Source organism: Prionailurus bengalensis, chromosome C2 (assembly GCF_016509475.1).
Source record: "Prionailurus bengalensis isolate Pbe53 chromosome C2, Fcat_Pben_1.1_paternal_pri, whole genome shotgun sequence".
NCBI lineage: Eukaryota > Metazoa > Chordata > Mammalia > Carnivora > Felidae > Prionailurus > Prionailurus bengalensis.
In genome coordinates, this window is record NC_057350.1 from 100656710 (window position 1) to 100800888 (window position 144179).

The 144179-nt window shown below is 35.6% G+C and overlaps 1 pseudogene; it reads left to right on the top strand.

Moving 5' to 3' along the window:
- The first annotated feature begins 137142 nt into the window (after positions 1-137142).
- Positions 137143-137236, top strand: LOC122492487 (annotated as a pseudogene).
- Positions 137237-144179: the final 6943 nt, after the last annotated feature.

Consider the following 144179-nt stretch of genomic DNA (forward strand, 5'->3'; position numbering starts at 1 on the left):
GATTATATTCATGTCATGAACAGAATAAAAAAAAATGGCAAGAGGTAGTAGCAATGCCCATTATGTACAGTGGTTCTCGTTTCTTTCCTTTGGTGTCTATTGCTCTATGAAATCGTGTTTATCAGTCCTTATTTTTCTCCCTCATATGAGAAGAACAATATCTGTGATCCTCATCACAAGGTTATTTTGGCTTTCCTCATTTCCCTGATGCTTTTCCCTGCTGCTACAAATTACATATGCTTTACTAAATCCCAATGGGGAAGGAAGATCAAAATAATTGCCTCAGCTAGGAATTATTTTATTGTTGTTGTTTGATCTTTATTGTTGTTGTGTAATATTGAAATTGTATTTATCCACAATATCAGAAGATATTGGATAGTCCAGCAAGGAGAAAAGTTACTTCTGATGTCCATAGTTGTTCCAGTAAGATAATAGACTCATGGAATCAGAATTTTAGAGCTAAGGCAGATTCAAGAATTTACCTAATCAAGATTCCTAATTATAAGAGGAATAATAAGAGGAATTAGAGGTGTAGGGAGGTAACAGCACAGACACAGTTGAGTTTTAGCCCCTTTCTTCCTGACAAACCAACTATTACAGTCAAAAATAAAATATCGTGACCACAATAAGAAAAGACTGACAATTTACCTAAAAAGGTCAAGTAATAATAATAGTAAGGGGAGGATTATAACAGGGAATATGAGAAATGGTGGGAATAAAGAAAGAAGCTAGGGACAAAGTGGTGTTACAGACACCTATTTCTAAAGAGTCATCAGCAAAGGTGGACAGATACCCAAGGTCTTATTAAGAGTCTTAAATCTATCCCTGCCACTAAACAAAAATATTACTCGTACCTTTATTTATCTTCTCTAAATGATCAAAGATCTAGAAATTGTGCTGTGTGGATACAGCTGAAGAGGTTGTGGGTGCTGAGTACACAAAAAAGAAGACTTTTGTCAAAACAGTATTTAATTTTTTTGAAGGACTATTTAATGAAAAGGGTATCAAATAATCTGTGCAACTACAGAGAAAACCAGGAGAAATAAGTAGGCCTAGAAGAGAGACACTTTGTAAATGTAAACATACAAGAGGCAGAAAGCGAGTGATGCAATCCCTGAGAGTGTTCAAAGAGGAGACCAGTGTTAAGCACCAGGTGCCAGGGATGCCTTCTAGACAATAACTAATATAAAGTCCATTCAAATAATACTGAAGACCCTTCCCACAGAGATTTGATGATTGATGGCACAAAGTGAAGGACTTTCATAGCTCATTTGGCAGGTGGATCGTCAAAATGGACAGTTGAACGTGAAACAACTGATTTAACGTTATCAAATGCTCTGTTCCTTCCCTTCTACTTGAGAAATTTCATTCTTTAAGATCTGTTTTAGATTCATGTCCACTAGGACGATTTTTCCAGCCAGCCTACAATTATTTTAATATAAATGTTCTAGAATGTATTGGTTAAGCCTCTGAAATGTCTTTTAGGGCCTTAGCGTTTTGTAGTCTATGAACTCTACCAAATTCATGACAAATTACGTTCAATTTGTCTGACTAATCTATGACATTCTATTTCATGTTTCCATCTCACCCTTATGATACTTATCACATTTTATGTTAATTAGCTATTTACATTATATCTCCTCCACAACACTGGGAGAACCTTGAAAGCAAGAACATCATCTTGTTATTATCATACCCTCAGTGCCAAACACACGTGGTACATTGCAAGCATCCAGTAAATGTTTGTAGATTGAATGAATGCAAACACAAATGAGTAGATAACTAAAAATGTCTTATCTTAGAGTGGTGCTCTTAAGGCCTGAAATCATGTCTTATGTTTCATGGTACTCCATATTTCTTATTAACTTGCATAGCGTGTAACAAATACTAAATATCACTGCTTGCTGTAATTCAATTAAGTCTCTAGCTTATTTACACTCTGCCTCACTACAGCATCATGTTATACTACATTGTATTTTGATTTCTATGCTTTATACGTACATAGAAAATGAAGCAAATTTAAAATTGGTCATTTATAAAATTACAACTTATAGGCTGCTACAGTCTTGAAACTCTCTATTTTCCAGACTATTATATAAATAATTTTAGAAATACAAACTGCCAAGGAAAAATTAAATCATATGACCCCGACTTTAATGGATATTTCATTATCAGTGGAAGATCTTACTAAAAACAACAAAAAAAGAAAAGCCAAGAAAAAAATTACTTTCTTGATAACACTCATTGGTCATGTATTAAACAAACATTTATAAATATCCATTCTACTAAAATCTCTCTAGCAGTTGCTAAGGCTATGGAGACTTTCTCTTTACATTTTCCTTACGCATAAAAAAACAACATTAAGGACTAACATTTACTTAGTATTTACTTTTTGCCAGCCATTGTGCCAAGCTCCAATATAAGTCATCTCACAAAATTTTCACAGCAGTTCAATGAAGACAATTATCTCCTATATTACAGTTGAGGGAACAGAAGCTCAGAGAGGTTAGGTGCTTAATGTCTCACACCTAGTGAAGGGTATAGTTAGGATTCACACTTGGGCACAGTGACTCTGCAGCTGACTTCACAGAACTCTCTAGAAAACTCAGTTACGGCTCACCTTCGTTCACTAGGGAGCCTCTCTGTCCAGAGCACCTATTTCCCCTGAACAACCTGCCATAACTAAGTCTTGTTTAAATATGTTTTATACAATATATTTTATTGGATAATATACCTGAAGTTTTATTTCTCAAAAAACTTTAAAAGACAAATTGTTACAAGCGCTTCCAAAGATCCACTTTTTCCCTTCTTTCCTCCTATACCTGAGCAGTCCTTCACTCCTTCCTACAGTTTCACCTGGACAAGAAATGCTTATACCAGGTTCTGTTAGGGGCCTTTTATTCCCCAGCAGAGGTAGTTCAATAAGCACTGGGTATGGCAAAATATATTGTGTGTTGAAGTCCTGCCCTGCTACTTTATGTTCTAATCTGTGAATGAAACAGGAAATGTATAAAACAAAAAACATCAACTTCATTGAGTACATCTAGTGACAATGGTATGTGGTAATATCAGCACTAGAAAATTATCTGATGCGCAGTCTTGCAGAAGATATCATTCATTCATTAATTTATTCAAGGTTGATGTTTAGTTCTTTTGTTTGTTTGTTTGTTTTTAGTGTAGTCGACAATCCATGGTATGTTAACTTTAGGTATATAATATAGTGGTTCAACAATTTCTCCATATTACTCAGTGCTCAGTCAGTCATCATCTGTCACCATGCATTATTACAAGATTATTGACTATATTCTCTATGCTATACATTTCACCTCCGTGAGTGATAACTGGGAGTTTGTACCTCTTAATCTCTTTCATCTATGTCACCTATCCCTCCACTCACCTCCTCTCTGGCAACCAACTGTATTAAAGAGTCTGTTTTTGTTTGCTCATTTGTTTTACTTTTTACGTTCTACATGTAAGTGAGATCATATGATATTTGTCTTTCTCTGATGATTTTTAGTTATTATGCCATGATAGCCAATACTGGTAATTAAAATAATAAAATACTTTCTGCTATTCATTCATTCAGAATAAAAGCTAATGCTTGCCTCAGCAGGACCTTCCAGAATCAGACTCCAGTTCCACAGTTTACATCCTTTCTAACCAAGCAGAACTCTATGTTATACTGGTTGTAAATTAGTTTTAAAGGTACTCTCACTTTTAACAAATATTTCCTGAGCATACTAAGTGCCTTTTAGAATTAGACATACATGGCCCTGTCAGAGAATGGAAGGTTTCTGTTTAACCTTTTGGAAAAAAGAACCAGTTTGAAAGAAATAAGGAGCATTGCTGGCAACCATTTTAGAATATGATTATACGCCTGGCTTTAGAAAGAGCTCCATGTAATCAGTATGCAACATAGTTTTCTTAACTGTTTATACTGTTTTCTCTACCACCTAGGTGGCTTAAGCTTAATGAGAATTGGAAATTTAAGCACTCAGTTTTTTTTCCTACTATAAGATACACATTGTTTGTGTCTTCTGAATAGTTTGTAAACTCACAGGAAGCCTTGGCACCTGGATTTCCATTAGCATTTGGTTTTTGCTGAATGCTGCATGTGTTGCAAAGTCACTTACTGCTTTACAGCAATATTCCCCTCACCTTAGTCACTAATGACTCATTACTGATCCATTATGGTCCAGCTATTCAACTTCTTTATGGCATAAGCTTGTATTTTATTTTCAAAAAATCTGTGCTTTCAATTTAAACCAGAGGAGCCATTGATGTACAGATGCAAAACATGCCTGAGTAATCTTTCACATGGGAAATATTTTTCTGCAACATAAAACTTGTTTCATTAAAGGAAACATGAAACATCAACACCCAGAAATAAACTGATCAAAATCTTAGTCATTAACAGATTACCATATCAAGTGTAAGTATACAGGAGAGAACAATTTGAGTGGCAGACAATGTGAGTCCAAAAATATTCTGATATTAATAGTGAAAGCTACTTCATACTTAATGTTATATTTACATAACAGACGTTAAATTACATGTTGAGAAATGAACTTTATTGGGAACACTAAAGCCAAGAGTAGAACCTAGATATTGAGTCTGTCATTCATAGAAGAGTCCACAGAGAATCAGAATGCTAATGTACTTACCAGAATTGATTAGTGTATTATAATCCTGTATAGAATCTGTAAAGGCAAAAGATATCCCCAAACCATCTTCCTTGCAGCTCAGAGAAATTCCAAATCTAATTACCTCCACAATATTTTATGCATTAAAATAGTTTTCTCCATCAAATTTCATAATTGCACTACATAATCATGAATTTAACTAAAGTCCAAATATACAACAAATATACAAGTAGATTAATTTTCTGTGTTAGCTCAGAGGGCTCTCTTTTCTATGAAGTTGAGTGGACATGAGAGTTGGAGTAAGCAAAGAGTTTGTTTGTAAATGTAAATTAAATAACAAATAAGTTTATTTATTTTATTTATTTTATTTTTTTAAGTTAATGTATTTATTTTGACAGAAAACAGAGCACACGAGTGGGAGAGGGGCAGAGAGAGAGGGAGAGAGAGAGAATCCTCAAGCAGGCTTTGCCTGCAGTCAGCACAGAGCCCGATGTGGGGCTCAAACTCACAAACTGTGAGATCATGACCTGAACCAAAGTCAAGAGCTGATGCTTAATTGACTGAGTCATCCAGGTGCCCGTAAATGCCAAACAAGTTTAAAGATGATGTCAGTCATCACTGTTTCCTCAATATGCATTGACTTTTTCCTGTCACTTTTCAATGAAAATACATAATCAGAAAAATCTCAGTGATAAGAATGAGAAGAGACTAGTGAGAGCCCAGAAAGATACTTGCTAGTCAAAAGAAGGAAATGGTACATAATAGAACAGATTAGATTGAATTTGTTCAAAAACATACTGAAACTTATCTCTACATAACAGTGAAGGAAACAAAGTTTACTTTTCTGATACATGCTTGTGTGTGTGTGTGTGTGTGTGTGTGTGTGTGTGTGTGTGTGTGTGAAATCTCTTTCTGAAAAGACACTTCTATAGAATTTATAAATATTGGAGATTTAAAGATTACTAGTTTTTTTTTTTTCCTTCTTGACCATTTCATAGCTCTCTTCTGCCTGAAGTAATGAGCTTGTTTTTTTTCATTTCTCCTAAATTGCTAAAAGACATTTAGGATGTGAAATAAAGTATCCAAATGTTGTGACTGACAAGAACATATATAATCCAACATAATGCAGAGAAAAATAGCAAGAAAACATTTACTACAAAAGGCATAAAAATAACATAAAATCAAGTAATTATTTAATTATAATAACTTTCACAAGAAGGTGTTATAAAGTGTTACAAAACAGGCATTGAGTTCTAACATAAAATATAATGCTTATTCCTTTAACATATATTTGTGATGCCAGGGTGAACTAAACAATAGACTTTCATTGACTACTAATTGTAGGCCAGTAACTAATAATTTCTAAAGCAATTTGTGAGAGTTAAATTACCTAACCCACCTTTGAAAAATTTAAAGTATGATTGGTAAACACATATAAAAAGTAATAATAATAATTCAAGATAGTATAACTGATTGTGTAGTATGTAGCATGAATGTAATGATTTTACTGATTTTTCAGAGAAAAGAATTTGAATTAGAATGAAGTACTCAGGAAAGAAAGGTAGGAAGGAAGGAAGGAAGGAAGGAAGGAAGGAAGGAAGGAAGGAAAGAAGGAAGGAAGGAAGAAGAAAGAAAGAAAGAAAGAGAAAGAAGGAAAGAGAAAGAAAAAAAGAAAGAAAGAAAGAAGGAAAGAAAGAAAGAAAGAAAGAAAGAAAGAAAGAAAGAAAGAAAGAAAAAGAAAAACATCACAGGGCAGGTATATAAAGTTGGAATGAATACAAGGTTGACAAGTAGTAACAATGTAAGAAAGAGTTTCAATGCCGTTCACTACAAAATGGTAAATTAATAAAGTACCTAGGGGACAATAAATATAGTACAGGCATAGAACACAAGGAAGGGAAATCTAAAGAAATTGTTATCTTTAAATTGGTGCTGAGTTAAGAGATTTTGGCGTTCCCAGCAACAAGACCAACGAGAAACAGAAAGGGGGGGGGGGGGGAAGCAGGGAGGGGTCTGATGGACTATATTAAGAAAGCAAATGTGCTTACAGAGGCTGGACCATTTGGAAGCCACTAGATGGTTGAATGCACAGCATTTGCAAACCCAAAGCAAGTTGGAACATTATTTTGAAAGCCTCTGTGTGGCATTAAGTAGAAATAAATGTTCCAACCTAATACGTGGCAGAAAGTAACAGAGCATCTCACCCAGCATGTTACCCTTAAGACAAACGCCTAAAAATGCATTATCCCAAATGATCTGTCAATTCATGTGTGGACCTCAAGCTGGGTGAAGAGAAAGTAGACACTACTTCAATTTCAGAGAGCAATGCCAAGAGCAAACCAGGTGTTAATTCCCTAGCAAGAGCAGCCTGTAATCTCAATGTACCTGAATGCTTATAAGAGAAATCAAAGTATAAACTCAAGTAAATGGCAGGGAACATGAAGAGAAAGAATAAGGGCAGACAAGTAAATAACCCTGAGACAGATTTTGTCTGCAGATATGTTTTGTTTAGCCTACTCAGTGTTTCAAGAAAATATTGAATTCCCAACATTCAGAAATTAAAATATTTAATAATAGCACAAAAAAACACTAGAGTTCTAATTTTGAAAAACCCAGTTGCAAAACTGGGTTCATATTCCTGAATGACGAATATAATGAGTTACTCTCTTTTAGGGCACCTCCTCTTAAATTCACTAAAGTACCTATTTGATTTGCTAACACTGTTAACAATCCATGAAGAATGAATGCACTTATATTACCTGCCCAGCTCCTATATACACCAACATTAGGGATCTCCAGTTTATTTATTTTATACATTATATATATATATATATACACATATATATGTATATATATATATTTATATTTATTTATTATATAAATACACACACATATATAAGTATATATTTATTTATAAATATATATAAAAATATAAATATATAAAAACATATATAAATATATATTTATATATGTATATATATGTGTGTGCATATATATATACATATAATTTATTGTCAAGTTAGCTAGCATACGCAGTGTATATACACAGTATGTTCTTTCCTTCAGGAGTAGATTCCCATGATTCATCACTTACATACAATACCAGTGCTCATGCTAACAAGTGCCCTCCTCAATGCCCATCACCCATTTTCCTTGTACCCCTGCCTCCACACTCCTATCAACCCTCACTTTGTTCTCTGTATTTAAGAGTCCCTTATGGTTTGTCTCCCTTGCTGTTTGTAACTATTGTTTTTTTCTGTCCCTTCCCCCTTGGTCTTCTGTTAACTTTCTCAACTTCCACATGTGAGTGAAAAGATATGATATATGTCTTTCTCTGACTGACTTATTTCACTTAGCATAATAACCTCCAGTTCCATCCATGTTGCTGCAAACAGCAAGATTTCATCCTTTTTCATTACTGAGTAGTATTCCAGTTTAAAATACCAGTTTCCAAGCTGAGATAGACAGCTCACAAAAAAATTTCCATTGTATACATGGGCATTGATGGTTTTAAGAGAATCAAATTTCAAATCTTGGACAAACACAAAATTTTTAAAATCTACTTGCTTAAGAACATAGTTGGTGGAGGTAACTAGCCTGTTTTCCATAGCAACCATTCCTTTCACAATGTCCATCCCTATATCTCATTAATTTCTGATCGTACTATGTCACACTGTGCCCGGGGTTTCCAAGCCTCTAGGTCAACAAACTATAGGCAACATTCACAGAATTGATATGACAGCACCTGCTATAGACAAAGTAGGACAAACCATATATAGAAGTTCAAATCTTGGCCAATATTTTTTATAATGTTTATTTATTTATTTTTGAGAGAGAGAGAGAGTGCAATCAGGGGATGGGCAGAGAGAGAGAGGGAGACAAGAGACAGAGAATCTCAAGCAGGCTGCACCCAGCCAGCACAGAGCCCACAGGCACAGGGTTCTAACCCACAAACCTCAACGTCATGACCTGAGCCAAAATCAAGAGTCTGCCGCTCAACCAACTGAGTCACCCTACTGCCCCAAATCTTGGTCAATATCAAAAAAAAATTGAAATATGGCTTATAGAAATTGTTTATTTTGTCTAGTGATGGAATTTTCTGAATTTAAATATTTTGGACAGTGAAATGTAAGGAATATGAACATTTTCATTTATTTATATTGTCTCTGTACTCCAGACTGCCTCTCTCCAGTTATTGTCAAAAAATTATACTGTTTCTTTAAAAAAATTTTTTTTAAACGTTTATTTATTTTTGAGACAGGGAGAAACAGATCATGAACGGGGGAGGGTCAGAGAGAGAGAGGGAGACACAGAATCTGAAACAGGCTCCAGACTCTGAGCTGTCAGCACAGAGCCCGACGCAGGGCTCAAACCCACGAACTGCAAGATCGTGACCTGAGCTGAAGTCGGACGCTCAGCCAACTGAGCCACCCAGGCGCCCCAAAAACATATTGTTTCTGAGGAAAGACTCATGAGATCAAAGTGAAGCATTGATCAGAAATATTGGTAAAAGCATTGCCTGTTTTCATTCAGGGAACAAATTCATAGTAAGGCTCCAAGCATTTATTTGAGCTAGCCATTCATTCATCCATTCATCTTAGAATTAAAATTCAGAAGTCAAATGGTTATTTCAGAAATCTGTTTGTATTGAAGTCTGATGTCATATTTTTCTTGGTAAAAATTAGTCTTATGTATCACATTGTCAAGGAGAATTTCTTTGTCATTTAAGTTATATGATAGATATTATTTTATAGATAGAATGAATCAAATCTGCAGAAAAATGCTTCAATAAATGTTATATGTTAATATAAAAAGCATTTTATCAAAATATTACACTCAATATATTAATGAAATTTCTGGTTTCCCATTTTTATAGAAGAATAATAGATACATTAGCTAAAATTAATTTGATGACTTAATAAAGTATTTTGACTACATCTACATAATTAAGAAAGGGGCTGAGTAATACATTCTTTTACAAACCTAATAGATTCCAAATCTTAAAAAAAAAAGAAGGTAAAAGCAACTGAGTTGTGTATTGATGGATCAATGGATAGATGATGCTATATCACAATATGACTTTTGAAATATAACTCAGAAGGAGATAAAGAATCTGTGACATGCTAATTTTTCTCAAGCTTAAATCTGCAAAACAAAAACAATAATAGGATGACACATAATGTCCAATTTTAGTGTAATATTCATCTAAACATATGTAATCTTATTAAAAAATAAAATAATCTTTATACTTCAAGTCATTGTTCTCTACCTTTGCACTATTTTTATTATAAATGAAAGCACAACATATTATTTTTTAATAAGTATGCATTAGTAATAATAATGAGAATGCCACCCAAAATTTACCACCAAGTCTATAATAAAAATGCAACTTTTGAAATGAATTAAATTTAAATACATGCACATACTTTTAATGCAGAGGAGTATGATAGGTGATCAATAAAACACTTTCAAGCATAGACACATAATGGGTAAACTCTGAATGCAGGGATGGAATGGAAATGGAAGTTTAAGGAGAAAAGGAAACAATAATAAATTCATACTCTTGCTTGCTTATTCATATTTCTTAATGGATGATATTACATATCAGATCAATATGGTATTTCAATTCCAATGGATGCATTTACAAGAGTGACTTCATAGTTTTAATGGCAATATTTACATAATGTAGGAAATTACTCTTTTATAGTACTTAAACTTGGGATGAAAACTTTTTAGTTCCCAATATACAAATATAGAAAGATGTATAATTTTTCAAAAACCCTTCTGAGAAGGTGACTTGTGTAGAGAAAATTGAGATTTAAAAGTTTCTTGGTTACCAAGACTCATTCCTGATAAGGTACTTACAAGTTTTAGCTGCTGGCTTTGTCACATGGGAATCTCAGGTATTAATACATAGTACTTCATAATCTTGTCAAAGGCAAATTAGAAAATAAGGTAGGACTGGATTTTTGTGAGGGATACAGCTACGAAAAACTGAGGAAAACAGATGCTAATAATACAAGTACATAAAAACAACATGAAAATATTGTGAGATCAGATTGTGGGAAAGTTTAAAAATCAATAAGAAACTTTTAGGTTAATTATAAATAAAATATCTATGAACATTCCAAATTAGCAATCTCAAAGGAATGTCAAGAAGGGGGAAAAAAAAAAACCTCATTGGAGTAAATCTATTATATATGGACTAAACAAATTCTAAGTGCTCGGTGAAATAAAGAATAAACAATCTGATATTGAAAAACAGTAACAGATAATATCTTAATACTAAGATGTTAAGATTGCATTAACAATTTACAAGTTACACTTAAGTTTACTATTATTGTTAATAGCTGCATTGTTTCAGTCTAATTTAAGACCTTACAAGCAGACTTGTTGGATAATATATAATATCTTTAAAATTTTACAGAATAAAAAAAATTTTTAATCCTGATATTTAGTCAAAAAACAATATTAGTTCCAATTTACTGAGTGCCTGTTACAGACCAGGCACTATTCAAAATTTTTACGTGCATTAGCTCATTGTAATAACTCATCACACCTTTTCCAGTCAACCCTCTGAGAAAGGTATTACTATTATGTTAGTGATTGAAAAAAACCTGAGGTACAGTCCATGAAGTCTGAATCAAGAAAAAGAAAATACCCAAGTTAGATCATGTATATTTTACTTAATCCATAGTTTTTTAGAATTTAAATGTAATTCAAGACTCCTTGGCACAGAATCTCATTCTATCAATGAAGCAATTGAACATTGTGCCTAAACCAAAAGCAAGACTATAATGGATACAAGGTCTCCTAACTCTTCATCCATTGGCTTAACATAATCATGTATTTCATTACCAATATGAGGAAAATAATTATAATGGCAAAGGGTTGCTTTGAGAATTAAATTATTAAAGGATTGCTTTGTGAAGTAAATTGGTTAATTGCATAAAACATCCAGAACAGTGCCTGGTATATAATTAGCACTCAATCAATTTGAGCTAACATCGTTGTGTAGACTAATGATTAATTTTTTCCCACCTTTAAATGCTTCATTTCATTTGCAATTCTGAGATTTCTTTCATTACATTACCACATCTTTAATCTTTACATACTTTTAAAGATACAATTACGTAAATGTGCAAAGGCTAAAATTCTTCAGTTAATGACTTAAAATACAATTATTTAAAAATCTTTTTTGTACTATTATAAGTTGAAAATGTTCTCATGCACTGACCCTGTATTTCTGGCAATCAATAATAATTTCTGAACAATCTAATAATGTTTTGAACATAGCCATCATGTTGTATGCCTAATAGTGCATGCAGGATTGAAGTCAACCACTTCAATATATATATTGAACTTCAAATAAGAGACAATTCCCCCCCCCACCCCCAACCTGGCATAGGATACTTTTCTAGTGAACAATTGATTTTTACTGCAGTGCTGCTAGAGATGAGAGATTAAGAGACTTTGGGAAAGAGGAACTACATATTTCTAGGAATATATCAGTCTTGGATATATAGTTTGGATGGATTTATAGTTTGCAAAAGCCCTCACCTCCAAACCAATATATCCTCAAAAAACATGCCCCTAGTCAGACCCATTAGGATCCTGGGCCCTAAGAATATATGATTAATACTGAGGATAAATAGGAGTCTGGGGCTATGTTGTGTATAACTGTTAGAAAAACAAAACAGTTGAATGATTAACTTTTGAATAAATTAACGACATGTTTTAGACAATAGCCAGATGAAAATTAAAAGATTTAGAAGAAATTTTAAAGTTATTGGTTTGGTGTACTTAACAAAAATTATCCAAATATGTGTAAACATCGGAATTTCAACTGAAAATTTTAATTCTTATCCAGAGAGTTAGCATCATAAAACACAGATACTCTGGTTCTTTTAATATGGGGGTGTACGGGAAGATAGAGGAATAGAACAGGTGGTTTACAGGGAGAAATTGGTGTCATATCTATGATTTGTGGTCAGAATTATAATTCCATTAACATCTTCAGTATCTTATTGTCAGTTTCTATTTCATCTGTCTTTATTAATTATTTCTGATGGAAACCAGTGGTTTGTCCTCAAGAGTAGTGTAAGAGTTATCTAGAACAGTCCATGTGAAAAATCAAAACTTCCACAAGTAATTGTTTAGGTGGATTTTTTTTTTCTGGACCAAGAGCTCAGTTTGTGCTACATGAATCTAGAGTGTATCTTTCCACCATTTATATAATTGACATTTACCACAGTTGTTAAATATTTAGTTAGAATGTTCACGGTACAGTCTTGTCAACTTGAAAACTATGGCACTCCAGGTGCTGCTTGTGAGAATTTATGTTTTCAATAAAATGTCCTCCAACATGAGCAGCTGTGTTTTATCAAGAAGTTTCAAAGCCATAACACTCAGTTCCTTCTCTCTTTCTTACATGCTACATGCGCTGACATTAAGATGCCAAAATATATGTCTGAGCAAGAAAAAATGCGGAGTTCAAAAGAGGGAGATGTGAGTGGGAAGGGGGAGGGAGAGCAAAAACCAAAATTAACTGTCATCGATTCAGAGCATTTTCTCTTGAGCTTTTCATAAACTTTGTTTAGACAAGAGAACTAATGACACTGGTTATTTTTGTCCCCGTGAGTTATTATTGCATCATTTGGAAATATTTAAAGATTAGGAGGGAGGGATTTTTCTTAATTTAGATTAGAATAGTTCAGACCACTTTTTTGAGCATAATTCAACCAAGCAATTAAATATTCTATTAAAATGTACATAAGACATACATCTTAGTTACATACATACATACATACATTTGTCTAAAGAAGATAGAATGAAGTCATGTGTTTATATTTGTTCCATCCTCAGAACTCTATTTAAATGGCAGAAAATAGGGTTTAGCTTTTTTGTTGTTGTTTGACAGTCAAAGCACCTAAAAGGATACGGGAACAGGAGAGGAAATTTCAAAACAACTTTAGGAGCTGTAGACAGATTTATGAATGGTAACTTAACATACACCAGGAAGCCAAATCCTAAAGCTCAATTCTAAAGCCATGGTATTAAAACAAAGCAACCCAGTTCATACTACAGAGACCTAAAGTCTCAGGGATTGTTAACATCTGGTATCTTTCAGAAAGAGGGTGAGAGTGAAACTAAACTAAACCAGGATATTTTGAAAAGGTGTTTAAGAAGTAGTTAGACCCATTAAGACTCTCCTCTAGTCTGCACTGCCAGATAATTTGTGTTCCTTTATGCTGTCTTATCCTATCAGAAGTCTGGAGTTTTATTCTCTATAGAGGGTCAAATATATCCTATTAATAAAAGTATTGCATTTGTAAGAGAAGAACAAGATGCCATACAAAGCAACACATATAACAAAAAAGAGCTCTGAGAAATCATACTTTTTAGTATAAATGAAGGAAAGAGACACAAAATTCCAGAATCTTCTAGAAGACAGAGCAAAGGACATTGAAAATTAGGAAAGTAAAAATCAAAGTTTTAAAGAACTGTTTTAGATGCACCAAATACGAATAACAGGGGCTCCATGAAGGGAAACTAAAATAAAGGAGAGAAAAACTTGGAACAAGTAATGTTAAAATGTCACAAGAGGTGAGAGACATGAATCAGCTGATTGTAAAGGATTACAGATTGCCCAGCAAAATAAATTTAAAAAATTAATGTCCTTACTTATCATCCTGAAATTTTAGAATACACAGACTAAGAAACCATTCTAAAAACTTTCACAGAAAAGCAATAATTTTAGTTATTAATATAAAGAATGTGTAGACAGAATGACATAAGACGTTTCAACAGCAACATTACAAGCTAAAGAAAATGAAGGCAAGCCTTCCAAATTCTGAGGGAAAATAACTTTCACCTGGAGTTACATATCCAACCAAATTATCTATTAGATGTAAAGATACAATAAGGGCATTTTCAGTATGCAAAATTCTCCAAGAATGACCTGTGTCAATTTTCTCAACCAGAGAAAAACATTTGAATGTAAACTGCATAGCTATTTTTATCATCTTTTATAACATATAAATACTGCCTAATGTTGCTGAAATCCAGAAAAATGTGCATATGTATCTATACCTACGCCAATATCTACATAGATAAAAATAACTAATAACTAACCCAATCAAAATGTACTTATAGGGCTGTATCTTATAGCTAGAACTTATCTAGATTAGTAAATAAATATTTATTTGGAGAAATGAAACAAGACTTAACAAATATTTTGGGGAGAAGTTATAGAAAGTGAATACTTCTAATACTTTTATACCTTTGTACTATTAAAACATTTTAGCACAAGCATTTCCAGAAATTTCAAAAGTGTCAGGATGGGGGGCGCCTAAGTCACTGAGTTGATTGAGCGTCGGACTCCTGATTTTTGGCTCAGGTGATGATCCCAGAGTCATAAGATCAAGCCCCACATCGGGCTCCATGCTCAACAAGGAGCCTGTTTGGAATTCCCTCCCCCCTCTCCCTCTGCCTCTCTCCCTATCCTCTCTCTCTGTATCTCTCTAAAATTAAATAAATAAATAAATAAATAAATAATTTTTATTTAAAAAAAAAGTGTCAAGATGACACGGTTGCTAAAGAATTCTGGACCTCTGTTTGTTAGCTTTGGTTTCAACAACACATGACAAAACAAAACTCAAATGAAATCAAACAAAATAAATAATGAATGGCCAAGTTAGATGTTTATCTCTTGAGGCAATTCAATCCAGGCCTTCTCTTCCAGAACCTAGGTTCATTCTAGCTTGGTATTTGAAGATGATTTTGTCACAGTGGGCCATGATGTCTAAATTCCAATGAACAAAGGAGTAAACAAAACCTATCGTCTTATTAAGGATCATTCCCAGAGATACCATATGAAAAGATCTTCTTAATAGCCCTTACTTTCAAGGGAGCCTGGGAAATATAAGCTTTACTTGGATATTTTGTTTACATAAGTATGTATTTTTTTAACTTGCTAAGGAGAAGAGATGATACTGAAGTAGAAAACTTTGCCAGAGATCCTTATGATTTCTTAATTTATTTTTTATGGATTTACAGACTTTTCACAGCATTCTGCTTAAATATGGAGTAAAATGCATAGAGAATGCTTATATGTATCAGTGTAAAAATTGTTTGCATGGACAAAGGCTGAAATATAAAGATGGAAAGGTAAAACCACTGTAATGGCTGGAGTAGTGAGATTGTGAATTTTTTCCCTTTCTTTTCTTTCAATTAAAGTTCATGTTCTAAAATACATATTTTTGAACATTTGATCAGGAGCAGTTGAGGAAAGAAAGAAGGGACATCAAAATTTCATATTTTGACCTTTGCAATTTATTAAATAAATTTTTCAGGGACAGTGATCATTAGAGCACTTGGACAATTGAGGGTCTTCAAATAAGCCAAAGAAAGAATATTGCACATCGTGTACTCTGTTTTATTTGGTTCTTTTGAATTTTGTCCTGTACTTATTAATAGTTGATGTTTTACTAGGGGGATTAGGAGGCATTACCTAGAGGTACCTGGTTGGCTCAGTTGGTAGAGTATGTGACGCTTGATCTTGGGGTCCTGAGTTTGAGCCCCACGGTAAATGTAGCGCTTCCTTGAAAAATAAGTAAATTTAAAAAAGGAGGTATTATCTAAACCATTTTATCTCCTAAAATTTTGTTGATAAATCACTTTTACTAATATCAGTAAATGGAGGGCTTGCTAGTTATAAAAACTGAATATATTTCTTCTTCTTTTTTACTGGTTTGGAAGGAAAATCGTATGATTTTAAGAGACCCCAGAATCTGCTTTTACCAATTATCTAAGTATGAAATATGTGTCCATTGTTCACCAATATCTGACCCCTGTCACCTTCCAGGACATGGGAGGATATATGCCCTTTCACCCTGAGGTGGGACATGGTCGTATAACTAATTCCAGCAGATGATCCATAGGCAGAAGCTATACATCTCACTTTGTGACTGGAAAATTTAATTTCCAAAGACTCTCCAATCTCATTTCCCCTGTGGTGGTGAATGCAAAAGATTCTTCACCAAGTGCCTCTGAAGAGCAAAACCCCTAAAGCTCTATTGAACATATGGAAGAAGGGAGAAATAAATCTTTGTTATATTTAGCCAATGAGAATATGGGGCTATGTGCACCCATAGCATAACCCAGACTATCCTGATATAAGAATCTTAATATAGAAATCAACAACTATGTTGAACTAAAGTTTGTACATCTGAGGGAATTGTATTTGCTGTCCTGCATATTAAATTTTAAGTTACCTATACCGATTGCTAAATCAGGTGTTTTTTCTTCCTTTTTTTCCAAAGGAAGGATCATGAATGCCAGAATTTTAAATAGATTTATGAATCCCATTATTACACAACCTTGAACTCCACTTTCATTAAAATTCACTGATTATTTTCTTGGTACAAAATTTTATTATAAAACAAGTTTAAGGAAGAAAATGTCAACCATGATCTATATTTTTCATCTTAATATTTCTCTTACATGTTTGAATTTTAGCAACATGTATTTAGAAGTGTCAGTTCTAGTTTTAAACAACTATATATATTTATATGCATTTTTATGAGTGCAAATATGTGTCTGTATACAATTTAGGTCTAATTAACATAATAATATACACCTGACTTTAGGTGTTCGTTTGTTGAGTTCTAACAATTGTACAATTGTGTGATCACTGTCCAAAACAAGAACATTTTTATCAACTCACAATTTTCCTTTTTGCCCTTTCTAGTCATTCTCCCTCCCTCCCTCACTTGCCAGGAAACCACTTTATAATTTCTAATATGATAGATTAATTTTGCCTGTTCTTAAATTTCATGTAAATTGAACTCTTTTGTCCCTGGCTTCTAAATTTAACATCATGTTTTTACAATGATCCATATTATTGCATTTAGTTCATTCATCTTATCTAGTTGTGAAATTGTTGAGGTGTAGCATACGGATGTATGTAACAGTTCTACAAAGTGCTTATACCATTTTCATGCCTGCTGTGGATTGAATTGTGTGTATCCAAAATTCATATGTTGAGTCTTCATCCCCATTACCTCAGAATGGGAACTTTTTAGAAATAGGATTGTTGTAGATGCAATTAGTTAAGTTTAAATGAGGTCATTAAGGTGGCTTCTAATCTAATATGACTAGTATGTTTAGAAAAAGGAGGAATTTGGAAACATATAGAGAGGAAAAATGCTATATGAACATGAAGACAGCCATCCACAAAACAAACAGAGAGGCCTGGAGGAGATTCTTCTCTACAACCCTCAGAAGGAACTGGCCCTGCTAACAGCTTGACTTCATATCTTTAGTCTCCAGAGTTGTGAAACACTAGATCTCTTTTGTTAAAGACATTCACTTTGTAGTACTTTGTTACAACAGCCTAGCCAACTAATCCAACATTCAATAATACTTGAAAGTTTCAATTGGCTCACATGCTTGATAATGTAGGGTATCATTACTTTTGTTTTTTCCCTTTGGTTAGCCTTTCTAGAAGTGTGAATAGTATATCATCGTTGCTTTATTTTGCATATCCTCAAGGACTGAGGATGTTGACATTCTTTTTATATATTTATTGGCCATTCGCTTATTTTTGTACAGTGTCTCTTCAAGTCTTCAGTCATTTTTTTTTAACTGGGTTATCCATCTTTTTATTGTTTATTTGTAGAAATATGTATATATTCTGGATGTAAATTTTTTTTTTACAATCTATATATTCTGAATATATTTCATAGTGTATGGATTATCCTTTAATTTGTCTCTTGGTAGGAAAATCTTACCAATGTTGATGAAATATAGTTTATCATTTTTTTCTTTTAGTTTTAGTACTTTTATATTCTGGCTAATAATTTTTACCTACTAAGTACATCATATTTATCATACATTTTCCTAATATTATGACTGGAAGGTAAGTGACATGGGGCCTCTGCCAAGTCAAATGTTGTCTCAAGAAAAGTTAATATTAAGATGTGCCAGGGTGCCTGGGTGACTCAGTCGGTTAAGTGGCCAACTCTTGATTTCTGCTCAAGTCATGATGTCATGATGATAAGATGGAGCCTGGCATTCGGCTCTGCACTGGGCATGGAGTCTGCCTGAGAGTCTCTCCCTCTTGTTGGTCCACACCCCTCAACCCTGCTCATGCACCGGTTCCCTGGGTATCAAAAAAAAAAAAAAAAAAAAAAAAGAAAAAGAAAAAGAAAAAAAAAGAAGAAAGAAAAAAAAAGAAAAAAAGAAGAAAAGAAAAGAAAAAAAAGAAAAAGATGTGCCAGAAATTTAGAAATATAGGATTTTTTTTTGAGATACTACTGTGTACCCCAATTGATACTTTCTTTTCAGAGTAAATTTAATCCTATAATTTTAAGGACAAAATTAATTTCAAGAATTCATTTAAAAATAACTGAAATAAGGGAGGGATTTTTTTTACTAGAAAGCAGAAAATTTATTATTTTTAAAGCAATTCAATCCCATCTTACTTATGTAAAGGTTTTATAGAGTTTTTCCATGTACAAGTTTGGCAACGAGGATACTAAGATATTTTTTCATCTATGTGCAAATTTACAAGTATTAAGATTTTACTATGACAAATGTGTTTTGACGATAACATAAAAAAAAAAAAACCTCATGTTTCAAAGCCTGAATTTTTCATTAAGTTCATTTAAGTATGTTTTCTCACTAACCAGGGCAAGTAAGCAGTCTTAGAACATTTCAAAAAAATAGTGGTGAAAGGATAGATGATATCTAAAATCTCAGTAATATGAGGTGCCTGGGTGGCTCAGTAGGTTGAGCATCCGAGTTCAGCTCTGGTCATGATCTCGCGGTCTGTGAGTTCGAGCCCTGCTTCGGGCTCTGTGCTGACAGCTCAGAGCCTGGAGCAGGCTTCGGATTCTGTGTCTCCCTTGCTCTCTGCCCCTCCCCTGCTCATGCTCTGTCTCTCTCTCTGTCAAAAATAAATAAAACATTAAAAAGAAATTTAAAAAAATAAAAATAAATAATAAAATAAAATAAATAAAATCTCAGTAATATAACAGATTATCATGTGAATAAATCAAAATAAGTCACAATATACAAACTTGTTGGATAACGATTTCTGCAAATTTATTGGCACTACTAGGTGGCAATTGTTTTGTGTCATGTGAAATCCTCTTTATTATTTTGGTCACTTATGTTCACTTATGTGATTGATAGTTTGAAGACATAAAATTTACTCATAAAAATGAGATCTCGCCGCATCTCTGGGCTTTGCTATCCCTTCTGGTCATTTAAAGTATCAAATTTGATGCCCCTTTATAAATTAATGTAAATAAGGGCAATTTTGTGCTTAGGAAACAAAACTCCATAAACATTTATTACTTTAGCACCACCAGTAGATTAAATCCCTTTAAACTATAGTTAATCAACATAGGTACATGATTTCTATCATAAATAGTATGCTTAGAAACTTTTTCTTCCTGAAGCATCTTTTCCCCACCAACCTACCTCCCACCCCCATCTGGGCCTTGCCACCCCCCCACACCCCTTAGATGATTTTGTTTTGAAGCTCTAAGCCCAGCTTCTTCTATATATCTCCAGCTGTTTGTGGCAGCACATGTGTATTAGTTTGCCCAGAAAGGAATGTCTGAAGCATGGGTTTATACTTTATTAGGGAGTGCAAATGTATAAAGCCAGAATTAGGGCAGGAAGGGGATGCGGCAGGAAAGGAGGGAGATCTGGTGTAAGTGCAGAGTTGGCTAGCACTTATTTACTTATTTTTTTAAATTTTATTTTTATTTTTATTCAATATATGAAATTTATTGTCAAATTGGTTTCCATACAACACCCAGTGCTCATCCCAAAAGGTGCCCTCCTCAATACCTATCACCCATACTCCCCTCCCTCCCACCCCCCATCAACCCTCAGTTTGTTCTCAGTTTTTAACAGTCTCTTATGCTTTGGCTCTCTCCCTCTCTAACCTCTTTTTTTTTTTCCTTCCCCTCCCCCATGGGTTTCTGTTAAGTTTCTCAGGATCCACATAAGAGTGAAAACATATGGTATCTGTCTTTCTCTGTATGGCTTATTTCACTTAGCATCACACTCTCCAGTTCCATCCACGTTGCTACCAAGGGCCATATTTCGTTCTTTCTCATTGCCATGTAGTACTCCATTGTGTATATAAACCACAGTTTCTTTATCCATTCATCATTTGATGGACATTTAGGCTCTTTCCATAATTTGGCTATTGTTGAGAGTGCTTGGCTAGCACTTATTATATGCACAACCGCTTGCCTGATCTCAAGATCTTAGATTATCATCTAAGAAAATATAAAGACCACTATTTATAATGCCAGTTGGGAGGGAAGAGAGAATTATTTACCTTCCAGTCTGGTATTGTATTGTTAGAAGTTAATTTGGAGGGCTTTAACTTCCCCTCACTTCTAAGCCACAGACATTGAACAGGTCCCCTGAAATCTCATACTTAAGCATTGACAGGCAAGCCCATGTGATATGGGCATAGAGTGAAGCATGTTTCACTGGTGACACTTGTTGAAGACCACCCAGAATCAGTTAATGAGCAACGGCAGCAAGGCTGGAAACAGTGGCCCAAAATGCCAGAAACAGGTGAAGCAGAAAAGATAGAAAGTAGCATAGAAAAAGCATCTGGTACAGTATCTTAGCAAATTAATATTGTAGAAGGAAATCAAACTATTATAGCTATTTCCAACACATGAAAATCTGTGAAATTTACTTCTCCTGGACTGTATTTCTAGGGATAACCCCTGAAATTCTCTTTTGACTATTTCTCTTCCAAACTGAGGTTGTGCATTTCTTCTCAAAGAATTAAGTTCATCAAAAACTATGAGGATACATGAGGCGCCTGGGGTGGCTCAGTCGGTTAAGCATCCAATTTCGACTCATGTCATCATCTCACTGTCTGTGGGTTCAAGCCCCATGTCGGGCTCTTTGCTGAAGCTCAGAGCCTGGAGCTGCTTCAGATTCTGTGTCTCCTTCTCTCTCTGTTCCTCCCCCACTCATACTCTCACTCTCTCTCAAAAATAAATGAAAATTACAAAAATTAAAAAAAAAACTATGAGGATACAAGCACATGAATATTCAATACAGCCCTTAGTCAAAATTATCTTCACCCAGACCCAGTAAAGTCTAATTTGTTTTACATGATCTCATATACATCAATCTGCTTATAATAATTTACAGAAAGCTTGTGAAGCATTTGATAATCCTTGGTGACACAGGCCATGAGAAAGTTAAGCATATTCTGTGATGGTGGTGGGATGATTAAAAGACAAGTAAGTCTATGGAGGCAGGTCCATCTTTTTTTTAATGTTTATTTATTTTTGAGAAGCAGAGAGACAGTAAGTGCGAGCAGGGGAAGGGGCAGATAGAGAGGGAGACGCAGAATCTGAAGCAGCCTCCAAGCTCTGAGCTATCAGCACAGAGCCTGATGCAGGGCTCAAACTCACAAACAGAGATGATGACCTGAGCCAAAGTTGGACGCTTAACCAACTGAGCCACTCAGGCACCCCAAGGCAGGTCCACCTTAAGGAAGAGCTGGATTTGGGAGATAGTATGAAGTCTATGTCATTTTCACTTTTAACTTGTAGGGGAAAATCTGGATGTAAATATCCAGAAAGGAAATAGAAATGAAAGATTGATTTTACAGGAAGATATTTGGGTTGTAGATGCAGACTCAGTACATCCATACAGGGAAGAGTTGAGGTGAAGCAGATGAGTGCTATCTCTACTGGACCAGAGGAATAAAGGGAAAGAGGACTTGAGAAGTGTCTTTATTTGGGGATAGAAAGGAGAGAAAAATCAATACAAAAATATTTAAGAAGAAACAAAAATAAAAAGGTGGTTAACTCTAATAGAAAACCTCATGAAGCTGAATGAAGAAGGGGTTTCAGGGAAGAAATAGTAATCACTTAAGAATAGTGTATGTATTTATATATATAAATATGTATATAATATATATGTATATAATATATATGTATTATATATATGTTATATATATATATATATATACACACACACACATACACACACACACACACATACACACATATATATATATATATAATGCAGAATCAGAACAACATTCCCACTTTGAGGTTGTCAATTGTGCATGTCTTAATGGAAAATATTACTAAGTCAGAAGAACCTGGTTAAACCTCCTCCCTGCCTGACTAGAGTATGGATACATAGGTTTTAAAATGCTCGCACCTCCAGGTTTGAATCTCAAAAAGGTGACCTAATGATATTGGTATATGGAAACATTTTCATACAGTATTGGCAGTCAGTGCTGTCATAGTTGAGCAATGCAGACAGTGACAAGTACTCAGTGACATTACTGCCAGGAGTAACATTCCAACCAGACTGTCCCTGAGGCATGATACTGGCACTCTTTCTTAATACCTGCCTGCTCTTGGTATGTGCCCAATTTCTGAGCCTGGTTTTCCAGCCTTTCATTAATATTAGGAACTACCACATATCCTTCCAGCTGATTTCTTTTCTCCCTGAGGTTTTAAAAAATATGGTGGAAAGTCTTGCAGTCATTCTGTTGAGACAAGATAGACCCTCACCTAAGATTTGATTCTTATGTCAAAACTGATGACATCACAAACACACTCATCAAAAGATATGAAAAGTTTCATTTGTTCACATTAAGAGGCTGGCTGAGGAGAGTCATGCTGGTTCTCAAGCTGGTCAGAAAATGGCTTTAGACAGCTGGGAATGGAGACTGACCTGGCTTTCATGATGGTTAGGGATGGTTAGCTTGATATAAGTTCTCACATGTTCTGACCTCAGTTGCATGGTTTGACCCTCTTACAGGTACCAAAGGAGGTAGCAGCTAAGCTTTCTATGAGCTTACCTGGGGGTGGGGCAGGAGAAGAAAGAGAATGAGGGAGCTTTAAAACTATTAACAGTCAAATATCAAAAATGGAGTTAGACTCATTACTAAAGGAACTATTATAAATTAACTCAGACCAAATCAACCAAACCAAAATTACAATGGACGCTTTTTAAAGGGATTAAAACCGTTGCCTCATTAAGAAAGATTGAACACGTTTATTTAAAATGTGGTGAGCGGAACACTTCAGGGCATTTGAATTAGACATGAATGAAATTCTGATCCTTCCCCGCATTAGCTAAGTAATCTTGTGCTAGTTGTTTTGTCTCTGTAAATTTCTGTTTCATCATCTGTAAAAAAAGGTGTCTACCAATCTTGACAGCATCATGTGAATAGACCTTATTTTCAACCAGGTCTCAAAATAGCAGTATTGCCCATTAATTAAAAACATCTCAGAGGCACCTGGTTGGTAACTCTTGATTTTGGCTCAGGTCATGATCTCATGATTTTGAAATCAAGCCCTCCCTTTCCCTCTGCCCCTTCCCCTTCTTCTCAAAAAATGTCAAAAAGCAAAGAAACAAACAAACAAAAAATCATCTCAGGAGTCACAGTGCGTTGGTTAAAATCCCCACTCTATCACTTACCAACTCAGTGATCTTGGGCACATGATAAACCTCTCTAAGAAATCAGTTTCCTCATCTAAATTGGGGATAACAATAGCACTGTTAATATTGTTAATATTGTTTGGGGAGGAATAAATTGTGACCATATATTTGGCTCAGAACATGAATTCATTAAGTATGAGCTGTTATTATTCTACCCACTAAATAGATCCAACTCTACCATGGATTAACAAGGATCACAGAGTTTATTGAAGATACTGTGGGTATGTGACCAGGTTTCATGTTACATACCACACCAAAAAAAGCTTATATTGCCTCTTTCATGGCTTGCTTCTTCTCTCTTAAGATCTTCTCTCCAAGTCATTTGTCTCCTCCTTTTCTCTCTACAGAACTCAACTTATTCCATGAATAGATTATTAAAAATTAGCTCTTAACCATCTACTACAAAATGCTAATCATAAAAGCCCAGAGGTCATCAATGCATTATCTATCGTCCTCTAACATAATCATGGGAGAGGGTCTTATTTGCTACCACACCATTGACTTACTATATTATTAACTCAACAAAGCATGTGTCTGTATAAAAGGAGATATGTTTCCTAAGAAGAATATATCTAAATAATGCTACATAGGAATTATTATACTTGCCTCATGGGGTTGAGGAGAGGATTTTACTAGGTAATCTCTGTAAAGAACCTACTACAATATCTTGCTCATAATAATTGAAGAATTTATATTAGTAATTCATATTAGTTACTCACATTTGTGCTATAAGAATCTATTCCATATTTCTCAGGATAATATTTCAGCTTATAATGGATCTGACATTTTAAATCCTATTTGTTAAAATTATTATTTGTGAAGCTAGTTTTTTCATTAAAATTCAAATCCCAAACCAACTCTTATGCAATTGAAGGCAAAAAAAGAAGACAGATTCTTTTTTTAAATTTTTTTTCAACACTTATTCATTGTTTGAGACAGTGCAAGTGGGGGAGGGGCAGAATCAGAAGGAGACACAGAATCCAAAGCAGGCCCCAGGCTCTGAGCTCTCAGCACAGAGCCTGAGGTGGGGCTCAAACTCACAAACTGTGAGATCATGACCTTAGCTGAAGTCAGACACTTAACTGACTGAGCCACCCAGGCACCCCAAAGGTAGTTTCTTTAAAATCATAACAGGGTAGCTCTGGACTGATAAAATATACTCTTTTTCTAGACTTCTAAAATTTGTATTAGTGTTTCAAGTTTTCTTTCTCTCTTTAGAGCTATGAAATATAAATGAATTTGGAAAAGAGTGAGAAGATTCTTTGCTTTTATAATAGAATATTCTAAGATTATAAAATGTTTAATTTATTTCTCTGTCCTATGTATATTATTTTTACGCCTTACAGAGCCTCTAACTCAAAATCATAAAAAAGCATATTTAACTTGTTAGCCTTTAAATGTTTTGAGGGCATCATTGATTATTTATTGTTCTAAAAAGCTGAACAATGTTTATGGATATTTGGGATATATATGTGTATATATATATATATATATACACACACATATATACATATATACATATATATGTATATATACATACATATACATATATGTATATGTATGTGTATATATATACATAAAACTTCTTCCCCCAATAAAACACAAATATGTTAGGTTTGCACATTCCCTCAATGAAGGCTTCTAGATCTCTACTTTTAGTAATGTTGAAACTGGGGAAACCTAAATAAAATCCATAGCCCTTTCTTTCTCAAAATACTAAGCCAGACCTAGGCTAAATGGCAGAGAAAAGAGCAGCAAGGATTCTTACATAACTAACATAAAAAAATGCACTATCTCATCTGCCTCAGGAAGGAAAAAGAAAAGGTCTAGGTTATTTTTAAAAGGAAATACTATTGATATTGACACAAAAAGCCTTTGGATCAGGCTTGGAGGGCATATGCATAAAAGTTAAAGCTTTGACAAGAGATGGGTAAAAGATAAGTTTTGATGAGTTATCGTCACCCGACACCTATGTCTTGAATGCACATCCAAACACTCTATTGCTGCTTTTTTGTACACTCAGTAAGATCTCTCCATTTTTATCAGAGGAAGAGTACTATGTGAAGGATGTTGCTGACGAGGAAGAATGTTTTCTAAGCCTGATTAAATCTAAGTTGAAATATAGAATTGTATAAACACAGGTACAAAGAAGGAGAAACTATTTAGTGAGCAAGTAATCAACAAGTGCAACAAGTGCATATAAAAATATTAACACCGGGAACAGGAATTTGCAAGTCATTACCAAGTGCTAAAGCAATGTGTCTTAGACTCAGAAGTTACTCAGTCAATATTTGTTGAATTTAACTAAATGGATATCTTCCTAAATTGTTTTGATCCTGATTTGGAAAGTGAGATTTATTTATCCACAAATAGGACAGCGAAACAACTCTTAATGTGGTTACTACGGGACCAGAAGAGCTGATGGCTTTTCACTGAGTCTGACTAGAAAACACTTAATGAATCCCAGGTCAAATGTAACACTAGTCAGTAGAGGAATTCTCCTAATTTGGAGATGACTCCAAGGCTGAAGACTTCGAGATACAGGAAAAGTCACCATATTTACAGCAGAACTAGACACTATGCACACTAGCCAAGGAGTGCCTCCTTTATGCAGTAGAAGCCCATTGTGCTTATCGAAATGGACATTTCAAGCTCCGGTTCACACATCCTGCACCATGTAGCAGCAATGAAATTTTGAAAATTGACTGCTCTACCCAGTAGCGTGATTTGATTATTCTATCCATTCTTCTTGCCTCTGTGTAGCTTATATGTATACTGAGTTAAGCCGCTTTCAGCCAATGAAATGTATAGAGACTTTTGCCAGGGAAGCCATGGTGATTTGTGAAAGCCAGTTTCCCTCCCTTCCTAAATATGGATGTGGGAGCATGTTTCCTGAGTTACTGCAGTAGCCATCTTGCAGCCATAAAAGAAGTTATCCAATGATAAAGCCACTACAATGTGGAGAGTAACATTAAGAGAATCCCAAAGCAATGAAATCAGGGTTGTAATTATGGGACCCAATAAAATTCCTGTGACTTAGGACAATTTGAGATGAGTTTCTGTATTCAAAAAAAAAAAAAGCATCTTGATACAGAATGACATAAGGAAGCCTTTTCTCTGCCTGCCTCTATGAGAACTCTGTGCAGGAACACCCAGAAAATTGCAGTATTTGAAAGAACTGAGTTGAGCCCAGTCTTTCAATTGCCCCTGAATTAGTCACTTCATCTGCTGAACACAGACATAAAAAAGAAAGCAGCTGTGAGAGACAGAGAAAAAGAGATTTTAAAAGTCACCAGAGATGGACAGTAAATCATCTAAAATAAAGCAATTAGACTGATAATCTTTTCTCAACAGCAACAATAGAAGCCAGAATACAATGGATTCATTATTCTATGATTACAAACAAATAAAGTTATCACACAGTTTTATGTGATGATAGAAAATAACCATTCATATGAAACTCAATGCATCATCATGAGGAGTCACTGAAATAAATTACTGAGATCCCACTTAAGGAATAAAGGGCTTATTATACCAGCCCCTGAAAATGTGTCTGGGAGACACCTCTGACCACTTCGCTCCCTTTGGGCATTTTCTCAGCTGGTAAAAGTTGCTTTACTGAGGTCACAGCTTCTTCCTCATGCAGACCATCGCTAATGACTAATCAATGCCAAAATTCACAGGTTTGGTACCTGGCCCAACTAGAAATAGCTCTAAGGGGACATCCCATCATCTGAATTTCCTGTAAGCTTCCATTTCAAGCTTTACTTCTCACATTCCCCAATCCCATATTCTCCCCTTCCCTTCTACAGGTGTTAATCCCAAAATTTGCAATGACACCATTGCATGCTTCTCTGTGTATTGAAGTCTGTTTCTTGGTCAACTCAATATAAAACAATAGTGAAGTTCTATTTAAGAAAATAGGATACAATAAAAATCCATCTCAGAAGAACAAACTGACTATACCACAATAAAGAAAATTCTAAGGAACACATTTAGGAAGAAAAAAAAAACTTCTCTCAGATAAAAGAGTGAAAAATTTAAGAATGAAAGGTGACTATAAATACTGCAAAAAGAGTGAAACTGACCTGATATTTACAGTATAAACCAATGTTAACAATGTCTAATCCTTGGGTTGAAAACAAACCAGAACTATAATACTGAATACCAATAGAGTAAACATTGCATGGCAATTATTATAATTATGTTTATTCATAGTATATTATCTTAAATTTATATTTTTACTGTTCTAACAGGAGTTAAAGATGCTGATTAACTTCAGACTCTATTAAGTTAGCATTACTATTAAAATCATTCTTAAAAATATAGGCATGAAGAACATAATTCTCTAAAAGAATAAAATGAAAAATGTAATGAACAAAAAATAATACTTTGAAAATCGTAACAAAAAAGGGGGGCAAGACTGAAGGAAGAAAGCAACAAAGGAAAAAAACATAGAAATAACATATGGTAGAAACAAGTCCAAATATATCTGAAGTGTCACAATAAATTTAATAAACTATCCAGTCAAAGGCTGTCAGACTGAATTAAAAAACAAAACAAAACATACATCTGTTGTGTCAAGAAACAAAGGACATTGACAGAATTGAAGTCAAATGAACAGTGAACTATATCACAAATATTACCCAGTGATTTTTAAGACTTCAAGGTTGAGAATAAATCTGGGGATAGAACTGCCTAAGAGTGAATGTCAGAAAGATATAGCCACCCAAATTTATCACATCAGGAAGGATGCTTACCTAATGAAACCTAGGATACCAGAAGTGTTTTCTAAACTATTATAAATAATAGCATGGAAAATGGAGCTAAGCTTTATAAATACAGAATAAAGTGAAAACAAAGGCTAACAAATGAGCAATATGCTTCCTGTTAGCTGATGAAGTTAAAATCAAAGGGGGATCAAGCAGAATTTCTGAATTTAAGTGAAAAACAAGCTGCTTTCAGTGTAATAATTCCCAGCATGCACCTGGGGTCAGCATGGTGGATTAAAGGAGGAGTTCAATTCTGAACTCTATTTCAGATATCATCACGTATTTTACAATCTCATGTATTTGTTCAATGTAAAATGTTTGAGCATTTTCGCTGTATGCAAACCCATATAAGGAATAAAAGAGAGCACCTACCCTTCAGGATGCATTTACTCAAGTTGAAAAGATTTCATACCCCGCAATGGGAATAAACAGTTCTTTTGACTCAGAGCCAGGAAGGATAAATTGTGAAGGCTTTGTGCGTCATCCTGAAGTCAGCCCCTAAATAGGCCTAACTGATTTTAAAATTCATGAAAGGAAGAAAGTATGGAGCAACTGGATATAAGGAGGGAAATGAGGCTTTTTGATGAAAATGAAAGGAACTTGACTCTCCTTAAGTATTGAATTCTATGGGATGATGGGGTTCAAGGCAGACCAACCTGAAATATGCCACTTTGGCAAATTGATTATTTTTAATTAAAGTTACTTAAGAAACAGCTAGTACAAGAAGGACACTCTGGTCTTTTGTTCCCCTAAAAGCAGGAAATAAATGTCCCATGTGAAAGACACACTTCCAGTACTAGGAGGTAAAGAGACATCCTTATCACCAGACAGGGAATTTAGGGTTGAGGATGCTATATAAACAAACCTTGTTACTTCTGCACCAGTTCACTATCCCAAGCCAAAACTTCTTTGTTTTGCCAATTATTCACAAATTTATTGTTTCTTTATCTAAAAGATATAAAAGCTGCCTGCTTTGGTCACTTCTTTGAGTCTTATTTCTATAAGCTGCTATACATATATAATTAAATTTGTTTTTCTCCTATTAATCTGTCCTGGGTCAATTTAACTATTAGATCAATCAAAGACCCTAGAAGGGAAGAAAGGAAAAGTTTTACCCTCCAACAAGGATGAAGGTTTCAAGTTTTTTGTGTATTACAGGATCATGGAATAGAACACTTTTTATTTTTAATTTCTATTTTTAACATTTATTTATTATTGAGAGACAGAGAGAGAGCATGAGCATGGGAGGGGAAGAGAGAGGGGAAGACACAGAATCTGAAGCAGGCTCCAGGCTCTGAGCTGTCAGCACAGAGCCTGACGTGGGGCTTGGGCCCACGAGCCGCAAGATCATGACCTGGCCTGAATTCAGACACTCAACCAACTGAGCCACCCATGTGCCCCAGAATAGACCACTTCTAAGGAAGATCTTTAAGGAGATGGATGGGATATTCCTGCAATGAATGGTCAGCAAGGGCCATTGCCTTAAAAAAAAAGCCTCTTGTAACTGAACTCTGCAAGGAGCAGCAGAGAAGCCTGATACTACACTGGCTAGTGCTGAAATGTCAGGAATTAAAACCCACTTCAGTGACCAGCTTATTCTACTTAACATAATGTTCTCCAGGTTCATCCATGTTTCACATATGGTAGGATTCCATTTTTTATGCTGAATAATATTCCTCTGTATGTATATGCTACATTTTCCTTATCTATTTATTCACTGATGGACATTTAAGTTGTTATCTTATCTTGGCTATTTTCAATAATGCTGTAATGAATGTAGGAGAACAGAAATTTCTTCAAGATCCTCATTTCAATTCTTTTGAAAATATACCCAGAAGTGGGATTGCTATATCATATGGTAGTTCTACTTTTAATTTTTTGAGGAAACTTCATGCTGTTTTCCATAGAGGTTGCACCATTTTACATTCCTACTAGCAGTACACAAAAGTTCCAATTTCTCCACATATTCACCAACACTCGCTACTTTTTTTTTCTTTTTTAATAACAGCCATCCTAATAGGTATGAGGTTATATCTTATTGTGGCTTTGATTTTCACTTCCCTGCATAAGAGTGATTTTAAACACCTTTCCAATACTTGTTGGCCATTCATATTTCTTCTTTGGAGAAACGTCTACTGAAGTCTTCATCATTTTTTAAGTGTGTTTTTTTGTAACAAATGAATACTGCATGATTCCACTTAACTGGAGTATCTAAAATAGTCAAACTCATAGACATAGAGAATAGAATAGTGGTTGCCAGAGGCAATGGGGAGGAGGACACAGGTTTAGATTCAGTGGTACAACAGGAGTAAGTTCTAGAAATCAGCTATACAACATTTTGCCTATAGTTAAAACACTGTATAGTGCACTTAAAAATTTGTTAAGGGGGCGCCTGGATGGCGCAGTCGGTTAAGCGTCCGACTTCAGCCAGGTCACGATCTCGCGGTCTGTGAGTTCGAGCCCCGCGTCGGGCTCTGGGCTGATGGCTCAGAGCCTGGAGCCTGTTTCCGATTCTGTGTCTCCCTCTCTCTCTGCCCCTCCCCCGTTCATGCTCTGTCTCTCTCTGTCCCAAAAATAAATAAACGTTGAAAAAAAAATCTTTAAAAAAAATTTGTTAAGAGTATAAATCATGTTCAGTGTTCTTACTGCAATTAAAAAAAATAAGAAAATCATGGGTGCCTGGGCGGCTCAGTTGGTTAAGCGGACGACTTTAGCTCAGGTCATGATCTCACAGTTCATGAATTCGAGCCCCTAGTTGGGCTCTGTGCTGACAGCTTGGATCATGGAGCCTGCTTCGGATTCTGTATCTTCCTCTCTCTTTCTGCCCCTCCCCTACTTTCACTCTATGTCCTTCTCAAAAACAAATAAACACTAAAAAAAATTAAAAGTCAAAAAAATCAAAAATCATTTTAGATGGAGCATTAGCACCAAAATTTTGATAGCTGTATGTATGACTGCACAGAAAAATGCAGCTGCAGTGACAACATCTGGTAAACCATAGTGTCTCCAAAGAGTCCCTCTTGTGTAGACCAAAAGGGGGTCAACATAGCTGACTTTGAATTTATCTTCTATTTTTGAAAACAGGTGCTCAAGTTCGATTTAATTTGGTTTCATTACGACCATCTAAACTGAGTTTCGGTAACAGAATTTCCTTAATGCCTGAGGTATCCATTGTATGTAATAAGTTAACTCCTCTTTTATGCATCTAGAATTGTACTAATTATGTACCTTCCTTGGAAGAACTGAAAAAATAGTGGTGTTCATTTTTTCAGTACCCTGTTTGAGAAAAGCTATTTTAGAGTCATAAATAATTATGTGTTATAATACACATAACACAAAGTTCATATATATAACATGTATTTGAATACGTGGTAATAGTAAATATCAGAGACTACATCAGGAACACCAGTTCTTCAGTTTGACTAAATCATAACACTTATTTAGAGCTAGACACTTATTTAGGTACAAGACATTTAAAACTTTTAAAACAAGTGAAAAAATTTGGCCACCACCCATTAGATAATTAAGCATATTATAAAACATTTTATAAGAATGTCAGGAGGCTCCAGGGCACCTGGGTGGCTCAGTACATTAAGCATCAGACTTCTGCTCAGGTCACAATCTCACTGTTCATTGGTTCCAGCCCCCCGTGGGGCTCTGTACTGACAGCTCAATGTCTGGAGCCTGCTTGGGATTCTGTCTCCCTCTCTCTCTGCGACACTCGTGTGCTCTCTCTCTCTCAAAATAAATAAACCTTAAAAAATTAAAAAAAAAAGAATGTCAGGAGGAGGCTCCTTCAAAGTGTACTGCATCAATTCACTGTGGGTTCTATGGACTCTCACAAACTCTGCTTTTTGGCCACAAAGAAATCAATTACAAGAATCCTCTAACTGTGGAAAAACGTCATGCTTCCCTTAGTATGATATCGTTCAGGCTAATACGACTGGACACAACTGAGGAAAACTTACTCAAAAGTTCTTAGAATCCAAAATTACTTATATAGGCTCCTTGAAGTACCTACTGCGCTAATTCCCTGTGTGTGACTAATTCTCTACTCCATCACTTCAAACAGATGACAGATTTGTCAAGGAATCTAACTGTGAATTTCGGCTGATTTCACCTGTATTGATTCTTTGCCTACAGTTTATCTGTGGGGAAATGGCATGGACCTTATTCAGTACTCTGAGCTAGGTGATGGCCCTAAGGTCTTCCCGATTTTACCCAGAATAGAGAAGTAATGGGATCAGAGCTCAACTTTAGGAGAACTACTTTGATGTAACCTGGAGGAAAAATGATTACAGGTGGGGGCAGTTAGAAGGCATTTGTGCTTCAATCAGTAAGATGGGGTCTGAAATTACAAAAATTTAAGAGATGTGAATGCTTTCCTCTGAGGAATTTATAATCAAGTTGAGGACAAGTATATATAAACCAATTCGTGAAAAAATGTCTTAAAATGTAATAGCTCACATATTTGATAATCATTCAACGGAAAATTTTAATTCCTGTGAGCCAAAGAAATAATTTACAATGTGCTCTCATGGTCTAAAACATTCTCTAAAATGTTCTCTTTTTCCTCTGGAAATCAAGAAGCAAAACCACTTCTCCATCTCAGTAGCATGGCTAAATTAATAAATTTACAGAATGTGAATTATTTTCCTTTGTGGGAACAACATATGATTTTTTTTGTGACCCTCTTTTTGTTTGTTTCTTTGTTTCTGGTTTTTAAATTTTCTTCCCAGAAATTGTTTTTCAATGTTGATGAAGAGTCAATGCTATTGCTAGTTCCGGTCCAATTTGATTTGAATAAAAATATTCATATGAATTAGAAAATAGACTGGCTTCTTTATTTCTTTTGTTCTTTGAATCTGTCTTTATGAGGTTAGGCATGGTGCTGGAAATTTGCAAGTTTTCCATATGCTGCAAGAACCCTGAAGGTCAGAGCAGCCAATATATTTTGGTTGGCATTAAAATGTCACAGTATCCCAGCACAGTGGGACTTTCCATTCGTATATTAACTCGTTATCTGCAGGCAGTACTGATGGTGAATTTGTTCACAAACTATCTAATAGTGTAATTAAAAAATATTTAAGAAGTTTGAAAGGAGATTAAGCAGTGAATAGAAAACTTTGTAATTTGATCTTTTTTAAATGAATAAATTAAAATTCCTCCATTTTGAATAAAATAGCATTGAAGTTAGATGGGAAATTTGGGGTAGAAATAACATTTTATGGTAAACAACTTCATACACAGCTAACTAAATATATGTATACATCCCCAGAGGGAAACAAGTGACTGAATCTAAGGCATTTAATTCAAAGCAAAGATGACTTCAGACAAAGATGATTTAACATTTAACAAAAATGATTCAATGTTTCATTTATGCTGGTGAAGTTTTAAGAATCCATTATATAAAATCTGGGATCCTGGGGTGATATGTAAATTATAAGCACCAAGTTAATATCTGTTTGGTTAAAAGCCACGAGCCAGATTGAAAAGGAGGAGATTTTCAGCTTGAATCTCCCTGTTGTCAGGATAAGCATTGTGAACTTTCCTCAGAGGCCCTCAACACAAGTACAGATAGTGTCCTGGTAGGGTCTTTGACAAATTGTGCAAACATGGTCATCCTTTACAGAAACCGTCACATGACTGTCCCAATGGGTCTCGTGACCCCTTTGGGGAGTCATAACATTGTGTTTTTGGTTATATTCACCTTCATAACTCACAGACTACCCTAACTCTAAGAAACAGGAAAACTTGAGCTTCTCAGTTAATTTTCATAAGAATACCTCATAAATAGGATCCAATGATTTTGTATTTCAGATCCTCTTATATCAATATCTTTGTTGAAATTAAATCCTAAGTAATAGTTGTATTAATATTACAATTTAAGGGGCGCCTGGGTGGCGCAGTCAGTTAAGCGTCCGACTTCAGCCCTGTCACGATCTTGCGGTCGGTGAGTTCGAGCCCCGCGTCAGGCTCTGGGCTGATGGCTCATAGCCTGGAGCCTGTTTCCGATTCTGTGTCTCCCTCTCTCTCTGCCCCTCCCCCGTTCATGCTCTGTCTCTCTGTCCCAAAAATAAATAAACGTTGAAAAAAAAATTACAATTTAAATATATATTTTCTACTTCCTCTTAAACTACAAATGAATGAACTTAGTAGAAAGGAAAGCATTCTAAATATATGTGTTAAGAACAGACATATAGTTCACAATTTTCATTATTTTTTTTCACTATTTGACCATGTGGACTTTTTAATCTAAATTACATGAGTTCCTTATATATAGGTGATGTGATATTGATCTAGAGACATTTGTACATAAATATTGCTGAATCGAAATCAATAGAAATGGTTTGTTTGTTTATTTATTCATTCGCCTTTAAAAATATGCATTTCTTTGTCTTTAATTCCCAAGTTTAGTAGAATGGATTGAAGATCCTCAATGATAGAAAAGAGATAGTCTTCTAAGGGTAAACAATGTGATTTTAGAATAAAATTAATAAAAATTGACACAATTTTATAATTATCTAATTGTTGCAAGAAATAATTTAATAAGGGCAACACAAAAATAAAAATAATTTTTATTTTGTGCATACAATAGTCATTTAATTGACTTGCAACTAGAAAAACTCTAGTAAATCAAAATTATTTTATTACCTGTAAGTATATTTTGCAAAAACTTTATCTTTTTTTAATGTATTTTTTTTAACATTTATTTAGTTTTGAGACAGGGAGAGACAGCATGAACAGGGGAGGGTCAGAGAGAGAGGGAGACACAGAATCTGAAACAGGCTCCAGGCTCTGAGCTGTCAGCGCAGAGCCTGACGCGGGGCTCGAACTCACGGACCAGGAGATCATGACCTGAGCTGAAGTCGGATGCTTAACCAACTGAGCCACCCAGGCGCCCCTCAAAAACTTTATCTTGGAAAATCGACAAAGTTACACGGCTTTACATTTTTGTTGGAGGGACTTTTATTGAGTTAATTTAAATGATCACTTACAACCTTGATTTATTTAATGTCTAATTATTATTGCAAGATTGAGATCAGGTAATGATGTACTAAAACTATTCCCCAAAAGAGACAAGTCGTGCGTTCCTTGAAGCTTCTCACCCCACCCCTATCTCAATATGGATGTAAAAAATGCACGTTTGCATCCTTTAGGTCACTGTAAAATGGCCTCTGTGGATCATTATTATATTATATATTATTATAGTAAAGATGCCATTATTACCAGTATAACACATTACATAAAAATTTTTTGACACTACAGAAATCAATTCTTTAAAAACATGCTAACAGGAAAGGTTAGATTTATCTTAACTGATTCGTGTTAATCATATATGCACTAAGAATCTTTTAACTGATTGTGTTCACTTACTCAGCTTGTCTCTACTCACCTTGACAAAGAATACAGGACTTTATGGTAAAGATTTTCTACATTAACATTTGGCCTCATCATATAATGATGTCGAGTTAGCTTTTCTTAATCCCATGGAATTGTATGTAGTCATTTTGTAAACTCTTCCAAATCACAAGATTAAAAAAAATATTTAACAGCTTTGTTGAGATATAACTGATACACAGTTAACTGCTCACATCTAAAGTGCACACTTTGACAGGTTTTAACTTATGTATACAGCCGCAAAACTGTGACAATTGAGATAGTGAACATGTCCATCACTCCCAAAAATCTCTTTATGAGTATTTGTAATCCTCCCTCCCTTTCTGATTTGATCCCTCCACGACCCTAGTCAATTACTCATCTGCTTTCTGTCATCATGCATTTTCTTAGAATTTTATAAATGGGATCTCACAGTATATTTTTTGATATTGCATATTTCATGCAACATGATTATTTTGAGACTCATAGTAAATTTTGAGATTCATATGCAAAAGTTGCTTCCTTTTATTCCTACAGAGTAATCCAGTATATAGATATATCAGAATTTCTTATTCATTTACTTGTTAGTAGTCATTCAGGTTTTTTTCCAGTTTGAGACAATTACAAATAAAACTGCTGTGAATATCAACACACAAATGTCTATATAGACCCATTTTTTTTTGTTGTTGTTCTATTGGGAGTGGAATGGCTGGGACTTATGGTAGCTCTAGGTTGGCCTATTTAAGAAAGTGTCAAACTATTTTCCATCTTGTATTTCCACCAGCATGTATGAGAGTTTCAGTTACTTACATCATTGTTACTTTTTAATTTTAACCATCTATAAAGTGAGTAGTGGTACATGATTAAACTTTAAGTTTTTATTTTTTTTTAATAACTAATGATGTTCAGCATCTTTACAAGTGCTTAGAGGCCACCCACAGATCTGTGGTTAAATGTCTGTTCAAATCTTTTGCATATTTCTTAATTAGGTTGTTTGTTATCTTAGTATAGAATTTTAAGACCTTTGTAAACTCTATGTATATTCTGAATCCTAGTCCTTTAGCAGTTAAATGCTTGCAAATAGTTTTTCCCAATCTGTGGGTAATCTTTTCATTGTCTTAACAATGTCTTTTAAAGAGCTGACATTTTTTACTTTTGTTAAAGTCTGACTTATTAACTTTTTACCTTTATAGATTATGTTTTGGTGTCACATCTCAGAAATCTTTGCCTAACCCAAGGTCATACAGATTTTCTCTTATGTTTACTTCTAGAAGTTTTATAGTTTTGTTTTTAACATTTAAGAGTTTGATCCATTTTGATACATAGCCATATGGTGTGCTATGGATTTGTTTATTTTTTGCATAAGGATATCCATTTGTCCCAGCACCATAATTTGGAAAGACTGTTATTTCTCCACAGATTTTTCTACTTAACCATTTTTTGAAATCGGTTGTCTATATATGCATGATTCTATTTCTGCACTGTACTCTGATCCATTCATCTATTTGTCTATCTTGATGCTAATACCACACTATTTTCATTATGGTAGGATCTTTGTGTTTCCAGATGAACTTTCAAATCAGTTCCTCAGTTTCTACAAGAAAAACTTGCTGGGACTTTGATACTACACTGAATAGATGGATTAATTTGGAAATAATTGGCATCTTAACAATAGTCATCCAGTTTTTTATTCCATTAATTTAAGATTTCTCGAATTTATCTATACTGTGTAGTGTAGTTTTCATAGTACAGCTTTTACATGTGTTTTGTCAGATTTATCCTTAAGTTGTTCATTTCTTGGATGCTATTTAAAAATAGCATTGGTTATTAAATATAAATTTCTGGTTGTTCATTGATAGTATATAGATACACAATTTTTATATATTAATCGTATATCCTGTAATATTGCTAATCTCACTTACTAGTTCTAGAACTTTTGTAGATTTTATTTTGTAGACTTCCTACAAAGATTTTTGCTTTTAACTCACTTGATCAAATGAGCTATTAGGTGTCTCACACACACACATAATAAATATAACCAGGAGTCTCCGGCCTCTTTTGCACCTTTTTTTTTTAAAACAAATATATATGTATAACCATCATATTTTCAATTGATTTTAAACCTAATTTTCAATCTCATTTCTAGTTGTATCCTTGTTCCTTTGAAGTAGTGAAAATCTCACTTTTCTGGTTGGTAACATTATTCAGTATGTATGTTCTTATTTAATTCATTTTATGCCAGTTCCGGGTAATAATTTCTCGTCTTTGTTTTTTGTTTTGTTTTGTTTTGTTTTTGTTTTTAGAGAGCCCGATTCTGCCTTCAAGGGAAATTTGAAAAATCTAACTGAACATCAAACCAAACAAAATACTTTCCAAATTTCCACGATGTTTAATTGACCCTATTCATAGATTAGTTATTTCATAAATAATCTGCCTTTACTCATATGTATTAACATCAACCGGAAAGGGAAGGCAAACTGGCATCAACCTCTTTTGACTTGTGGTGTGCTGGGGTTTATCAGACTGATTCTGGTAACTAGGCAGGCATTCTCTTCCTCACAACTGTTTAGCTTTTGTTCTGAAAACTGGTGATTGATCAACATTTCCAGATAAGAAATATTGATTTTTTTTTTTTTAGCCCCTCTGTTGAGTTAGTGGCAGGACTGAACAAAAATAAGTCTTAACGAATAAGAAGTGTGAGGAAATCATAGATGAAAGACCCAGAGAAATATGAAAGTAAATAAGAGGTCATCTATAGGGAGAGAGGAAAAATAAGTGTACATAGAGCATCATGGTTTCTGTTGGAAAGATGTATTGGAACACAATTCACACAAGAGTGGAAGGCCAGGAATTAATTTAAGAGTGGGAAAAAAGGATAGAAGTCACAGAATGGTTGAAGGTTAAACTGTAAGAGATTGTAGGGCTATAATGAAAGCATTACAATAAACAATGTAGCTGCTTTAAAGATAAGTGCTTTTCTGAACTAAATTCATGCTCATATGTAAGAGCGTAAGCTAGATTGACAGAATTTATTTAAACAATTTAAGATTATTATTTTTAAGCCTCTTAAAAATATAAATAGCCTTTTGTTTCTGTTTTTTTTTTTCCCTCTGCATTTTGATTGATGAAAATCACATTGCAAGACTTCTGCATCCAGCCAGGATGGAATAATAAGTACTGAGTTTGAGCTTCTGCCTCAAAAAAAAAAAAAAAGCCACAAATACAAAATATATGAAACAATGGTTTGGGGACACTGGACGTTGGGTATCAAAGGACTACTGAGAAATGGGAAACAAAAAGATAAGAACAACAAATGCCCCAATTCTTGTGGTCTGCAGTTTCCAAACTGTGCACAGCTAAGGACAATCCAGGCAGAGCATGGTGGTGTCTCCGAGTTAAGATGATGTCGCTGGAAACCCAGGAAGGCTAAGGCAGCTAGTTCATGGGAAAGAGTACCAGAAAATCGAGAACTGCCAGAGAGAAAAGTTCCAGAGATCTGCGGGGGCCACTTTGTGATATTTAGCTTAGCACCGATTAGTGAATCAGTTGAGGACACCATTCAAGGTCAAGGAAGAGAATCCCTGAAAGGCTTAATGGGAACAACCTTACTGCTTACACAGGTCTCACCACAGTACCTATTCCTACCATCTGGAATGGAAAATTTAATAATTCATGGGCATCAGGTGGAGAACTCAAGTCTTGCCACAGAAGTAGGGAAAATTTGCTTTAGCCTAAATGCTGCTCTAATCCTGTCTAACAAAATTGTAAAGCAAGATGCAAAAGGATCAAATCCTTTTCAATTAAACTTGTTCAAAAATAAAGCTAAAGCACATTTATAGCTATACAAAAATATATAACTCTTAACAAAATAATATTCAAAATATCTGATGTCCAATCAAAAATTACCAAGAATGAAAAGAAGCAGGAAAATAAATTCCATAATTAGGAGAAAAATAGATCAATGCACACCAACTCAGAAATTACATAGGTGAGGGGCGCCTGGGTGGCGCAGTCGGTTAAGCGTCCGACTTCAGCCAGGTCACGATCTCGCGGTCCGTGAGTTCGAGCCCCGCGTCGGGCTCTGGGCTGATGGCTCAGAGCCTGGAGTCTGTTTCCGATTCTGTGTCTCCCTCTCTCTCTGCCCCTCCCCCGTTCATGCTCTGTCTCTCTCTGTCCCAAAAATAAATAAACGTTGAAAAAATTAAAAAAAAAAGAAATTACATAGGTGATAAAATTAATATGTAAAGAGTTAATCATTATTGTAACTGTCTTCCATATGTTGAAGAAGCTAGTGAACAGCATATGCTTAGTGGACACGTAGATAAAGGGTTCTGCACTATAAGTGGTTTCCAGCATCCACTGAGGGTCTTGGAATGTATCCCCACAGATAAAGCAGGCCAACACTAGAATTAGGCAAAAACACAACTAATTATAGCAATGATTAATTCTCCAAGTATTTTAATTAAAGGCAGAGATTGTCAGATTGGATTAAAAAGTAAGGTGCAATTATACTCTGCGTGTAAGAAATTCAATTTAAATATAAAGACATAAATAGATGGAAAGTAGAAAAACTTTAAAAAGGTAAGCCATATCATAAGAAAGTTGGAGTGACTCTGTTGATATTAACAAAATATATTTCAGGGCAAAAGCTATGAACAGGCATAAAGAAGATCATTTGGTAAAAATGAAAGTGTCCTATTTGTCAATATTACATAGCAGTCTTAAACATTTATGCATAAAACAAGAGAGTTTCAAAACACCTGAAGTAAAACTAAAAAAAAAAAAGGCAAGAAAATAGATGGATTTCTAGTTATCATCAGGTATTACAAAACCTCTCTCAAAAATGGGTAAGAAAAATAGACTGAGTATCAGTAGGGAATCGGGTTGAATAATATTTCAACCAATTTCATCTAATTGAACTTCATAGAACATTCCATGTAAAAACAACAGAATACATATTCTGTTCAAGTACACAGAGCATTTACCAAAATATAGTATATTCTGGGTCATTTTGGTTCAATTAATTTAAAAAGAATCAATTCACATGAATGAAGTTCTCTAACCACAATAGAAGGTAAACAATAACAGTAATATATATATATATATATATATATATATATATATATATAAAGAATCCATAAACATTTGAGAAATAAGTAATATACCCTGAAATAACACTTGTGTCAAAAATTAATAAAAAAGGAAACTCGCAAGTATTTTAACTGAGAAAAAATCACAAAGCAAAATATCAATATTTGTAGGATTAAGTTAAAGCAATAGGTAGAGGGAAATTTATAACACTGACTATATTAGAAGCCATTTAGATAGTGTCAGAATTGAGTTAAATTGTAGGACGCACAGCCAATGTCGCTGAATTGCTTGATATGTGTAAAAACCCCACACTTCTGGTCACAGAAGTGTTCTGTGCAAGTAGTATAGGAGAGGCACCAGAGTGTTGTTCCTTAGCAAGCACCTGTTAATTTTTTTTTTAACGTTTATTTATTTTTGAGACAGAGAGAGACAGAGCATGAACAGGGGAGGAGCAGAGAGAGAGGGAGACACAGAATCCGAAGCAGGCTCCAGGCTCCGAGCTGTCAGCACAGAGCCCGACACGGGGCTCGAACTCACGGACCGTGAGATCATGACCTGAGCTGAAGTCGGACACTTAACCAACCAAGCCACCCAGGCGCCCCAACAAGCACCTGTTAATTTTGATGAAAGTACTAAATGGAAAAGAATGAAAGCACTTCACTGGAAAAACAGTAACAGTACAGGAATTCTGCACTCAACCTGCCTGGGCTTAAGTTTTGGCATGGCCAAACACTAGCTGGGTAATTTGGGGAAAATTAACATCTCTGTGAGTAAAGTTTGTCTGTAAAATGTGGATAGTGTTATAAGGATTTGATACCTATAAAGCATTAAGAACAAGCTTAGTATTCATAGAACACATTGCCTGTTTGTTAAATAAGTCTATTAGAAATTGCCACATTTTATTCCTGGGATTGTCATCAACATATTATTTGTGTATGTTGTTCAAATCCTGTTTGCATTGTTGTTTTGTTAAAATATACTCGAGGAATATGTTTCTTAAAATACTATAAAGGGGAAATGGATTACAACATTTAACTCCTAAAAATGGACATCAAATGGGCACTTCATGTTATTTTAGGACAATCTACAATGAGATAGATAATGACCTCAAGAATGAAAAAAATTGATTTGGTGCCTTACAAAGTTTATGGCTCTACAGACTACCCAGAGCCTGAGGGGAAGAAGGGAAAGTATTCAAAAAGGCTTTAGAAATGAATAGGAAAAAAAGAGGTGGATGTGCTTAACAAAGATATATACATGAAAACTAGGGTTTGCTTTCTATCTTTTTAAGAGTTTGTTTTGTATTATTTCTTTCTCTAATAAAGAAATATAAACATGTGTTTAACATTTTGGCTCATTGCAAATAGATTTTTGAATAATACAATTACAAAATCTGTAATAATAAAGACACATAAAACAGTGTATATATTTATTAACCACCTAGTATATAATTCAAGAGAAGTAAAACAGTGATTCTATTTAAATTGAAGTATTATTAATATAAATAGAAAATAAACAGAATAAATACAAATCACTTATTTTAATAAAAAATGATTTCTTACCTCTTAATTATTCAGAAATAACAGAGCAAATACTTTCCAAAGTCTAATACATTACAACTATTGAGAATTCCCTGAACTTTGCTTCATGGGAGGAACAGAATCATATGAAACTTCTCATATTAGAAAATGCAGAATTTCTCTGCCCTTACTCATTCTTCCTTCTTCCTTAATTGGACTGGGTCCTAGAGAGTTTTTAGTAGGCTTCATATTTGGTAATGAATTGAGGCATACTGACATAATTAGATAAATATTGCCATCGATCACAATCATTAGTATTAAATCTACATATACCTCAAACACATAGATGTATGAGAGGAGTCATCAGAACTGCACCTGAACCCTGTATATCCTAAACATTTAATATATATCTTAAGTACTAATATATATTTAATAAGTTATTACTTATGTAAAATATTTCCATGTGAAAATATTATTTTCTTCCTTTTAATAAATTATTAGATAAACATATTTATAAATATTATATAGATGTTAAGAACTTTACTATTTTACTTCCAAGTTACTTCCTTTGTAGCATTTTTATCTCTCATTTGTATAATGAGAAAATTTGTATAATTTTCAAAATTATAAAAATAAAGAAAATACTACTACACATCACAGGTTGCAAAATAAGCAAATAAATATAAATGTACTCAAATTAGACTGTATGTTTTTTCTAGAAAATGCTAAACTTTGAGTGATTGTAGCCTGGTTAACTGACATTTTAAAAGTAACCATCATTAACATGATGCACTTTTCCCTTATCCTGTTGTCCAAGAACTTACTAATATAACAGACCCCCAAAGCCCAATAAAAATTCCCAGTAAGTGCACATGAGCTTTTTCTTCTAAAACTACTTATTTCTGAATTTACTCCTTCTGAAAATAGCAATCGCATAAGCAGGAAATCTTTTAGACTTTATTCTTCTAACTTTTAAACTTTCTTTAACAATTAATTGACTAGTCCTTTTGATTTTATTATTTTTGTTCTATTATCGCTGCTAAAATAAGATTCCACTCTAACAATCTAACATAAGATTCCAGGTACATATTCGTGAAACTCTGTTTCAATAGTGCACATCTTTCAATGATAATTATATATTCATGTGTCTAAATTCAGGGCTTTCCACAGTGTAGCACTGATCTATCTTTGCCATTTTAATTAACTCAGTTACCCCAAGAAGAGCCATGTGTTCAGCCAAATATACATAGAAGATTAGACATATAGATGGATAACAGATATAGATATATGTATCTATAGATGATAGAGATAGAGATAGAGACAGAGATAGATCTATGTATAGCTCCATATATATCTCCATCAAACCTGATCTACAAACTTCCTTCTTTCTTCTGTTAACATTTCTCAAAGAAAATATATAGCTTAATGTATGGATATTAACCAATTATCCATCTTTTCATCACATTTTTGGTATAGTTTCATGTATCTGTATTATAGCTGGTTGTTCCATACCATGTATTGTACTGGAGGTGAAAAGGTAATTCAAGAGAAATAGGAGCTCTTTAGTAGAGATAGCCAGAAGAAGCAGGTCTACCTCCATCATCCAGCCCCATCTTGTTTCATCTCTTCTCATACTCCAAATTAATGATCATAAATTCTGGTGGAGGGGCTCCTGGGTGGCTCAGTCAGTTAAGCACCTGACCCTTGGTTTCTGCTCAGGTCACGATCTTACGGTGTGTGGGATCAAGCCCCACATCCAGCTCTGTGCTGACAGCACAGAACCTGCTCACTCAAACTCACACTCTTGCATGTGCACTGTCTCTCCAAGTAAATAAATGCACTTAAAAAACAAAAACAAAAAAAAAAAACAAATTCTGGTAAAGATGCTGGATGAGTCTCAACCTCTTTAAATCCTAGAACAGACTGAAGTCTTAGAGCTAATTAAGCAGGATATACTTTCTCACAAATTATTCTTTTTAAGTCTTTTTCACTTAATAATATAACAAAAGTTTTCCCTTATTTTTAAAGTTCTTTTTTAAAATTATTTTTGGGGGTGCTTGGCTGGCTCAGTCAGTTAAGCAACTGACTCTTGGTTTAGGCTCACTCAGGTCATGATCTCACAGTTTCATGAGTTCAAGCCTCCATTAGGCTCTTTGCTGACAGCATGGAGCCTGCTTAGGATTCTCCGTCTCCTTCTCTCTCTCCCCTACTCACACTGCCTCTCTCTTTCAAAATAAATAAATTAATTAAAAACAAAGTTTAATATTTTTGTGGTAATTCATCTTCTGCATGTTTGTAATTCTCTTATATAAATATTTGGATAACTTCCAGTGGGGAGCTATTATAAATAAAGCTACTATAAACATTTATACAAGTCTTTGTGTTTCTTCTTCCCATTATAAACACCCAAGTTTTGAATGAATGGGACATTTCCTAGATTTATGATTTCATTTTAAATGAAACCGCCAACCTGTTTTCTAAATGGATTGTACCATTTTGCATCTCTGTTAACTGGATAAAAGTAGCAGTCCACATCTTTGACAATATTTATGTTTATTCTTATTTTGTAATTTATCTAAGTACTTTTTTTATCTTTTGAAAATTGAGATTGTTGTGAGAATTAAATGAGATAATGTTTTTAACACACATAGTGTGTCCGACTTCAATTAATGTCAGCTATTATATTTATTACTCTGGGGTTTTTTTTCAGTGTAATTGTTTATTTTCTTCATATGTGCAGCACATATGCACAGTGACTTTTATATAAGTAATCAATAAACATTTGCTGATTATTGAGGTATGAATTATAGAGGGTAAGAAAAGGCACATCAGAAGTGGTGATGATCACACCAGCGTATCTGTCCCTATGTGGCATCACCAAGCACGTAGGGAGAAGGATGGGACAAACACTCTTTAAATGGTGCATCTGGGGGTCAGCTCTGGTGACTAAATTCTCATCTACATGCATGATTAAGCACTCTACTCTCCTTTTTTAAAAATTTCAGGTCGTTTGAGGTATAATTGACATATGAAATTAGGGGATATTTAAAATGTGCATCATAGTGTGTGTGTGTATGTGTGTATATATATATATATATATATATATATATATATCACATTGAAAAAGTATCCTCACCCACCCCACCCCACCCCTCACACCCCACCCCTGACAAAATCTAGTTAAGTTCACATCCATCACCTCACATACCTAACCTTTTCTTTGTTTTGTTTTTGGTGAGAACATTTAGGTTCCGCCTCTTAGCAAGTACAATACAGCGCTATCACCACCTTTTACATTTTATCCTTAGACCTTATTCTTCTTACAGCTGAAAGTTTGTACCTTTTTATTAACCTCTGCCTCCATCTTTGTTTTGTAAATATGAGTTTAACATTTTTTCTAGTGATCCATCTTACCTAAATAATTTTTATGCATGGAAATGCAGAATGCTTCTAACTCCTCAATATAATGACTACTCTGAGTAACATCTTTGGGTATGGTTTCACTGTATTTTTTTATTCATTTCATTAGGAAAGTTTCCTAGAAGTAAAATTAATGAGTAAGGGAATGTAAACTATTTTAATACAAAAGTTATTGTTACAATAATAAACAAATGGAGACCAGTCTTAAATTTTTTCTGAGTAGCAAAACCAGTGTAGTCATACAAACAAAGCTTAATTTAGCTTATTTTGCAAGAGTAATTTGACTGGGGTCATTTCTTGTTTATGTCTCCGGAAATCATAAACAAAACTTGATCTATTTCCCAACCACTGACCAATTCCCTATTATTTAAGAAAATTCTCATATTATAACCAATCGCTGTGAATATTACACAGTCACTGCTTTCTCACTGTATAAGCTGCTTTATAACAATATACCCTTGAGCTTCATTCTATGTTTTGGTTTGAGTGCTCCTGGTTTACAAACTGTCTTTTTTGTGTGTGCACAATAAACTTTTACTAATTACTACTTCAGTGATTCACTGGTTTTACTTCTGCTATGTTTGAATTTTTGACACTATCTTGCAAACTGGAATGTTCCTCCAATAACCTACTGACGTGAGAAATAACTATTTCCCCTCTGCAAAATTTACACTGGTCAAATCATTCTAACATAACCACGTGTAAATTTTATGTCCGCTCCTTCAAAATTACAGAAATATCTCTCTCTAACAAATTCCTTGAAAGTCCTTACAGCCTGCTAGACATTATTAAAGAGAGGCTAAAGGAGAGGCGAACAAAAGTGGCGAAGCTGTGTTTCTTTGCATTAACAGGTTCACCAGTGACTCTTGAATAAGATTCCAGCACATTAAAAAAAAATCTCACTTTTCCTGAAACTTTTACAAGTTGTAAGGCATTGTCATATTATATTTACTATTTAAGCACATTATAATTGCACTAGTGTTGGGGAAGGTCAGCAAGAGGACACAACCCCTCGTTGACCCATGAGCTGAACCCCACAATCAGAGGCTCCTCACCCCTTCGGGGTATATATTCTTCCTGCCTTCACTGCTCCCAGAAGCTGCCCCAAGGACATAGCCTTGAGACAGTGATGTGCTATTGAGACCACCTAAATGTTATACCAGACTGAACTCAGGTAAGGCCTCTATTTTAACTTTTAAAAGTTGGCAGGCAGGTGTGTAAATCTAGTTGTCTTGCAACCACTGAAACAAGCCTCGTATGAAAGTTCTGTTGCTTATTAAACCTGCCATCTACCAACGTGGAGTGGATTGCCTCTTCTTCAGACTTTTCTTGCCCTCCTTCCCCCAGAAAGTTGCCAAGGAGGTTGTGAACCAACAATCCTTGGTGAGCCAGTCAGGAAACCAAAAACCTGGGGCTTGGGAAAGAGGCATCCAAAGGGGAAATCCTGAGTTGGCAGGTGACCACTATGTTGTCAGGTGATTGTGGATGGCTTTGGGAGTACAGCAGTGTCCTGGAAACTCTGGCTGCTTTAACGGGTTTGCCTGAGAAACTGCACATAGCACACTGTGCAAAGAAAAATCCTAGGAAAGTGATGAGAGGGGAGAGGAGGATGTTGTGGTGATTGACAATGAAACAGACAAAAAGCTTGGTGTCATCTGATTGTTAATAAAAAGGAGAGCAAAAGTCCATCAGTAACAACTCCAGCCAGTGGCAGTCCCTGGTCAGGAAATATTCATGATGAGAGAATATACAACCTCTGATAAAACTGCTAAGTTCCAGCTAAAGGCCAGGGAACGTATCTGGGCTTGGTTACTGCAGCGATGGGACATGGGAGGACACTGGCATTTCTCTGATGGGCAGGAGGCAGAGGAAATGAGTACCATCACCACACACTCTGTTCCCCTTCCCCACATCAGTAAAATGGGCCATCACATTGATGATATAATGTTAACATGTGAAAACTTGCCCCTGCTGCAGGACATTCTGCAGGACACTGCAGGTTTTGCCAGAGCATCTTCTGGGAAAAGCATGGGCCCACAGAAAACCCAAGGTTGAGACACCACCATAAGGTTGTGGGAGTCATTTGATTAGGTAAGATCACGTTGTCCCAGAAGCTGTGATTTATAAAGTGCAAGGTTAAGCCGCACCCTAGGAATGTGAAAGAGGTGCAAGCTTTTGTAGGGATTTTGGGGTTTTGGGGACTTTTACTCCCCACCTGGCATAATGCCTGCATCCCTTAAACTGCCTGGTAAAGAAAGGAATGTATGGGGCTAGGGATCAGAGCAGCAAGCCACCTTTGGGAAGACAAAGAACTAGTGAAACAAATTAAAGCTCTGGCATCTCCTAAGCAGAGCTACCATTTGAGTTAGATATGTCCACTACTCTAGAAGGTGTTGGTTGGGCTCTGTGACAAAGACAAAAGAAGGGGAGAATGCCCCTTGGATTTTTGTCACCCACTTGGGAAGGGGCAGAAACCCAATATCGCCCAATAGAGCAACAGTTCCTAAAAATGTACACAGAGCTCTTCCAAGTAAAGCCTTTCAGTAAAGAGATAAACCACAGCAGCCAATGGGCTAAACTCAGAGCCATTCACCTAGTGATCACTCAAGATCCCAGGCTGTTAACCCTTTGCAGTGATAGTTGGGCTATTCTAAAGAAAATGGGAAGCCTGGACAATGGGAAGTCCAAGGGTAGATATCATGACTGGGGCCCTGTGGAGTCAAGATATGTAGGAAAACATTTAGGTTCACCTGCAGGACTGGGAAAAAGAACACGGCATTAATGGAGGTTCCAAGTCCCCTATAACCCACAACAGCAGTGTTGGCAGAAAAGAAAAATAGCATATTAAAGCAGCAGATTAGGTTACTAATAGCTAAAACTATGTTGGTTGGGTTAACTACAGTATTGTCTCAGGCTTTAATACATTTAAATGATCAACAAGTAGAGCCTATTGCCCCATATGCCAGACCAGAGATGCCTGCCAAGACACCCAATACTATAAAGGGATAGAACTTGTGGGAAACAGCCATTGCCTTGACTTTCATGGCAGATCAATGTCCCATACTGCTGAGAACACCAAGCCCTATCACATCTGGGAAAGAAATTATCTGCTGAAATTTGCAATGAGATGTCCTGCTAGGGTGGGTGCTGAGTTACTTCATACCCCTGAGTGAGGGAGAACACTCAATCTCTGTGGGGATCCCATTGTCTTGCTGCAAGCTGGACTTGTTGAAATGCACTATTCCTGGAAAGGAACACATGCCATTAAAAAAGGGGAGAAAGTGAGGGTCCTGGTGTGGCATATCCCACCCCCAGTCTGTCTCCACATGTTTGGCAGTGCTTCTTTCCCCAGCCAACATGTATGGTATCTACAACCAGGTCAAGTTCCTAAAACTGCCAACCTTCCTTTTTACAAGGCCAGGTGGACATGTTCTGTTTTCCACTGGTACAATCATTTGGCTGCTGTCATTGTTTCCTCCATTGGCCTGGAGGATATTATAGCACACACAGAAGCACTTACTAAATTCACCCATCAAGCCTTGAATAGTAGCAACAAAGTATTTCCTTTATGAACACTGAGATGAATCCAATGGGAAAAGCTGTCCTCCAAAATACGATGGCCTTGAACATTATTACTGCCTTACAAGGAGTCATCTGTGTCATTATCCAAACAGAATGTTGTATGTTCATACCTGATGAGTCTGCTTAATGTATCATCTTTGTTAAATTACATGAGGACACAAATGAATGCCCTGAGTGATCCAAACTCCTGCCTAGGGGACTTAAATCAGTGGTTTGGATTATGGGGCTCTTGGTGGAAAAAACTGTCAGATTTTGGGAATCATCATTTTAATCTGTGCTTTCTCTTGCATGTACCTGTTTTATTGCTATGACATCTTCAGTGCAACCAGATAGCTGCCAAAAGAGCCACCTCCATGCTAGTGAAACACCTTGCTGCCTTCCCAGTGCATTTTGTGGAAGAAAGGGGCATGTAAGAGCTAGTCACAGAGTGGCATGTTGGCAGAGGTCATTATGAGGACCTGGCCCCCAGTTGACCCATGAGCTGGACCCTGGCAATCAGTGGCTCTTCATCCCCTCCCCTATCCTTGAGGTGTGCATTGTACTTGCCTTCCCTGCTCCCAAAAGCTGCCCCAAGGACATAGCCTTGAGATAGTGATATGGTGCTGAGGCTATCTATATGGTATACATGACTGAACCCAGTTAAGTCCTCTATATAAAGGACTCATCTTTATCTATATAAAGGACAAATCTATAAGATTTGGCATGTGGTTGCAGATAGCTACTTGTTTTGTAGCTGCCTAAGACAAGCCACATATGTAGGTTCCTTTGGTTATTAAGCTTGCCATCTACCAACCTAGAGTGGTCTGCCTCTTTTTTTGGTCTCCCTCCTCCACATGGAGGGCTGATTTCAGATATCACTTCAGGAACTCCAAAGTAGCTTGCTAAAGGACAACGAGTATGGTCAGCAGTAATCTGTATAGCTCTGAATTTTAAAAAAGCAAACAAAAGAAATAATTCTTTGCATAGCTGGGAATTGTAACAATACAGTTGGATACAAATTATACTGTTCAACATATAATAACTGAAATAGCACAAATGCAATAAAAATTGATGCTTTAATATCAAGTATAAGTTTATGTGAAGTAAGTCTGGCAGTCAAGATACAATGAATCAGGGGCATTTTCAAGTGAAAATCTGAAATGTAAGAAGCAAAGAAATGCCTCTTCTTATAAAAGAAACTGGTAGCAAACAGGACCCAGAGGAACATCATCATTCAAGGCATGCCGGCAGAATAACAGCAACAGTGAAGACCAAATATAGTTCTCAGTGTTAGACAGAAAACCCAGGAAGTGGAGTGGACATAGTTGGTTATCTATACAGAACATATTTCTCCTTCCTAGCAGAACTGTGCCTTCTATGATAGTCATCTTTCCTCCCCATGAAGCTGTTGTGTTGTCAGAGGAATCTACCCCAGACACAAGCTTGGGAGCTGGGCCTTGATTCTAAGCAGTCATTTATTCCCTTCCTTGATTTTGCATTAGAATCATGTGGAAGTTAGTTAGTTAGTTAGTTAGTTAGTTAGTTAGTTAGTTAGTTAGTTAGTTAGTTTTTTCAAATAGCAATGCCCAGGGTCTGTCTCAGATATTATGTTTTACTTGGTAAATAGAAACATAGAACTTCCTATAATTTTAATTCCTCTTCCCTTGGGAGTTCTTAAAAAACAAACAAACAAACAAACAAACAAACAAACAAAAAAAACAATGTGAGACTAAGTACCAATTAAATCCAGTCAAAACTTCTAAATGTGAGAATGAGATGCAGGCATTTAAAAAAAAAAAAAAAAAACTTTCTAGATAAATGTAATCTATAAAGTTGAGAACATATTTTCTAAAGTGTAGTATTACCCCCTTTTATAGGGATTGGCTTAGAAAGGGACATATAATCCAAACTAGCCAAAACATTACAAAGGGTAATTATTGGTAGGTGGAGGAAAACTTCGGTCTCACAAGAAATACCCTTTGGAGCCAGGCTGTCCAATATGGTAGCCATTGGCCACTTTTGCCTATTGAAATGTGACTAATACAACTAAGATATGGAATTTTTAATTTTACTTAACACTGACATTCAATTTCATCACTGGAAAATTTTTAAATATATTTGAAAAAAACTTTGAAATCTGAATGAATTTTCTCAACTGTACATTTTACACAGTATACACCAAAAGCTTCTGAGGAAACCTTAGTGTCCAAGTTGAGATGTTCACTATAAATCAGATTTCCAAGATTTAGCATGAAAAAGGCAATGCAAAATATCTCAGTAATTTATTTAGGTAGATTATATGTTGGAATAAGAATATTTTGAATATATTGGGTTAAATAAAATATTGTATTAAAAAGAATTTTACCTGAATCTATTTACTTTTTAAACTTGGCTTCTAGAAAAATTTAAATTATAAATGTGGCTTCCATTATATTTTCTGGACAGTAATGGCTAGTTTTGAGTGAAGTTAAGGCACATGGCTGCCACAGCCCCTTTGCTATCAGCATGAAGATAAAATCACAGAATATGGAAAAGTCAGGCTGAGGACACAGCAATGGAACAAGAACCCTGGTGCAAACCTGCTAACTTTGCCTGGCTGCCAGAAATTTTCAGTTATTTTTCTATTCCTCCTGTATTAGTTATCTTTTGATATTTAACAAACTATGCCAAACCCATTAATGGCTTAAAACAATAGGCAATTATTATTTCATGGTATCCATGGGGCAGGAATATAGATGTGCCTTAGCTACATGCCTCTGCTTGAAGGTGTCTCACAAGGCTGTAATCAAGAAGTCAGCCAGGGCTTCAATCTCATCTGATGGCTTGACTGGGGAAGGATCTTCTTTTAAGATCACTCATATGCTGTTGTCAGGTTTCAGTTTCTCATAGGTTTTTGAACAAGAGCCTCAGTTCTTCATTGGCTGCTGACCAAAGGCCTCCCTCAGTTCCTTGCCATATGGGCTCCTCCATAGGGAAGCTCATAGCATTATGGCTAGTTTCCTCAAGCAAGAGAGAAAACTCAGGATGGAAGCCACTATCTTTTTATTATTAATTTGAAGTGATAATTCATTACTTTTGCCATGTCTGGTTCATTCAGAGTAAGGCAGTAGGTCCAGCCCATACTAAAGGAGACTGATTATATAAGGACATGAATATTAGGGGAGAATCATCAGGGACCATCTTAGAGAGGGCCAACCACCCTTCTTCATGCACTTCTTGCCCAACCTCAGAAGCAACCATTACCCTGAAGTTTGTAATTATTTATAGACAAGTGTCCAATTAATAATTCATAAATTATATATACTATTGCTTTTCCCCCTCAACACCATATATACGTTATAGCCATGTTGATGTTGACACTGGACAATCTAGTTCATATAATTTACTTGCTATCTAATATTTCATTATATGAATAAGCCATAGTTAATTTATACAGTCACCTACTAAAAAATATTTAGGGTTTTTTTCACATTTAACTCTATTACAAACAGTGCTGCAATAGACATTTTTCTAATGGTCTCTATATGAGAGAGTCTCTCTAGACCTGGGATTACTGGAAAATGAAGAATATGCAACTTCAAATTTGTTAGATGTTGCAAAATTCCCTTCCAAAAATTGTATTAGTGTTTTTTCTAGCAAAGTATATGAATTCTTATTTTACTAGCATTTGAATTTATTTCATTTAACTACATTTCCCCATTTTTATAGCTATAAAATCACATTTTTCTATGGTAATAATTTGCCTCTCCTTGATTACTCATGAGGTTGTACATATTCAACCTACTTTTATATGTATATTTTGCATACCGATTCCATTATCTGAGGCTTATTTGTATACTTTGTCCCTTTTCTAGCTGTGCCTGGGTGGCTCAGTCCGTTAAGTAGCCGACTTTGGCCCATGGTTCATGAATTCGAGCCCCACATCGGGCTCTGTGCTGACAGCTCAGAGCCTAGAGCTTGCTTCAGATCTGTGTCTCCCTCTCTCTCTGCCCCTCCCCTGCTTACACTCTGCATCTCTCTCTCACTCTTTCTCTCTCAAAAATAAATAAACATTAAAAAAATTTATATACTTTGTCCCTTTTGTAATTGGTTCTTTGTGGGTCTTTTTCTTTCTTAGTTACTGGAGCTTTCCATGTACTCTTGACACAAATAATTTATGCAATATATGGTTGACAAATACATGATCTGTCTTGTTTTTAAAATGTTTCCATATCAATTAATACTAAATACCTAAACGTTAATATGTTCAATTGATTGTAACATTCCTTTTATGGTTTCTGTTTTGTATTTTGCTTAGGGAAATACACCTATGCTAAATTCACAAAAATATTCTGTTTTCCTTTCCTTTTTTTGACTCAATTATCCACTTCGAAAAAAAGTGTTTTTTTGTTTTGTTTTGTTTTTTCACTGTCTGCATCCAGTCTTTCTAGGCATTTAGTGGTAGGAGAATTTTCAGATTTGTTTTTTTTTTTTTTTTACCTGTACCAGAAACAGTCCATGTCACTCTTTAAACTACTCTGCAATATTTTTTTTTCATTACTCATAATAAAAAGCATCTTTAATGAAAGAGGCTAAAATGCATAGAATTTAATAAAGAATAAACTATTCAACAATTTGAAGTGCTACAGAAACGTCAAGAAATATAAAGTGAAAATGTGTTAACTTAATTTGTCATTGGTGACAACAAAGCCTGGGTATAGTTTGGATAGAAGCCAGATGTCAATGAGTTGAAAACTGTACCAGTAATTAGTGCTATTCTTTGAATCTTTCCACCTTTCAGCCCCAGAGAATCATAGTGAGGTTGCACTTTCCCAGCCCCCTTGTGGTCACCTCTGACTAGATTTGGTCAATGAGTTGTGAGGGGAAGTCACATGTATCCCTTCAGGATTGAAAGTGTCACTGTAACATCCAGAGCTCCCACCCTCCAGCACAGCAACCAGCAAGTTTCATGGTGTACTCTTTCATCTGGGTGGGTCCAGCAGTAAGGAAACCTGATTAAAGGAAAAGTGATTCTTTTTCATTATAAGCCATTGGGATTTGGGAATTTTATCACCATCGCATATCTTGGCCTATCCTGATAATATATAAATTGATACAAGAGAGATGTGAACTCATTCCCATAGCATAGGGATGGGCTTGCTTGTGCTGTAGTGACAAATAATGGGATCATTCAGCTGCTTTAAATGCCAAAGGTTTCATTTTTCTTTCATGCTACATGTCTGTCATGAGTTAACTGCAGGCTCTGCTCCACATTTTCCTAACTCTAGGCCCTAGGCCAGCACAGCAGCCAGTATCTGGAATACTGCCAGTTGTCAGGGTAGAGGAAAAAAGAAGGTGGCAAATCACACATGGGCTCTGTAAGCCTAAATATGACACACGTCACTTCCACACATATTTTACTTTAGTTTGGGTTCCCCAGAAGTAGGCCCTGAGCTAATGGCTCCTATGACAGTAATCTAAGTAGTAAGTGTTCACAATTAAAACCAGGAGGAGAGTGGGAAAGTGGGGCTAAAAGGAAAGGAAGCCAAGAAATGTTGCAATATTAATGTGTGTTGAGATTTTGGCTCCATCACCAACGTACCTCTGGAGACTAAGCAAGTCAAACCTGAAATTTATCCTGACCAGAGTCACAAAACCTGCATTATTATACACTGCTACTTGTCAGTTGCTATTTCAGGGTTTCCATTGTGGTGAGATAAAATTCCAGGCTTTTTGGGCTCCAGCAGCCCAAAGGGAGTCACAGATCTGGATTTTGGCAGTGAAAACACATGAGTCTTTGTGCACTAAAAAGGCAAGGGATCCTAGGGGATAGGACGGCACTGACAACTCCAATGCATTTCAATGGCAAGGGGCAGCACACCTAAGCTTAAGGAGACAGGGTCCCACTGTAGTAGCAGAAGGAACAAGAACTGGCCATACTCAGGGAACGGCAACAATCACAACCGCAATGAAATGAGAGACAAAATAGACTTCGAAATGAAGCTTCCTTAGAGAAATAATTGGGATGAATAGCTGTTTCCAAGGGTCAGTGGAATGGAGAAGGGAAGAAGAGGACAGAGGAAAGTAAAGGAGAATGATGGGGAAAAAAAGCACAGGTTAAAGGTTAAAGGAGGTTTCTGTGGGTTTTTTTTTAACAATAAAGGTCTGTGAGGGGCGCCTGGGTGGCCCTGTCAGTTAAGCATCTGGCTCCGGCCCAGGCCGTGATCTCGCAGTCCTTGAGTTGGAGCCCCACGTCAGGCTCTATGCTGACAGCTTGGGCCTGGAGCCTGCTTCAGATTCTGTGTCTCCCCCTCTCTTTGCCCCTCCCTGACTCGTGCTCTATCTCTTTCAAAAATAAACATTAAAAAAATTAAACAAACAGTAAAAATCCTTGAAAATGTGAAAATGCTGATATGCTGTATATACGTATGTATATATGTGGAAGGTGCATTTGAAGATGTAGGTCTTCAGAGATAATGGATGGGCCAAAGTTTTCTAGGAAACACAAGAGGATAAAATCAACTGACAAGTAAACACTTTATTTTCAGCCAGTTGGAAAGAAATGATTTACTTAAATGAGAAAAAATTATCAGTAAGACTGATTGGGAATGCAAATAAACGTGCAGGCACAGGGCTGGAGAAATAAGGAAGAGCTCAAGTTTTGGCCTCCCTGTTTTGTTGGAAATCAAATCACCAAGTCATCTCCTTGAAAGAGTAAAAGGGGAAGAGGAGGGAACCTGGGAGTAATGGTGAGTTTGGAACAAATACTAAGGGGAGTGTCACAGAGGTATCCCTAGGTTTATAATGAAGTGCATATGGCAACAATGAGGGCCAAGCGAGGATCCAGATCATGAGTTTGAAGTGAATCAACCCACATGGTTCCCCCTTACATTGAGCATATCCAGGACTGTTGTGCGGAAGGTACAGCAAGCATGATGCTGCATGAGGGAAAATGGATTCATGCTTTTGGCCTGAGAGTGATTAAAGTGAGTTGTTATACGGCATCATTTTGTAAGGAAACAAGAGAAGCTTTCAGAGATGGCTGAAAGATAAGGAGAGTATAGGGTGTTGAATGCTTCATTGGCCAGAGTAGAACTAATGGCCTAAGAGACTCATAAGGAAAGAGCTTGTACATACAGACAGTTTCAAACTTTTGAATTCAGGGATTCTGTCATTCAGAGTGATAACAAGATTTAGGAGATGGCATTAAGTTATGGTAAAAAATAAATATATGGGATTAAGATAGGGTGTTGGACACTTTATTCACATGTGGAACTCATCTTAGTTATTGAGATAACTAGGAAATCGGGAATAATTTTTAAATTTTGGAGCATGAAATTCTATATTGCAAAATGCACAGAGTTAATTGTTAAGCTACCATTGATGGAATCCTGGATCTCTAGAATTTAGTGTCTAAAGCTATATATTGTCATTAATACTATCTGTCCTGCATCCTATCTAGTATGAAAAGTGTTAGGCAAAGTAAGCTGCCAAACTAGATTGTCTACTCAAGATCTCACACAATAACATGCATAGTACAGGGCATCAGAGCTGTCCAATGTGTGCTAAACTGAACTGAGCCAATATTTGGAAGTGCCGGATATCTTTGCTCTTGTTTAAATGCAGTGTGATTGGGGAAAAAGAGGTACCTGGCCTCAGATCACATGGTATTGATGAATGTTCTCCTTAGATAAACAAGAATAATTTGATGTAAGTTACTATCTGTCTTCGTCTAGGAAATACAATTGAATAGTCAGCAGGAAAACCAAATTGCAACTCCATTTAAGTAATAAGACACAGCAGGGTGTGGTATTGTTACATTAAACACCCTGAAGTGAGTTAATGTGATTATAATGTGGTTTCTTTAAACAAACCAATTATAGCATGCACAGGTAATAAATCATTTACCGTATTAGTATATGAAGCTTAATCTTCTCACATTTCTGTTTACACATATATGAAAATTTAAAATGTATCACCATAAAATAGAAACACTCCTATTTTACTGTTTTATAGTTCACCCAACTAGAAATGTTTTACTCTTCATTGAATGTTTAATTCTTTCATTCATGTGTTTACCTTTTCATTCACTTACATAAAATACTTACCAATTAAAGCTATATAGGGGATTCAAATATGATATATGCTCTATATGTGTTTTGTGATTGTTTTGTTTGAACAAGTCACATTATAAACACATTAACTCGCTGAGGAATGGGGAAGGAGGGCATTCTAATATAACAATAGCCTATCCTGATGTGTCTTTATATTTAAAAGGAGATGTCTTTAAGGAGTTTATAATCTGATAGGGGAAAGAAACGTATTCAGACCAATAACTCAAATGTCAGGGAAAAACTGTTTTAAGCTCCACAGAGAGAGAGCTGAATGTACACGTGGAGATTTAAAGGCACAAGAAGTAACACTTCTTTGGGGAAAGGAGAGAAAATTCCCGGAGAAGAGAATTTTTAAAAATATTTTTTTATGTTTATTTATTTCTGAGACAGAGAGAGACACAGCATGAGTGGGACAGGGGCAGAGAGAGAGGGAGACACAGAATCAGAAGCAGGCTCCAGGCTCTGAGCTGTCAGCACAGAGCCTGACACGGGGCTTGAACTCACAAACTGTAAGATCATGACCTAAGTCAAAGTCGGTCGCTCAACCAACTGAGCTACCCAGGCACCCCGAGAAGAGAACATTTTGAATTAACCATGAAGGATAAGTAAAATTTCTTCATAGGAAGAGTTGTGCAGAGAGGAAGAGTATACAGATCATGCTGGATAAGTTCATTAAGCAATGGGCAACCCCGTTTAAATTACTTTTATACTAAAATAAAACAGAAGCATCTTTACATGACCTTCCTATGAATACATGTATACATATGTTTCAAGCAACTCTTCAAGTAGAACATCACTTCTTCACTGAGCATTGACTATATTCCACATGCAATGGAGCGAGATCAGAGAGACCTGACTTAGTAGATCAGTGGAGAAAAGGAGAGAAGCAATGAGGTTTACAATCTATTTAAAGTTAAAAGTGACCAGCTTTGCTGATGGACTAGAAGAGCATAAGAGGAAAAGTCAAACATTACTATAAGATTTTGACTTTACCAAGTGAATGACTGGTGCTGCTATTTACTAAGAGGAAGAACACGGGCAGCAATCAAGAATTCGTTGGCCTGTAAGTCTAAGACACACGTGACCTATCTCTTATAAAAATGCTATCAGGAGTGGCTTTTTTGTTTTGTTTTTTTTGCATAGAGAGTTTTCCATATTTAGGGTGCTATGGACTTGAATGGGTCTGTCTTTTTACCTCTCATGAACTAGGAACTGAAATCTGCTTCTCTTCCTGACCATTCAAACAATCTGTCTCCAGTCTCAGTGCCATTCCTGCATTTGCAATGTAGGTCAGCATGCATGCTTGCTCAGTATGTATTGCAGCTCATAAAATGATATTGGCTAAACTTCTTAGAAATCCCTTTCCTCAGATCTGAGCAGTGAGGTCAGCCATGTGCTTCCTTTCTTTACACCCCTACAGGGAATGGGTTTTTTTTCTTGTTTGTTTGTTTGTTTGTTTGTTTGTTGTTTATTTGTTTTAACTAGGCTCCAGGCCCAACATGGGGCCTGAACTCACCACCCTGAGTTCAAGAGTAACAACACTCCATCTACTGAGTCAGCCAGGCACCCCCACAATTTGTTTTTGATAAAACGTGACTTCCTTTCTCTTAGAAATTATGAAACCAGTTTGGTCGCCCTCACACCTGAAAAGAAACTAGTACTCTCATTTGGAGAAACCAGCTTTGGTGAATTTAGTAAGTTTGTTTTCCACCTGATGCTTTCTATATTGCAAACTTTATATCATTTAAGAACCTAGAGGGGAGGAAAATATTGGTTACAATATGTACTGAGTCCTTTCCTTTTAGAAAAAGTATCTTTAAACAGATTTCTGCTCAAAATTTTACATCATCAATTAGAGGTTAGAGAGCATGGATTTATAAAGGAAACTATCCACACAGTTGATCAGTGTTTTCCTTTCTTTGCCTCGAAGTGAAAGGTAACCTGGTATTGGTTTATTAGCAGGTTTAATTGATTTGGCATTGGACACTGTCCAGGTGGTGCTTCAGGGATGAGGCCATTGGTCAGTATTATAGAGATGAATGTAAAGAATCAGAGATCACCTTTTACTTATTAAATACAAATGCCATGTTATTGCACATGGTACTGTGTTATAAATATAAAATGATACCTAAACTAACTGAAAAATATGATCTAATTTTGTTCTGTTAATCTTCATAGGTTTTAAAAAATATCACATCCTATGTATATTTTGCCCTAAAGTCTGTTAAAGACTTACTTTCTGGCTGGAATTAATGATTACTTAAAGGTAAGTTTTGTAAATGTGTAATGATTTTTCTTTAGCATGATACTAAGGGCTATATTGTATTTGGGGGACTGTATTTAAAGTAAAATAAATTTTAGAATTTATGAATATGCATGTACAATGTTTTTGCCTCCAATGTCTACCATATCAAATGGGATTAAATTTATATCTATATTCAGGGATACAATAATGATTATTTAAACATCTTCCACTTCCCTGAAATAATTGCATTTTGCTTAGACTAGATTTGTTCAGCGAAGTTTAAAAACTCCATGTTACTGGAGTAACCCCATATATTTGAAAGTAATGGTTAATTTGTATATCTAACACACACACACACACACACACACACACACACACAAACCCTCCAAATTACTATGTCAAAGCATAATTGCCTTATAAAAATAAAGTGAGTATCCTTTAAAAACTCTCTAAGTCTGGCCTTTTGTGATGTTAAGTGAGACAGGTACTTCCCTTTGATATGTAAAAGTTGATTTGGAGCTAAGTTTGGGTGTAGTGATTAGAGAGACCTGAATCACTCTGCCAACAAAGTGAAAAGAATTTATATTCTTTATAGTTCCTAGCAACAAGATCTATTGAATCGGAAATGACTTTACCCTTGATGGAGGGCAGCCAGAAGGGCGTTAAGAGGAGGAGTATCTAATCTAGTAAATTTTTAATAAATTTTTCACTAAAAACAGAGAAGTAAAAAACTATAGAAATGAAAGTATACAGCTAAATTAATTTTCAATGGGAAAAAGTGTAACCAATACCCATACTGGTTACAACAATTACCATTATTGTTGATTGTCTTCCTGGCCCTTCTAATCACTGTTCCCCATCAAAAATAACCATTAAGCTAAGTTCTAACATAATAATGGATTTATTTTGATCTTGAAGTTTTTGTAAATGATAACAGTCAGTATAAAACTCCTGTCTCATTTCCTTTGTCCATGTGGTTATGAGTAGTTTAGTTTACTCAATAGTTCCATAGCAAGCTTTCTCAATCTTGCACTGCTCACAGTGTGGGCCAGATAACACTTTGTTAGGGGGGACTGTCCTGTGTAGGGCAGGATATCTAACAGCATCCCTGACATCTAAGGATGAGAGGTCAGTAGGACTCCCCTAGGTGTGACTACTGAAAATGTCTCTAGACATTGTCAAACACACTGAAAATAAATTGGCTCCAGATAAGAACCATTGCCTTACATTATTCAACTGAATATACCAACAATAGTTAATCCATTTTACCACTGACTGATGTTAGAGTTGCTTTTATTTTATTTGTTGTGTTAAACATTTTGATATATGACTTATGTAGCTAAATGCACATCTGTTGGGTATACACATCAGGGTGGAATTACCAGGTCAATGACACGTTTTAGTAGATACGTTAGTTTTCCACAGTGGTTGCGCCAATTTATTCTCTCAAAAGTTTGTGAGTGTTACAGTTGCTACACAACATTTGGAATTCTTGGCCTAATTAACAGTTCTGGTAGCTCTGACATGTTTCTTGTGTTTTTTCTTTTGCACTTTCCTGTCAGTAATTAAATGAAGTGCTTTTTTCATATGTTGAATGGACATTTGGGTTTCTTCTTTCTGAAGAATACATTTAAGACTTCTGCAGATTTTTTTTTATTGGTTTGGCCATTTTTTCCTTACAAATATATGAGAGTTATATATATGCTGGATATAAATCCATTGTTGGACATATGCATGGCAAATATCTTCTGTTAATGTGTGGCTTGTCTTTTCACTTTCTAAATAGTGGTTTTTGATGACCAGAAAGGTATCATCTTTTAATTTTTTTTAACGTTTATTTGTTTTTGAGAGACAAAGACAGAGTGTGAGTGGGGGAAGGGCAGAGAGGGAGGAAGACACAGAATCTGAAGCAGGCTTCAGGATCTGAGCTGACAGCACAGAACCTGATGAGGGGCTCAAACTCATGAACTGTGAGATCATGACCTGACCCAACGTTGGACGCTTAACTGACTGGGCCACCCAGGTGCCCCCAGAAAATTGTAATCTTAGTGCAACTCAACTTATGATATTTTTACATTATGATTAGTATTTTTCATGTCCCACTAGATGTATTTTGTCTACTCTAGATATTGTCATATGTTTTCTTCTAGGATATTTATTGTCTCAACTTTTTTATTTAGAAGCAAAATCATTTGTAATTAATATGTTATACAGAATGAGGTAGAATAAAATTTATTTTGTTCTGTACTGATGTCCAAATAATACAGGACCATTTTTTAAAAGGTCATTCTACTCCCACTGCAATTCAGATGTATGCGATTCACTATGTTATGACATTATATCTATGTCATAAATCAGGTGACCTCATGTGTGTGGGTCTGAGTCTTGATTCGTGTTCCATTGGTCCTTTTGTCTATTTTGATGTCAATATCACACTGTCATAATTGCTGTAGGTTTATAGAAAGGCATACCTTCAGCTTTGTTCTTCTTCATTAAGATCATCTTGACTGTTTATATTTCCACAAGAATTTTAGATTTACCCTTGAAATTTCTGTTAAAAAAACAGCTAAAAATTTGATAGATAATATATTGCCCATCTCCTAGCTAAAATAATGGAGTCTAGTGACACTTCTAAGGAAGTAGCCACTCATCTGTCCACAATTTCTACCTACATAAAAAGGGGGAAATTTCATGCAACAGCAAAACTGGAACATTCTTTTTAAAAAGGGGGGCTTTATTAAGGTATAATAATTATGTGGCAAAAAACTGCAAATATCTAATTTATGCAATTTGATAAGTTTGCTCATATGCATACACATGTGAAACTATAACAACAATCAAGGTGATAAATATCCATCACCTCCAAAGTTTTCTTGTACTCCCACTTTTTTGTGGTAAGAACATGTAACATGAGATATACTTTCTTAACATTTTCTATGTGCACAATATATTGTTAACTACAGATACTATGTTGTACAGTAGCTCTCTTGAATTTATTCACCTTGCATAATTGAGACTTTATGCCCATTGAGTAGCAACTCTCATTTTCCCTTGCCCCAGACCCTGGCAACCACCATTCTACTCTCTGATTCTGAGTTTGACTATTTTAGATACCTCATATAGGTGGTATCATAAGGTATGTATTCTTCTGTGACTGGCTTAGTTCACTTAGTGTTAAGTCCTCAAGGGTCATCCATATTGTTACATATGACAGGATTCCCTTCTTTTTTAAGTTGAATAATATTTCACTTTATGTACATACCACATTTTCTTTCTCCATCCATCTACTAGACATTTTAGTTGTTTGCTTATCTTGGCTTTTGTGAAAAATGCTGTGAGGAACATGGAAGTTCAGATATCTCTTCAAAATCTTAATTTCAAGTCTTTCAGATATATACCCAGAAGTGGGATTGCTGATCATATGGTAGTTCCATAGATTTACATTGTCTCATAGATTTACATTTCCACAGTTTTACATTGCCACCATCAGTGTATAAGGGTTCTGATTTCTTTACATCCTTACCAACTTTGTTTATCTTTAAAAAAAAAATAATCATCATTCTAAACAGATATGAAGTGGTATTTTATAGTGGTTTCAATTTTCATTTCCTTGATGATTAGTGATGTGACTATGTTTTCATATACCTGTTGATCATTTGTATGTCTTGACAAATGGAATAGAATAAAGAACCAAATAAAGATACCAAGAATAAACAATGGGGAGTGGAGAGTCTCTTCAATAAATGGTGCTGGAAAAAAAAGAATAGTCACAGGCCAAAAAACAAATAAAAAATTGGCCCTTTGTCTTATACCTTGAGAAAAACCAATTCAAAATGGATTAAAAACTTGAATATAAGACCTACAACTGTAAAACTCTTAAAAGAGAACACAGAAGAAAAGCTTCTTGACATCATTGGGTTTGGCAATAATTTGTTGGATATGACACCAAAGCACAGGCCACAACGGCAAAACAAGCTAGTAAGACTTCATCAAACTAAAAAGCTTTCTGCATGACAAAGAAAACAAAGAACATGGTCTCCTTAGCATGTTCGATTTAGAGTTCTAATCTTTTTGCATGCCAGCTCAGCATTCTATAGACACTTTTTCTAGGGTCTTGATCCAGGTAGAAAATCTATAGCCTGTCCTAATTGAATAAGCATATGGCATCATTTCTGCCATAATTTGTTGGTCATTATATTAGTTTCTTAGGGCTACCATATCAAAGTACCACTAACTAGGTAGCTTCAAACAATGGAAATTTGTTGTCTTATGGTTCTGCAGGCCAGAAGTCCAAAATCAAGATGTGAGCAGTGATATCCTTCCTCTGAATCCTAAATCCTTCCTTGTCTCTTCCTAGCTTGTTTTGGTTTTCTCATATTCTGTGATGTTCCTTGATTTACAGATGCATCTCTTCAATGCTCTATCTTTACATGGTATTTTCCTCGTGCGTCTCTGCTTTCATATGGGAACCTTTTTATAAGGACACTAGTCACATTGGATTAGGGGCCCACACTACTCTAGTAGGACCTCGTCTTAACCAATTACATTCACAATGATTCTGTTTTAATTATTTTTTAATGTTTATTCATTTTTTGAGAAAGAAAAAAACATGAGCAGGGGAGAGCAGAGAGAGAGGGAGACCCAGAACCTGAAGCAGGCTCCAGGCTCAGAGCTGGCAACACAGAGGCCAACACGGGCCTCAAACCCATGCACTGCAAAATCATGACCTGAGCCGAAGTCACATGCTCAACCGACTGAGCCACCCAGGCGTCCCTACAATGATTCTCTTTTAAATCTGGTTACCTTCTGAAGTACTGGGAGTTAAGACTTTAAGATATCTTTGAGGGGGTGGGGGCGGTAGGGAGAAGGGAACACAATTTAACCCGGAACAGTTGTGACAGTCACAAAGATCTGCTCTGGTTCATGGGAAAGGGACACACACCCAGACTCCAACTCTTAATGGAGAAATGGCAAATACGTTGAAAGAAGAAAATTTATGATATTGACTTAGTCATTTAGGAACACACAGTTATCTATCTCCAGACATTTGACCTCTGGCTTCCTCAATTTTGAATAACTGCAACTGTATATTTAAATAGTATCATTATAGGAAGTCATTTACATGCTTATATTCAAATGTTTAGTAGGTGATTATCTTTTTCATTTACTCTTTAACATAAAGTGACACAATATAAACTTTTGGAAGTTTTATACTTACTATCAAAAGTTTCTACAGATATTGCTCCTTTAGTTTTCTGGTATTTAAGTATCTTGTTTTGTTTTATTTTAATTCAGGCACTTATAGGATTTCTGTCTCAGTAATTAAGCTGCATTATTTTCCTCAGAAGCTTAGAGGCTATATTTGAATTTAAAATGTTTTTAAGAATCCAGCTTTTGTAAGTTTATTTTTGTTAGTTGTGTCGGCATTTTGGTCTTTAGATGACTTTTTTTTTTTTTTCTATTGGGGACATTGTTTTTAAATTTTCTTTTTTCACATAGATTTGATTTGATTTTGATTTTTACTTCAATTATCAAATAATGTTTATTATTTGTTTTTCATTAATGTTCATGTACATTTATGAGCATTGAGGACTTGCCTCCTTTAGGAACTATTAGTACTTGAATCTGGACTTCTATATTTTGTCATCCAATTATATTCCTTCCTATGATTTTTATTTCCCAAGTAAATCCCAAGATTTTTTAAATCCCAAGATTTCCTTCCTTTGCTTTGTTTGGTTTTCTTAGTGTCACTTTCACTACTTATCACTGCCAATGGTTTTTAAAACTTTTTCATATTTTTAATACTTTCAGAAATCTCCTTTGCCTCTTAGCTTCATCATTTTGTGACTATAAGAATCTTTGCCATAGCATAAGTAAATTGAACCTTGGGAGGATCAATAAATTTCTTATATTTTATTTGTGATAATATGTAATAAAGTACCCTCAGGGGTGTGCTGCAGATATAAGACCAGAAATCCTATTAATGTCAGCCATTTGCTGATTTTTCTTTACAATGGGAATAAAAATAATAATAATGTTACAAGTGTTCTTAACCAAGGTAGGTTAAATCCATGATGTATGAAATCATAATTTAAACAATATATCTTAATTATTTGCATTGAGAACGAATCAGTAACTAATTCCAATTTTAATTTGATTTCTTGTCCTATTTAGAGATGTCTTTAAACTAGCTCTAATTAGTCTCTGCCATGGTCAGGGGTTTAATATAATTACATTATGAGTGACATTTATCAATTTTACCACACATGTCAGAAAATAGGAAATGTTAGAGGAGAAATGATTAGAACACCCTTCTTGCAAGGCATATAGCCCAGGAATTTCCTGTGGATATCCACCAGTGTCCAAAAGCAGTCCTCTGTCCTTTGTCTTCAATAGGCAAACAATGCCAACTCTGGTCTAAAGATGTCTTGGTACCTTTGAGTTGTTTGAGCTTTAATGCATAGGGACTTAAAAGAGTCACTTTGAGTTTAATTCATAGGACCTCAGGATATGTTTGAGTTATTTGAGAATTTAATGCATAGAGACTTAAAAGAAATGTAAAACTCTGACCATTTTCTTTACCCATTGAAATCTGTACCTCAATGTGATTAAAAAAAAAAAAAAAAGAAGTTAAAAAGCTGTTCAGCCTAGAAAGGGAAAGCATCCCTAATTTGGGTAGATGATAAAATATCTTGGAAAATATCTTTCAAATCTTGGATTTGAAATCATTAAGGAAAATATTTAGCAACCTCAAGCTAAAGGAGATTGCCTAAATCTTGCCATGATTATTACCAGATATAAAGTGATTTATTTAATCATATTTTTAAATGTATAAATTACAGAAACACAGAATGATCATTTTGGAAGTGACCTCAAAAACAATTATATCCCAGTTACTTTGTATCTGGAAAAAAACAAAAAATGAAAAACAAAACAAAACAAAAAAAACTGATGCCAAATCAAGCTTTTAAAAGACTTGGCTAAATTGATAGACCCAAAATTATAGCAGCCCTGTTCCTATGTCCTGGGGCTACTGACAGCAAGTTAAGCTTTTTTAAGTATACCTATTTTATCACATACACTTATAGGAATGGGATATTTCAGAGTTTCTTTAAATATAATTTTTTTTCTAACTAAAGGAGTGTGAAGATTTGGATGTCTTATAATAAATCTTCTGTGTGAATCATTATTGTGTCATAACAAGTCATGTCACAAACAATGTCTTAGGTTGTTCAATATAAACATACTGAGAGATTATTTTTCTAAAATGTTATTGTAAGAAACACACCAATCTCTGGAAAATCAAAAGAAACAAATATATCATGTGTATTGATGTTGAAAATACTTTAAAAATTAAAAAAAAAAATAAAGAACAACATCAATTGTCCTAAAATTTAACTGATAAAGCAAGGTCTGTCACTAAAAGTTTTTTTCCAGTTTAAGGAACAGAGAAAGGTATGGAAAATAATAAAAATTAATCTATCATCCAGGATTGATAACTAATTACATATGTCATTGTGCATCACATTTACTTATGAGAAAGAAAGAAAGAAAGAAAGAAAGAAAGAAAGAAAGAAAGAAAGAAAGAAAGAAGTCATATTGTTTAAGTCACCTTTTTGTCTTCCCAAACCATCTAAATTCAGGTGTTTTATCTTTAAAAGGGAAAATAAAGAAAAAGTCAATGACTTCAGTGAAGCTTAATAAAATGCTTTTTAAAATTTGTAATAAGGCCATTGAATGGCTTTATATATACATTTTTTAGAAGTGCAAAAAGGGATGGAGAACAACAGAGAGGACTAAAATCTGAATTTCCAGACTTTGTTTTCACCCAGTTTAAAATAACCCCATGTGATCCTATCATTAACCAGCACAGCAAATCGTTCCCATCAGACTAGACTGCTGCTCAATTATGTCAAAAGTACACTGAGTACTCATTTTAAAATAGGTGACTGTTATTAGAGGTACAGGGACAGCATGCAGAAATGGATACAAGAGAAAACAAAACAAAAGATTTAAGCATTTTGTCGTGATATACAGAAAAAAGAAAACTCAGGCCTCAGCTGCAGCAGATGATTGTCTTTACGCTGACAAAAATCATGGCTAAATGTTATGGATATAGAAATCAAGCTAAGCTCTAAGGATCCTTTCTGTTCGAGATTCATAATACCTAAACAATAGTTAAAGTCAAAGTTTATGTTCAGTGTAAAGACTGCCATGAGACTGTGGGTCAGTGGGTGTTTAGCCTAGTTGGTGGGAGACAGGAGAACTATGATGGAGTGGTTTACAAAGTATTTGCTCTAGAAGTTTTGGCTTAAGATATTTTAAAGGTATATAAAATACTGAAGGATTCTTTAAATTCACAGATTGGTAGATCAATTTCACAGCATGTAGGTATGTAACTGTATGCATGTATGTACATACAATTGTATGTAACTGGCAAGTAAGTACACTTTTAATCCTTTGTTATCTTTCCTCAACAAAGTAATTGTAGAGTAGCCGGAGACTCTGTAACAGTCTCTCTCTCTCTCTCTTTTTTTTTTTTTTTTATAAAATTTTTTAACATTTATTTATTATTGAGAGACACAGAGTGTGAGCAGGGGAAGGGGCAGAGAGAGAAGGGGAGACACAGAATCCAAAGCAGGCTCCAGGCTCTGAGCTTTCAGCACAGAGTCTGACACGAGGCTCAAACTCACAAACTGCAAGATCAAGATCACGACCTGAGCTGAAGTCGGTCGCCTAACTAACTGACCTATCCAGGCACCCCTGATAACAGTCTCTTTGAGACTGGAGATGAAAATGATTTTATCTCACCAGTGAAGGGAGAATTTTGGGGGATTGAGTGCTCGGGCAAGACATACATGAAATATATAGATTAATATTATATTGATGATATCTTCGCAGATTTAGGAAATTGTACACTTTCAGTTAAGTAACATCATAGAGATAAAAGATGAAGCATAACGATGGACTGGATATGAATGGACGTTTTCACTCATCATTGGTTTAAGATCTCTAAGTTAAGTTTAAGATCTGTAACTACGAAGTTTCCTTCGTAGTCATTCTTGTTAAAATTTTAACTCCAAAATCGCCTTCAGGAAAATCCCAAAAAATGTAGTAAATTTTTTTAGAATATGAACAATATGATATCTTGTTTTCTACTTGTATATTTGTTTTATTCCTTTTTTTGTAATCCCTGTGAAATAATGAATAACTATTTAACTGTTTTCAACAACATTCAGAAGGCATGGATTTTCATGATAAACAATTCCAAAGACGCTTGGAATAAACAATTCCAAGACCACCATCATATACACCTATTGTAAGTTTGCCTTCTTGGATATGTATTCTATAGATGCCAGTTAAACTGACAAGTTGGGTTTGTGATTCATAAATGAAACTGTATATGAATTAATGATACACTCCCCAGATTGTTTCATTTATCAGACTAGAGAATTAGTATTCATGGAGTAGCCACTCTTTTGTTCCATGCTTATTATTTTATACATATTACCTAATTTAATTTCCCTTACAATTTCAGAAAGTATATGATAATATTCCCATTTATTTTAGATTCAGCACTTGAGCTTCAAGAAAGTTAATGATCTAGGGGCGCTTGGGTGGTTCAGTCGGTTGAGCATCTGACTTTGGGTCAGGTCATGATCTCACTGTTCCTGAGTTCAAGCCCCACGTCAGGCTCTGTGCTGACAGTTCAGAGCCTGGAGCCTGTTTCAGATTCTGTGTCTCCCTCTCTCTCTCTCTGCCCCTCCCCTGTTCGAGCTCTGTCTCTCTCTCAAAAATAAACATTAAAATTAAAAAAAAAATTAATCATCTACTCCAAACAAGGAGAAAGTAATAAAACCTTAATTTTCATGTAGAAAGTCCTATAATTGCAATCTTTCTTCTTTTTCTGTAGGAAGAAACAAATCTCTTAGAGTATGTAGTCTTCAGAATAAATCTGTAGCACGTCTTTCCTAGTATAAACAATTGATAGAATTCGATCCATATGTAAAACAAACTTGGAAGAAATCACTTATTTCTGCTGAGAAACAAGCTTCTGTCCTAATTTGCTACTTCAGAAATGTTTTCATGGGCTCTTGGTTAATTTTTTTTTTTTCCCACAGGGCTTGGATTTTAGTTTATTCCTCTCTGGAAATTCCCAATGTCTGTCATAGGCTTTTTTTTACCAAATAGTTCAATTTGGGAAGGCAAATAATGAGGTGAACTAAAAGAAAAAGGAGAGAAGATTAGTCACCTTAGAACTTTATATTCTACAATGACTGATAAGATTCAATAATTTTCTGAAGCAAGGAGTATGGTTTCACAAAAGCCTGAATGCTAAGGGAAAAAAAAAAAAACACAAAAAAGATACAGAGTTCAGTTTTTCAGTTTCCTCAGTTCTTTTTTTTTTTTTTTTTTTTTGATCTGGCACTAGCTAGGGACCTTTCCTAACTCCTTCTGCATTTGTTGAAGATTCCTGTCCTTTGGAGTAAATATTCTGGTCACTGAAAAGAACACTGTAATTACAGTGATCAATATATTTTGTGGAAATATTTTTGATTATGTTTTGTAAGCACATGTTGGCCATGCTCCACATACAGACGTGACCATGTCGGGAGGCTGGGAGACCATCAAATGCTTCAGGGATACCGGGCATAAATTAATTGTTTAAAAACCAGTGGTATTCCATAACATGTTAATCGACAGCTATAACATCAAATATGATGTTCAAAAAATCTGGTATGATATTAATTTTTATTCCTTCATCATTTAATGAATTAATTCAGAAGTAATCCCAGCATGGTCTCTGTAATCAAGTGAAGAGAGATGGAGATTTATCAGTTATATGCAATAGAATATTGCAGAATTATTTCCTGTAATTACCTAATATGATGGCAGCACAAGGTTCCATTTTACCCTAGGAGATATGGATATTGGAATACTTTGTAAAGTAGAAAACTCCACATATTTTGTATCTTGTCTACAAAATGTATATAACCTCTTTTCCTAACTATTTGTCTGTAATGCTCTCCCCCATTCCATTCAGAAATACATGACATGCACCTTGAATGCATGTACCTTCAACACTGCATATGCTTTTTTTATAGAAAACAGGATCAAAATTCTTTAACATATGGTTTAATCTCTTATGTAAAGCTGAATTATTAAATATCATTGAAAGAAGGAATAATCACAGATAAAATATTTTAACACATGAAACAAAATATTTTGTTCATATTGGCTTATTAATAATCTATTTAAGTTACCATAGCTTATCAATATTTATTTCTGAGATGATTCATCTTTAAGATCTCATAAAGGAGTAGATTTGCTTAAAATTATGGGTCTACTTATAGTTTTTTAACTTGAGGATTGTTCTTGTTAGTGACTGTGACTTTGTTATTAGGATGTATTGCTACGTTATGCCTTTAGTTGCACTGGTATGAAAATTTTCCAAAATTACACAGTGATGGCCATGGATCACAATAGTTTCTTCTTCTAGCAAAAGCCATTAATAAATTCTGAATGAAAATCTAGCTGACTAATGCCTATCTTAAATAGATTATTGTACTTAAAGGCAGAGATTATATTATCATTTTATCTTCTGTAATACTTCACCATCTATAGGTACTCAAGAAAATTTGTGAAAATAAAGTACATTTTTTCATATTTCATATTTGCTAACAATTAGCTTTTCCTATGCCTCACATCAGTATATTAAATAAATGTAGGAAAATTCAGAATGTGTAATAATTGGTGAACACTAATTTTAGTGATCAATCTTAACCATTATACTATCTGTACATATGTAATTCTGTTCAGCTATGCAACCATCTACTCTTGTTCACATTTTTAAAAAAATTTTTTTTTCAACGTTTATTTATTTTTGGGACAGAGAGAGACAGAGCATGAACAGGGGAGGGGCAGAGAGAGAGGGAGACACAGAATCAGAAACAGGCTCCAGGCTCTGAGCCATCAGCCCAGAGCCTGACGCAGGGCTCGAACTCATGGACTGTGAGATCGTGACCTGGCTGAAGTCGGACGCTTAACCGACTGCGCCACCCAGGCGCCCCTCTTGTTCACATTTTTTTACACAAGTTCAGTGTCCTCGGAAAATTTCCTGCTCAATTCATTCATTTTGTTCTATTTTTGCTTGCACTATTTATTTTACTAGCCCATTATCCTTTGGCCCCTTTGCCCTTATTTTGCATTTATGAGTTTCTTTCTTCCAAAATAAGTTTTAATAATTCCAGTACCATGAATAGTCTGTTGTATCTAATGGTTCGAAACCCTTGCTGCTTTATTTACCAACTTTTCCATTGCCTTTTAGGCATTTCCTCAGTGGTTCACAATTTGAATGGTACTTTTGTTTCCATCACTTTATTTTTATCCTCTAAGCACCTTACCCTGAGCAGAAGTTCTCCCGTATATTGCTGTTTTGTTTTTTCACCCTTAATCCTGAATTGAATTTGATATTAAATGAAAAGATTAAAAGTTAATACTTAACAGAAAAACATGTAAATACAAGTATGCAGAAGAAAATATTTTTCTTTAAATATTGGTTGAGTTGAAAATAGTTTCAACCAATTATTAAGTATTATGTCAAATCCTCTGTTACACCCTGTCGAGGAAATGTAACTAAAGACAACATTTCTTCCCAATCCCAGAAAAATGCTCCGCAGAGGTAGGAGAGAAAAAAAACAGCCTTGTTTTCTTTCTTTCTCTTTTCTTCTCTTCTCTTTTCTTTTCTTTTCTTTTTTTGGATAAGCCTAATGCTCACAGACAATAGACTAAGACATTGTGATGTCAGAAAGAAATCTCACCCTTTGTATAACCAAGCAGAGACACCTCACTGTGTACATGGCTTCAAAATAAACAATCACTGGTCCTCAAGTAAGAGGAATTAACAGCACCACTTGTCATGCACACTGCACCCTAAATTCAACTGTAAATGGGATGATGATCTGTGTTACCTAATTGGTTTTATACAAAGGGAAAATAAACTCATATCTTTATGGCAGGAGGTAATTTTGGAGCAAGGAGCTCACTGGAGTTAGGCTCCTACCCTCCCATAGAAATTAAGAGATACTCGATGATCACATTTCAAAGAGATGGCTCCCAGGACCTTGAGACAAACATTTCTGGTTTGTAAAGCTGACAAGAGGCTTATTTAGATTTCAAAAAGATTATATATACATCTCCAAGGGACAGAGAAAGAATTTGCAATTATAAATTTTTTTAATGAAATGCTCTGAAAGAAAAGGGTGGGAAAAAGAGTCTCTCTTTTTGTACCAGGGAATTTTTTTTCTGATTTATATTTACCCTTACAACACCCTTGGGCTACATATGGTTCTTGCCAGAGAATAAATGTTAAGAACTCATGCAGATGACTTTAAAAAGATTTGCCACACACACCTGCATGTGTGTGTGCATGTAAACACACACACACACACACACACACACACACACCTTTCTAAGATCTATTTGGTGCTAGTTTGTGATTTCTTTTATAACTTTATTTTTACCTTTTAAGATATGTTCATTCTAAAGAAAGACATATACATATATATATATATACATATATATATATATATATATACATACATACTTTACTTAGTGACATTTTATTTATATAAATGCATTTTACAAATGTATTGTTGTTTTTTGAAAATTCTGTTCAACACATAACTGGAGAATTTCTTTGTGCAAAGGATTGTCCTAGATTGTATGCGAATGAGACATTCCATACTATTGTTACTTAAGGTATCACACATTATTCTGAAGTTTGAAATAGATTTTTTTTAAGTTATACATATACAAAAAGTCTATGTTTACATGAGGAACGTAAACAAATGATCTCTTAAAGAGTTTTGAATAACCGTAACATCACCTTATAAATACATTTATTGTACAAGAGTTCACTTGTCCTCTCTGAGAATAGTTTAAGGTTTGTTTTTTCAGTTTTCCCTTTTCCTTTGGTGAAAGTATACTTTTCAGTGACAATTAACAGTCAATGCCAATGCTACTTCTAGATAAATTTAGAACATATGATGTAAAATCATCACTACAAAGAACATTCTGATTCTGACAATGCATGTATTGTGAGCCCTTAATTTCCTCTCAAATCCTGCAGGATATAGACAATCCTGGCATTGGCATATTTACTAAGACACTCTTTCCTGTAGCTCAGAGGTATTTCTCTTTTTTCTTTTTAATTTTTTTTTTACATTTATTTATTTTTGAGAGACAGAGAGAGACAGAGCACAAGTGGGGGAGGGGCAGAGAGAGAGGGAGACACAGAATCCAAAGCAGGCTCCAGGCTCTGAGCTGTCAGCACAGAGCCAGACGTGCTGTGAACTCACAAACCGTGAGATCATGACCTGAGCCGAAGTCAGACACTCAACCGACTGAGCCACCCAGGTGCCCCTCGGAGGTATTTTTCTTGATAAATGGATTGGTTTATATAATTTAGACTCTCTATTCAATAATATTATATTCAAATGTTCCAATTATCAGTTAAACTTTGCTTTATAATCTCCCTCTTTCTTTTTCATATCTCTCCCTTTTCCTTCTCTCCCTGTCTCATGCTTCCATCCTACCATTTAAACATTTAAAGACAGTCCTTAATGCACCTATGGAAAATATGTGTTTTCCATGAGCTATTTTATAGTAATTTTAAGAGCTTTGAAATCTGGGGCACCTGGGTGGCTCAGTCAATTAAGTGTCCGACTTCCGCTCATGTCATGATCTCAGTTCATGAATTTGAACCCTGTGTCGGGCTCTGTGCTGACAGCTCAGAACCTGGAGCCTTCTTTGGATTCTGTGTCTCCCTCTTTCTCTGCCCCTCCCCCTCTCATATTTTCTCTCTCTCTCTCTCTCTCTCTCTCAAAAATAAATAAACATAAAAAACAAAGAGTTTTCAAAATCCTATCTGCTCTGTAAGCTATTGCCACAGTTGGGTTTTCATCATTACTTAATTCTGAGATTTAACTGCATTCAATATTCTTTGTGTGATCACCAATTTTTTTATTACTTAATTGCATTTGCTTATTTAATTATGGTTAAAATTATTTTTCTAATTATGGGGACAATTATTACCTAAAATTATACCCAAAGTCATCTCTCTTACAAAACAAGTCCAGTTGGGTGGTATTGCTATTCTTATGATAACAGTGGAATCAACTGTAATCATTTCTCTGGTTGGGAGTGAGAAAGTAGCATTCAAAACTTTAAAAATTATGTTAGAAACTCCAATATTTATAGGTAGTAAATCCTAGAATTCTTAAGTAATTTATAAGAGGATTCAGTTAATTATGAAAACATTATGCCAAAACATAATTTAAAAATAGCAAGTCTCAAATCAGGTTAGACTTCTCCAATTGCTGGTAATTTTTTGAATCCTTGACTAGAGTAAGTTGTTTTACTCTTCTAAAAGAAAATAGTAGCATAGTCCAAAACAAAACAGAATATCACTTTATCTAAATTCAACCTTTCCAAAGCAATATTTCCAAAAAGATTGTAGATTTTTTTTTTTAGAGGCATCAATAAATTGCCAGAGGGCATTAGCCACTATTAACATGGGTACTTATGGAGTGTTTTGTTTTGTTTTTCCCCTACATTCAGAGGCAGCAAGTTAGGCAGAGTAGACACTGATGGAAAATTCCCATATTATTGAAGACCCTTAACTGGATACCTCATAGTAAAATGTCATACATATTATAAGCCATCAAGGGGCGTCTGCATGGCTCATTTGGTTGAGCGTCTGACTTCGGCTCAGGTCATGATCTTGTGGTTTGTAAGTTCGAGCCCCACGTCGGGCTTTGTGCTGACAGCTCAAAGCCTGGAGCCTGGTTCGGATTCTGTGCCTCCCCCTCTCTCTCTGCCCCTCCCCCCCCTCTTGTGCTCTGTCTCTTTCTCAAAAAAAAAAAAAAAAAAAAAAAAAACATTAAAAATTTTTTTTATAAGCCATCAAAATATATCCTCTGGGATTTATAATCACAGCACTTTTTTAAAAACATGTTTCCACTGTCACCTGATGTTGAAGTTTCTACTCCAGTTCACTCCAAAATTATAAGACTAAGCACAAAATTCCACTGTGGTTAAGAACTGTAATTGATCCTATAAGATAAAAAGAAAAAATCAATATACAAAACTGGATTATTTTCCTATGTGCTGTTACCAATATCAGGGAAGGTTCCAAAATTTCTATGGATGCAGCATTAGAGGCAATGCTTTTCAAATTTTAACTTGCATCAGAATTATCTAGAAGGCTTATTAAAACACAGGATCCTGGGCCTCATTCCCAGAGGTTCTAAGTCAGTAGGTTAGGGAGAGGCAAGGCAATAATTTGCATTTCTGACAAGCCTCCAGGTGATGTTATTCTGCTGGTCTAAAAGTCACTCTTTGAAAATCACTGCATGGGAAAACTGGGTAACTTGTCATGACTCCTTTGCATAGTAACATCACTGTTATTAATTAGATGGTAAAGTTTTAAAAAAGACTGTTTTAGGGGTGCCTCGGTGGCTCAGTTGGTTAAGTAGCCAACTCTTGGTTTTAGCTCAGGTCATGATCTCACAGTGGGTGAGTTGGAGTCCCACATAGGGCTCTGCACCAACAGCATGGAGTCAGCTTGGGATTCTCTCTCCCTCTCCGTCTCTGCTCCTCCCTGCTCTTTCTCTTTCTGTGTCTCTCAAAATAAAAATAAATAAATAAATAAATAAATAAGCTTAAAAATGTATTTAAAAATATTATATTATACGTATTGTACATTGAAAAAAATGTTAAATGCCCATGTTAAGAATTTTTTTTTTTTTAATTTGAAGTGACTTTGGGGGAACTATAGAAGTAATGTGGGAAATGAAGCCCACTTTGGGGTTAACTATAGATTTACACTGTATTTCTTAGGGTGCTATATGGTACTAAGATTTGTAGAAAAATATTCATGTTTGATGGAGTTGATGGGATAGTATTAAAGGAAGAGAAAACTATAAAGGGCTTAGTAAACAAAACAGTTTTGGATATTAGAGAACTCATAAATTCTGAAAAACAAATGTCAACACATTTCTTAACTTTATCTCTAGTCTAACTTCTTTTTTCTCTCTTTTTTTTTTCCAGGACTGAAAAGAATGGACTCTGCATTTAAGGGACCTATATAATTTATAAATAAAATTCAGTGAGAGATTTAATAAAAAAAACAAAACTTCTGCTTTACATTAAATTTTAAGTTTAATTTTAATTAAATTTTACATTTAATCTGCAGTAGACAGGTTGCACAAACCATAATAAATAAAACAATTTAAAGAAATAGCCTAGCTTAATGAAACTTATTATCTTATTATTATTAAGATAATTTTTCTGTAGTCATCCAAAGATATCTTAGCTTTAAAAGTAGAGTCATAAATTAATTGTCAGTAAGGTTAACAACCCTAGAAAAGATCTTTTTGTGGTCTCATTTTTCCTTCATTCTTCATGGCTTCTGTTTTTTTGTTTGTTTGTTTGTTTGTTTTTGCTATCCTCCTGATTTTTTCTTTTTGTGAATAATCATTTGATAATAATTATGTATGTCTCCCTCCATTTATAAATTCTCTACTCTTGCTTTATTTATTATGTATGATGCATATAATGTTAAACACAAAAAGAGATTCTTTATGAATTAATAACTTGCAGCACTATTAACAGATTGTTATCTTAAACAAGAAAGGACAAGCACTCTGTACATAACTTACTGATATCTATTGTTCCAAAGAAAAACAGTGATAAGTAAATTTTGTTGTTGTTATTTACAAAGAAGATATGATACTGAATATGCAATCATTTCAGAAATGGCCTGATTAGCAAACTCAACGTTTTCATTAAAATTCATTCATTGTTTATAAATATTTGCTGTAGTTTCCTCTAGATCAGAAGTTAGAAAAATCAAAATACATGGAAATAATGTTTTTATCAGAATTTTATTTACAATCTTGAAAATAAAATAATCTTACCAGAATAAAGGAAATTTAGAGTTGAAAGAAAACTTAGATACCATCTGGTTGAACATGTGCTTGATATAAGAATTATTTCTTTATCATTAATGCATTCATTAATTTAAAAATATTAATTGAATTCCTACTGTTTGGGGCGGGGTGGGGGGGAACTGTTCTATATACTAGGTCCATACAAACTAATACATCGTTTCTGTTTCAACAAATTTTCAAACACCTAGGGCAAAGTCCAGCAGATAAACTGTTATGGTATAAAGTGCAAAAGTTATGAGGCACTGAGAAAAAGGTATGCACTTAACACTGTTCACTGTCCTCTTGTCTTTTATTTGAAAACTCCACTTTGTTCAGGTTATATTGGAGATCTCTTAATCTTGAGGATTTCCCTAAGGGATGGCTGATTGGTTTAGCCTAGTTGTGGTGATATTGTTCCCTTTGACCAGCCATATAATCCAGTTAGTACCAATGAGATCTAGGCAGAAATAAACTGGGTGGGGTTTCTAGGAAAACTTTTGGTTTCCAGATAAAATGAGAAATAATCAATTGGCATTGCCATCCTTTTGCCTACTGCCCATTATTCCTATTTCTCCCCTAAAATGTAGATTGAAAAGAACCATCTTGTGACAAGGGGACAAGCAGAAGAAAAATCTAAGAGGTTTGGAGATAATGTTGTCCATGACTATTCACTCATTGTATCAATCTTACAAACTGGCTATCTCTGGATTCCTTGATATCACATAACAAAATGTCTTTCTGCTTAAACTAACATTAATCAAGGTTTCTGTTACATGCAAACTCACTTATCATTCATAAAGAGAAATAATGTCCAACATATTTCCTGTAATCTCTGAATAAATGCTATTTGTTAAAAGTCTTATTACTATGACAAGGGGCTGGCTATGTCTGTTCTAAAGATCAAATAGTTTAAAGCATGCTTATCTCATTAAAATAAAGTAAATTTTGATTGCTTGAATTTCCACATAAAATAGCACTGTAAATCCACAGTTTGCAGAGCCAACAATAGCTTCAAATTTTTTAAAGATACACACACCATAGACTGTCAATAGATCTGGGCCCATGGGGTTTTAAGTTTAGATACAAGTAGCAGTAATCTTGATTCTATCAAACCCTGTGTGGTGCTGGAGAAACTAAGCACCTATGCCCCAGTAGAACACTGAGAAAGCAGGAAATAATACTGTTAAACATTCTCTCCGTACACAAGTGAGGAGTTTTTCTAGATCAGATACAAAAAGTAAAATATCTGAGTATATAAAGTGTGCTTATTTTCAATATTGTTAAAAATTGTCAGTTGCTTTCCAAAGTTGTTGTTATGATTTATACTGTGATCAACAGTGTTTAAGATTTTCCACTTCTTTATTCATAAATAGTTCATATTGTTAGATCTTTAACATTTTTTTTTTGCCTATGTTATGGGTGTAAAATTATATCTTGCTGTTGTAATCTCATCTCTCTGATCACTACTGGGTTAGGCAGTTCTTCATATGTTTATCAGACATTTGTATTTTATTATCTTTGAAATATCTATACATGTTCTTACTCATTTCCTTCTTTTTTATTATTTTTAATGTTATTGACACTAATATTTTCTCTATTAGATCTGTGGAAAATAGGTTATTTCAAGATTTCCTTTTATTTACCTTTGCATATGTAATACTTTGTTATAAAAATGTTTAATATCTTAAATAATCAAATATATTAATTTTTTTCCTTATGATTTCAGTTCTGTATCTGGCCTAGATACCATTCTTTATCCTAAGTTTTCTAAGATATATACAGATTATTTCAACATTAATAATTATTGGTTCATTGTTTTAGATGTTTATCCCAATTGGAATTTATTTGATGCTTAATATGAGAAAGGAATCTGTTCTTTTCTCTAGAAGGGAGTTACTTTAATGCAGTTTATTAAATAGTACATCCATTCCTCACTGATTTTTTTTTTTACCAAGTAGCCATATATTTCTTTGAAAAACAACTGGCAATGTTTACCAAAGTGGAAAATTGCCTACTCATGATTTATTATGAGAACATCTCACTGTCTTCAGTATCTTTTCTTTTTTCAGAATTTTATTGGGCAATTATGAATATTACACTTTTGTATGGATTTTAGAATCAATTTACCAAGATTCATCCTCCAAAATAGCTATTGTAATTTGGACTGTAATTATATTATCATATTTAATTTAGGAAAATTAATGCTTTCAGTATTGAGCCTTAATATTCACAAACATGAGTATCTTTTCATTTATTCGAACCCTCTTTTATGATTTTCAATGATATTTTATATTTTTCTCACTAGAGCTCTTTCACTTGACAGTTTTAACCATGATTTATTACAGTACTTACCCAATTAATTTTTCTATTTGATATAAACTAAAAGTACACATAAAATATGCAGATATTTTAATCAACTACTTAGTGTTTTTTTCATGAAGTATATAGTACCCTTATGTAGAATTACTGTGAAAAGAGTTTGGATTGAAATCAAATAAGAAAAAAACCAACAGTAGTTTCAGCTGGAGATGGGAAAAAAAAAAAGACAAACAAGGAGAACATAGATGATTATAGCTTCATCTGTAAATCATTATTTCTTTGAAACAAGAGAGCAAATAATCTGAAGTAAACATAAAACTTTTTCTTAACTTTTGAATAGTGGGCATATGTGCATTATTTGTATCCTTGTAATTATACCGTCTTTATATATTATTTTTGTTTAATTTTCTATATAATGAGGAATATATCAAGGCAGCACTTTCAAAGATAAACATAATAAAATCAAATAACAAACAACCATTAGAAATAGAATATACAACTGTGTACTAGCCATTGTTGATTTATCCAAAAGGGGTACTCCCCTGTCATCAGAGGAGGGACTTCTCAGGGACAACAATCCAGCTCTTCAATATTCTACTCAGGATCCTAAGCAAGTGCTGTATGCTGCTAGGTGTTAGCACATTTCACTCAACCTGAGACTACAAAGCCAGTTATTAATACCATGCTTTACATCCCTGTAAATCCTACGTAACTGATAGTCTTATTTTTATTTTATTTTATTTATTTTATTTTATTTTATTTTTATTTTTTAAAATGTTTGTTTATTTTTAAGAGAGAGAGAGTGAGAGTGGGGAGGGGCAGAGGGAGAGAGAGAGAGAGAGAGAGAGACAGAATTCGAAGAAGGCTCCAGGCTCTGAGCTGTCAGCACAGAGCCCAACACGGGGCTTGAATTCACAGACTGAAAGATCATGACCTGAGCTGAAGTCGGACACTTAGCCGACTGAGCCACCCAGGTGCCCCCTTATTATTATTTTTTTTAATGTTTATTTATTTTTGAGAGTGACAGAGAGAAACAGACTGTGAGCAGGGGAGGGGCAGAGAGAGAGGAAGACACAAAATCCGAAGCAGGCTCCAGGCTCTGAGCTAACGGCACAGAGCCCAACGCAGGGCTTGAACACATGAACCATGGGGTCATGACCTGAGCAAAGTTGGACGTTTAACCAAATGAGCCATCCAGGAGCTTCCATAACTGATATTCTTATACCTACACTGGTCTGTGCTTCCTCCCAACACCTCCACGGTGATCTCTAAAACCCCTGTTCATTATACAGAGATCTTCCTTCAACCTGATACTCCACAGAATTCACCTTTCCTGTCATTCCTGAGACTAAGACCTGACTTTTTTTTTCTTCCCTCCTTGAAGCTTTCTTAAGAGAAGGAGGATATTCATGTTCTCATACTTGATGTATCTATAGACAAGGAGACAATTTTTATATTTTCTTAGTGTTTCACTGTCAGTTCCAGGAAATTTTTCCTTAAAAAATAGCATGAAGCTTAAGCTCAAAGACTCTGAGATCAGATTGCCTGATGGTGAAGTCTGGCTCCACCATTTCCATAGCTATTTGATTTTGGGAAACTAGTAATTCTTTCTGTATCTTAATGTATTCATTTAAAAATCAGAGATTAAAAAATACTTAACTTCTAGACTTGTGAGAATTAAATTAGTTGATACATAAGGCACATAAAAAGTGTTTTTTGCAACATAAGCTGATTACAATGTTTTTACATACATCCATCACTATAATGTTTACTTGAAGAACCCACACTATATCTTTTAATTACCACTGTTGGTTTCACACATGATCTCTGTAATAGCACAAAATCCCAAATATTTCAATATTTTTAAGTAAAATTCTGATATTTCCCTTTAGTTTTCTCTTGGAAAATTCTAGTTATTTATGTCATACATTCTCTTGTGATATGATTTCACACAACATAGAAGCTTGTCTACTCCATATTTAATAGATCATTGATAGTGATTTGCTCCTAAATTTTAAAAAGACATGTAAACATAAAAATGCTGGTGGGGGGGCACGTGGGTGGCTCAGTTGGTTAAGTGTCCAAATTCGGCTTAGGTCATGATCTCATGACTCTTCATGAGTTCGAGTCTGTCGTCGGACTCTGTGCTGACCGCTCAGAGCCTGGAGCTTGCTTCAGAGTCTGTCTCCCTCTCTCTCCGCCCCTCCCCTGCTCATGCTCTGTCTTTCTCGCCTTCAAAAATAAATAAACATTAAAAAAAATTTTTAAAAATGCTGGTTGAGTATAAGCAGGTGAATTGGAAAAAATTTCATAAGATAATAGTTTAAACTATATAGCTATACTTTTCAAATGTATCAAATCAAAAGGATCAAGGCAAATACATGAAACATGATATGAGGAAAAGTAAATTCTCTTTTCTTATTATCCATAAATAAAAAGGGTATCCATTATAATGCAGATTTAGATGCACTGCACTACAAGTGAACAACCCATGACTCAAGTGAATTAATTTACATTTTAGTCAACAGGATAGAATTTCCTCCTATGGGAGCTATAACATCCTGAACAATTTTGGTGATTCGCCCAGAGCCCACTAAATCAGAATAAAGACCAAAACCAATGAAAATATCCTTATGGCTCTGGAGATTATATCTACAAATGTATGGTTTACCACAAATTGCAAAAACTTTAATAAACATTGAAAAAAAAACCCTTCATGTTTATTAAGGTAAGTAGCTTGGTCTAAATCTTTCTTGATTGTTCCCCTTTGAATGAGAGTATGAAGATAAAGTACACATTCAAATCATCATAGAGTTAAGATACTTGCACACTTTCCCCAGTTCCTCAAGCAAGAATTCCAGGCTTAAGACAGTCCTGAATTGGCACTAATTCTATGATCGCTCCCAAAACATAAAAAATTAAGCTAGACCAATGTGATGTGTTACATTTGTTTTGTGAACGTCCACATTTGTTGTCCGATGCTCTGAGCTTCTTTGTCACTGACTACTTTAATAAAACCACTCTAACATTACAATTGCAGCATTAATCTTCAAGTATTCATAATTTTAAAATTATGAGAATTAACAGTTCTCAAAGTATAGACTATAGACATCTAGGTGACCCTAATACTGTTCTAGGGGAATCCAAGGATAAGAAATTTCCCTAATAATTTTTACTCGCCTCTATAAACCTTTCAGTAAACTTGGATATAATATTTTAAAGAGTTTATGATGTTCATATTCTTATTTTGTCTAATTAGGACATCCACAATTTCCTAATGTGACTTATTATGATGGTATTTTAAGTCTCATCTAAGAGAATATGGGAAGCACTAGGGTAAAGAGCTTCTAAGATGGTCCCCAATAATCTCTGCTTCTTAGTGTCCATGCCCTGTGTAATTCCTTCTTTTTGTGTGTAGGCTTGACTTACCAGTTCACTTGTATAGAATGGAATGTCACTTCTAAGATTAGCTTATAAAAAGACTGGTTTCTGTCTTAGACATATTCTCTCACATTTTCTCCTGGATTGTTTACCTAGAGAAAGTTAGCCACCATGACAACCCTGTAGCTAAGCCTATGGAATGAGGGATCAAGTCCTACCAATAACCACATGAGTGAGCTTGGAGGCAGAGTTCCCTCCCTGTGATGGATCTTTCAGATAAAATCACAGACAGAGCTGACAGCTTGAGAACATCCTTATGATAGACTTTGTGCCGGGCTCTCAAACTAGCCACATCCAGATACCTGACCCACAGAAACTGTAATGTAATAAACATTGGTTGGCTTATGCTACAAAGTTTTAGGGTAATTTGCTAAAGATTATCAATATAGTTATCAATCTTGGTTTTCTTATTGTAGAATCTGAATTTGATGTTGCTTTCATTATAAGTTTGTATAAATCTACCAAAATTTAAAACATTTTTTCAATGTTTATTTATTTTTGAGAGACAGAGACAGACAGAACACGAGCAGGGGAGTGGCAGAGAGAAAGGGAGGAGACACAGAATCTGAAGTAGGCTCCAGGCGCCGAACTGTCAGCACAGGGCCCAACGCAGGGCTCCTACTCACAAGCTGTGAGATCATGACCTGAGCTGAACTCAGAGGCTTAACTGACTGAGCCACCCAGGCGCCCCTAAATGTATCAAAATTTAAAACCACCCAAAGATTATAGAGAATGGGGCAGAAAATTTCAAATGTTCTTAGCCAAAAAGCTACCGCATTAAAAGTGTTCAAGTCAAGTCTTAAAACCTACATATATAAGAGTATTTGTTAACAGAGTAATTAAAGGTAACAGTCCTTGAAGCACATACAAATGCTACAGGGTCTATTTTATTACATTTTTACACAATTTCAGATTTTTCAGGGGCTTCTGGTCCTAATGAATATGTCAAGGGAACACTAGACTGAATTAAATTAAATATTATTTATAAAGATTTTTAGAGAGACAGTAATGTATTCCTTGCCATTATTTTGCTAATGACAAAACTGAGTCCTCAGGAAATAAATATTGACTCTACTGCTCTTTGGTTTGGTTCATTGTTTATAACAACATTAACCACACTGATATAATGTGTATCTGTTACTATTCACTCAGTAACTTTCTGAGGTAGTTACTATGGCCACCTTTTTAAAAGAGACATTGAGATCCAAAGAGATTTAATAGCTTTCTTAGGGAATGTATCAGCTAATTAAGTAGTGAGCTGAAGTACAAACAAATAGATTTCAAATCTCATTTAAACAATAAGATTACAGTTCATTATTTCCGATCTGTTTTTTTTTTCCCCTTTCTTAAATTGGGTTGTTTTCTTATTGTTGAACTTTAAGAATTCTTTTTATATTTTGGATACAAGTCTCTTATCAGATATCTGTTTTGTAAATATTTTTCCCAGCATGTGACTTGTCTATATCTTCTTAACAGTGTCTGTCACAGAGTGGAAATGTCTTATTTTAATAAAGCTCAACTTGGTTTTCTTTTATGGCTTATGCCTTTGTTACTGTTTGTACCTAAACTCATTGCCAAACTCTTAGTCACCTAGATTTTTCCTATGCTATCTTCTAGAAATTTTACAATTTAATATTTTCTATTTTTGCTATAGTTTTTATTTTTAGAATTTCTTTTTGATTCTCTTATCGAGTTTTCATCTCTCTGCTTATGTTATCCATCTGTTCTTACAGACTGTCCACTTTTTCCATTAGAGAGCTTAGCATGTTAATCATAGTTATTTTAAATTCCAGAGGTAATAATTTCAAAATCTTTGCCATATATGGAATTCTAATACCGTTCTGTATCTTAAAACTTTTTTTTTTCTTTTTTTGCCTTTTAGTATGCTTTATAATTTTTTTTGTTTAAATCTTGGCATGACGTTTCAGGTAGCCTTTTACTGAGGTAAATAGGCTTTTGATGGGAGGTTGTATTTATCTGGCTAGACAGTAGGCTGTGTTTATTGTTTGTTGTAGCTGTGTTGGAGACTACAATTTCCTTTGATGTATTTGTGTTTGTCTCCCCTATTGTCTTTGGGTTTCTCCAGTGACTTCTTAAATAAGGTCCTAAATGCAATTCTTTCAATTTTAACCATTTATTATTGTAGAGATGCCCCATTGATGTGAATTTAGGTGTTGGGGAAGCAACCAATCTAAGTCCATTACTTAAATTTTAGTGTGCCTATATTCCTGAGCTGTGGCCTTTATAATAAATGATTCAAACTATCTTAATATGACACAACTGTATATTTTCTTTGCTTTGCTCTGTTAAAAGAATGGACCATAAAATTTCTTCACACTTGCACAGAAATTTTTATTAAGCTTTCCCTTCTCCTAAAGGAAAGCAGAACTGGTTTTAGGTTTATAATGTTTCCAAATCTGGATTTAATAGGCCATAAGTGTCTCTTGCCAGATAAGAAGAAGAAAATATATTTTTATAAAAGATAAGATATATGGTTCTTCCCAGGCAAGCAATAAAAAAGGAATACTTTCCCCTACGAGAAAAGTAGGTCAGAGAATAGAGAAGAGAGCCACCAGGCCAAGGAGTTCATTGTGGTGAAGTTCTATAGTACTCAGCCTGGAAGGAGCTGAGTGAAGGGAGTAAGTAAAAAACCATTTTCAAGAGCCTTATGGGAGAACCCAGGAGCCCTACTGGAGTGGAAACATTGCCCAAACATTTCTCACTCTTTACTTTAGAGATAACTTTTCATGTGTTAGTTCAGAAGATTATTATAATTTCTGAGTAGTCATTATCAAGACCTGTTGAATAACAACCCCACTAATTATAGCATATTTTCCAAATAACTTTACTAATACAGTCACTCAGATCGAATACACTTTAAATGTACAAATTAAATCAGGACATCTGGAACTTTCAAGATTATTGCCTAGGGATCATGTATAATAGCTATTTATTCAGCACATTATTACTTTTTCAAAGAACAATTAAGCTCATGATCTTATTTACTCTTCATAATAAAAACTGACAGTGAAGTACAATTGAAAAATTCTGGCCTAGGACTCAGAAATCTAAGACACAACTTGGCTTTGTTTCCAAAGTCACTTATTTTCACTGTAAAAAGTCAGTTATATCATTAAATTCCACTTTTTTGGTAACAAAACACCATTTTGTGAAAAAAGGTTTAGAAGACGGCGGAACAGCATGGAAGTTTTTTTTGTGTCTCGCGCCCATGAAACACAGCCAGACCAACATTAAACCATCCTACACACCTTAACACAACACATCCTTAACACAACAATCTGCACAACCTGAACCACAGAATTCAGCAGGTACACGGCACAGAGAGGTGAACTTGGGGAGAAGGCACAGGAAGGGAGGTGCTTTGTGGGCGGAGAAAGGACAGAGACTGGGGAGGGAGGGAGAATATGGGAAAAGCACCCCTCCCCAAAAGCAGCTGGAGAGAAAGTGGAAAATTGGAAACAGCCGCAGGGACTAAACTAAAAAGGGACAAAGGAGAAAGAAGGAAGGAGAGGGTTTAAATTCCATTAAGACTGTAAACAAGGGGAGCGCAAAGGCTGCAACTCTGCAGCTCCATACCTGGCGGTGCTCTGGTGGGAAGGGCGAATCCCCAGGAACAAAGTGGAGTCCGGGAGGTTCTCGGGCCACACGGGGAAAAGCGGCTCCGCTGCTGGAAGGACATTTGGTAGAGACTGTTGAAGCCACCTCGGTCCCAGCAGACCCCAGAAAACGGCCACATTTGCTGGTGCTGGAACAAGGTCTTTAAGGGTGAAGCCTGGTGCCAGATGTGTGTTGTGACTTTCCATAATCCCTGAAAAGCTGCTGCTACACTGTCTCGCGAACTTTTTCTTGGGCGGGCTGGCACCTGGCCGCAGTCTCAGGGCACCGGCAGCAGCAGGGTCCAGCAAGCATTCCTGGGTGCAGCCAGCATTCAGCCATTGCTCGCTGAGACCCTCCCGCAAAGGGGCGGAAGAGGTCAAAGCTGCAGTCTTTCAGAAGTAAGGGGCCGGGGAAAACAGCCGCATCTGAGACAAAACTCGGGAGAGAGGTACTGCCTGGGGCCTGGTCACGGAGAGTGAAAAAGCGGGGAGTGGATGAAAGCTGAACAGAGGACCAGTACGCCATTGCTGATACAGAACAGACTGGGTAGCTGGACGGTGCCATTTTCACCCTTCCTGCTCATGCTCATATCCACCTACGCGCGCAACAATAATCCACCCCAGTAGGCTAGCAGCGCCATCTAGTGGAGGTCGGAGTTGTTACACTGAACCCCGCTCAACTGGGCCAACTTCGCTCTTCAAGAACACAAGTCTCACCGCCTGCTCAGTATATGGACTATAAAGTGCTACATAGACTGACTTCTAGGGGAAAACGTAATTTCAGTCCTACTTCAATCTGTTAGCAGGTTCATCTATTCAATTTTCTTTCTTTTATTTTTCTCTTTTACACTTCTTTTCTCTAATACGGAAAGATAAAAAAATTCATTTTTAGTTTCAATTTTATTAAAAATATTTTTCTTTAATTTTTATTACTATATATTATACTTTTGTGTAAATTTTTACAAATTGTATTTTACTTCCATCATTTTATTTTTGACTACTTCAGTGTATTCACTTTTTCAAATTTTCAAATGATTCCTTTTTCTTTGCTTTTTTTTTCTTTTTTCTCTTTTTCATTTCTTTTCTTTTCCTTGAATGCAGGAAGAGAAAAGCTTCATTTTTACTTTCAATTTATATTAAAAATAATTTTCTTTTTTTACTATATTTTTTGCATTTATGTACATTTTTTCAAATTCTATTTTGCTTCCATCATTTTTATTATAGTCTACTACAGTGTATTCAGTTTTTCAAATTTTCAAATGATTTACTTTTTTTCTTTTTTTAAATATTTTTTCTCTTTTTCATTTCTTTTTCTTGAATACAGAAAAAATTTCATTTTTATTTTTAATTTTTATTAAAAATATTTGTCTTGATTTTTTTTCTACTATGTTCATTACCTTTGTGTATATTTTTTCAAATTGTATTTTACGCCCACCATCTCATTTTGGTCTACTTCAGTGTATTCATTTTTTTCAACTTCTCAAACGATTTCCTTTTTTTTCTTTTGTTTTCTCTCCCCCCCTCTTTTTTTTCTCTAGTCTGTCAAACCACTTTCAACACCCAGACAAAACACACCTAGGGTCTAGCATCATCTATTTGATTTTTGTGTGTGTGTGTCTTTTTAATTTTTAATTTTAATATTTTTTAATTTTAATTTTTATTTCAATTTTTCTGCCTCATTAATTCGTTTTCTCCCTTCGAAATGACAAAGAAGGAATTCACCCCAAAAGAAAGAACGAGGAAATGACAGCCAGGTATTTAACCAACACAGATACAAGCAAGATGTCTGAACCAGAATTTAGAATCAAGATAATAAGAATACTAGCTAGAGTAGAAAATAGACTAGAATCCCTTTCTGCAGAGATAAAAGAAGTAAAAACTAGTCAGAATGAAATTAAAAATGCTATAACTGAGCTACAATCACGGATGGATGCAGCAATGGCAAGGATGGACGAGGCAGAACAGAGAATCAGCGATATAGAGGACAAACTTATAGAGAATAATGAAGCAGAAAAAAAGAGGCAGATGAAGGCAAAAGAGCATGATTTAAGAATTAGGGAAATCACAACTCGGGAAATCACAACTCATTAAAAAGGAACAACATCAGAATCATAGGGGTCCCAGAAGAGGAAGAGAAAGAAATAGGGTAGAAGGGTTTTGTGAGCAAATCATAGCAGAAAACTTTCCTAACCTGAGGAAAGACACAGACATCAAAATCCAGGAAGCACAGAGGACCCCTACACAGAGGACAGAGGACCTCATTAGATTCAACAAAAACCAACCATCAAGAAGGCATATCATAATCAAATTCACAAAAGACTCAGGCAAGGAGAGAACCATGAAAGCAGCAAGGGAAAAAAAATCCCTAACCTACAAGGGAAGACAGATCAGGTTTGCAGCAGACCTATCCACAGAAAGTTGGCAGGCCAGAAAAGAGTGGCAGGATATATCCAATGTGCCGAATCAAAAAAATATGCAGCCAAGAATTCTTTATCCAACAAGGCTGTCATTCAAAATAGAAGGAGAGATAAAAAGTTTCCCAGACAAAAATTAAAGGAGTTTGTGACCACTAAACCAGCCCTGCAAGAATTTTAAGGGTGACTCTCTTAGGGGAGAAAAGATGGGGGGGGGGAAATATATATATATATATATATATATATATATATATATACCAAAGGCAACAAAGATTAGAAAGGACCAAAGAACACCACCAGAAACCCCAACTCTACAAGCATCATAATGGCAATAAATTCATATCTTCAGTACTCACTCTAAATGTCAATGGACTCAATGCTCCAATAAAAAGACATAGGGTAACAGAATGGATAAGAAAACAAGATCCATCTATATGTTGTTTACAAGAGACCCACTTGAGACCTAGAGATACCTTCAGATTGAAAATAATGGTCAACAAAAGAAAGCCAGAGTAGCCATACTTATATTAGACAATCTGGACTTTAAAATAAAGACTGTATCAAGAGATGCAGAAGGGCATTATATCATAATCAAGGGGTCTATCCACCAAGAAGAACTAACAATTGTAAATATTTATGTGCCAAATATGATGGCACCCAAATATGTAAATCAATCACAAACATAAAGTAACTCATTGATACTAATACTGTAATAGTAGGATACTTAAACACCACACTCACAGCAATGGACAGATCATCTAATCAAAAAATCAACAAGGAAACAATGGCTTTGAATGATACCCTGGACCAGATGGACTTAACAGATATATTCAGAACATTTCATCCTAAAGCAGCAGAATATACATTCTTCTCCAGTGCACACGGAATGTTCTCCAGAATAGACCACATACTGGGACACAAATCAGCCCTAAGTAAGTACAAAAAGACCGAGATAATACTGTGCATATGTTCAGACCACAACGCTATGAAACTTGAAATCAACCACAAGAAAAAATTTAGAAAGGTAACAAATACTTGGGAGACTGAAGAACATCCTACCAAAGTTAAAGAGGAAATTAAAAAGTATATGGAAGTCAATGAAAATGATACCACCACAACCCAAAACCTCTGGGACGCAGCAAAGGCAGTCATAAGAGGAAAGTATATAGCAATCCAGGCCTTCCTAAAGAAGGAAGAAAGACCTGAGATACACAACCTAACCTTACGCCTTAAGATGCTGGAAAAAGAACAAATAAACAAATAAAACCCAAAACAAGCAGGAGACAGGAAATAATAAAGATTAGAGCAGAAATTAATGCTATCGAAACTAAGAAACAAAACAAAACAAACAGTAGAACAGATCAATGAAACCAGAAGCTGGTTCTTTGAAAGAATTAACAAAATAGATAAACCACTAGCCAGTTTGATCAAGAAGAAAAAGGAAAGGACCCAAATAAATAAAATCAAGAATTAAAGGAGAGATCACAACCAAAACAACAGAAATAAAAACAATAATAAGAAAATATTATGGGGGCGCCTGGGTGGCTCAGTCGGTTAAGCGGCCGACTTCAGCTCAGGTCACGATCTCGCGGTCTGTGAGTTCGAGCCCCACGTCGGGCTCTGGGCTGATGGCTCAGAGCCTGGAGCCTGCTTCCGATTCTGTGTCTCCCTCTCTCTCTGCCCTTCCCCTGTTCATGCTCTGTCTCTCTCTGTCTCAAAAATAAATAAAACGTTACAAAAAAATTAAAAAAAAATAAAATATTATGAACAATTATATGCCAATAAAATTGGCAATCTGGAAGAAATGGACAAACTCCTAGAAACATATACACTACCAAAACTCAAACAGGAAGAAACAGAAAATTTGAACAAACCCATAACCAGTATGGAAATCAAATTAGTAATCAAAAATCTGCCAAAAAAACAATAGTCCAGGGCCAGATGGCTTTCCAGGGGGAATTCTACCAAACATTTAAGGAAGAGTTAACACCTATTCTCTTGAAGCTGTTCCAAAAAATAGAAATGGAAGGAAAACTTCCAAATTCTTACTATGAAGCTAGCATTACCTTGATTTCAAAACCAGACAGAGACCCCCACTAAAAAGGAAAACTTTATACCAATTGCCCTGATGAACATGGATGCAAAAATCTTCTACAAGATATTAGCCAACTAGATCCAACAATATATTAAAAAAATACTCACCATGACCAAGTGGGATTTATACCTGGGATGCAGGACTGGTTCAATATCCACAAAACAATTAACACGATTCATCACATCAATAAAAGAAAAGACAAGAACCATGTGATCTTCTCAAAATATGCAGAGAAAGCATTTGACAAAATAGAGCATCCTTTCTTGAAAAAACCCTCAAGAAAGTAGGGATAGAAGGAGGATATCTCAAGATCGTAAAAGCCATATAGACCGACCCAACACTAATATCATCCTCAATGGGGAAAAACTGAGGGCTTTCCCCCTAAGGTCAGGAACAAGACAGGGATGTCCACTCTCACCACTGTTATTCAACATGGTATTGGAAGTCTTAGCCTCTGCAATCAGACAACACAAAGAAATAAAAGGCATCCAAATCGGCCAGGAGGAAATCAAACTTTCACTCTTTGCAGATGACATGATACTTTATATGGAAAACCCAAATATTCCACCAAAAAACTGTGAGAATTGATTCATGAATTCAGCAAAGTTGCAGGATATAAAATAAATGCACAGAAATTGGTTGTATTCCTATACACCAACAATGAAGCAACAGAAAGAGAAATCAAGGAATCGAGCCCATTTATAGTTGCACACAAAAAAACATAAAATACCTAGGAATAAATCTAACCAAAGAGGTGAAAAATCTATACACTGAAAATTATAGAAAGCTTATGAAAGAAATTGAAGAAGCCACAAAAAATGGAAAACGATTCCATGTTCCTGGATAGGAAGAACAAATATTGTGAAAATGTCAATACTACCCAAAGCAATCTACATATTCAATGCAATCCCTATCAAAGTAACACCAGCATCCTTCACAGAGCTAGAACAAATAATCCTAAAATTTGTATGGAACCAGAAAAGACCCCAAACAGACAATTTGATCTTGAAAAAGAAAACCAAAGCAGGAGGCATCACAATCCCGGACTTCAAGCTGTAGTACAAAGCTGTCATCATCAAGACAGAGTGGTACTGGCACAAGAACAGACACTCAGATCAATGGAAAAGAATAGAGAACCCAGAAATGGACCCACAAATGTATTGCCAACCAATCTTTGACAAAGCAGGAAAGAATATCTAATGGAATAAAGACAGTCTCTTCAGCAAGTGGTGCTGGGAAAACTGGACAGCGACATGCTGGACCACTTTCTTACAGCAGACACAAAAATAAACTCAACATGGATGAAAGACCGCAATGTAAGACAGGAAGCCATCACAGTTCTCGAGAAGAAAGCAGGCAAAAACCTCTTTGATCTTGGCTGCAGCAACTTCTTACTCAACACATCTCTGGAGGCAAGGGAAACAAAAGCAAAAATGAACTACTGTGATTTCATCAAAATAACTTCTGCACAGCGAAGGAAACAATCAGCAAAACTAAAAGGTAACTGACAGAATGGGAGAAGATATTTGCAAATGACATATCAGGTAAAGAGTTAGTATCTAAAATCTATGAAGAACTTATCAAACTCAACACCCAAAAAACAAATAGTCCAGTGAAAAAATGGGCAAAAGACATGAATAGGCACTTCTCCAAAGAAGACATCCAGATGGCCAACTGACACATGAAAAAATGCTCAACATCACTCATCATCAGGGAAATACAAAAAACCATAATGAGATACCACCTTACACCTGTCAGAATGGCTAACATTAACAACTCGGGCAACAACAGATGTTGGCGAGGATGCGGAGAAAGAGGATCTTTTTTGCATTGTTGATGGGAATGCAAGCTGGTGAAGCCACTCTGGAAAACAGTATGGAGGTTCCTCAAAACACTAAAAGTAGAACTACCCTATGGCCCAGCAATTGCACTACTAGGCATTTATCCACGGGATACAGGTGTGGTGTTTTGAAGGGACACATGCACCCCATGTTAATAGCAGCACTATTAACAATAGTCAAAGTATGGAAAGAGCCTAAATGTCCATTTATGGATGAATGGATAAAGAAGATGTGGTATATATATACAATGGAGTATTACTCGTCAATCAAAAATAATGAAATCTTGACATTTGCAACTATGTGGATGGAACTGGAGGGTATTTTGCTAAGTGAAATTAGTCAGAGAAAGACAAAAATCATATGAGTTCATTCATATGAGGACTTTAAGAGACAAAACAGATGAACATAATGGAAGGGAAACAAAAATAATATAAAAACAGGGAGGGGGACAAAACAGAAGAGACTGACAAATATGGAAAACAAACTGAGGGTTACTGGAGGGGTTGTGGGAAGGGGGATGGGCTAAATGGGTAAGGGGCACTAAGGAATCTACTCCTGAAATCATTGTTGCACTATATGTTAATTTGGATATAAATTTAAAAAAATAAAAAATAAATAAATAAATAAATAAATAAATAAATGTAAAAAAAAACCAAAAAAACACCATTTTGTTTTCAATCTATTAAAAGTTTAAGTTGTTCAGATGAGACAAGTCCCTCCATTGGCATAAGAGATGAAGCCATTGCCTCAATGGGAGTGATTTATTCATGAACGGACATAGAAACCAACTATGACTGGCAATAGTAATTTCTGGGACTTTCGTTAGAATAGAGATGTTCTGTCCCCTTGAATTACTAATCTGGTAGAATGTAAGCCTGTAGGTCTAGAAGCCCCTGTGTAGATAGGCTTCTAGCAAACAAGGCCAATGCAAGCGAAAATATAGTAAATACTGGGGAAGCCAGAGACCTCTTGATTCAACATGAGTTCATGTATTCAGCCATGTACCCAATAATTTTTTTTTCTTTAGAGTCACTTTGAGTTGGAATTCTGTCATGTGCAAGAAGACAAGTATGAATCATATATTATCTCTAACTATAAAATTATATAAGTAACTACATGATGATTTCCAAAGTGAAATCACTACAATGCAAACCCTAAGAGGAAGTAATTAAATACAGAATCTAAAGTCTCTAAGTACAGGGATCTTTCTTCCAATGACAATTCATCAGCATCAAGAACAACACTTGACACATAGCAAATGTTCAATACATATTTGTTGAATGAATGAATGGATTTTCATCTTAAAATGAGAAAGCTAGGGGCACCTGCATGGCTTTAGTCAGTTAAGCATCCAACTCTTGATTTTGGCTCAGGTCATGACCTCATGATTTGTAAGGTCAAGCCCTGGAATCTGGATTTGCACTAAGAGTGCAGAGCCTACTTGGGATTCTCTCTCTCCCTCTCTCTGCTCCTCCCCCACCCACACGCACATGCTCTCTCTCTCTCTCAAAATAAATAAACATTAAAAAAAAAAGAAAAATATGGGAAAGCTATTTTCTAATTTGGTCCCTTGTGTCAGTCCTACTAGAAGAAAATAAAATACAATATCATTTATTTGCAATTGAGTATGGTGCAATTTGGAAATCTTGGGGATCTTTTTTATCTTCATGAAATTAAAAAATACAGATGCTCTCTAGTCTTCTTACTTGTGTGGATGACCATGAATACAGTTATCATATCCATTAAGATGTAAAACATCTATTTTATCATAATTAAATCTCTATTTGAACATATATTTTTCATAGGTTTATATTATGCGTGAATTTATATTATGCCTGGTTATCAAATATTTATTGAGCACTTTCTATATGCTGGAAATTGTGCTATTGCAATATATTATGGTATAAATAGCAAAATAACTCTTCAATTTCCCAATGGATATGAATTATATAATGCTTACCTAGTAGAGTTTGTGAGGCTAAAAAGATAAAAATGTAATTATATATGTGAAAATGCATTGTAAACCAGAAAAATTAATAAGTACATCTAAGGTATTTATTAAAGGCAACCCAAATTAGGACTCAAAATTGGTTTATATTTCATGTACATGAGCAGTTGCGCTGTTCCAGGCAGAACCATATCTGTAGAATATAGTATGGGGCGCCTGGGTGGCGCAGTTGGTTAATCGTCCGACTTCAGCCAGGTCACGATCTCGCAGTCCGTGAGTTCGAGCCCTGCGTCGGGCTCTGGGCAGATGGCTCAGAGCCTGGAGCCTGTTTCCGAATCTGTGTCTCCCTCTCTCTATGCCCCTCGCCCATTCATGCTCTGTCTCTCTCTGTCCCAAAAATAAATAAACGTTGAAAAAAAAAAGTTTAAAAAGAATATAGTATGAATGTAGACTATGGTACAATGTAGAATTCTGCAGAATAATCCCCCTAGAACACAACTCTAGAAAGCATCATCCAGAGTAATCATACAAAGTTGTTGTCCTAGGTCACATCATAATAGCCCATTTATACACCTGTCCCCTCATTTTGTTATCAGTGAAACTTCAGTCCCTGTTAAAGTACCCTAAAACATCCTATATTCCCAAAGGCTGCTTTATATACTCATAGATAAAGCCTATAACCAGTCACATGGATTCTGCCCTCTTTTTCATCTCCATATTCAGCTTCTCCCAGGGATGTCTGCTGTCAAGACCACTCTGTTTGAAAACTGTAGGAAGACGCTTTGACTTACACTCTGTTCCCCATGGCTGAACCGTCTCCATCAGACATTGGCATCCCTTTTACCAATGTCTACTGCTGCTGCTGGCACTTCTGCTGGGCATTATTGTTGCTTCTTCCTCTGCCAGAAACTTATCCCTGCTGAAATGGATACCTCAGAGAGCCAATGTGGTTCTTTGTGGAAGAAGAAAAAAAAAGAGTCATTAGCTCAAGCATTTTACTGAAATATAGAAACATGGAAACAGCCATGACTTTTGTGGATAGCAAGATGCTTAAGAACTTTATAAGAATATTTGAGGATAGCTAGGCAAAATCCATTTTTTAAAGATAATTTCCACTGTCCAAATTATCTGGGGGGGGGGGGCAGGCAGAGATAGAGAGAGAGAGAAAGAGAGAGAGTGAGTGTGAGTGGGGGAGGGGCAGAGGAGAGAGACAGAATCTTTTTCTTTTTTCTTTTCTTTAAAGTTTATTTATTTTGAGAGAGAGAGAGAGAGAGAGAGAGAGAGAGAGAGAGAGAGGGCACATGTGAGTGGGGGAAGAAAAGAGGGAAAGAAATAGAGAGAGAATCTTAAGCAGCCTCTATGCCCAGTGCAGAACCAGAAGAGGGGCTCAATCTCAGGACCATGAGATCACGACATGAGCTGAAATCAAGAGTAGGCCGCTGAACCGACTGAACCACCCAGGGTGCCCTATACTGTCCAAATTCTTGAAAAGTATGAATAAATTGAAGTTGTGTTAATCATAAAACGTGTAGGGACCACAGGACTGAATCCAGTTTAACAGCTATCCATCAAATCACTGGGTTTAGCAATAGGTAGAGGAGCAAAAGTTGAAAGCAAAGTCTTGCTACAGTCAGGCAAAATTTTTTATTCCTTCAGTATCTCTAACATTCTGAACCCAGTGCATTCTCCACAGGCACTATGGTCAATGCAGAAGTGAAAAATGCTTCATTCACTCTTACTATTCGGTTTTACCACAGAGTTATTGTAGTGCCTCATAGTCTGCATCTCTCAAACCTCCAAAGGAATTACACATAAATCCATGGGCATCTGGGTCAGGGACTAATTTTTTGACAAGTACAGTAGTGTACTTAGAATCATCTCTCCTATTATGCTTGGATCTCCCCAGAATTTATATGTTGAAGTTCTAACCCCAAGTACTTCGGATGTGACTGTTTAAGAGGCTTAAGCCTTTAAAGAGGCTCAAGGTGAAACGAGGTCACTAGGGTGGGCTCTATTCTAAAATGATGGATGTCCTTATAGGAAGAGGAAATCTGGACACAGTTGCACACAGTCAGAACAACATGTGAAGACAAAGAGAGAAGATGGCCATTTACAAGTCAAGGAGAGAGCCCTTAGAAGAAAGTAACCTTGCCAGCATACTGATCTCACATTTTCAGCCACCAAAACTTTGAAAAAATAAATTACTGTCGGGTAAGCCACCGAGTCTGTTACTTGGTTATGGCAGTGTCAGCAAACTAATACATCTCCCATCTTAGAGAGTTTTGTTAATAGAGGAGCCCTATTTTGGGTGTCCTCATCACTCCTTAAAATAAATTCTCCCTCAGAAGTCTCTCCAGTCCTCTGTCCCCCTGACATATCCAGCAGGTCTGAATTCCAGTGCTGGAGGCAGCTTAAACTGGAGGTGAGCCACACAATCTTTCTTCTCAACCCAAACACTCTTATTTTACTTTTAATGAATGTCACAGCATTATTGTTGGTACCATCACTAGAACAGATGCACCTTTTAAAAGGTAGGAATAACTTTGCTATAAATCAGCCTCATTAGAGTTCACAAATATGAACTAATATAGAGCAAAAGGCAAATTCTACTTAAAAGAGAGTAATGCACTTATTCACCTGCTCCCATTTTGGAATAACAGCTTTAGGAGAACTTCCCCATTGCTCTTCCGTTTGCAAGTTCTGGTCAATACTTGAAGTAATGGTCTTGTCATTAGGCTTGCTTAAATATAAAAGCTTTGTGGTTGTCAGAGAGAACTCTCATTGAAAAAAGAATTGACTATATGGCACACTTGAATGTGCTTGCCCTTCTAAATGAATTTGTAAGCTCATCCTGATTGATGACACATTGGGCAACATCTTGCAGGGTCGGAGAAGAAAATTAAATACATATAGATTGGACACTGATAAAGGATGAGTGCTTTTTTCTTTGCTCAGTGTGAGTTAAAATCTTGTTATATGTTAGAATAATTCATTTTTTTCTCTTCATAAATTAATAAGTAGACTATAAACAGTGGACTTAAACAGATATGAATTTAAATACTGACTTTTCTGCTTAATACTGTAAGGTCCCTCCCCCTAATACAGATTAGAATATCCAAATCTGTAAACTAGGGATAATAATGCCCGTTTCAGTAGTTGTGAGGATTAATGGAAATTCAGAAATGTTCAGTAAATGTTAGTTGCTTTCAATAATAGTAGTCAGCAGCGGCAAAAATTTTAGCATTACAATAAAATTAAGTTGAATATAAAAAGTGCATATATGGCATATTTTCTTTGAGAGGGAACAATAGCTTCCTGGGGATGTCATTACAAAGTACCACGGACTAGATGGCTTAAGACAACAGAAATTTATTCTCTCACAGCTCTGGATGCTAGAAGTGTGAATTCAACTCTTGGTAAGGTTGGTGCCTTCTAAAAGTACTGATGGAGAAACTGTCTCATGCTTCTCTTCCAGCTTCTGGTGGTTACTGGCAATCGTTGGTGTTCCTTGGTTTCTAGATGTACTGCTCCAAATTCTGCCTCTGTCTTCACAACATCTTCTTGCAAGTACTCCACTCACTGGATTTAGGGCCTACTCTAATCCTATATGGCCTCATTTTGTTAACCAATTATATCTGCAAAAATCGTATTTCCAAATGTGGCCACATTCTTAGGTTTCATGTAGACATGAATTTTGGAGGTGGAAATTACTCGACCATATACAGTGTGCCCTCTGTCTCCCCCCCACCCACAGCCCACAAATTCATATCTATTCCACACGTAAGATATTGATCCCACCCTAGCATCCCTGAAATCATTAGCCCATTCTTATATAAACACTACATCAGCTCAAAAAGTTCCAAATCCCATTTAAATAATCTGTATAAGTATGGTTGAAACTCTGGGTATGATCTATTCTAGGGCAAAATTCCTTTCTAGTTGTGGGCATGTAAAACTGAAGAAAAGTTGTCTGCTTCCAAAATCCAATGGTGGGACAAGCATATAACAGACATTCTCATTCTGAAAGGTAGAAGATGGAAGGAATAAAGTCCTTATGGGTCCAAAACAAGGTCACAACTTAACAGGGCAAGTTCCATTAGGTTTTAAGTCCTGAGAATAATGATCTGTGGCTGGATGCTTTGCTCTCTGTGGCAGTGAAGGTCTCCCACTAGTCATGGCCTCTGCTCAGAGTCATTCTTCCTTAATTTCATCCTATTTTTGTCCCTCTGAGTTCATTGTTAGTGTTTCTATTGGTAAAAATATAATCTCAAAAATGTTGTCAGTCTTCCATGTACACCAGGAGGATCCACACCATTAGGATAATTTTACACAGGTTCTTTCTGGATAATCCTGTCTCTATTCCTGGCTTCTCCTGAGATATTCCATTGGCTCCATGAGTCACATACCTAATTTCTTCACCAGAGAGTTGTTCAGCTACAGTCTTAGAGTTCTCTGCAGTGAATACTTTACATTTTTTACAATATTAAAAGGCTGAGGATTTTCCAAATCAGGTTCTGGTTCCTTTTTGCTTCATAGGTTCTCAATTTACCTCTATCCTCTTGCATTGTACAGTATACAGTGAGAAGACATGAAGCCACACTTTCCATATTTTGCTTAGAAATCTCAGCTAAGTATCCAAGGTCATTGTTCACCAGTTCTACTTTCCACCCAACACTAGGATACAATTCAACGAAGCTTTCTGCCACTTGATAATAAGAATCAAGAATCACCTTCCCTTCATTGTCCACTGACATGCTTCTCATTTGCTTCTGAAAACTCACTAAAGCACCTGCAACATTCATATTTCTACCAGCATTCTGTTCATGTATTCTCTAAGATAATAGAAACTTTCTTTACCGTTCTGTCCACTTTCATCTGTGCCTTCACCAGAATCACTTTTAACATCCATACTTGTACCATTGCCCTCAAGACAATGTGGGCTTTTTCTACGAAGCTCCATTACCCATTATCCAAATCTAAAGCCACTTCCACAGTTTTAGGTATTTTGTTACAGCAGCACCTAGCTCCATAGTACCAAAATCTGTATTAGTTTCTCAGGGCTGCTGTAACAAAGTACCACAATCAGGTCACTTAAAACAGAAATTTATTCTCTCACAATTCTGGACACTAGAAGTCTGAATTTGAGGTGTTGACAGGGTTGGTTTTTTCTGAAGACTGTGAGACAGAAACTATCTCATACCTCTGTCCTTGAATGTCGTGGTTGCTTGTATTCCCTGTCTTATATACATCTCCCTCCAATCTGTGCCTCCATGTTCACATGGACTTCCTGCCAGTAGGTCTTCACAAGGCCTTCTCATTTCCAAAAAAGGTCAAGCTCTGAGGTTCCAGGTGATGAATTCTCAGGGACACAATTCAGCCCATTTCAAGGGATTTGTGCTTCAAATCAGGACATAGATCCACAGGTAATGTAGTGTCTACAATGAATGGAGACCACTTCATAAATCATTGATTAGATCAGAATTTATCAGTAAGATGTACAGTAAAACCTTGGATTGAGAGTAATTTGTTATGTGAGTGTTCCACAAGATGAGCAAACATTTCTAATTAAGTTTAACTTGATAAATGGGTGATATCTTACGATATGAGTAATACGTGATGCCAAATGTCACATGATCACAACTGAGCCAATGGTTCTTGAAATTTGCTTTGATATATGAGTGCTTTGGATTATAAGCATGTTTCCAGAATGAATTACGCTCACAAACCAAAGTTTTACTGTATTATTCTCCTTCTACTTCCTGCATAAAAGCATTTTAGTAGAAAAAAATTTAATCTTGTTATTAATAGAAATTCAGGCATTTTAGAAATTTAATAGAAAATTTTAATCTTGTTATTTCAAAAGGTTTTCAGGTTTCCACAGAAAACTGGCATTTGAAATAAGTCGCAAACACATATTGAGCAGATACAAAATAACAAAAAATCAAAAGCACTTGTTTGTCTTTCATTTCAAGAGGGGTAAAGGCAATAAATGCTAAAGTAATTTAGAAAAACAAAACTATAGGCTGAAACTGTTACTCCATCCAATTCTTTGCGTTATACTTCAAACTTAATGTAGTGTTTAACTGATAGGGAATTAATTAATTTCAAGTTGGTTATTGTTTGATTTTCCAAACTAATAATCCTAAGGTACTGTTTGTTTTAAGCCCTAACATTATTCAGACTTGAGGTGCAAAGGGACCACGAAGGCAGTGGAGGAACGTGCTGTTCCTTTGGTGCTGGGCAGCTTTGAAGACATTCTTCCAGCTGCTTATTCTGGGCCTTCAGCAAACGGCACTTCCTGGGGAGAAGGGCTCCAGCGGCTCTGGGCAGCCACGCTCCTAGGGCATAATGACTTTGAACAAGGACTCAGAAGAATAGTCTGACTGAAGCAAGGAGCATTGGGGTTGGTGGAATAGCGAAGATAAAAGTAAAATAAAGTTGAGTAAATAGGAAGGAGTGGGGAACTGATGAAATATTTAAATGCCATCTGTTTTTTTTCCTATCGCTCCCACTAGTAGCCATTCCTTCCTCAGTGAAGGGGAGCTATTCAGAAATACTTGTGTGGAACTCAGTCCTGAGCAAATAATATGCTTAATTTATCTTGTGTTTCTTTTGCCTGTAGGAGCCATGTTTTATTAATTGTATTAAAATACCTTAATATCTGGGGACTTGGCCCCAAACATGAGCTCCTGGGTAATTCTGACATACATTTTTTATTGCTAAAAGCTACTATAAAGTAATTGTAATTTGTTATTCTATGTGTCTTACCATGATCCTCTATGCCCTGACCACACACTAATGCTCAAGTAGCGTAAGCATTAATACCATACTTCAACTTGCTTTTGCAAAACTTCCAGTTTCCTGCCAAGTCTTCCCCAATTGCTGGAGTTACCCAGAGGTAAGGTTATAGAGGGATTCCAAACATGCTTGTAAACAGTCTTGATAGCATCAAGGTGAATTCACCTTCCTACGATTTTCCTGCTGAGATCTCTTTTGTGTTATCCACTGATAAGTTTTTTGCTCCCTACCTAAAGCTACCAGTGCGTCCAGCCATATTAGTCCATTAGTCTCCATCTGGGTACTGACACCCTCCTGTGAATGCCCTAGGTGGGAGGAGCCTCCCTTCTCTACACACTCAGTGTGCCTGTGCCCACTGTCCACCATGCAGAAGAAGAAAAAGGATCTCTTATCCCCCTTTAAGTGTATCATATTCCATTAAGGTTCTGAGGTGATACTACTCAAAGTTCCAGTGCCTTACAATTTGTAGTGACACAAGCTCCCTTTCTCAATTTCATTGGGATGAAGGCAGGGTTAATAATAAATGCATATTTCCAGACAAAGAGTTCAAAAGAGTTTGCAGTGGAAGGTACTGCTGCCTCTAAACCATTTAATTTATTTTAGTAGCAACAGCTTTTACAGAGATCTTTTGAATACCATATTTATATGCTTTCTTGTTAAAGTCATAGCATAAAAATCATACTCCTGTGCAATATTTTTTTTAATTTAACATAACTTGGGCATTAGTACAAGTCTTTATTAGTGCATATTTACAATAGCTGCTTTCAAATATGTCACTTTTTATTATACCATATAATGGATATTTTAAAGGTTTAATCCTTTGTTATTTCCAGAAATAACCTATATATATATATATTTTTTGCACTTATGGGAATACATCTGGAAGATAGATTCCTGGAAGTAGAATTCCTTAGTCAAAGCCAATGTACATTTAAAATTGTAATAGGGGTGCCTGGGTGGCTTGGTTGGTTAAGCGTCTGACGTTGGCTCAGGTCATGATCTCACCATTCATGAGTTCGAGCCCTGTGTCAGGCTCTGTGCTGATAGCTCGGAGCCTGGAGCCTGCTTTGAATTCTGTGTCTCCCTCTCTCTCTGCCCTTCCCCTGCTCACACTCTGTCTGTCTCTCTCAAAAATCAAATAAAAACATTTAAAAAAATTAAAAAAAATAAATGGCTTTGGATCTTCTACTATCTACAATGGAATAGCAGAAAAACTTCCTGATAAAACAAAGCTGAATTTAATAAGCTTACTATAGAAAAGGAAAACACTACCTTGAGAATCCTTAGTGGTATCTCAAAAGGAGGAGGTCAGGAAATGATATTCAGAAGGTGTTTTGGGTCTACGCTCAAATGACTTAAGGCATGTTTTTCAAGGAGGTGAAGTGGTCGGAACTCAGCCAAGTTTAAAGTGGTATACAGCAAAGCAAGAGAATGGTGAAGCAGGTCTTGGTGAGCAAACTATTGCCTGACTAAATAAGGTGTTCATCTAGGCGAGTAAACTGCTTGCCCAGATGAACTGATTTGCAAGAATTTCCAACAGCAAACCGTGAAGTTATTTATCGGTTTTTAGTCTTATCTTCTTGAGTGAGACTTTCATGGAACAAGTAAATTCATGTTGACACACGTGCTCTTGGTTCTCAATCCTAACAGTTAATTATAATGAGGCAGGTGGTCTCAGTTCTTGTGTTTTTTTTATATAATATTTACAGAGATCTTTTCCATCTCAAAATTGTTGTTAAAATATAAAAAAAAAAGAAAACCAAATTTTCTTCTAATAATTTTATAGTGTTTTTCCTTCTCTTCCTCTCTTCCTTCTCCCCGTCTTCCATATTCCTGATTTAATTATTTGCTTCAACTGAAAATTTGCTTCAACAAAATTGATGATAAGAAATGAGGTTGCTGTACAAATTTATTTTTTAATGTGCCTGACCAATTGCCCCAGCACCATTATTAATCTACATTTTCTCCACTGATAAAAAAAATGCCATTTTTATGATGTACTAAATCCCCATACATATTTGTATTTATATCTGGACTCTTTCTTGTTAGTATTCTATTTATGAATCACTACTATATTGAGATTTATAATGCTTCATAATATACTTGATTATTGTTAGGTATTAAAGTTCACCTGGTTACTCTTACTTTCCAAAAATGTCTTAGCTAGTTTTTAACATTTGTTTATCCACATGAATTTTAGAATCAGTTTTTCTAGCACTAATAAAACATTTCCTGTTGGTATACTACAGTAATCATCCTTGCATATCGATTTAGGATTTGTTGAAATTCTTCTCCTTCTTTTTTAAAAGATATATATTTTTTTAAATGTTTATTTATTTATTTTGAGACAGAAAGAGAAGAGAGAATCCCAAGCAGGCTCTGTGCTGTCAGCACAGAACCCAACTTGGGGCTGGATCCCATGAACTGTGAGATCATGACATGAGCCAAAATCAAGAGTCAAATGTTTAACTGACTGAGCCACCCAGGTGCCCTGAGATTCTTCTAATATTAAGTCTCTCTATCCAACAAGAAGGCATTCCTTTCTAATAATTCAAGTTTCATTTTGGATCCTTTAGTAACATTATGAATATCTCTTCACAAAAAGCCGCTACATTTCTTGTTTAGATTATTCACAGGTATGATTGTGTGACTACTGTAAATAAAACATTTCTTCATTATCCTTTCTAATAAACTTTTTATGGATGCAATATATATAATTATAGGGGCGCCTGGGTGGCTCAGTAGGTTGAGTGTCCAACTTCAGCTCAGGGCATGATCTCACAGTTTGTGAGCTCAAGCCCCGCGCCGGGCTCTGTGCTGACAGCTAGGAGTCTGGAGCCTGCTTTGGCTTCTGTGTCTCCCTCTCTCTCTGCCCCTCCCCATGCTCTCTCTCTCTCTCTCAAAAATAATATATATAATAACATTAATATATATAATTATAATAGATGTATTATTTTGGCATATTGATTTACCCACAACCACCTCACTGAAATCTCTTACCGCTTGTGATAATTTTTTATGTGGTTCTTTTGACTTTTGTAGATATTCTGCTGCATCATTATAAATGATTTCAACTTTGTCTCCTCCTTTCCAATTTTTATACTTCATTTCTTTATCATGTAAATTCCAGTAACTATTACATTAACAAAAATATTAAATACAAGTGATGGTAGACAATTTCCTTATTCTCAACTTTAATACAAATTCTCTTTTATCTCATAAAAGACACACATATGTATGCACTTACAAATCTTTACATATAACATATATATCACTCATATACACATGCAAAATATACACATATAAGGAAGAATTCCCTTTATCTATATAACATATTAAGAAAGTACATCCTTTAGCAATCTTATCTAGTATGAACATAGCCTTTGATCAAATTAATTTTCAGTATCAATGAATAAAACCTTTTCTCTACTATTAAATTGTGGTTATTGATTTCTTAATATTGATTCAATCATCTTTGAACTGTTGATATAAATAATTCTTTTAGTTATTTGGAATTATATTAAAAGATACATAATTGCATAGATTTCATAAGGAGAAAGTGACCAGATTGACTAAGAGACCCCAACAAAGGAGGCAATTCATCTACTCATGTCCACATGAAGCAATACCTTCTGTTGGAAGAGCAGGTTGCTTACAATACTGCCTGCTCAAAGTGAGGACATTGTGAGGTCCTTCAGAAATATTTCCTCCCTAACTTCCCAAGTAGGATTTTATAATTTCCTGAATCCTTCAAACTCCTGGTGACTGTGATTTGAATATCTCTGCTTATCATGTGCATATAACTGATAACATCCCATGCCTACATTTCTGGGTATTTACTGAAAACCTTGGGTTAGGAACCTCAATTTCCTAGGAAAATGATTCTCTATAAATATCTGAGGTGTATTTCAGAAGATATATAGCAATTGGATATACTTTATATATTACATAATTTTGGACTGCTATAGCTGTATTTATTTTTGATCTACTTGAAATGTCACCAGAAAAAGAGATAAATTAATTAGAATGTCCTACTCCCAAAATGCTACTGAACATCTCCTTGCAGTTTTTATTTCATGAATTTTGTTGTTATATTTACTTATACATTGTTATATGTGACTACAAAATTTCCTGAATTGAAATTCTTATTATTATGATGCATTTTCCTTGAATCAATGTATTAACAACATATCTCTGGCCATTTTTTTGTGATTGTTGCTCTATTTGATGCTTTTTTAAATTTTTTGACTTTTACTTTCTCTATCATTTAGTTTTAAACATATCTCACAGCATCTTGTTTGATTTTACCTTGGCATCCAGACATTTTTTAAAAAATTACCTTAATAGGGTGCCCTGGGTGGCTCAGTTGGTTGAACATCTGACTCTTGGTTTCAGCTCAGGTCATGATCTCATGGCTGTGAGATCAAGCCCCTCATCAGGCTCTGCACTGGGCATGGAACTTGCCTGATATTCTCTTTCTCCCTCTCTCTCTTTCTGCCCCTTCCCTGCTCATGCTCTCTCTCTCTCTCTCTCTCTCTCTCAAGAGAAATAAATACACATTTAAACAAGATTAACACATTACATTCATTCCTTGATTTTTTCAGATTCAAAAACATCTTTTGACTCAGCTATAAAACCAGAAGACATTATCATAGTTATAATACTTCTTTCTCCCTTATCTCTCACTTACTTTTTAAAAAATGTTTATTTATTTTCAAGAGCGGGGGGGACAGAGACAGAGGGGGACAGAGGGTTCAAAGTGGGATCTTCACTGACAGCAAAGAGCCTGATGTGGGGCTCAAACCCATGAATTGTGAGGTCATGACCTGAGCTGAAGTCAGACATTCAACCGACTGAGCCACCCAGATGCCCTGCTCCCACTTACTTCTTTTTTCTTCAACTTTTATTTATTTTTGGGACAGAGGGAGACAGAGCATGAACGGGGGAGGGGCAGAGAGAGAGGGAGACACAGAATCTGAAAGAGGCTCCAGGCTCTGAGCCATCAGCCCAGAGCCCGACGCGGGGCTCGAACTCACGGACCGCGAGATCGTGACCTGAGCTGAAGTCGGACGCTTAACCGACTGCGCCACCCAGGCGCCCTTGCTCCCACTTACTTTTGATAATAGTGTTGGTTTGATAATAGCAATGGTGTTCTCTATCTTGGAATGGTTTATGGTAGTCTGTTTGTAACTATAATTTCCACAATTGGATTAATTTTAGTCCTGCAATTAAATTGACAATCATTTGCCTCTGTATACTCACTACTATATTGGTCAATTTGTCACCTAGAAATTTCTTCCCCAGAACTCATGAAGAATATATCCCTATGTTGTTAGGTGTTTGAAATTGTGTATCAGGAATGAAATTTTGACTGAGTATAAAATACTCAGGTTCGTCTTTGCTTGAGAAATTAAAAAGAGCTGGGGATGTGTGAGGCCTTCTGTTCTTTACCCTCTCTAGGCATCTTTATCCTTTTGCCTCAAAGCCTGAAGGATTATATTTTAACTTCTAACTCCAGGAAATATAATAGGCATTGCTGCAGTTTCACCTGAGACATCGTTTTCTCATTCAATATATGCATTAACATTTTTCTTATCAATACTTAAAGTTATACAAACTCTTTGAATTATACCTTGAAATTTTAATCTTTCAGTTTTATTACTCAAGGATACCAATTATATCTATTTTGGTGATATAATGATGATAGGCTTTGGGTTTCTTATTTATCAACCAGTGCTCTGTAATTCTTTTAATTCTCTTTTTAATTCCATTTTGCTCCATTTTCCCAGTCTGACTTTTCACTTTCTTTCCAGCAGAGTCAATTTCTTTCCCTTAGATGTTTTCTGTGAAGATTTAGTTTTCTCTTATTCTTGTCTCTTTAAATTTTTTTAATGTTTATTTATTTTTGAGAGAGAGAGAGAGAGAGAGAGAGAGAGAGAGAGAGACAGAGCGTGAGTGGGAGAGGGGCATAGAGAGAGGGAGACACAGAATCCAAAGCAGGCTCCAGGCTCTGAGCTGTCAGCACAGAGCCCAACACAGGGCTCGAACCCATGAACTGTGAGATCACGACCTGAGCCAAAGTCAGATGCTCGACCAACTGAGTCACCCAGGCGCCCCTCTTATTCTTGTCTCTTTAGATGAATAGGTGTATGTATGTATGTTTGTATATTGTAGGTATGTGTGTATCCAATGTCTTCCTCATTCTCTTATTTCTCTGCTCTGAGCTCTTATTTTAAATTGTATATTTTCCATATAGTTTGGTCAAACTTTTGTATTTTCTCCAAGGTGACATTATTCTGCTTAGGTCTTCCTAATTTGCCACTTGAATTTTTGTCTGTTCCATAATATTTAATTTGTAGAAATATCTGTGGATGCTTAATTGAATATTTTAAAATTAACTGTGAGTAAGGTGACTTCTGTCTATACTACCATCTCTTGGTAGTAGTTTCTGTGTTATAGGAGTGAAAAGTTTATAGATTACCAGGATGTCTTCCTGGCTTATGGAGAAATTTCTTATGACACAAGGTTTTGAGTCTTGTGTGTGTGTGTGTGTGTGTGTGTGTGTGTGTGTGTGTGTGATTATGATTTACACCAACACATGTGTACACATAGAAATATACAGAAACAGAGAGTGGTTGTTTAGCGTTTACTTCTCCAACTGAAACAAATCAGCAGTCTCAGGGCTGCTTACAGTTGAAAGGCTTTCCTTTATCTTGTCTCCCTGGCAGATTGCTTTCTGTACTTTTGCCATATTTGTGTGCTTTCTTCTTCAAACATCTCTTTATTTCTCTGTGATGATAAACAAAGTCTAGAGAAGTTCCCAAAGCTCATCCTACCATATAAAAAATGCAATTGTTAATGATATTTTATTCCTCAGGTGACCACCTACATTGGAGAGTTCTCTATGCCAGCATTACCTGATGGTACAGCTGTAAGTTTCCTTTCTCAATGTTTTCTTGGATCATATTATTATTGCCACTGGATTTGGTAGGCATTCTTCATGTATTTTTAGGGTTATAGATAGTTTCTAGTTTCACCAAAGATGGAGCTGTGTTTCTTAATGCTTTCTTGTAACTGTCATTGTTTTAGAATGATTTCAGAGAGAAGAGGCAAAGGCAATACAGATGTTATTATTATGCTTTGTAAAACACAAGTCAGTTCCTAAAATTTTGTTACATTCTTCTATGTCCATTGTCATCTGTGGACTCAGTCATATGTGGACTCAGTCATCTTCTGTGTCCATTAGTCTGCTGACAGTTAATGTGGAGGGAAATCTGAGTAACAGTAACACTGCTGTCACACCCTCACAAAAACTTGAAGCATTGCTGTTGAATCAATCAAGTATCTTCAGCATACCTGGGGTGTGTTTTTATTAGGATACTCCTGATAACCTGGTTCCAGTATGGCATTGGTTTTGCCAAGAGAGGAGGTTATAGCTTCAGTTCAAAATGAGAGCGCTATTTTTCTAATATAATAGACATGCGAGAGAGGAAATGTTAGAACAGAAACCATGGAAGGGGAGAACGAGGCATGGCAAAAGAAGCGAGCATTGGGAGAAAGGTCTTTTGCAGAGGAAGGATTTCTAAATGAAGTAATGGATGAATTGGATCTTGAAGGATAAATAAGGAAGGATAAATATCAGGAAGACATGAACTGAAATTAAAGAGAACAATGAATGAAAGGTAAGGAGAAATGAGAACGTACGATGTATTAGTGTTTTACTGCTGCAAAACATATTACCACAAGCTTAGCTCAAAACAAAAACAACAACACCCATATATTATCTCACAGTTATGTATGTCAGAATTCTGGGTATATCTTAGCTGAATTGTCTGTTTAGTGTCCCACAAAGTTGCAATCAAAATGTCAGCTAGGATGGAGTTCTTCTCTGGGGTTTTGGGTCTGCTTCCAAATTTATTCAGGTTGTTGGCTGAATTCAATTCCTTGTGGTTATGGGACTGAAGTCTCCTGTGGCCAGGAGGGCATCTGCTGCAGCTTTGTCTATCTCTAGATACTTCTGTCTCTTACTTCCACGTCCTCCTTTAAAAGAGCTCGCCTGATTGAGTTAGATCTACCTACACTCAAAGGGAAGTATTATACAAGGTGTGGACACTGGGAAGTAGAAATCTTATGAACAATCTTAGAATTCTTCTTACTACATATGGTTTGTTGGAAGAGATCTGAAATCTTAGTTATGATTGTAGTACAAACTAGAGGCAGACAAGCTCCAGATAAGTAGGTGGAGGCCTGATGTATACATGCAATAGAATATTAATTTGCCTCTGGAGTTAATAGGGCACCACAAATAGATTTTAAGCAGGTAAGATATTTTCTGCTCTAATAGCAGTGTGGAAGATGAATTTGTGAAGCATGACTGTAGGAAAACATATTTTAATAGAGAGTATTAAAGCATTCTGGAAAAAATTAATAAACTAAAGCTGTGATAGTAAATGAGCACAGAAAAGCTTACCTTTGGAGATTTAGGGAATTAATTTGATAGATTGAATGTATTCATCATATATTTTTACATACTCATTCAATGTGCCAAACAACATTCTAGGCCTTGGGTCAGAAGTGAGTATAAAACAATGTTCTTTTTCTTAAAATGTAGGGAAAGAAAGAAAAAAAAAAGAAATGCACAAATAAGCAAGGTAATTCCAGATTTTACTGCCTGCACTAAGACAACTGGACTGTGTAATGAACTAGAAAACATATCAATTAAGCTCCTTTGGTCTGCAATAAATACGAGGCCCAACTTTAAATGGCTTAAGTAAGAGTGGGATTTATTATCTCACGTTAAAAAACAAAACAAACAAAAAACAAGAAAACAAAACCCCTAGAGTTGGTGTGGTGTGGGAGTTACCTAGCTCATCAATGTCATTTAGATTCTGATTCTGCCTGTCTTTTTTCTCTGCCATCCTGATGTTGGCTTTTATCCTTCAGGCTTTCACCTTCCTAGGCCTAAGAAAGCTGCAATAGTACTGTACTTCACATTCTTACACAATAAAATGCAGCTGATTGTTGAGAACTTAGATCTTCTCTCATCCCCTTTTAAGACAAAGAGCGTTTCTCAGAATCCCATAAGCAATTTTTCTTTCATTTTTCATTTAGCAAATTGCAGTCTGTGCCCATTCCTGTACCAGATCACTTAAAATGTACTCAAAATACCATAACTGATTTAGAAAAAATGGTTTTTAACTTCAAAATAATGGTATCAACATCTCTGTGTATGGGGCTCTGCCTGGTTGAAAATTACTGGGTTACATTTATAAAGATCTAATACCATAAGATTTAGACTAGTGGGGATGGAGTCCCCATCCTCTGAAACATGTGGCTATGCAAAGTGGGTCAAAAAACTCAGGGCATTGTTAGAAATGAATAGGATGAAGAGTTGTCTGTTACAGAAAGTGACAGTGAAGGGGAATATTTTACATGAGAAGTTAAAGACTGGTATTTCTGAGGAGGTGATATTTGAGCTATAATCTAATACTGAGAAGACAACCAGCAGATCTGGGCAAAGCAGGAAGAATTGAAAGGCCTTACTTACATTGACTACTTTTAATTTTTTGAGGAACCTCCATACTCTTTTCCACAGGGGCTGCACCAGTTGGCATTCCTGCCAATAGTGCAAGAAGGTTCCTTTTTCTCCACATCCTTACTAACACTTGTTTCACGGGTTTTCTATTTTACCCATTCTGACAGGTGAACATGATATCTCATGTGGTTTTGATTTGCATTTCCCTGATGATGAGTGATGCTGAGCATCTCTTCACGTGTCTGTTGGCTATTTGGATGCCTTCTTTGGTGAAATATCTGTTCATGTCTTCTGCCCAGTTTTTAACTAAAAAAAAACTTTTTAATTTTTTAGAAGAAATTTGTTTAAGCTTATTTATTTTTGAAAGAGAGAGAAAGTCTGTACACGTACATGTGCGAGGAGGGGGTGGGGAGCAGAAAGAGAGGGGAACAGAGAATCCAAAGTAGGCTCTGCACTGATAGCAGAGAGCCCGATGAGGGGCTTGACCTCACCAGCAGTGAGATCATGACCTGAGCTTAACCAACTGAGCCACCCAGGTGTCCCCCCAAAAAATAACCTGAAAGAAAAAAAGAAAATATTGGAGGAAGATCTCAAGGTATCATTTAAAAGAACTAACATACTTATTCATGTAAATCAAACTTGCAACATGACAAAATAACACACATTTCTAAGTTAACTACATTTTAAAATAATCCCCACACAAATTCTGATGAATGTCAAAGTTAACGACACTAGCTTATATTGGTTGTTTCAAGACTAAAAATATCTCAAATGCCCAGAACATTCTAGGAAGGATGTTAATACCATACTCTATAAATTCTTGCTGTAAGCAAGAATTCACCCAAAGTTATCAAATAGAGGAAGTCGTAGCATATCTGACATATATAAAGAGTTGGAAATAGTTTTGAAAAACATTGCCTGGAGAAGAAATTAGAGAAGCTCTCAGTCCATCCAGCCCATCATCTTCATTCATAAGCACTCTATTCCATATTCATACATTATACCTAACTACATTAAGGTTATCAAGAAAGAGCAAATCAGATTTTACTCTATATTCATGACAAGTGAACACTACAGAATATATCGACGACTATCTCTAGGAATATGTTGGCTAAAAGAAGCATATTTTATGGGGCACCTGGGTGGCTCAGTAGGTTAAGCGTCTGACTTTGGCTCAGGTCATGATCTTAGAGTTTGTAGATTCAATCTCTGTATTGGGCTCTGTGCTGACAGCTCAGAGCCTGGAACCTGCTTTGGATTCTGTGTCTCCTTTCTCTGCCTCTCCCCTGCTCAGGTTCTGTCTCTCTCTCTCAAAAATAAATACACATTAAATTTTTTATTAATTAAAAATAAAAGAAGGAAAATTTACTAAAAGCTTATTTTCTTGTCAGTAGCTAACTTGGAAAAAATAAGAGTAACCACACAATAGAAAATGTACTTTTTAGTTCCTGACACAGTGACAATATCTGCTAGTTACTCAGATGTAAAAGAATACCTATGAAATAATTTTTTTGCAAGCCTATATTTACTGACTAAGATAAAAATAAAATACCATAAATGTCATGCTCATAGAGATGTGTAATAGCTATACAATAGTTGTTTATAAAACTAAGACAATCAATATATTCCAGGGTCTTGTCCTATAACATCACAATACTGTGTTTCAAGGGGTAAAAATTATGACTTCATTCATTCATTCAGTGAATATCTATTGAGTGTCTACATTCTACAGACTCTATTCTGGGTACTAAACAAATGCATAGAATTGTTCTCATATAATTTATATTCTAATGGTGTATGAACAAAAGCTAAGTAAACACACAAAGAAAAAAAAAAAGAAAAAATATCCAAAATAATTTCTATGTAGGAATTAAACTGATGCAGTGTAGAGTAAATGATGGCTTCTTGAACTTAGGTCCTCAGGGAGGGTCTCTGGTCTGTGTAATTCCTCAATGAAAAGCAAAAGCCAGTCATGGAGGTACCTGGGGAAGGATACTTTAGGCAGAGTGAACAGCCTGTGCACCTCAAGGCACAACAGTACTTCATGTGTTTGAGGATCTAAAAGAAGGCCATTGTGGTTGGAGTGTCGTGGAGGATGCAAACTGTTATTAGTTTCCTAGGTCTGCTACAACAAATCACCACAAGCTGATGGCTTAAAGCACAAGAAACTTATTCCCTTGCAGTTCCAGAGACCAAAAATTCTGAAACCCAGATGTCAGCCTGGTCATGTTGTCTCTGAAGGTTCCAGGGGACAATCTTTTCTTGCCTCTTCCTAGCTTGTACTGGTGGTGGGAAATCCTTGGCATCTTTGGCTCTAGCTGCAACCCTTCAATTTCTATCTCCATTTCACATATACATCTTCCCTCTGTGTGTGTGTGTGTGTGTGTGTGTGTGTGTCTGTGTCTGTGTCCAAACCCACCTCTATTGGAAGAACACCAGTCTTTGGATTTAGTGGCCTCTCTAACCCACTATGACCTCATCTTAACTTGATCCCATCTGCAAAGGCCCTATTTTCAAATAAGGTCACATTCGCAACTACCAGGGGCTAGAACTTTACAAACATATTCACAGTTTTCTTTTGTGATAATGCAAAAAATATTTTTCTCTAAGTTAAAAAATAAGTGATCACAAAGGAATACTGTAACTGCTATCTCATGGGGGCTTACTCCTATTATAGGAGATTATGCTCCTTACAACCTCTTGGTAACTTATGTCTCTGACATATTATATTTTAAAATATGTGTAATCACTATTTTTGCATATCATTAAAGGCAAGTCAAAGACAAGGAGACAATCAGTTATATGAAGCTCTTGCCAATGAGGAGAGAATATTCCTGTTCTTCAAGAGACATACATTTTCCACCTCTGGAGCTGCTAAGTAAGCAGCTTCTCACTTGGAGATTCAAACTGAGGGCACTTAAAGTGGATATTACACTCACTGTTGAGGATTACATTTCACAGCAAGGTTCAATGCTTGTTTCATAAAGCAAGTAAAAAACCTGAGTGGAAAAAACTATTATTTAGGCAGCTAACATATGATCCAGCCCTACTTAAATCAACGCTTCTAATCTTGTTCTGTCTCTGTACCATTCACATTTGCTAGAAAGGCCTCCAAGTAAGATCTCTCATTAGAACTTATGACTCTCTGCTGGATGGAGGATAAGGATCATGGCATGGGGCAGGGTAGGAGTTGGGAGAGAGAGGACTTATAATATCCAGGGAGGTTTAGATAGAGAAAAACTTTTTCCTGATCCTTCCTTAGATATGTCACCTTTTCACCCAGTCAAAAATCAGTGATTTAATATAATCAACGTACCCATCTATCTCACATAAGAGTATCTACATAAAAACCAAAGTAATAGTGACTAACAATATTTAGTGCTCATCATGTGTCAGGTACAGTTCTAAGTGTTTAAGTTCTTAACTCATTTAACCCTCAAACTGACCCTTGATGAGAAAACTGAGGCACAAAGAGATTAAATGACTTATCTTAGGTCACAGCTAGAAAGTGACAGATCTAGAATTCAAAATGAAGCACAGACAGAAGAGCTCGTGATGTTAATCACTATACTATTCTGCTTGGGACTGCATAGAAATCCATGATGATTTAAAAATACAAATACATGGGGTGCCTGGGTGGCTCAGTCATTTAGGTGTCTGACTTCAGCTCAGGTCATAATCTCACAGTTCGTGGGTTTGAGCCTGCTTCAGATTCTGTGTCTCCCTCTCTCTCTGCCCCTCTCCTGATCACACTTTGTCTCTCTCTTTCTCTCTCTCTCTCTCTCAAAAAGAAAACAAACATTAAAAAATTTAATAAAAATAAATAAATAAAATACAAATACATAACCCTGGTTAAAACATATCATTATTCAACTGCTCACTCATGAATACTTTCCTACTTAGTCCATTTCTTTTAGGTGAGCTCAGAAGAATCCAACATTATATTCTTGTGACTATTTAAATAAGGCCCTGAAGCTATAATAACTCTGATTTGGATGCTGTGAGTTAGGTCCACACTTACGGGTTTACTGATCACTTCCAAGAAGTCTTGCCTCATCCTGGGTTCTCATCCTTCAAGTGGCAACACTTACTCGCTGCTCACTCCAGTAACTTCACGGATTGTATTTTGCTCGACAGTATCCTGATTTGCAAGTCCACTAGGTCTGGAAAACCTCAATGTTAACAAAGAAAACAACCCTAGGAGTCACCCACTTCCTCCTTTGCTTCTAGACTTGCATCAATATGCATCTGGGATTCAGGGCAATTAAATTCATAGGCCCCATTCTACCGCATTACAGAGACTCCTGCACTTCTGTGTGACAGTTTCCTCACCTATAAAATGCCATAGGAAGATAAAATAAATTTTACACTTAAACAAAATAAGTTACCTTGAAATAAATTATAAATATGATAAATTAGAAGTAAATTAAAAATATGAACATAAATACTTGGCACAGTATTTGACATATGTAAATAATCGATAAATGGCTTATGTCAGTCTTATTAAACCTATGTGTCTATCAGAAACAGGTTTTTGGTTAATTTTATTGAGTACCAGCTCTCAAGGTACTCTTTATTAGAAAATAGAAGATTCTTATATTGAGATTGAACAGAAGTATCAATTATTCAAAGTAATTATGTATTATTATTTCATGTATTTATTTATTTATTATTTCATTTATTTTTCTTATTTCTTATTTATTTATTATTTCATTTTTTGTTTCATTCATCATATTTCATTACATATAATATATATTCATTATATTCATTATATTTCATTCATTATATTTCATTCATTCATTTCTTATTTACTATTTCATTTATTATTCTTGTTCTTTGCTAAATTATTTATAGGTGACAAAACTTTTGCATATCACATACCAGTGTATATGTACACACATACACACACAGACACACACACACACACTGAATATGCAGGTAGACCTGTTTTGATGTTTCTTTCCTTATGCTTAGTTACTTATGGCACACCCTTCCTAAGTCCTGGAATATAACTTTTTTCCTTGCCTACTGACATTTAACTGTACTTCAACATTTTCTTTCAAAACAAAACTCTTCTCTCTGTTTGCAAAGTTGTTACTTAACTAAATACGATGAAAACATCCCTGTTAATAATGTGATGGCAATGTATTCCAGCACCTATTTCTAGATCCAGATAATATACAACAGTTCCAAATATATATAGCATGTACTTGGTAGCCTCCTGGAGACAAATCTGTTATAGTTTCCAAAAGAATGATTTCAATGGTGTGAATTTAAAGCCAGCAAAAAGAGGAAATGATAACGAGGTAGGATGAAAAAGGCGTTTCTCAGGGATCCTCCAATTTCATCCTTACAATTTCTTTCATTTTAGCAATAACCATATCTTTACACTAATGTAACAAAGTTACATCATACTCACTTCAGGCATTGTCAATATAAAAATTTTTTATATCTTTAGCAGAAAATGACAGAGGTGCTTTTAATCACTCACACACACACACACACACACACACACACACACACACCACACGACCAGCATTTATTATGTGCCCATTTAAACACTCATTCTTTGAAAAATATATCATATGAATGCCCCAGTGTTCAATGCATCATAAGTTATGATATGCTCCAGAATATAATAATATATGCCCTGGGGGCAAGAAGCTTACAGTCCAATTGAGAAAATAAAACAAAAAATGAAAGTATTGACTTGTGTGGGCAAACGTTAAACTGTTTGACTCATATTTCAAGGATTCTAGATAGCTATCAATACCTTATGTGTGAAAAAAATAACTTAAGTTTGATGTATCCAAATGCAAATCCCATTTTATGCTCTATAAAATATCATCATACCTGTATCCTACATTTCTGCTCTCCTATTTGTGCTCCCTCCAGGTTGTCTTGCCTTTTTGCTTTGTGTGCTTCCATCACCAACTTGATCATCAGAACAATCTAAATTCTATGTCCACCATACTGATTTCTCCTTTTCTGATCTTTATATATTCAAGTGAATCTCAAAAATCCACAGGAACTCCTTCATGACTAGGCAGTTATTGTAACATTAGCTTTCTTTGAAAACATGCAAACTTCTTTTTTAGAGAGAGACAGAGAGTGAGCAAGCAGAGGAGAGAAACAGAGAGAGGAAAAACACAAAGCAGGCTCTACACTCAGTGCAAAGTTCAACTCATAACCCTGGGGTCATGACCTGAGCAGGAATCAGGAGTCAGTCGCTCAACCAACTGAACGACCCAGGCACCCCTCATTCAAACTTCTTGAAGGCAGAAACCAGGTCTCTGTTTTTGGAACTATAACTAAGGATATCTTACCAAGTGTGTGCATACAATAAGATCTTGATAAACACATTAATTGAAAAAATCGAAGAACAGCATTTCTTTTAGCATAATTGTTAAGCTTTAAATTAGCTTTAAGAGTCTTATGTCTCAATATTTTATTTCTCCTGTTAGTAGTGCCCAACATTCACTCAAAATATTAAGGTTAGATATTTTACGTGCCTATGAATTTTTTATTTTTTTAAATATATTTTCAAGTGTTTATTCAATTTTGAGAGACAGAGCGTGAGCAGGGGAGGGGCAGAGAGAGAGGGAGACACAGAATCTGGAAGCAGGCTCCAGGCTCTGAACTGTCAGCACAGAGCCCCTCACAAGGTTCAAATTCATGAACTGTGAGATCATGACCTGAGCTGAAATCAGACACTTAACCAACTGAGCCACCCAGGCACCCCACTATGAATTATTTCTAAAGTGGAATTACATTGTTATTATTTGACTAAGTGATATCAAATGTATATAGCCTGAAGAATATGACCATAAATGAAAATGACACATATCCACAAGAATAAACATGATTCAGTTGGCAACCAAGTAGTAACCTAGTACCCACTGGTAATGAAGCAACTTTCATATGTCGCACTTCAATGAGAATGGGTGCAATAAGAATAATATGCAGTTTAGTTGGCTCTGACCAGATGATGACTATGACTGACTAAATTCCAACAATTTCAGTGGATGGCCCTAGACAAAAGGTTGCCACCACCTGCATTTTCACATGTAACTAGAATATATTCAGGTTGTGTAGTATTTTCATTCTATGGTTTTTATTCCACAAATGGTATTGTAATAGAGGACTATTCCATTAGTAAATAGACTAGTCTTGCTGACACATCTTTCCTTTTAAAATATACTTTGGCTGAATTCTACCAAAACCATTTTGAATGCAAAGGGGATGCTTTTCAAGCCAGATGGTTTATCTAATAGGAATGTTTTCTGATTAGAGAAACAGCAGTAGACTCATGATCACAGCAGGTGCCAAACTGGTCCTGTAGTTTACATGAATTTGCAACTGAACAAGTCATGAACTAAAGGGAATCTATTTTATAATGTGCCACAGTCTATTCTGAGAGGAAGAGGGAGTGTAAAAGATGCTACCATATCAGATGGAGTTCATATATCATTTCTTGATATGAATGTGGCCATTATTGCATTTGGGATAATAAATTTATTTGTGTACTAAATTTCCTGAGTAAATTATGGACATTATTAAGAGAATTACAAATTAATAAAAATTTGCAGGGTAATCTATGATGGGATAATAATCTAAAGTATATTTTTTATCAAAATAATTAGGAACTTATTTAAAAATGTACCATTGTTTTTCTTTCTCGTTGTCCTTATTCCTTGTACCTGCATTTTCCCTTTGTTTCAATATGTAATTTTTCCATTTATTGGTAATTAGAGATGCAGAATATATTGGTATGATAGGCCCAACTATGCCTAAGTGTGCATAAAAGTGAACCTCCCAGGCCCTGCAGAGATGGCTGGGGATGCATCTTCCTGAATAATGGAATTTCTGCTTTTCAAGATAATGTAATTTGCTTCTGGGTACTAATATGACTATTGTTAGTATAATAAAGAATAAAAGGCTGTGAGCCCATAGATCTCCACTCTGTCTCGGCAACATCTCATTCCTAGTGGTTTGCCAAGACCCCCAAACTTTGAAATAACTTGGTGAGGTGCAAGAGGCAAATCATGTCATTGTATCCACCTTTCTTATTTCATTTACATTAGCCGCTCTGTGTATTTACTGCTTTGGATAAAGTAAAAGTAAAAGTAAGCTAGCACTGAGTTCAATTCATCATTCTTAGATATCCTCACGCCAGACAAATTCTATGGTCTGTTCTGGAACAGTTGGTTAAACTGTGGAGATTGTTGGTAGCTGGAACATGTTCAAATCAGAGATGAATCATCCAGAAGAATCATAATATCCTAATTATTTTAGTAATTCTATAATCGTATAAATAATGATCTCAGTTAATCATCTCTAAAGATGTGAAGCAGCATCAAAATATGTCTCAGTGTGAGTTAAAATTTGATATTGATCCATTTTTTGATGAAATATAATAATTTGACCAGTTTTTTTACTACATGGATTTGTATTACATTATAGTAAATCGAATTTTACTGTGGCTCATTATTATAAGAACTTTTGCTATAGAAAATTCCTTTACCTTGTATCATTTCTTCTAATTAATCAAACTCCCTCAGAATTTTGAAGTATTGATTATTTTTACCATTTGTTTTGGCACTTAGTCATATATAGAGTTGAAATCCTGTACTAGAGAGCCATTTAATGTGGTAACTTTGGTTTATTTTCTAGTTTGGCTATAAACATTTACAGTACAGGAAGCATATCTTCCATAATCTCTTCAATTCCTTCACAATTCTGTATTATGCAGAGTTGACTACTAATATGCTTATTTTATTAAATTTGTTAGGTTGTTTCTAGGAAGGTGGATTTTGTTGAAATACAGAGACTTGCTTCTGAGTCTCTTAGAAGTCTGAAATAAAAGCTATTCCAGCATTAAGTAACATTATAGCATGTTCCATCCTTATTTTTCTGAATAACCAATAACCTGCAACTCCTTTCTTTTGAAATATTTTCACTATGGTGTGGGTAAGTGTTTCTGAAACAAAAGAATGTTAGCAATCTACAAGTTCTTAGTGAGAACAGTTTAATTTTCCTCTTCATTTAGCAATATATACAATATAATCATGTAATATATATAATTATATACTTAGTTATATGCTCATTCAGATACGTAATAAAAGTCATTTAAGTCATTACTCATAGTCTAAGAGAATATTTTTCATCCTTGAAAGAGATTATTTTCATATTTCAAGTATAAGAAATGCCACTGTAGTTTATGTATACTCCCTATGATTTCTAGGTATTAGTTTGTTACAGTGATGGAGAAGACACAGTTAATTAATTGATTAATTAAGATCAGGAGTGAGCAAATGTTTTCTGGAAAGGTCTGGATAATAAATATTTTAGGCTTTGCAGTCCATTTAGTCTTTGTTGCAGCTACTCAACTCTACTATTACAGCAAAAAATACATGACATGTAATATGTAAAAAAAGGCCAACACATCCTAATAAAACTTGATTTACAAAAATAAACACTGGGCCAGACTGACTTTATGAGCTGTAGTTTATTGACCTCTGAAGTAGCTCTGTGGACTGAGTTAATGTTATTAATAAACTATTTCAAGAGTGAGTCACCTATTACTCCAACTTCTAAAAAAGGGAACCTAATGCCACTAATTTACTACTCAAAAAAAAAAAAACAAAAAAAAAATCTGAAAGGACAAATAAAAATTTCCAGTACAGAAACAGTTTAGTATTTAAACAAGTTGAACAAAATCTACCTGAAGTAAAAAAGACAGGCTTTGTATAGGTAAAATAAACAAAAAACAAAACCAAAACAACAACAACAACAACAACAACAACAAAACCCAAAGAACTCACAATGCCCTACATTAACCAGCTTGTAAAATACTGAAAAAGAAACAATCACCATTCCTAAAGCCAGTGTTTCATTTTCCTCTCTTAAAAATAAATTTTCAGAAAGTTTCAGGGCTATATTTTTAGGAATGTGCCTACTTTTCTTGGAAGAAAAAAAATGCGTAAGGTAACATATTTTAGTAATGGGAGCAAACCAGCTTTCCCATGTCAGCATGGATGTATCTAGTAATACATTCTAAGTACTCTGGCTTCTGGACCACACATTTCACATCTTTTGAACAATGATTACCCTGAGAAGGAATAAATGTAACATATCAGGTACTGACCCTTCTTGCCAACTGAAAGCTATTAATAGAAAACCAATACACAAATAACCAAGGGAAGTGCATAATTTTCAAAAATAAGTTTTCATATTAAATTTGACTAGTCCAGATGTTATGAAAAACTGATAATTCAATTATTTCAGCAAAATAGTAATTTTTCTACTCGTGATACATCTATGTAATTATAAGAAAATCCTAATGCTTTCAAGAAATCCAATGAATGAAATAAATGTTATTACAATTTAATCAATTTTAGAGCAAAGTTAATTTGTTTCATTACATAATATACATGATCAGGTTCTATTTTGCTTGCAAAATAAACAAAAATAGTAAATAATTTCCACTACTTTCAAATAGTTACTACTCCTGCCCAATTAAATTTTGATGCTTAGCTTACTTATTTTTTTTATTTTTTTGTCCTTTACAGAAGATTGTAACTTTCTAATTATGTCATACTCATTTTTCTTTATTTCCTCTGCCGTTACCTTATTTTATTTTTCCATTCATTCTTTCTCCTGTTGAATCATTTGTTCGCTCATTCTTTTTTTATTCATTTCATTGTTCAACATTTTTAAATCATTTTACACTGAGTTAAGCATTAAGAATATTTTGTGGTCATAATGTACCTACTATGCTGCAGTTGATGGCTTAAATAGAAATTCCTGTATAGAGTGTATAGAGTGATAACTACTACAATAACAGTAGGAGCATCCAATCTTACTAAGGCAGGGAGCGGAGGGTATCAGGTTTCCAGTAACACTGGCCAACAATTTAAAATAAGTAACCTTGGGGGGTATCTGGGTGGCTCAGTCAGTTAAGTGTCTGACTTCGGCTCAGGTCATGATCTCACAGTTTGTGGGTTCGAGCTCCGTGTCGGACTCTGTCCTGGTAGTGAAGAGCCTGCTTAGTTTTCTTTCTCTCCCTCTCTCTCTCTGCCCCTTCCCTACTTGTGCTCTCTCTTTCAAAATAAATAAACTTTAAAAATAAATAAATAAAATGTAACAAGTAACTTTAAAAAAGTGACTGCTTATTGAAAATATGACAAGTATACAGTAAAAGTAAATTTGTCATACCTATCCTTGAAGTGCTTACACACTAGTCATAATCTGTGAGTGCACGAGGTGTACAGTTTAGAATTTGCACATGCAAGTATATATGTGTATGTATATGTGTACATACTGGGTGATAGGAAAAATACACAAGAATATATTTACTTTCACAAAATTAAACTTGACTATGTATACTGCTCTGCAGCTTTTTTCTCAATCCCACAAAGAAAGTGCCATGGCCTTCCTTGCACACCAGACCATCTCATTCTTACAGTAGCCAACTACTCCAAATTGCAAGTAAGCCTCACTTTATTAAACCATCCTCATATTAATAAAAAATGAGAGGACTTCATTTTCTTTCTTTCCTAAAAATGATGCAATCATTAACAGCTAACTGGGAGAATTTCTATAGGATTACATTCTGCAAGTGGAAATTTTGAGACAAAGCATCTGCACATTTCAAATGTTGGTAGGAGAAAGTACTTTGTCCTTCAATTTGCTTTACATCAACTGTGTATGCTTCCCCACACTGTCACATTCACCAATCATTGTTTTTTTTTTAAGTTAACCTCCTAGAGAAATTCTGTATTTCATTGTTTTCACATATATTTCCTTATCAACAGTTTATCTTGTTCATGATTGTTACTCTTACTTATTTTTCCTTCTATGACACACTTTCACTTTCTTTGTTCACTGCTCTGGTATGTTGTTTAAATATTTTCTCACTGAATTCATAATTCATTAATACATAATGGCTATTAATACATACTTTACTATGTTTTTTGTCATTTAGCAACTAATCATGGCTGTAGTTATCCATAAACAACACTTTTCTTCTATATTGTTTTAATTAATGTAACTGTATAGTGTGTTAGCTCTCTGCCAGAGATATCCCACCACTCTAAATAATTCATTTCCAACATTTAAACAAATTCATGGCTTTCATTACATTTCCATTCTTTTAAAAAAAAAAAAGTTTATTTATTTATTTTGAGAGAGAGAGACAGAGAGAGAGAGAGGAAACAGGGAAAGGGCAGAGAGAGAGGGAGACAGAGAATCCCAAGCAGGCTCTGCACTGCCAGCATGGAGACTAATGCAGGGCTCGAACTCACCAACCATGAGATCATGACTTGACCCAAAACCAAGAGTCCAACGCTTAACTGACTGAGCCATGCAGGCACCCTTAAAAATGCTGCTATGGCTTATGTCAGAGACATTTCTGCCTGTGCTTTCTTCTATAACTTCTATGGTTTCAGACCTCCCATTTAGGTCGTCAATCCATTTTGAGTTTATTTTCATGTATGGTAAAAGGAAGTAGTAGAGTTTCATTCTTTTGCATGTAGCTGACCAGTTTCCCCAACACCATTTGTTGAAGAGACTGTGTTTGGCCCATTGGATAATCTTTCCTGCTTTGTTGAAGATTAATTTACCATATAATTATTAATTAATTTCTGGGTTTTCTATTCTGTTCAATTTATCTATGTGTCTATTTTTGTGCCAGTACCATACTCTTTTTATTACAACAGCTTTGTAATATAACTTGAAGTCTGGAATTGTGATGCCTCCAGCTTTGCTTTTCTTTCAAATTGCTTTGGCTATTCAGGGTGTTTTGTGGTCCCATATAAATTTTAGGATTGTTGACTCTAGTTCTGTGAAAAATGCCATTGGCATTTTGAGATGGGTTGCATTAAATCTATAGATTTAAAACTGTTCTATTTCCACAAGATCTTCCAATCTGTGAGAGTTTCCCAGTCTTTCTGAATTTTCATGACTTTGAAAGCCTTGAGGTATACTAGGCAGGTATCTTGATGAACCAAATATAAATATGTCTTGTTTTTCTCAAGTTTGGATTGGGGTTCTGGGTTTGGGGAAGGAATACCACAGAAGAAAGTACTCTTTTTATCACATCATATCAGGGGGTAACGATGCCCACATGGCATCACTGGTGACATTAACCCTCATCATTTGGCTAAGATTCTTCCACTGTAAATTTACCATTTTTTCCCTTTCCTTATATACTCCTTTGAAAGACATCAGCAAGTCTAGCACATCTTTAATGGGGAGATACAGGGAAGAGAAGAGAATTAGGTCCCACATCCTGAAGAGTGAGTATCCCCATATATTATTTGGAATTCTGTGAAAAATATTTGTCACTTTACCTCATTCAAATTTTTTTCTAATTTTATGGATTTTTTCTCCCATTGAATGTTAACTTTCTAAAATGCCTCCAGAAATGACATCAATTAAACAAAACTAAGTTTTTAGACCTAATGTGGTAAAGAAGAATACTACCTTGACAGAAAACTAGTGTAGTGTCTCAAAAAGTGAGTCAGAAGGAAAGAGATATGTTTATTACATTTTAGTGCCTGGACTGGATGATTTTAAAGTGAGTCTTGCCGGGAGGGAAACCAGCTTGAATTTGGCAGGATTTGAGAAATAATAATTTTGGATTGATGGCCACCATGAAGTGAGGGTCTTGAAATGAGTATTGATGAACAAGCTATTAGTCTCCATTAAAAAGCTATTTTAGGTGGTTCACAGTCTTATCTTCCAAGAGCATGTATTTCCTAGAGCAAGTGACTGACTTATTTTTGCTTGTGCTCTATATTGTTTGATAGGGAAACAAGAAAGTATGCTTAGATCGTTTTATTTAACATAATGACTACATATTAGGTTAGTTTTAGTTCCGTCTCTCTCTCTCTCTCTTTTTTATAGTTTATTTTGTTGTTTTGCTGGATTCTTGAGACGAATGTAAATTTCATTTATTATCAGGCTTTTAAAAAAGTATTTAATGCTATAAAATTTACTTTGAGTATGATTTTTAACATATGATTTGATATGTAGTGAGGTTCGTTTCTAAATAATCTATAATTTAAGTTTTGATTTCCTTTTTAACACAAATAATAAAGAAAAGTATTAATCTTTATTTTCAAAACAGTATTTAATTCTGGCCCCTTTGCTTTTAAATTTTAATTTTATTGTCTTCCAGTCTATGACTTCTATGAATTTTTCTTGCATTTTATTGATTTTTAAACTAACATTCTATGAATATTTGAGGGAAAATTTCTATATTATTTGTTTACTAGAAATGTTTCAATCTATTATTTTGTGAAGTTCTATCTTTTTCTTTTATGTTTATTTAGTTTTTAGAGACAGAGAGAGGTAGAGCGTGAGGGAGGGGCAGAGAGACAAAGAGACACACAATCTGAAGCGGGCTCCAGGCTCTGAGCTGTCATCACAGAGCCTGATGCAGGGCTCTAATTCATGAACCATGAGATCATGACCTAAGCTGAAGTCGGACAGTCAACTGAGCCACCCTGGCGCCCCTGCGAGGTTCTGTTTCTAACAGTTTTGCTGTATATGATTTACAGCTATGTTTTTTTTCAATACATACATGCTCATGATGGCTACATATTCCTGGCCGATCATACCTTTTGCCTTCCCAGCTATTGGTTTTCCAGCTCCATAAATCACCTTTGCCACCAAGCTCACCACGGCTTATACCCAGGGTCCCAGAAGGACTCTGGAAAACAGCTTCTTTGACTTGTGGTATGCAGCCTCTAATTTTCCATTGGTGAGTACTCCGAATTCTCCACAGGACAAGCTGTTGTTTCCTAGAACAGTCAAGTTTTATCCTATTTAACAACAACAACAAAAACCCCAGAAATGTCAGTCTGCAAAGAAGTATGATATTGACCATATTTTCCATTATTACACAGAACATTTTTTTACGACTGAAGAGTCCAGAATAACTTCACTGATGGTAGAATCTACTTTTTTTTATCTCATTATATGGTTCATTTGAGCGATTTTTCTAGAATAAAAGATTCTGTCATAAAGATGTATCTGTAGTCCTATTTCAAAATAGAAACTCTTCATTTCCTTTGAAACATCACAAGAGTTATTACAGGTTCTCCCTCCTTTAAGGTTTCAATGAATCTAAGGGCCATTGAGTTCAATTTCAAAGCAACTGGTCATATACTCTCAGAGGTCTCTCAAGAAAGAAGCTTGCTCGAAACTTCTCCTTAAGCCCATGAGAGCAATTTAATATAGTGAGGTCAGTCATTAAAGGTAGGTGCCATCTGGTCAAGTCCTTATTCTTCTGTCATTCACTGTGAGATCTTGCACAAAATTCTTAATTTGTTTACAACTAAATTTATTTAAATACAGAATGGGAATCATACTAGAACTTTCTTTATACCACTGTTGCCAGGATCAAATGAGATAAGATCTGGAATGTGTTCTGTAAGAGCTTGGCGTAGAATGAGGACTCAATACAAGACAGCTATTATTAGCAATGGAAGCTCAATCCTGAGATGATAAATATATGCCTGGCTCTCATATCTTGTCCCAGGGATTATTACCTTCCTCCTGGGCAGAGATCACTGTTACACCTAGAAGCAAGGGCCAAGGACCTGTCAGTATCTGGGAAAGCACATGGAATAACAGAAGACAGGGTACAGGAAGCAGGTGCTGAGTGATCCACTTAATTCTGATGGATGGTATGTGTCTGACCTAGGGCTATTTTTAACAGGCCCAGCAAAACTGTGGCAGATTTCACTCTGTAGCTTCTTAAAGGTGCTGCCAGCCCCTGCCAGGCTCTAGGACCGATGAGAGCTTTGTAGAAAGGCATTTGTTATCCTTTCTGACCAAGGACTGTTTTTTTTTAATTATGACTTAAATTCCTTGTCACATTATTTAATAATATGCTTCATTCTTACTCTCCATCTATCCATTAAAAGGTAAACAGTGGAAAATATGTCACTAGTGCTAGATATTCATTTTCTTTTCTATATTAACTATCTGAGAGGTGACTGCTGCCTCACACAAGCAAGGTGAGTCAGCAGATCAGTGACCACATGTGTGCACTGCAAAAGTTCCTGCATTATCCTTCTGAGAATGAAAACAGTATGACCACTGCTTCATTTCTGCTTTCCATACGTAATGCAAAATAATATTTTATGACCCATCTACAATAATTGAGAGAAGGGAATTTGGAGAAACAATTCCAGATTAGCTCAATTGATCCAACATAAACCACAATAACCTCTAATTGGATGTCTTTAGGCATCTCAATTCAATATCTCCAAACATAATCTACCAATTCCTATTATTTTCTGCCCTCAACTTTGTTGTCTTCCAGTATTCCCTCTGAAAGAAGATGGTGCCACCACTTACCTAGTTGCTCAGGATTTAAATGCTGCATAACCTTGTATCTAATCCCTCAGTGCATAGCAGCCAGAGAGCAAAGGTAACCAGAGCTACCTTGAGCATATGTTCTTATTTTCACTCCTCTCACCACCTCTACTGCCACCACCACCAACAACCCATTGAAGTCATCATCATGTCTAACATGGACAACCCCCGTAGTCTCCTAACTTGCCCCATTGCTTACTTCCTTTTATCCCTCATTCTATTCACACATCAGCAAGAATCATACTTCTAAGTGGTAAATCAGATAATGTTATTCTTCTGCTCAAAAGCTTTCATTGATTTCCCATCACACTTAGAGTAAGTTCCTCAGTTCCTATTATTGTTTATAAGCCACTGCCTGGCCTTACCTCTAATTTTCTCTGTTCTTCATCTCCTCCCATTCTACTAGTTATCTACTTCACCCTAGCAACAACGGTCCCCTTGCTATTTCTAAAGTAATGTGAGCACACTCTTGTCTCAGGGCATTTGCATTTACTATTCCTCAACCTGAAAAACCATTCCTCCACATACTTGCATGGCAGGTAAATTAAATCACTTCATTCAGATTTCTGTTTACGTATCTTCTTACAGAGTAGCTTCTCTTCCTATATTTCCACTCCTAAGAGAAATTTTTCTCTAAAACAGCATCCATTTCTGTCTATCTCATTATACTCCTTTATTTTCTTTCATAGAACTTATTAGTCTCCAATGTTTTGTCCTCTCTGTTTTTATTTTACTATTTTCTGCTCCTCTTCATACTAGAATATAAGCTCTATGAGAGAGAGGCTTCAGCTGTACTATTCACTCTTTAGTTCCCAACATTTATAACACAGCTTGCCTCATTACCTTGTCTATAACACAGAAGACACTCATCAAAGGAATCTTCTGTGCCTTAGCAAGTATAGGTTTATTTTCTCTTTGTAGTAATTACAGTTTGTTCTGCTGAAGACCCTAATAGAAACTATGCTATATGGAACTGAGGCAGAATCATCAGATACAGTTTGCAGCTGGTGCACTTCAGAATGCCAGAGGCACCCCTTGGATTTGTATCACATAGAAATTCTGCAGCTCTTCAGATTGGCCCTGTAAATAAGAAAGACTAAATGACTGGACAGAGACCTAACCTTGAAGCTAACAATGAGGACCAGGGGAAACTGATAAATTTTAAGCAAATGGAGTAATATCATCCTTAAGTTCACTGTTGATGATATTATCATGCAGTTGATAATAGGAGGGGCTTGGTCTTAACAGAAGTGATATGAAGTCACTTTTCCCCCTAAATAGGTAAAGTATAATAAATGCAAAATTTTAGGGCATTAAAATGTGTGTGATTAATATTTAATAAATACAATGTGTCAGCTAAACAATATCATGTTAGGTAGATAAGATTAAATAATACCTGAAATTAAATGTATAAAATGTATTTGAAGAGATAAAGAGAAATGGCAATAAATGATACAAAACTAAACATGTTGATGATATTTTTCTCTCAATATCTTAGAAATTTTATGAATTTGAGAAGCTTCAAGGAAGAGATAAATGCTCTGTATGTGTTTTTTTTCATCTGTCCCCATGCAATGAGGTGATAGAGATTTCAAATTGAAATGCACCTTGAAGTTATCAGGACAGAGGAGTCATCAATTTTAAGGTCTCCCCTCTTTTTATATCTACTGTTCCTCAGGTCATTTCATGCCCTGGACCATTTAACTCCATCTTTCTTAGGTCTCTATCACTCATCTCAGCTCTCACTAACTTCTCTATTTTGGCATTTCACCTCTGCTTTCCTCCCATTAAACCCACTACAAGGCCCACAAATCATGGCCTCTGGGGAGTCATTTATCTTCCGTACTTCAGTTTCATCATCTGTAAAATAAAAATACTACCAATCTTTTATGTATTTCACAAATATACTATGGCATAAGCCAAATAATATATGTGGAGAATGATGGGAGATGCTGAGACTATCTGAGGGTAAGGAGAGCAGAGGAAGCTAGATCACCAGAGGAGCTGTCACTGATAGAGGAACAAGGCCAAGCAGGAGTGTAAAGAAAAAGATAAGGAATCAACAGTGGGAAGCAGGTAATAGAGAAAGTAACTGTACATAATGCTTAAGGAAATAGTATGGAAATTAATGGGACATCTTATGAAACTATAAAGTAAGCACAAGTGAATATTATCTTTTTGTTCATCAAAGAGAGTTAGGCACTGTGATAAGCTAAACATATGTTATTAATTATGTGCTTCAGAAATTGATTACTAAAAGTGTGGGCCGGCTTTACAATGAGTTAGGAATTAGAATTAAGTAATTATTACTGTTGCTGTTGTCTGTGCATAAGTGGAATTGCATTGTGATTAGGCTAACAGGGTTAAGACATAAGCACAACATGTATTGAAGGTCCAAACTCCCACTTTTATTAAAAGGAGTAAGAAAATGAGCAAGAAATAAGAGCCACTTAGAGTCTACCAATTACTAATCCCAGGAGATTCTGTATAAGGGCCAACAGTAGAGGTTGTTTAGAGCAGGGATATGGATGATCAAAGTAGAAGATCGTCTACTGGCCTAAGGCTATGACTTGCACTCCATGCTTCTCAAACCTGAAGGACCTGGTAATGCCTCTCTCAGTAGGATATATCTGAAGGAAATCCCAAGGAAAATTGAGGAAAGTTGAAAACATCATGTTATGATATAAACAGATACTCTGATTCTTTTAGGATTAGGCACTAATCCCCTCCCCAGGGAAAAATATTCCTAGGGTAATTCCTCTTGCTATTTTGAGACTCCGAAGAGGTGGCTAATTCTTGTTGAGCAAGATTATTCTAACTATACTTGTGCACTCAGGTATCCAGGCTTCATAGTGCAAAGAAGTAAAGTCCAGGTAAATAAATTAAAATCATTTTTCTATTTTACACATTGATTAGATGGAAAGCTATATCACTATTATACAAAGGATGCACATTCCAAATTTCTGTAAATGGGAGTCTTTCTCTTTTACTAATGATAACCTATACATGTTTTCCTCTGGAAAAGGGTTTTTAAACAGCTCAACACTAAACTCCAAACATGACATTAAAAAGGAAAATTTAAGAATTTCCTGAATTTTTTCTAGGAAATCAATATTATATTAAGTCCTAGATTTCTATTTTGCTCTATAATATAAAACTGAATTAACATTTACTTCCACCCTTTTTTTTCACTCAACAATATTTGTGGAATACCTACTATGCATCTAAAACTTAGTGACTTAAACCAAAATACTAATATAGTTTGCTCACAAAACAAGTTTTCCATGCAGCATCAGCATTAGCTGGAAGGGATTCAGTTGGGGGCTGAAAGAGTCAAGATGACTTATGCACATGACTGCTGAGTTGGTACCATTAGATGGGAGCTCAGGCAGGACTGTAGGACAGAGGCCTCTGTTCTTCACATGGTTCTCTCAGGTCTCTTAGGATTATACAAACATAATCGGTAGGATTTAGGAGCAAGCATTCCAGTGATATAGAAAGATATATCATACTTTATGACTGTTCTCAAAAGTCATATAGCGTTCATTATCACAATCTTGCCCAGGTTCAAGAGAAATGCATAGCTCCTGATAGGAGGTGTATCAAAGATGTAAGAAGAAAAAGTGAGACAGGAGGTCTTGTTACAGCCATCTTTGAAAAATATAATCTGCCATAGTTTTGTCTTCAGGCTACAATAATTTATATCCCTTTTACATGTGAAATATATTCATCTCCTTTCTCATGAATGAAGTCTCATTCCATAATTGCATCAGCTCAAAGTCAAGAATCTTATATCTAAATCAGATCTAGATATGGGGGATGTTAACTGTGTGCAGTTACTCTAATGCAGCTCTTTGAGCACTCTTTCTTATGATGCGATGACATGTGACACATTTGACCTAAACAGATAATTTTTCTAGGTCTCCAAATACTCAAAGTAATATGGTAGGACAGACATTGGATAACTGCTATAGATACTCCCATTGAAAATGGCAGGGAAACGGAAGGAACACTATAGATTCTGAAATCCAACCAGGCACATGTTGCCAGTTCTTTGATTAGAGTTTAGTCCTACTCTCTGGAATTTATTCTTCATGGCTCTTGGCTCAACTGAGTAAGTTTCTTGGTCCTTCCTTCTCAATCTACCTTCCTTTTCCCTAAGCCTTCTCAAGCTTACTTCCTGCTTCTCAAGGTTTGAGGGTTCAAAGCCCTTCTCAAGTTGTTTTGTTTCTTTTCCTTTTATTACAAGATGATACAATTCCCTTAACAATTTTGGCGTGCTTTTTGTGTATTGATTTATAATTCACTCCACCAACAAAACACTATAACCATAAATTAACCATCAGTCTCTTCCAGATAAGCCATTCTCTTCCTTGAACTCACCATGACACTGCTGTGGAATAACATCCTTAAGATTCTTATAAGCTTTACTCTATAATGGACAGGTCTGTAAATTACAGTACTAGGATCCTTAGAAGAGCTTTTATCTATTTGAAAGGCTCTATGAGGAAGTACCTCATATCTTTCTCAGATCTTAATAATGGATTTTATAGTACAATTAATCTTCTCTCTTAAACCAGTCCTTAATACGAGCATCATTTGCCACCAAGAGAGATTTGAGAAGAGAAATAAGATTTATTTTGAAAGTAGGAAAGTTCTGGATCCATTATATTTAAGGGTTCATTTTTAGCTTATTTCTCTCTTCTCACATTATATCATAGATAATGAAAAAATTCTAGATGACACTTTGAATATTCTGCCTGAAAATTTCCTTAGCTTGATCATTGAGCTCACTGGAACATTTCCTATTTTCTATGTTACTTCAGGTAATACTGTTGCCAGAATTTCCATTACTACGAACATCTTCCAATCACATTTTCTTTATTTTCCTTTGAGCTGTCAGAAACAAATATTTTAGGCTTTTGCTAACATTTCATCAAGGTTTCTAGCTTCCTCTTATGGCTTGTCCCAAAGCCAATGCTACATGGTCTAGGATTTTTACAGTAGCATCCCACTTTTAGGTACCAAAATCTGTTACAGTATTTTCTATTACAGTATTAAAAAACAAACAAAAATCTATCCAAAAACTTAATGATTAAAACAACAACAACAATTTCTTTTGCTCATCATTCTGTAATCTCAGCTGGACTTGATGTGGACAGTCCATCTCTGTTCTAGATGTCCAGATGACTCACTCACATAGCTGGCAAATTAGTAATTGGAAGTTGGCTGAGAACTTTGCTGAGGCTGGGGAGGCCTTAGTTCCTCTCCATATTGGTCTCTTTGTGGGCTGCTTGGGTTTATTCAGGCATGGGGACTAGGTTCAAAAGCAAGTGTCCAAAGAGAGCCAGGCATGGTTTTGTCTGATTTTATCACCTGTAGAGTATCTTCCACTGGACTCACTGGGCCATCCAGACTTACAGGTAGGGGACATAGACTTTTATCTTTAAAAAATTTTTAATGTTGGGGCACCTGGGTGGCTCATTCAGTTGAGCGTCTGGCTTCAGCTCAGGTCATGATGTCACAGTTCGTGAGTTCGAGCCCCCCATCGGACTCTGTGCTGACAGCTCAGAGCCTGGAGCCTGCTTCAGATTCTGTGTCTCCCTCTCTCTGCCTCTTCCCTGCTCATGCTCTGTCTCTCTGTCTCTCAAAAATGAATAAACATTAAAAAATTTTTAAAAAATTTTAATGTTTATTTTTGAGAGACAGAGAGACAGAGTGAAAGAGGGGGAGGAATGAAGACAGAGGGAGACACAGAATTTGAAGCAGGCTTCAAACTCTGAGCTGTCAGCACAGAGCCCAATGTGGGGCTTGAATTCACAAACTGCAGGATCATGACCTGAGCTGAAGTTGGATGCTTAACTGACTGAACCACCCAGGCACCCCTAGACTTTCACCTTTAAGTGGTACAAGTATCAAGTCACATTAGAAGAGCAAAATGTGGGGGCCATCTTTAGAAAATAAAATTTGCCCATATGAGAAGACATTGAGTGGCTTTGAGTCAGATAAGTAATGTGATCTGATTTTTTGTGGAAAAAGACCAATCTGGCTAATGCTAGGAAGATAGGCTCTGGTGTAGTAAGACTGGAAGAAAGGAAATATTAAAGATGTATTTCCATAGTTTAAAAAAGATATGATGACAGCTTGCAGTGGGAAGAGGTGGAAATGGAGAAAAGTTTGGAGATCCATTATAGAGGTATAATCAATGGAAATAGATTAGATGTGGTCGTTAAGAAAAACAGAGAATCAAAATTTACTTTTGAATTTTGTGCTTGAAAAATTGTATACATTGTAATCATATTTAGTGAAATAAGGAAGACTAGGGAATGAGGAAATTTTATTTTCTGTTTTACAGGGACAAAAGATCAAGGGCTCAACTTTGTATGTGTTAAGTGTGAATTGTTATTAAATATCTCAGTGTTGGGGTACCAGGGTGGCTCAGTGGGTTGGGCGACTGACTTCGGCTCAGGTCATGATCTCACACTCTGTGATCAGGTCATGATCTCACACTCCGTGAGTTCAAGCCCCGTATTGGGCTCTGTGCTGACAGCTCAGAGCCTGGAGCCTGCTTGAAGATCTGTGTCTCCCTCTCTCTCTCTCTGCACCTCTTCCACTCGCACTCTGTCTGTCTCTCTCTCTCTCAAAAATAAACATTAAAAAAGTTTTAAAAATATCTCAGTGTTGATGTTAAGGGGACGATTTCATATATATGCTTAGAATTTAGAGGATCCAGAGGAGACATCAGAGATAGAAATGCAATGTGATGGGGAAGAAACCATCTACATACAAATGGGCTATGATGAAATAAAGTAATTTAGATAGTGTATATAGAAAATAATGGGCATGCCAAGAGCATTCTAATTAGAATGCCAATCATGGAAATAAGAGCCAATGAAAGAGAATTAGAGGGAGCAATGAGTGAAAGTGGAGAAATCCAGACCACCTATTATTGTAGAAGTCAAAACAAGTGTTTCAATTACTGTGGCTGTGTAATAAAAATACTCCCAAACTTAGGCTGCTAATCATATTTTATTTTCTATAAATCAGCTATCTGAGCAGAACTCTACTCCATTTCTCATTTTACTAAATATCAGCTGGGGAAGTGTGGGGCAACAAGCTAAAATCATGTGAACGCTTGTTTCCTCACTCATGTGTCTGGTGTCTGTACCATAAAGATTCACAGTCAGGAGCTGGAATACCTGGGCTTCCTAGAGCATCTTTCTCTGTCATCTGTAGCAACTTCATGCAATCACTCCAGAATGGCTTCAGGGTAGCAGGACTTCTTACACAGCAGCTCAGGATTCCCAGTGAGTGTCACAACAGAGAGAGCAAGATGAAAGCCACATCACCTTTTCTTATGTAGCCTCACACGCCTTGCAACACTAAGTCCACCACATTTTATTGGTCAACACTCTTTCGAAAGTCCATTGAAGTTCAAGGAGAAGAAACATAGACCCTATTTCTCAATAGAAGTGAGGAAATACAGAGTATCTCTCTCAAAGCCACTTTGTTGGAACAGCATATGAGAAATATTAATGCAGTCATCTTTGGAAAATATAATCAGTCACAATAAGTAAAGTGTATCAAGTAAGGTCAGCGATATTTGATTTCATTAAAGCATCTAGTAAACTGGGCCTATAAGAGTGAGCTCTGGATGTGTCAACCCTTAGAGGTCACTTCACTGATGACCTTGGCATGAGCAATGGCAAAGGAGGTCAAGGGATGAAAATCAGACTAGTGAAAACTTAAAAAAGGAGGGATAGAGAGAAAGAATAATGACCACAGACAGCATGTTTGAGAGAGTTTGCTGTTGAAGGGAGAGACAAAATACAAAAGTTGGAAAGGCACATAAGTTCAAAGGAAGTCTTTTTAAAAGACAGAATGGATTTGCATGCTGATGCAAATGATTTAGAAAGATATTGATGAAGTAAACAGTGAAAAGGTGGACACAATGTCTTTGAAAAGGAAAGTGAGCCTGAGGTTTGGAGTACAGTTGAAGGAATGAGATTTTCAAGGGAAAATGGACTCTATCCATACCTCCTAAGGAAAGTTACAGGATAAGTAAAGATTCAATATTTACCAGTTCAGTGAAAACAAATTATGGTTGTGTGAATATAGTGGAAGAAAATCCAGCCTAAGAAATTAGCAACATCATTTTGATTCATGTATTTTTAAGTTTAAAATTAAGGTTAAGAGTCATCATAGATAAGGTCATACACTTATTCCTTCACCTTAATCATGCCTCTCTCTCTAATGATATGAAATGAAACTCCACTTTTCTCTAATTTAATTCATCTTCACTCTACTAACTCTGTGTAGTGCCTGCATTTTTGCAAAATTTTAGCTGAAGGAATACTATCTGAGAGTTAGCCAAATTAGATTTCAGTCTTCAGCCTGCTACTGATTTAGTTAGTGTTGACCACTCAATTTTGTTGATCTTAAGTCTCTTCTTTTGAAATGGAATGTTAAGGCTACATTTTAATAATGGTAAAAATATCTTGCATTTGTCCTCCCTCCGGCAGCACAGATACTAAAATTGGAACGATGCAGAGAAGATTAGCACAGATGACACGCAAATTCGTGAAGCTTCCACATTTTTATATACCACCTCACGCTAGTCAGAGTGGCTAAAATGAACAAATCAGGAGACTATAGATGCTGGTGAGGATGTGGAGAAATGGGAACCCTCTTGCACTGTTGGTGGGAATGCAAACTGGTGCAGCCACTCAGGAAAACAGTGTGGAGGTTCCTCAAAAAATTAAAAGATTTTAATCTTTATTAAAAGAATTTAATAACTGCTAGGAATTTACCCAAGGGATACAGGAGTGCTGATGCATAGGGGCACTTGTACCCCAATGTTTACAGCAGCACTTTCAACAATAACCAAATTATGGGAAGAGCCAAAATGTCCATCAACTGACAAATAGATAAAGAAGATGTGGTTTATATATACAATGGAATACTACTTGGCAATGAGAAAGAATGAAATCTGGCCATTTGCAGCAACGTGGATGGAACTGGAGAGTGTTATGTTAAGTGAACTAAGTCATACAGAGAAAGACAGATACCATATGTTTTCACTCCTATGTGGATCCTGAGAAACTTAACAGAAGACCATGGGGGAGGGAAAGGGGGAAAAAAGTTACAGAGAGGGAAGGAGGCAAACCATAAGAGACTCTTAAATACTGAGAACAAACTGAGGGTTGATAGGGGTTGGAGGAGAGGGGAGGGTGGGTGATGGGCATTGAGGAGGGCACCTGTTGGGATGAGCACTGGGTGTTGTATGGAAACCAATTTGATAAATAAATTATACTTAATATAAAAAAATCTTGCATTTTATAAAACAATGGAAACGTTTAACATTTTTAAAAACATCTTTTGCTCTAAATTATTATACTCTAAGAGAAGGTGTAAATTTAAATTTAAGACTAAATTCATATTTTTCAATACTTTATATTTTGACCTCATACAATATATTATATACAGTAGAATGATTAACTTCCATTGTTAGGTTGCAAGTCTCGTAATACTAGAAAATCTTGCCTTCTCTCTCTCTCTCTCTCTCTCTCTGTCTCTCTCTCTCTTTTCCTGTAAAGTCCTGAAGCCCACAACAGACACATAATATATGCTTAGTGAGGGTAATGAAGGCAATGTGTTAATACACAGAGTTTTATTTTTGATAATGGTGATATCCCTTTGTTTATATCCAGTATTCTTGTAAGTATTTAAAACATTAGGTTATTTCATGCTGACCACAATGAGAAACCACTGTTTCCCCTTTACTTTTGCTTAAAGGAGTTTATTTTGGAATTTGGCCACTTGTCACAGCCATAGTCATGATTAATACAGCATGAAATCGGACAAGCTGAGACTCCTGGAAAAGCAGCTGACAGTTCTAAAGTTAACTGGTAGAAAGCTGAAAAGTCTAATTACTAGCCAAATGTAAAGACCTAGGAAGATGTAGTTCAGGAGATTCAAGACTGGGACTTGGATCCAGAAATTCAAAGTAGGGACCACATACATCCTGAATTCTGGGCATTATGGCAAGAGGACAATACAGCCCCTGTAGCATTAAGAGATCACAGTTAGCACTTCCCTGAGATATTAGTTACGAGGTGGTCAAAGGAAAAGCCCACAGATTTCTAAAATACAAGTGACAGGAGCCTGTTTTCATTTCTACCTGGCAACAACACAGCAAATCCACCTGCAAAGGATAGAGGAGGATCTGGAATTGCACTAAGCTACTATGATTCACTGATCTGTTGAAAAGAGGTAGCATTGCCAGTAAACACCTGTGCACACTTATGGGCAATAGCTGAAATAGCATCAACCTGTTATTTATAACATATACCAGTGATTGCATATCATTTAAAAAATAAAAACAAAAGGAACCGTCTTTGAATTCAAGCTTGAGATTTGAAAAAAAAAATTCTCAAGAGTATGATAAAAGCCAGTTGAAAATAAACGTCAAATGCCCCTGAACTGGTCTCATGATGGCAAACCCATGGATAGTGGATATGGCATAAAAAGAATCTATACCCACTTACTTCCAAGCTGATGGAATGCTTCCAAACTTACCTTTTTTTAAAAATCTGTTTTAACCCTAATCACCCATAAGTCTCCTAAAAGCCTGATTTTGCCTCTTAGCTCCATTTTCTTGCAAGATTCACTGGATTTTGTAATCAGCATTTACCTTACCTTTCACATATATAGTAAATATCAACTCTCTATCATGCTGCTTCTATTGGGTCATCATCAGTCCTGACTCCTTATCGATCCAAGAAGGGGAAAAGATAAAGTAAATATGAACATAGACTTATTTAAAAATCCAAGCACAATACAAAAACTGGAATTGGAACTGTAGTTTAGCAAAGAAGACATTTTTCTCTCTTTCAGATGATAGTGAGAGAATCTAAGAAAAAGGCAAAATACACAAATGAGATTATGCAGTGAAGACAGCCATAGAGACCATTCATGCTGTCTTTTTATTTCAAAATAAGCAAAGTGAGTAGAAATTGCAGCTGATTGCTGTTCATTTAAATTTAGGATTTTAAAGAATTAATAAGACACCAAAAATGCACTCTTGCTAGTGGTTAAAATGTTTCTACTGTCATTTTGAGATGTGTTCACTCTCAGCCCCTCTTGGAGATTACTGAAGAAAAACAATGTGTCTACAAGCTTTAGGTAGAACAAAGAGTGTATCTGTCAGTTCTACCCACAATTTTAGGAATTGGTGCCTGTGATCATCAATTTACTTTAGCTGTGCTCCTGACTCACAAGAACATTAAATACTCAAGGGATTAAATTCGAGTCCCTTGGGGTTCTGTGCACAAATAGGCTGATTTGGTCTAGTAATCAAATGAGATTTGTTTTATAAGAAGATACAAGCACAATTACTGAAACTAAATACAAATAGGGGAGAGAGTTGCCAACCTCAGAAGCATGTCAGTGTTTTAGAACAGGGAGATAACAGGACATCCACTGTGAATGAGACAAATAACTGCCCAATTCTAGGAGAAAGTCCTTGGCCAAAGTCCTCTTCTTAAACATAGACGTTTTGTGAAGTGCAGTGATACAATTCTATTTGAATTACCAACTTTTTTTACTCCCTACAAACAAACAGCTATAGCTTAATTCAGCAGTATATAGACCCTCAGAAGAGTTTGCACGGAACAAAAATACATACAAAATTGAGACTATTGGAGCAATATAAGTAGCTCTTCTTTTCATTCTAATTCCTTTCCTAATATCTTGTATTTGTCTAATTTATGCCCACAACTCAGAACTGTTGGAGGAGGAAAGGGATGAGGTTCTATTTAATTACTTTGCACATGGATCTCAGCCAGAAGCTAGATAATTTAATGTTAATTTATTCCATATATTAGCCTGGCACTATGCATATTGGAGGATTTGCAAAATCATATACAATTTTGTAACAGTGTAGTTTATAAATATAGGCATACCTCTTTTTATTTCACTTCACAGATACTGGTTGTTTTCTTTTCTTCCCCCCCCCCTTTTTTTTTTAACAAATTGAAGATTTGTGGCAACCCTGTGGTAGAGGTAAGTTTATTGGTGTCATTTTTCCAACAGCATTTGTCCACTTTGTGTCACATTTTGGTAATTCTTGGAATATTTCAAATGTTTTCATTATTATTATATTTTTTATGGTGATCTGTGATCAGTGATTATGACTCATGGAAAGCTCACACGATGATTAGCATTTTTTAGCAATAAAGTATTTTTTAATTAAACTATGAACAGTTTTTAGACATAATGCTATTGCACACTCAACTACAGTAGAGTGTAAAATGTAACTTTTATATGCCCTGGGAAACAAAAAAAAATAATTTGACTTGTTTTATTGCAATATTTGTTTTATTGCAGTGGTCTGAAACTAAATCTGCAGTATCTCTGAGGTAGGCTTGTACAGAAGTAACATAAATAGCAATAAATTATGAGTCTAACGGCATCAAAGTGATGTTTAACTTATACATACTTCAAGAAAAAATATAAATTTAAAAAAGATTCTTTAAGAGAAGAACCATATGATCCTGTCAATCGATGCAGAAAAGGCCTTCGACAAAATCCAGCACCCTTTCTTAATAAAAACCCTTGAGAAAGTCGGGATAGAAGGAACATACTTAAAGATCATAAAAGCCATTTATGAAAAGCCCACAGCTAACATCATCCTCAACGGGGAAAAACTGAAAGCTTTTTCCCTGAGATCAGGAACACGACAAGGATGCCCACTCTCACCGCTGCTGTTTAACATAGTGCTGGAAGTTCTAGCATCAGCAATCAGACAACAAAAGGAAATCAAAGGCATCAAAATTGGCAAAGATGAAGTCAAGCTTTCGCTTTTTGCAGATGACATGATATTATACATGGAAAATCCGATAGACTCCACCAAAAGTCTGCTAGAACTGATACAGGAATTCAGCAAAGTTGCAGGATACAAAATCAATGTACAGAAATCAGTTGCATTCTTATACACTAACAATGAAGCAACAGAAAGACAAATAAAGAAACTGATCCCATTCACAATTGCACCAAGAAGCATGAAATACCTAGGAATAAATCTAACCAAAGATGTAAAGGATCTGTATGCTGAAAACTATATAAAGCTTCTGAAGGAAATTGAAGAAGATTTAAAGAAATGGAAAGACATTCCCTGCTCATGGATTGGAAAAATAAATATTGTCAAAATGTCAATACTACCCAAAGCTATCTACACATTCAATGCAATCCCAATCAAAATTGCACCAGCATTCTTCTCGAAACTAGAACAAGCAATCCTAAAATTCATATGGAACCACAAAAGGCCCCGAATAGCCAAAGGAATTTTGAAGAAGAAGACCAAAGCAGGAGGCATCACAATCCCAGACTTTAGCCTCTACTACAAAGCTGTCATCATCAAGACAGCATGGTATTGGCACCAAAACAGACACATAGACCAATGGAATAGAATAGAAACCCCAGAACTAGACCCACAAACGTATGGCCAACTCATCTTTGACAAAGCAGGAAAGAACATCCAATGGAAAAAAGACAGCCTCTTTAACAAATGGTGCTGGGAGAACTGGACAGCAACATGCAGAAGGTTGAAACTAGACCACTTTCTCACACCATTCACAAAAATAAACTCAAAATGGATAAAGGACCTGAATGTGAGACAGGAAACCATCAAAACCTTAGAGGAGAAAGCAGGAAAAGACCTCTCTGACCTCAGCCGTAGCAATCTCTTACTCGACACATCCCCAAAGGCAAGGGAATTAAAAGCAAAAGTGAATTACTGGGACCTTATGAAGATAAAAAGCTTCTGCACAGCAAAGGAAACAACCAACAAAACTAAAAGGCAACCAACGGAATGGGAAAAGATATTCGCAAATGACATATCAGACAAAGGGCTAGTATCCAAAATCTATAAAGAGCTCACCAAACTCCACACCCGAAAAACAAATAACCCAGTGAAGAAATGGGCAGAAAACATGAATAGACACTTCTCTAAAGAAGACATCCGGATGGCCAACAGGCACATGAAAAGATGTTCAGCGTCGCTCCTTATCAGGGAAATACAAATCAAAACCACACTCAGGTATCACCTCACGCCAGTCAGAGTGGCCAAAATGAACAAATCAGGAGACTATAGATGCTGGAGAGGATGTGGAGAAACGGGAACCCTCTTGCACTGTTGGTGGGAATGCAAATTGGTGCAGCCGCTCTGGAAAGCAGTGTGGAGGTTCCTCAGAAAATTAAAAATAGACCTACCCTATGACCCAGCAATAGCACTGCTAGGAATTTATCCAAGGGATACAGGAGCACTGATGCATAGGGCCACTTGTACCCCAATGTTCATAGCAGCACTCTCAACAATAGCCAAATTATGGAAAGAGCCTAAATGTCCATCAACTGATGAATGGATAAAGAAATTGTGGTTTATATACACAATGGAATATTACATGGCAATGAGAAAAAATGAAATATGGCCTTTTGTAGCAACGTGGATGGAACTGGAGAGTGTGATGCTAAGTGAAATAAGCCATACAGAGAAAGACAGATACCATATGGTTTCACTCTTATGTGGATCCTGAGAAACTGAACAGGAACCCATGGGGGAGGGGAAGGAAAAAAAAAAAAAAAAAAGGTTAGAATGGGAGAGAGCCAAAGCATAAGAGACTGTTAAAAACTGAGAACAAACTGAGGGTTGATGGGGGGTGGGAGGGACGAGAGGGTGGGTGATGGGTATTGAGGAGGGCACCTTTTGGGATGAGCACTGGGTGATGTATGGAAACCAATTTGTCAATAAATTTCAGAAAAAAAAAAAAAAAAAAAAAAAAAAAAAGAGGCCACGACGTTAAAATGTCTTCTGGAAAATTATGCAGACCAAACATTCTGATTGTTGGTTTGGTTTAATTAAGGGCAACATATCAGTTATCATATTTCAGCCTCTCCATCTTAGCAATAAAATTTAAAAAAAAAAAAAAAAAAAAAAAAAAAAAAGATTCTTTAAATATGTTATGATTACAATGAATTGTTATATAAAAAGAAACTGCACATCTAAGATAGACAGAGGTATTAATTTTTCTTAATTTCTTCCTGACATTCTTTTAGGAATTTCTAAGTAACTATTTCTTATACTCTGAAAATGAACAAAATCTGTTTTAGAGCTTCTTTTTAAAATATTTTTAATGTTTTTTTAATTTATTTTTGAGAGAGAGAGAGACAGAGTGCAAGTGGGGGAGGAGCAGAGAGAGAGGGAGGCATAGACACAGAAGCGGTCTTGAGGCTCTGAGTTGTCCTGTCAGCACAGAACCCGATGCGGGGCTGGAACTCACGAACTGTGAGTGGCAGGCAGAGAGTGAGGGAGAAAGAGAATCCCAAGCAGGATCCACACCAGCAGCTCAGAGTCCAACACCTGGTTTGAACCCACAAACCACGAGATCATGACCTGAGCCAAAACCAAGAGTCGGCGCTAAACCAACTGAGCCACCCAGGTGCCCCAATCCTTCTTATTTTTATTTAAAAAAAATGAATAGAAAT